A 110240-nucleotide genomic window follows, 5' to 3' on the forward strand; every position below is an offset into this window, starting at 1 on the left:
TTTCTGGTGTCCCCCGCAGTGATATTGCTGAAATATTGCTAAAAGCGGCGTAAAACCAAACTCACTCACTCACTCACAACCGACTATCGTGGATCAGGTACCGTGGTTTATTGGCCAGATCAGAACGGACAACGGTAGATCTCTGAGATTCTATCCTCGATTAACCCTATATAGCCTCAGCACCACCTTAACGCACAGTGACAATTTTACAATATATGTTAAACTTTTTAAGAATCTGAAATGCCGTATGGGACAAGGAAAGCACTTTTGACGTATACATTGCATTCATCCATGGACACATACACACAACACAGCCGGTAAAAACCGGTATTGTACATTGGACTCTGCTTTTAGCAGAGATGCTTTTCACCATAATGGAAATCGAAAACCCTAATCCTAAACCTGTTCTGGTTTGAACACACAAGATGGTTACCTCTGGGAACCGCTACCGGTGACAAATCTACAAACATAATCAGAATGAACCTTGGATTCGAACCCGCGATCATGAGACCTGACCCGCCCAAGGGACGCAACTCAGCACCGCAAATCCCGAACCCCAAACGAGTGGTCACATTTGCCCAATTCCATTTGAAATCTGTGTTCAAAGCACAATAACCAGAGTCCAATCACTGTCCCATGTCACCAGTTCCTGGACCTTCCGTTCCGCCCGATACTGGCTAGCTATTCTCGAAACGTCCGTAGCCCTACGAGCTTCTTAAACCCATTCTTAACACATTGGCTACGATCAAAGTTAAGAATACTTAGAGCTTAGGGCTAGAATAAGGGCCCCGATACTCATATGTAGTGTATCCTTGGGCAATAGATTTGTACAATATGCCTCTTTAGACCACGCTGTTGGGTGCGAGGTGCCAGGAGGCTGGTTTTCTGTCTGTGCTCTTTAGACGCCGCCATCCTGTGCATGCTCTCCTTCAGTCTGAGAATGAACTTTGAGTAACCACTGCACCAAAGACCGGGTAATAATATGATAGCACCATGAAGACCCTTCGTGAATTTCATCATAACCGGATGTACATAATGATCATAAAGTTTTTATGATCAACAACAAATAAGGAACAGCCACATATACCCCTCGCTCTCCAGTCTGGCTAAGGCAAAATGGAATCACTCACCCATTACATGATCTCATTCTGCACGATCTGGATGACTTGTTGGATTTCGGCCACAGTTTCGGCAGCAGCATTCTGGGCCTCCACAGCCTCGTTCTCGATACCGTTGGCGTAGTTGCGTATCAAAACCTTCTCGTCAGCTAGAAGTATAGTGGTGTTGGAGCAAGTACGGGTTGTTTGTGCATCGCAGAGATTTACAGGTTGTCACGCATACCACATCGTGTCAATGTTAGGACGAGGAAGATTTAAAGGTATACACATCTCGGACGCCCGCCGTATCTCAGGGCTCAGGCGTACATCGAGCACGGGGATGGTGCTGACAAACCTAATCGTGGCGGACCGGGATTCGAACTCCCAATCAAAGGTTTCTGTCGAGCACAGGACACGACTTTGCACAGAGACGCTTACAGTGAGTGAGTGAGTGAGTTTAGTTTTACGCCGCAATATTCCAGCTATATGGCGGCGGTCGGTAAATAATCGAGTCTGGAACATACAATCCAGTGATCAACAGCATGAGCTTCGGTCTGCGCAATTGGAAACCTGATCCCCCGATCCCGTTAGTCGCCCCTTATGACAAGCATGGCATGCTGAAGGCATCCCGGATCTTCACGGGTTCAGTCCTAAATAGTAACAGTTACAAACATGACACTGTCGTCAAGATACATACCAGAGAGAGTTTTCCCAGGGTTGTAGTAACTAGACGATGGTGAGTAGTAGTAGCTTGAGTAACCATAGTAACTAGACGATGGTGAGTAGTAGTAGCTTGAGTAACCATAGTAGCTGGACGAGGGTGGGTAGTAGTAGCTTGAGTAACCATAGTAACTAGACGATGGTGAGTAGTAGTAGCTTGAGTAGCCATAGTAACTGGACGATGGGGAATAGTAGTAGCTTGAGTAACCATAGTAGCTTGACGAGGGGGAGTAGTAGTAGCTTGAGTAACCATAGTAGCTAGAAGATGGGGAATAGTAGTAGCTTGAGTAACCATAGTAACTAGACGATGGTGAGTAGTAGTAGCTTGAGTAGCCATAGTAACTGGACGATGGGGAATAGTAGTAGCTTGAGTAACCATAGTAGCTTGACGAGGGGGAGTAGTAGTAGCTTGAGTAACCATAGTAGCTAGAAGATGGGGAATAGTAGTAGCTTGAGTAACCATAGTAGCTGGGCGATGGTGAGGAGTAGTAGCTTGAGTAACCATAGTAACTAGACGAGGGGGAGTAGTAGTAGCTTGAGTAACCATAGTAGCTTGACGAGGGGGAGTAGTAGTAGCTTGAGTAACCATAGTAGCTAGAAGATGGGAATAGTAGTAGCTTGAGTAACCATAGTAGCTGGGCGATGGTGAGGAGTAGTAGCTTGAGTAACCATAGTAACTAGACGAGGGGGAGTAGTAGTAGCTTGAGTAACCATAGTAGCTAGACAATGGTGAGTAGTAGTAGCTTGAGTAACCATAGTAGCTAGAAGATGGGGAATAGTAGTAGCTTGAGTAACCATAGTAGCTGGACGATGGTGAGTAGTAGTAGCTTGAGTAACCATAGTAACTAGACGATGGGGAGGAGTAGTAGCTTGAGTAACCATAGTAACTGGAAGATGGGGAATAGTAGTAGCTTGAGTAACCATAGTAGCTGGGCGATGGTGAGGAGTAGTAGCTTGAGTAACCATAGTAACTGGAAGATGGGGAATAGTAGTAGCTTGAGTAACCATAGTAGCTGGGCGATGGTGAGGAGTAGTAGCTTGAGTAACCATAGTAACTGGAAGATGGGGAATAGTAGTAGCTTGAGTAACCATAGTAGCTGGACGATGGTGAGGAGTAGTAGCTTGAGTAACCATAGTAACTAGACGAGGGGGAGTAGTAGTAGCTTGAGTAACCATAGTAGCTAGACGAGGGGGAGTAGTAGTAGCTTGATCCGTAATCTGAAAAAACACACAGATAAGGAAAGGGTAATTATGAACTCAAGTTAAACAGTGGAAGAGAGAGACGGGTGGTCTGTGTTGTAATGAAGCAAGTGGGTAAGTTATGACTGCATACTGTTCATCAGTTCTGTATTTGGTATATGGCCAGTAGGCCCCGACAGACCGCTGGTTGATAGTATGAGCACAATGACAAACAAGCAGTGACGTCATCAACACCTATTGAGAAGGAGGCCGGTGGAGTTGAAGCAAAGTGACATTGACAGCTTGAAACAACGTTCACCGTATGATGATGCGTTGTCATAACACCCGGTAACGGTCATCGTAGGATGCTACGCTGTCATAACACCCGGTAACGTTCACCGTAGGATGCTACGCTGTCACAGCACCCGGTAACGGTCATCGTAGGATGCTACTCTGTCATAACACCCGGTAACGGTCATCGTAGGATGCTACGCTGTCACAGCACCCGGTAACGGTCATCGTAGGATGCTACGCTGTCATAACACCCGGTAACGGTCATCGTAGGATGCTACTCTGTCATAACAGCCGGTAACGGTCATCGTAGGATGCTACTCTGTCACAGCACCCGGTAACGGTCATCGTAGGATGCTACGCTGTCACAGCACCCGGTAACGGTCATCGTAGGATGCTACGCTGTCATAACACCCGGTAACGGTCACCGTAGGATGCTACGCTGTCATAACACCCGGTAACGGTCATCGTAGGATGCTACGCTGTCATAACACCCGGTAACGGTCACCGTAGGATGCTACGCTGTCACAGCACACCCGGTAACGGTCACCGTAGGATGCTACGCTGTCATAACACCCGGTAACGGTCACCGTAGGATGCTACGCTGTCATAACACCCGGTAACGGTCACCGTAGGATGCTACGCTGTCATAACACCCGGTAACGGTCACCGTAGGATGCTACGCTGTCATAACACCCGATAACGGTCACCGTAGGATGCTACGCTGTCATAACACCCGGTAACGGTCACCGTAGGATGCTACGCTGTCATAACACCCGATAACGGTCACCGTAGGATGCTACGCTGTCATAACACCCGGTAACGGTCACCGTAGGATGCTACGCTGTCACAGCACCCGGTAACGGTCACCGTAGGATGCTACGCTGTCATAACACCCGGTAACGGTCACCGTAGGATGCTACGCTGTCATAACACCCGGTAACGGTCACCGTAGGATGCTACTCTGTCATAACACCCGGTAACGGTCACCGTAGGATGCTACTCTGTCACAGCACCCGGTAACGTTCGCCGTAGGATGCTACGCTGTCTTAGCACATGGCGGATCTTCCCGGGGCCCCAAGGGATCATAACCGTGTCTATGAGGAAGGGAATCATTCTCCGACGTTTTCAGAAAGAAGCCAGCATTTAGTCAGAACGTCCCCTGCAGCCCTGACGTGTTAAGACAATGATGACTGGAACCACGCACACACCCACGAAGGGATTCGAACCCAGGTCTCCGAGTGACGAGCGAACCCTTCAACATCCACGCTGAGCCTCAAGACGTCACCTCAAGTATATTTGTTTGAGACATTGTTACACACAGGAATCCACGAAAATGAAACGAAATACAGCCATAGTGTGCCTTATCAACACCTTATACCTAGGAACCTTCCAGCTCATCCCGGTATCAATGACACCTCGTGCATAGGTCAACATCCTTCACAGATAGTTTGACGTTCTGCCTGAGTCAGGTCTGGGAATTACAAACGACTTTTATTCCTCTACACTATGAGATCATTGAGTGCAATGGTGGGATGTGGCGGCTAGTTAAACTGACTGACTGACTGAGTTTGGTTTTACGCCGCTTTTAGCAATATTCCAGCAACATCACGGCGGGGGACACCAGAAATGGGCTTCACACATTGTACCCATGTGGGGATTCGAACCCGGGTCTTCGGCGTGACGGGCCAACGCTTTAACCACTAGGCTACCCCACCGCCCCCGGCTAGTTAAAGTTTACAGGAATATCCCCGAACCTTGACGCTGTAACCATAGGGACCAAAATTACCAACAGCAAACTGCGCTGGAATAGGTTCAGTGAGATCCAACCATTGCTGATCTTTGTGTGCAACTCACATGCTCTGTGCTACTCACATGCTCTGTGCTACTCACATGCACTGTGCACTATGGGGATCATTTGACAGATCACCAATTCAATGTTAAAAATATTGTCAACGAAACTGCCTGCACCTTCAATCCCAATAATCAGGATTTTGTCACATCGGGCATAGACGTCACTCCGATGACCACTTGAAGTTTTATTACTATTATTATAATCTACAAGTTCGGCCAAAGTCATATTTCTCGGCGAGCTGCTTCTGGGTAAGTCGAGACGGGCTTTAGAATCTTCAATGAGTAATGGTAATTGATCTCAGCAAATTAATTGATCCGTTTTCTCTGCCCATTCATCCAATGCTTGACAAAACATACCTAGGTCCTCTCATTAGCCACTCAGCTTGTAAAGGCGTTCTCAGGTACAGGCGTTCTCACACTGCTAATTACCTCCCAATTATTAAGTACTGGGACCAAAGAGATTACCCGTAACAGGATGTTAGTTGTCAACTGGCCTTTGACAGGTTGATTGACTATTTTAGTCCAATATGGGAAGAGGATGTCGGATTGTACAGATTAATAGTGTCATTGGGACCAGAAAATGGTGTCGGAATTCGAAATGTACAGATGTCGGATAATTCAATGCTTAAATGATGATAATATAGAGGAACGCTGCCGGGACCCCAAAAATATGTCGGAATTCACAGATTGTCGGATAATTCAGATGTCGGATTATACAGAGTCCACTCTATTTATATAGCGCCGAGTTCCAGGCTGCTCACAGGCACTTTGTTTTTCCTTCAATCATAGGGTGTCAGCCTCAACGGCACTTCGTATAATCAATCTCAACTCCCTGGGGCGCATACAACTCTTGCAGCCACCAGGCGCACAAAGGTAATGTGGTTTTCCCATCCTTACGAGGTACCCATTCACAGCTGGGTGGACTGGGATACATAGTCACAGTACTTTGTCCAAGTTTACTGCACGTTGCTGTACCCGCAACCAGATGTTTGCACGTATCCACCATCTGGTCATATACCAACGGATTCGTGGGTTCTTTTAAGTGTACAGGGTTGTGTACTGTACACAAGGGGTTCTGAGAACACTGAAAGAGTCTGCACACAAAGTTTGATCGTAATGTCAGACGTAAGCTGTGTAGATAGAGAGTAAGAACCAGGATGGTGCGTCACATAGAGAGGTCACATAGAGAGGAGGCCAAGAGATCTGATAGCAGTCCAAGTGTGATTGGTAGACAAGCGATCCCAAGCACCCAATACATTCAGGATCGTCTTAGTTCTTGTAAGCCAAGATCAACGTCAGAAACACTGGTACATAGTCATTATTTACCGGGACGGCATTCAACCACCTCCTCTACAACGTCGTCAGTAGGTGCGGCACTACATCAATCAAGGGTTTTGCAGCTCAACGTCTACCGACGGCACCGTCTGCGGTTTTCTTACGTCAACGTCAGACATCGTCATCGTTTTGGCGGTGGTACGATGAAGGTGTGGGGTGGAATTCGTGGGCCCAAGAGAACGTCTCTTTACGTCGTCAAAGATTTGTCTGGTGTCTATGATACAGAAACAGTCTGACAGTCTTCAGGGCTATACCAAATTCCTTTAGACAGGACCGCCTCCGTGATGTAGTGGTTAGAGCGTCCGTCCGGAGATCGGAGGGTTGCGGTTCGATCCCCGGCCGCGTCAAACAAAAAGACGTTAAAATATGGTACTTGTTGGTCCCTGCCTGGCGCTCGGCATTAATGGGTACAACAAGGACTGGTCTGCTCGGAGTCAGTATAATGTGTCTGAGTGGGGTATTCATGCTTCACTGCCGCATGGTATCTCAGTGGGCTAGCACTATAAAACCAGCTTAAGTCCGGGCTAGTACAAGCAGCCACACATATACACGCATGCACGTCGTCATATAAGCGATGCATTCTCAAGTACGATGTTAAACCCAATTTCACCTCACCTCACCTTCAGGCAGAGTGGCAGGCTGTTCCACAGATGTTCTGTTCAACAGCATGCCCAAAGGGTGTGTCGACGGACACGAGGTGGTTGCACTCCGTATTGGTGGTTGCACTCCGTACTGACGTAGAGACCGTGTGCAGTTTGTCTGACGTCTGACGTTATGTGTGAGACTTTGTGTCTCCTGCATTGCTTTGTACTTCCGGTACTCACAACTGACCAAACAATATTCCTAAGTATTATAACGAAATACTATAACTACATTCGTCTATTCCTAACTTTGTTTAGATTACATACCTTGCTTATGTCACCATTAAATTGTTTTGAGTAGTATATACGTCAGAGAAATAAATTTCGTGCACCAATGTCACATATACATCGGCTCTACACATTGCGTTAACAATAGTACCGTTGTATTGAGTACATGCGACGCAAGATGACATGTTCACAAAAGTATATGCAGCTTTTCCTTTCTGTCGAGCTGTCTTCCAGCAGATCCAAACACTATATTTCCCACATTTATAGGCACAACCGTGCATGCCCTTTTTGCTAAGATTGCAAAGAGCGTCACATTGTTCTGAAATATGGTAAGGCTTACAAAATATTGTATGATAGACATATGGCCAAGACAAATCATATTTAATGTTCCTTATAACCAAGGCTTCCGCTTCCGTTCAGGTGAACAAATACCTTGCCTTTGCGTGTGTCTGTGACGCGTGTCACGTGCTGGACTCTCCCTTTTCATAAATATTTTGTATCATTCCTATCTGAATCGTACATTGGAGAGGTTTTGATTTGCTCATTTTATTTATATAAAATGCCTACGTCCTAATTTCTATGGCCGACTTATAGCATATGTATTCAAGGCTCAACCACTGTTTGGACCAAGCAAATAAGTGACAATTCATTCATGATAATCGATCAACGTAATTGAGATTCGCCTCTTACGATAACATTTCTAACCAAATCACCACAGCCTACAAGCATGGATTGCTCAAAGTCAATCTTACCTAAATATCCATAGCCTACAAGCAGGCTCCACAGCCTATAACCACGGATTGCTCAAAGCCAAATCTAACGAGATCTCCACAGCCTACAAGCATGGATTGCTCGAAACTAATTCTAACACGGATTTCGAAACTAATTGCTAACCTAGATCTTCTTCTGGGGGAATACAAGTATGGGTTGCTCAGTCTAAGCTATTCGAAACAGGGATTGTTACTTCTTCACAGCCTACAAGCAGGGATTGCTCAAAGCCAAGTCTAAGCTACATCTTCACAGCCTACAAGCAGTGATTGCTCAAAGCCAGGTCTAACCTAGATATCCATAGCCTACAAGCAGGGATTGCTCAAAGCCAAGTCTAACCTAGATCCTCACGGGGTACAAGAATGGACTGCTTTAACCAATTGTGATGGTATGATAAAGCCTCACGTACATGCTTGTCTCTTCAGCCGAGAGTTCTCCTTGAGGAATGGGGAGTTGAGGAACTTACTGTCCTGTAAAAGAGAGGCATCAAACGTCATTTATTCAACACGTGTTTGAGGAATGCCTATTGGTGAGTAAGGACGATACTCTCATGTTAGCAGCTTTGCTCATTATACCTAGGCAATGTCCAGACCTCACTCATTAACGGGATTGGTTATCAAAATGCGCGCCATGAGGTCAGGTACCTAAACTCATTCATTATACATAGGGACACCGGCTCAATCATTGTACCCGTTATTGACACCCGCTCATTCATTATAGGGACGCCCGCCTATTGACACCCGCTCATTCATTATACCTAGGAACACCCACCTAGGACATTCTTCATTCATTATACCTATGTAAGCTGAAACTCACCTGAACACCCGCTCACTATTATACATACCTAGGGACATTATACCTAGGCCGCTCATTCATTATACCTAGGGACACCCGCTCACTCATTATACCTAGGCACGCCCACTCACTCACACCCCGCTCACTCATTATACCTAGGAACACGCCCGCTCACTCATTATCCTAGGGACACCCGCTCACTCATTATACCTAGGGACACCTACCCGCTCACTCATTATACCTAGGGACACCCGCTCACTCTCATTATACCTAGGGACACCCTGCTCACTCATTATACCTACGGACACCCGCTCACTCATTATACCTAGGGGACACCTAGGAACGCCTGATCACTCATTATACCTAGGGACACCGCTCTACTCATTATTACTAGGACTCAGCTGGACACTCACCTGAACTTCACCCGCTGCAAGGGTGACGAGCAACGCGACAATCAAACCGTGAGTGATCATGGTTGTTGATTTACCCAAGGACAGAGATCCGATTGCACTCATTTTACCTAGGGACAATCAAATATCTACACAGGATATGTTTATATAGTAAATATAGACGATCAATGACATGGTTGTTGTACAGCGATTGTAATACTGCAATGAAATATACACTTTATATAGCAAATATAGACGATCAATGACATTGTACAGCTACTGCCACCTACTAGTTGTGACAATGTTTTCCAGCGTGTAGCAATATGACCAAACATCAATGGCAGCTGGGGGAGCAGAGTGGAATCTGGTCCAACAAGGTGCGTGTTATTTGTCACTTTGCAGTAGGTTTCAGTACCCGCTGTCTGGACATAGCTCCATAACGTCACGTATGTGGACGTAGGCAATGCCGCGTGTTCCCAGGTCAACACAAATCACCTGGCAGAACATGCACTATTTCAATAATAATTCATCTGCTGTATTTACACAATTATTAGACAGAAACAGGTGCTTTAAGTGGTTAAGTCTATGATAACGATCAGCAAATCCATTTTTAGGCACCTAATCCTTCCATCGGTTTTGTCATAATTGAACTTTCAATGGCAATACTAAACCCTATATGGAGAGTCTCCACTGAGTGTGTCTTAAACAAAAGGTACATAATTAGGCTGGCCTATTGTCTGGAAGTGATGATATATCTTATCTAAAAAGTAACTAGGGAGAGGTCACCTTGCCTTGTCCTCGGCAATCATGGCATAACGTCAGGACTGGGCAACTCAAAGTCAGCATAATGTGTCTGAGTGAAGGATAACAGCTAAAATAAACACACAACAATAAAACCCATTTCAGCTCGCCTCATCATTCTCCCAACATATGTTAACAGTTGTGTAGTAAGTAGTGTCGTGGATGTAATACGTTGTGTAATACGTCATCTCTGGTGACAGAGCGGTTGTGATCTGATGGTGACAATGGCTAAGGTCTATAAAGCATTGTAAAGCCTTGCAGCTTGATGCGATATGGGTTTTAGTTTCAGATAATAGATGAATAATATGAGTATTATGTATAAATTAGGAATTTAAAAATGTTTCTATTTACTTATTTTTGAGAATACGTCCCTGCTGATGTGAAGGTCTTGTACAATGTAGTCACACGTCTTCATAGAGACTACAGGGCAAAACGTCATCTGTTCTTCTATGTCAAGCGGATAATGGAAGATCAACCCACATCCAAGTTATTACCGGTTATCTCACAGAACTCTCGACAATGGTCGTCCCCCGGACATGTCCCCAGTCAATGTGTGCTGTGTGTTCTGACACATTGAGCACCGTGGCCCAACTAGGGGTAGCTCTTCAGGAAGACAATACCAACATCAACCACTTCCAGGTTAATCAACAGCTTGGTGTAGCTCTTCAGGCAGAACGTTGGACAATACCAACATCAACCACTTCCAGGTTAATCAACAGCTTGGTGTAGCTCTTCTGGCAGAACGTTTGCCAATGCCAACATCAACCACTTCCAGGTTAATCAACAGCTTGGTGTAGTTCTTCTGGCAGAACGTTGGACAATACCAACATCAACCACTTCCAGGTTAATCAACAGCTTCTGGCAGAACGTTGGTTCCAGGTTAATAGCTCTTCTGGCAGAACGTTGGACAATACCAACATCAACCACTTCCAGGTTAATCAACAGCTTGGTGTAGCTCTTCTGGCAGAACGTTGGACAATACCAACGGACAATACCATCAACAAACTCCAGGTTAATCAACAGCTTGGTGTAGCTCTTCTGGCAGAAACCATTTCCAGGTTAATCAACAGCTTGGTGTAGCTCTTCTGGCAGAACGTTGGACAATACCAACGGTAACCATTTCCAGGTTAATCAACAGCTTGGTGTAGCTCTTCAGGTAGAATGTTGGACAATACCAACATCAACAAACTCCAGGTTAATCAACAGCTTGGTGTAGCTCTTCTGGCAGAACGTTGGACAATACCAACATCAACCACTTCCAGGTTAATCAACAGCTTGGTGTAGCTCGTTGGACAATACCACACATCAACCACTTCCAGGTTAATCAACAGCTTGGTGTAGCTCTTCTGGCAGAATGTTGGACAATACCAACATCAACCAACTCCAGGTTAATCAACAGGTGTAGCTCTTCAGGCAGAGACGTTGGACAATACCAGCATCAACCATCTCAAGGCAGCTAGGTGTAGCTCTTCAGGCACAATGGACCACATGAATCACCTCCAGGTTAATCAACAGCGTTGGTGTAGCTCTTCTGGCAGAACGTTGGACAATACCAACATCAACCACCTCCAGGTTAATCAACAGCTTAGTGTAGCTCTTCAGGTAGCTCAATACCAGGCAGAACGTTTGCCAATACCAACGGCAACTATCTTCAAGTTAATCAACAATAAGCCATCAAGATACACACCAGATATTGATCTACAAGTATTTAGCAGACAGTTATCGTCATTACAGCTTCAAGTTTACCTTACGTGTCTTGATAGTAGAACATACATACACGCAGTATGCCCCACACTAAATACCTTCACCCTGGCAGGGTACTGAAACTTAATGTTTTTGAAAATTTAGAATATACGGATTGCAAAAACCGCACCCACTTTCCCGGTCAGCTGGACTGACTACTGCCAGCTGGTGTTCTACGTCACAGACGGGGCGGGCAGGTTATATAAGACCATGCACCTCCTTCTAAGGCTTCAAGCGAAACTCCATGATGAGGTACTTTCTGGTGCTGGTGGCGTGTCTGCTTGCTTGGAGCCTTGTGAGAGCTGACGATGAAAGATCTGAGGTAAGACTTTTGGAGATGAGAGAGTGAGTGAGTGAGTGAGTGAGTGAGTGAGTGAGTGAGAGTGAGTGAGTGAGTGAGTGAGTGAGTGAGTGAGTGAGTGAGTGAGTGAGTGAGTGAGTGAGTGAGTGAGTGAGTGAGTGAGTGAGTGAGTGAGTGAGTGAGTGAGTGAGTGAGTGAGTGAGTGAGTGAGTGAGTGAGTGAGCGAGTGAGCGAGTGAGTGAGTCAGTGGAAGAGGTGAGTGAGTGAGTGAGTTACCAAATTTCTAACGGGGATTCGGCCAACAGAAATGACTCGGAAAGCGAGTTCCTCACAAAACTGTTTTTTCTCGTGGCGCAGATTGCAGAGAAGGCCGGCAATCGTCTGAAGCGCGGGGCAGGTACGTTGTCAAGTTGTATATTCATAGAATATTTTACAAAAGAAACACATTTCTCTATTATTAATGCGTCGTAGTGTTGTACATGATCATCACGTGTGTTCGAGTACCTTCAGGCCACAGGAATATAAATGACTTAGTGCAGCAAATTCCAAAACCGATAAACAACGTAGATTACAAAATAGAGTCGGGTGTGATGAACAGTTTTTGGGTGTGGTGAACAGTCGGGGGTGGTAAACGACCTGGTATGGTGAACAGTTGGGTGTGGTGAACAGTGGGGTGTGGTAAACTATCTTGTATGGTGAACAGTTGGGTGTGGTGAACAGTCGGGTGTGGTAAACGATCTTGTATGGCGAACAGTCGGGTGAGGTAAACGATCTTGTATGGGGAACAGTCGGGTGTGGTAAACTATCTTGTATGGCGAACAGTCTATTACCTTAACCTTTAAGTGTATTACATGTATTTACCACACTGTCAATGTAGGTGGTCTAATACTTTCAAGTAAGCTAACGACAGTCGCAAGATGCTTTGTGGACGGAAGCACTGTACCTACAAGCTAACTGTCATTTCAGGGTATACAACAGCGGCCTACTCTACAACTCCCTACCCCTACAAGCCATCTGCAACCGGTAAGACATGAGACAGTACGACACTTTTACAATTCCGACCAGTTGATGAAGTATACGGAGATGTACAAACAGAGATATCCAGTAGAAAATATATAGAGGATGATACATCGCTGGAGGTGGACATTCTTGTTCCACTTCCTCCGTCCCCTCTCGTATCTGTTTTAATATCTGTAATGTACAAGTTATGCGTTTTCTCAATACCTTGTGAAATCTTTCAGAATGGTAGAAGTTGGTTAACTTCGAGAAGCGGTTACGTCAGTATCTGAGGGTGTAAATCAACCCCACCCATATAGTTCAGGATCTGTACATTCCACGAAATCTGGGGCGGTGGGGTAGCCTAATGGTTAAAGCGTTGGCTCGTCACGCCGAAGACCCGGGTTCGAATCCCCACATGGGCACAATGTGTGAAGACCATTTCTGGTGTCCCCCGCCGTGATGTTGCTGGAATATTGCTAAAAGCGGCGTAAAACCAAACTCAGTCATTCAGTCCACGAAATCTATAACATATAGGAGACCATGAGACTGAAGAATTTAGGTAATAAGCCTCACCACACACGACCCCCTCACATTCTTCTGACTGTCACTATGCTAAGTTTCATTCGTGTTTCGGTCTAATTATTGACATATGCATTAGAGCTTTCAAAGTCAGCCTATGCTAGTTTCTTTTCTTTTAGGGTGTATATCATACCTACCTACCCTCGTCCTTTTCCGACAGTTCTATCACTGATTGTATTTCAAGCCGACATTTCAATGTCTGTTTGTTGGACATGATATATTTTCGTAAGAGACATGTATTGGTAAGTAAATCACGAACTGTGACTTTGCCAAACTGATGTTCCAGACACACTTTGCTTTTACATCCGGAGCTGCCGTCAACTATATGTGTATCATTCCAGGGTACACTAAAGTGGCCTACTCTACAACTCCCTACCCCCAAAAGTCATCAACAACCAAAAAGAAGTCTAGGTTTCCCTGGAACCGTGGCAAGCGTCAAGCATGTAAGATCTCTTATTGACCACTGTACTGGATCTCTGAGCTCTTCCCACAGGTTCACTTGCCAGACTTCCCTGAAAGCTGACAGGGGAGATTCCTGTTGTCACCAACTGCTCGTCTTCGTTATGACCTCACTTCCACATTTAAATATAACACTAACGGTTTAACAATGTTGCCCCTTTGTCCTCCGCAACGTAACGAGGATTGTCAATGACAAGATAACGTTCTCCTATCAAGACCGTTGGCTACATCATGAAGTCGGGTATGGTAGACAACCGGGTATGGTGAACAATTGGGTGCGGAGAGCGATTGGGTATGGTGAACAATCGGGTATGGTGAACAATGGTGTATAGTGAAAAATTGAACAATTGGGTATGGTGAACAATTGGGTGCGGAGATCGATTGGGTATGGTGAACAATGGTGTATAGTGAACAATCGGGCATGGGAACAATCAGGCATGGTGAACAGTGGAGTATGGTGAACAATCGGGTATGGTGAACAATGGAGTATGGTGAACAATCGGGTATGATGAACAATGGGGTACGGAGAACAATCAGATATGGTGAACAATGGTGTATAGTGAGCAATCGGGTGTGGTGAACAATCAGGCATGGTGAACAATCAGGTATGGTGAACAATTGCACATGGCGAACAATGGAGTATGGTGAACAATGGGGTATGGTGAACAATCGGGTATGGTGAACAATCGGGTATGGTGAACAATGGTGTATAGTGAACAATCGGGCATGGTGAACAATCAGGTATGGTGAACAATGGTGTATAGTGAACAATCGGGCATGGTGAACAATCAGGTATGGTGAACAATTGGGTATGGTGAACAATCGATCATGGTGAACAATGAGGTATGGTTAACAATGGTGTATAGTGAACAATCGGGCATGGTGAACAATAAGGTATGGTGAACAATTGGGTATGGTGAACAATCGGGCATGGTGAACAATGGGATACAGGGGACAGTCTAGTGTGGTGAACAGTTGTGTGTCGTGAACAGTCGGGTTTGGTGAACAGTTACTTGTGGTGAACAGTCAGTTGTTGATTGTTGTGCTCGAGCATCTTCAGGCCACGGGAATATAACTGACTTATTGCATTAACTTCTAAACCCGATAAGCAACGCAGATTACGAGTGAGTGAGTTTAGTTTTACACCGCACTCAGCAATATTCCAGATATATGGCGGCGGTCTGTAAATAATCGAGTCTGGACCAGACAATCCAGTGATCAACGGCATGAGCATCGATCTGCACAACTGGCAACCGATGACATGTGCCAACCAAGCCAGCGAGCCTGACCACCCGATCCCGTTAGTCGCCTCTTACGACAAGTATGGGTTACTGAAGGGGCATTCTAACTCGGACCTTCACGGGTGCAGATTACGACATAGAGACAAGACTTCTAAGACTTCAGAACTCAAAATATAATATGTATGTACCACACACTGTCAGTGTGGGCGGTTCCTCATACGTCTCATATTTTCAAGTAAGCTAACGACAGTCGCAAGATGCTTTGTGGACGGAAGCACTATACCTACAAGCTAACTGTCATTTCAGGGTATACAACAGCGGCCTACTCTACAACTCCCTACCCCTACAAGCCATCTGCAACCGGTAAGACATGAGACAGTACGACACTTTTACAATTCCGACCAGTTGATGAAGTAAACGGAGATGTACAAATAGAGATACCCAGTAGAAGATATATAGAGGATGATATATCGCTGGAGGTGGACATTCTTGTTCCACTTCCTCCGTCCCCTCTCGTATCTGTTTTAATATCTGTAATGTACAAGTTATGCGTTTTCTCAATACCTTGTGAAATCTTTCAGAATGGTAGAAGTTGGTTAACTCCGAGAAGTGGTTACGTCAGTATCTGAGGGTGTAAAACAACCCCACCCATATAGTTCAGGATCTGTACATTCCACGAAATCTGGGGCGGTGTACTGCCTAATGGTTAAAGCGTTGGCTCGTCACGCCGAAGACCCCGGTTCGAATCCCCACATGGGCACAATGTGTGAAGACCACTTCTGGTGTCCCCCGCCGTGATGTTGCTGGAATATTGCTAAAAGCGGCGTAAAACCAAACTCAGTCAGTCAGTCCACGAAATCTATAACATATGGGAGACCATGAGACTGAAGAATTTAGGTAATAAGCCTCACCACACACACGACCCCCTCACATTCTTCTGACTGTCACTAGGCTAAGTTTCATTCGTGTTTCGATCTAATTATTGACATATGCATTAGAGCTTTCAAAGTCAGCCTATGCTAGTTTCTTTTCGTTTAGGGTGTATATCATACCTACCTACCCTCGTCCTTTTCCGACAGTTCCATCGGTGATTGTATTTCAAGCCGACATTTCAATGTCTGTTTGTTGGACATGATTTATTTTCGTAAGAGACATGTATTGGTAAGTAAACCACGAACTGTGACTTTGCCAAACTGATGTTCCAGACACACTTTGCTTTTTACATCCGGAGCTGCCGTCAACTATATGTGTATCATTCCAGGGTACACTAAAGTGGCCTACTCTACAACTCCCTACCCCCAAAAGTCATCAACAAACAAAAAGAAGTCTTGGTTTGCCTTGGGACGTGGCAAGCGTCAAGCATGTAAGATCTCTTATTGACCACTGTACTGGATCTCTGAGCTCTTCCCACAGGTTCACTTGCCAGACTTCCCTGAAAGCTGACAGGGGAGATTCCTGTTGTCACCAACTGCTCGTCTTCGTTATGACCTCACTTCCACATTTAAATATAACGCTAACGGTTTAACAATGTTGCCCCTTTGTCCTCCGCAACGTAACGAGGATTGTCAATGACAAGATAACGTTCTCCTATCAAGACCGTTGGCTACATCATGAAGTCGGGTATGGTAGACAACCGGGTATGGTGAACAATTGGGTGCGGAGAGCGATTGGGTATGGTGAACAATCGGGTATGGTGAACAATGGTGTATAGTGAAAAATTGGACATAGCGAACAATGGGGTATGGCGAACAATGGGATGTGGTGAACAATCGGGTGTGGTGAACAATAGGGTACGGAGAACAATTGGGTATGGTGAACAATTGGGTGCGGAGATCGATTGGGTATGGTGAACAATGGTGTATAGTGAACAATCGGGCATGGGAACAATCAGGCATGGTGAACAGTGGAGTATGGTGAACAATCGGGTATGGTGAACAATGGAGTATGGTGAACAATCGGGTATGATGAACAATGGGGTACGGAGAACAATCAGATGTGGTGAACAATGGTGTATAGTGAACAATCGGGTGTGGTGAACAATCAGGCATGGTGAACAATCAGGCATGGTGAACAATCAGGTATGGTGAACAATTGCACATGGCGAACAATGGAGTATGGTGAACAATCGGGTATGGTGAACAATCGGGTATGGTGAACAATCAGAGAACAATCAGGTATGGTGAACAATGGTGTATAGTGAACAATCGGGCATGGTGAACAATCAGGTATGGCGAACAATGGTGTATAGTGAACAATCGGGCATGGTGAACAATCAGGTATGGTGAACAATTGGGTATGGTGAACAATCGATCATGGTGAACAAGGTATGGTGAACAATGGATGGTGTATAGTGAACAATCGGGCATGGTGAACAATCGGGCATGGTGAACAATTGGGTATCGTGAACAATTGGGTATGGTGGTGAACAATGGGATACAGGGACAGTCTAGTGTGGTGAACAGTTGTGTGTCGTGAACAGATGGGTTTGGTGAACAGTTACTTGTGGTGAACAGTCAGTTGTTGATTGTTTGTGCTCGAGCATCTTCAGGCCACGGGAATATAATTGACTTATTGCATTAACTTCTAAACCCGATAAGCAGCGCAGATTACGAGTGAGCGAGTTTAGTTTTACGCCGCACTCAGCAATATTCCAGCTATACGGCGGTGGTCTGTAAATAATCGAGTCTGGACCAGACAATCCAGTGATCAACAGCATGAGCATCGATCTGCGCAATTGGGAACCGATGTGCCAACCAAGCCAGCGAGCCTGACCACCCGATCCCGTTAGTCGCCTCTTACGACAAGCATGGGTTACTGAAGGTGCATTCTAACTCGGACCTTCACGGGTGCAGATTACGACATAGAGACAAGACTTCTAAGACTTCAGAACTCAAAATATAATATGTATGTACCACACACTGTCAGTGTGGGCGGTTCCTCATACGTCTCATATTTTCAAGTAAGCTAACGACAGTCGCAAGATGCTTTGTGGACGGAAGCACTATACCTACAAGCTAACTGTCATTTCAGGGTATACAACAGCGGCCTACTCTACAACTCCCTACCCCTACAAGCCATCTGCAACCGGTAAGACATGAGACAGTACGACACTTTTACAATTCCGACCAGTTGATGAAGTAAACGGAGATGTACAAATAGAGATACCCAGTAGAAGATATATAGAGGATGATATATCGCTGGAGGTGGACATTCTTGTTCCACTTCCTCCGTCCCTCTCGTATCTGTTTTAATATCTGTAATGTACAAGTTATGCGTTTTCTCAATACCTTGTGAAATCTTTCAGAATGGTAGAAGTTGGTTAACTCCGAGAAGTGGTTACGTCAGTATCTGAGGGTGTAAAACAACCCCACCCATATAGTTCAGGATCTGTACATTCCACGAAATCTGGGGCGGTGTACTGCCTAATGGTTAAAGCGTTGGCTCGTCACGCCGAAGACCCGGGTTCGAATCCCCACATGGGCACAATGTGTGAAGACCATTTCTGGTGTCCCCCGCCGTGATGTTGCTGGAATATTGCTAAAAGCGGCGTAAAACCAAACTCAGTCAGTCAGTCCACGAAATCTATAACATATAGGAGACCATGAGACTGATGAATTTAGGTAATAAGCCTCACCACACACGACCCCCTCACATTCTTCTGACTGTCACTAGGCTAAGTTTCATTCGTGTTTCGATCTAATTATTGACATATGCATTAGAGCTTTCAAAGTCAGCCTATGCTAGTTTCTTTTCTTTTAGGGTGTATATCATACCTACCTACCCTCGTCCTTTTCCGACAGTTCTATCACTGATTGTATTTCAAGCCGACATTTCAATGTCTGTTTGTTGGACATGATATATTTTCGTAAGAGACATGTATTGGTAAGTAAATCACGAACTGTGACTTTGCCAAACTGATGTTCCAGACACACTTTGCTTTTTACATCCGGAGCTGCCGTCAACTATATGTGTATCATTCCAGGGTACACTAAAGTGGCCTACTCTACAACTCCCTACCCCAAAAGTCATCAACAACCAAAAGAAGTCTAGGTTTCCTGGAACCGTGGCAAGCGTCAAGCATGTAAGATCTCTTATTGACCACTGTACTGGATCTCTGAGCTCTTCCCACAGGTTCACTTGCCAGACTTCCCTGAAAGCTGACAGGGGAGATTCCTGTTGTCACCAACTGCTCGTCTTCGTTATGACCTCACTTCCACATCTAAATATAACGCTGACGGTTTAACAATGTTGTCCCTTCGTCTTCCGCAACGTAACGAGGATTGTCAATGACAAGATAACGTTCTCCTATCAAGACCGTTGGCTACATCGTGAAGTCGGGTATGGTAGACAATCGGGTATGGTGAACAATTGGGTGCGGAGAACAATCAGGTATGGTGAACAATGGTGTATAGTGAACAATCGGGCATGGTGAACAATCAGGTATGGTGAACAATTGGGTATGGTGAACAATCAGGTATGGTGAACAATAAGGTATGGTGAACAATGAGATGTGGTGAACAATCGGGCATGGTGAACAATCAGGTATCGTGAACAATTGGGTATGGTGAACAATGGGATACAGGAGACAGTCTAGTGTGGTGAACAGTTGTGGGTCGTTAACAGATGGGTATGGTGAACAGTTACTTGTGGTGAACATTCGGTTGTTGATTGCTGTGCTCGAGCATCTTCAGGCCACGGGAATATAATTGACTTATTGCATTAACTTCTAAACCCGATAAGCAGCGCAGATTACGAGTGAGCGAGTTTAGTTTTACGCCGCACTCAGCAATATTCCAGCTATACGGCGGTGGTCTGTAAATAATCGAGTCTGGACCAGACAATCCAGTGATCAACAGCATGAGCATCGATCTGCGCAATTGGGAACCGATGTGCCAACCAAGCCAGCGAGCCTGACCACCCGATCCTGTTAGTCGCCTCTTACGACAAGCATGGGTTACTGAAGGTTCATTCTAACCCGCACCTTCAAGGATGAAGATTACGAAATGGAGACACGACTTCAAAAATTTCAGAACTCACAATATTACATGTATTACCACACTGTCAATGTGGGCGGTTCACCATACGTCTCTTATTTTCAAGTAAGCTAACGACAGTCGCAAGATGCTTTGTGGACGGAAGCACTGTACCTACAAGCTAACTGTCATTTCAGGGTATACAACAGCGGCCTACTCTACAACTCCATACCCCTACAAACCATCTGCAACCGGTAAGGCATGAGACAGCACGACACTTTTACAATTCCGACCAGTTGATGAAGTAAACGGAGATGTACAAACAGAGATATCCAGTAGAAGATATATAGAGGATGATACATCGCTGGAGGTGGACATTCTTGTTACGGGTCCTCCGTCCTCTCTCGTATCTGTTAAATATCTGTACTTTACAACTTATGCGTTTTCTCAATACCTTGTGAAATCTGTCAGAATGGCAGAAGTTGGTTAACTCCGAGAAGTGGTTACGTCAGTATCTGAGGGTATAAATCAATCCCACCCATATAGTACAATATCTGTACAATCCTCGAAATCTATGATATATAGGATATCATGAGACTGATGAATTTAGTTAATAAGTCTCACCACACACGACCCCCTCACATTCTTCTGACTGTCACTAGGCTAAGTTTCATTCGTGTTTCGATCTAATTATTGACATATGCATTAGAGCTTTCAAAGTCAGCCTATGCTAGTTTCTTTTCTTTTAGGGTGTATATCATACCTACCTACCCTCGTCCTTTTCCGACAGTTCTATCACTGATTGTATTTCAAGCCGACATTTCAATGTCTGTTTGTTGGACATGATATATTTTCGTAAGAGACATGTATTGGTAAGTAAATCACGAACTGTGACTTTGCCAAACTGATGTTCCAGACACACTTTGCTTTTTACATCCGGAGCTGCCGTCAACTATATGTGTATCATTCCAGGGTACACTAAAGTGGCCTACTCTACAACTCCCTACCCCCAAAAGTCATCAACAACCAAAAAGAAGTCTAGGTTTCCCTGGAACCGTGGCAAGCGTCAAGCATGTAAGATCTCTTATTGACCACTGTACTGGATCTCTGAGCTCTTCCCACAGGTTCACTTGCCAGACTTCCCTGAAAGCTGACAGGGGAGATTCCTGTTGTCACCAACTGCTCGTCTTCGTTATGACCTCACTTCCACATCTAAATATAACGCTGACGGTTTAACAATGTTGTCCCTTCGTCTTCCGCAACGTAACGAGGATTGTCAATGACAAGATAACGTTCTCCTATCAAGACCGTTGGCTACATCGTGAAGTCGGGTATGGTAGACAATCGGGTATGGTGAACAATTGGGTGCGGAGAACAATCAGGTATGGTGAACAATGGTGTATAGTGAACAATCGGGCATGGTGAACAATCAGGTATGGTGAACAATTGGGTATGGTGAACAATCAGGTATGGTGAACAATAAGGTATGGTGAACAATGAGATGTGGTGAACAATCGGGCATGGTGAACAATCAGGTATCGTGAACAATTGGGTATGGTGAACAATGGGATACAGGAGACAGTCTAGTGTGGTGGACAGTTGTGGGTCGTTAACAGATAGGTATGGTGAATAGTTACTTGTGGTGAACATTCGGTTGTTGATTGCTGTGCTCGAGCATCTTCAGGCCACGGGAATATAATTGACTTATTGCATTAACTTCTAAACCCGATAAGCAGCGCAGATTACGAGTGAGCGAGTTTAGTTTTACGCCGCACTCAGCAATATTCCAGCTATACGGCGGTGGTCTGTAAATAATCGAGTCTGGACCAGACAATCCAGTGATCAACAGCATGAGCATCGATCTGCGCAATTGGGAACCGATGTGCCAACCAAGCCAGCGAGTCTGACCACCCGATCCTGTTAGTCGCCTCTTACGACAAGCATGGGTTACTGAAGGTTCATTCTAACCCGCACCTTCAAGGATGAAGATTACGAAATGGAGACACGACTTCAAAAATTTCAGAACTCACAATATTACATGTATTACCACACTGTCAATGTGGGCGGTTCACCATACGTCTCTTATTTTCAAGTAAGCTAACGACAGTCGCAAGATGCTTTGTGGACGGAAGCACTGTACCTACAAGCTAACTGTCATTTCAGGGTATACAACAGCGGCCTACTCTACAACTCCATACCCCTACAAACCATCTGCAACCGGTAAGGCATGAGACAGCACGACACTTTTACAATTCCGACCAGTTGATGAAGTAAACGGAGATGTACAAACAGAGATATCCAGTAGAAGATATATAGAGGATGATACATCGCTGGAGGTGGACATTCTTGTTCCACTTCCTCTGTCCTCTCAGTACTTTACAAGTTATGCATTTTCTCAATACCTTGTGAAATCTGTCAGAATGGTAGAAGTTGGTTAACTCCGAGAAGTGGTTACGTCAGTATCTGAGGGTGTAAATCAATCCCACCCATACAGTACAGGATCTGTACAATCCTCGAATTATAAAAATCATATTATGCGATCTATGAAAAAGTACTAAAATTAAGTCATGTGGGTGTGGTTTATTTTCTTGTTATCTCGCCAATGCAACATAAATGGTTGTGCGAAGAAAGTCTATTCTTGATTGTGATTACTTGTTTATATATTTTGTCCCCCAAAATGCTTAAAAAGATCGTTTACTGGACGTAAGTGACATGTCGTCATATTTGAACATCCTCTCCCAACGCTCTTAAAAAGCACACCAGAAATTATTATCAGTAAATAAATTAAAAGAATAAAAAAAACGAGAAATATTATTCGCTTAAACTGTGAAACCTTTGCAGGTAGAAATAGAACCTGTTTTCGGCTCACCCTTACAGAGAAGAACAAGGTATTGAAAAATATTTCGGAGAAGTTTGATAAAATTTGATAATGATTTTCTGTACGATCCCTTCTCAACCGCACCCTCCCTTTCTCGCTGTCCTCGGAGAGTCCAATACATTAATACATTCCTATCCCGAGATGTACCATTCTTCCTGTAGTGTACTGTTTGTTGTACTCCAGCGACTACCTGCCCTGAAACATGTTCTTGGTATTGTGACAGATTACACAGCCTCCTACCAGTATATGACCACCAAATATCCGGACTACCAAACAGCTGGCTACAGTGGTTCCAGTGGTCAAGGTAACATTTCATTTCTGCAGACATTATCTCTTTGTGAAGCGAACACCATTCTCTCGATACCATATAGGATGGTGTAACATTCACAAGGGTTCTTACCGAGGTTTGTTTATATTTGTTGGCTCTGTTTGTCTGGAAGTCCAGGAACATCCGAGGTATCACTTATCCCAGTTTTCCCTGTGCATTGGGAACTTAGTGTTGTGTGTAAGCTCACTTCTCAAGCGGGAACAGTGTAATTGAACAAGGAATTGTAGAGGGGCCAACTATGGTTACAGCAGGAACAATGTAATTGAACAAGGTGTTGTAAAGGGGCCAACTATGGTTACAGCGGGGACAATGAACCAGCTGGTCAACCAGGGGCAGATACTGCTGCAGGAGGCCCAGGGCGCCTTGACTGATGCCCAAGCAGCAGCGGGCTATGTGAGGCAGCTGGAGGAAACCCTGCTTTGAAGACACAGGGCGACAGTGTACTCACAACACGAGGTAAGGAATACCCTCTTTATGATATGTAGGTCGATTGTGAATAAAGAAACATATTTCCAGAAAATTCTTTTTGACTAAGGTTTTGCTTAAATAACGTCAAATTCGAATCTCTGGATACTGTGGTCATAATCCTGGTGACGGCTGAATCTGAAACTTCTTAAGTGGGATGTTGGACCTTGCCTGTGAACTGATTATGTTTTGGTCTCTGGATCCATGAACTCGTGTCTCCTGACCTTCTAGCAGGTTTAGCAGGTAGTTTAGACACACACAGGTGCTATAGTCCGTTTGGGTTCAAATGAGAACGACAAATGATTAAATAACTCGAAATTGGGATAAGTCCACAAAACATAAATGAGACTCCTGGTCCTGAAACCTCGGTACCCAACAGGATCTGAAATCTGACGTTTTTTGATTGATCACGGAAAAAGGGGTTTAAGGAACTGTGTTCTGCTGCTGTTCCACCAGCCGTTTGTCACCCTTCGGTGTGAAGCGTGAAAATAGCACAATATTACATGATGTTTCTTAAACAACTTTTTCAGCCAAATGGACAAAATATGATTAGGTGCAAACAAACAATACTCTTTCTTTCTATCGTGAGGTGTTTAATAACTTCTCCCAATCCTTTAGGGACACAACCCTGCTTTCTATCGTGAGGTGTTTAATAACTTCTCCCAATCCTTTAAGGACACAACCCTGCTTTCTATCGTGAGGTGTTTAATAACTTCTCCCAATCCTTTAAGGACACAACCCTGCTTTCTATCGTGAGGTGTTTAATAACTTCTCCCAATCCTTTAAGGACACAACCCTGCTTTCTATCGTGAGGTGTTTAATAACTTCTCCCAATCCTTTAAGGACACAACCCTGCTTTCTATCGTGAGGTGTTTAATAACTTCTCCCAATCCTTTAAGGACACAACCCTGCTTTCTATCGTGAGGTGTTTAATAACTTCTCACAAACCTTTAAGGACACAACCCTGCTGTATATCTAGGTCAGTGTGTGACGTGCTGCAGCACACCTATCTATACCTTTGACAGAAACAACTGTCACCCCTGCAGCCATATTGCTTATGATGTCGGCGAAACATTTTGAACACCCAAAGTAAATCATATTCTTCTATTTGTTTCTTACAGAATTATGGACTGGGCGATCACATTCCTATTAGCAGATAATGTATTTGTTCTGTGTGACTGATAATAAAAAACGTTAACTGCAAAAAAGTATGTTTTGACAACCTTGGTTTTCTTTATAGCACTGTTCATATAGAACTGCTCATATACAATTGCTCACCAAAACGGACCAATGGTCGGACTGTGTGAAGGCACCATGGTATGGCTATGAGCGCACGTGAACTGTGAAGCTGTGACAGGTTGAGGACGGTGGAAAACGATCGATTTGTGTTTTAGTTAATCTGCTGTAGGCTTTAGAGGCTCGGAATTCAATTCAGATGTTTGATTTTTCATTCAACTTTCTTCATTTCTTTACACAGAAGGGAATCACGTTTAGTCTAGGCAAGAGATTCGTATAGTGATCTAGTTGATATTTACCAGTACGTTTAGATAAACAAATATCAACGGGGTAGTTCCACTGTCCAGTATTCCCTAGTATCATATCCACATCGACAGAGCTGAATGATCACACCTGTAGCAGTAGGCAGTATTTAGCATTTACTTAAAGCAACATAACACCCATGTGATGGCGGCCTGTACAGAATAGAGTCAGGATCAGTGGACGACGAAGAATCTACCATATATTGTGTTGACCTCATGACAAGCATTGGCGCGGTGGGGACTATTCTGAAGATGACAAACAGATACAGAGGCAGGAGGAGCAACTCTTCTAGGTTTGAATCGATTTGAACCTCTGGACATGGAGGTCAGTCCTCCACTCCCTGTTCATAGTAGGCCTCCCACACACTCACAACAACCAGCCGAACCACCATTAACGGTTATCACCATGGAATACAGTGGAATTGCAGAGGACTAGAAAAATATATATATTTGCAGTTATTGTCACAAGATTTGAAGCCATGGCCATTCTGGTTACAGGAAACGAACTTAAGAAATACAGATGGATACAACATGAGACAGAATGATTCCTATTTCTTTTAATGTTCAGCTGCATTAGTCCACAATGGCTAGCAGCTGAAGGGAGGGAGACAATCCAGCTAGGGTCAAGGGCTCGTGGTCTCAAGAATGGTGCTCTACCTTCAGTTGCAAGCAATGTTTTCATATTGTATTGTGCTGTATAGCGATATATGATTGAAACCAAGTCTTAAATGAAAAACAGTCACACTCTCGCTGTTTTACTGCCCACTGTTAACAGATTTTATAGACTGAATTGATGGCGGTGACACTTGGTCCTGTGCATAGAGCTCAGGTCACAAATCAGGTGAAATTAAGCAACCCTGGGTTCGGCGAGTTCTTGGATGGGTGACCGTGTTTGGCAGCTTGAGTCCTGAGAGTTCCTAAGACTTCAGTCCTGCCCCCACAACGAAGCATGATACACGTGGTCTCATCTTTGGCAAGTGAGTTTGTTCAAAATTGCCTCTGTCCACCCAGCAGAAATTGGGTACCCAATGGAATAAGTTATGTGACTATAACCCATAGCCCATAACAGAAAGCTTGGGTTATCCGGGTAATAATCATCAGATTGTTTGGCTGCCTCGAGCATGCATTGTGCATGGAGCAATGCGCATGATAAATGGACTACTATTATTATTATTTATCATACCGGTACCATATAAATTGTCCTGGTCACAATAAGGCTATCATATTGCTGATGCGACATTAAATTTCACCACACCCACCTTACTCAGCACATGGCTAGTCACAACTTAACACAGCAAACGAAGAATTATTTATTTATAATTTAATTACTGGAAAACAAAATACTATTGTAGAAAAAAATGACGATTAAATGCAACAAGGATAAATGTAGAGGGTTATCGCCTACCATGCCTTCTACACAACATGTGTTTCCAACACATAAATAATGAACATCATGACAGGAGAGAGTAGTATATATACATATTTGTTAGGAAAATGAGTCAACAATAAATCATTTTATAAGAAAGACAATTTAACATAACACTCTAATGTCATCAACATCAGTCACAAGACACAGTTATCATTGAACATACAAATACTACTGGTTCATCAGGTGTTCCTCAAGTACCTTCAAGAAATCAAACTGAAAACAAAACGTAGGTTTGGCAACCTATTTCATCAACTGTAAACATGTCTTATAATTTTTTTAGATTTAACTTATCCTATTGAGATTCCTGCAGGTCAAACTACAGAGCTGACCAAAACCCCAATCACAGGTTACGGAAAGGACCACTAGATCTTGAGATATAAAGTGTACAGCTATTGCACAACTATTCCCAATGTCGTACACATACAACACAAAACATACTTCAGCTCTCACAAGCTTAAACCTACTTTAACAGGCTCATGATCATCTTAAACTTAAAGTATGCAGGGAAGCTGGATAGAACTACAATCAACTAATCCTGACATGGTCCACTTGGTGATGAAAATTATCACTTATAGTGAGTGAGTGAGTTGGGTTTTACGCCGCTTTTAGCAATATTGCAGCTATGTCACGGCGGGTGTCACCAGAAATGGGCTTCACACATTGTACCCATGTGGGGAATCGAACCCAGGTCTTCTGCATGACGAGCAAACGCTTTAACCACTAGGCTTCCCCACTGCCCCACATCACTTATAATCAACGGGGTAATGATGACATGAATCAGTGAATCAGACTCTCTGATGTATCAAATCACTCTATTGACAAGGGAAGGTTGCACTTGAATACTACAATATGACCGTAGCAAACCAGTGGTTGATGTCATGACCACTCCCAGTGCTAATGTGGGGTGACCATCTATCAGCTACGTCACACGATGTACACTCCAGATCCAATTTTTTAACAGTATTTCTACTTGGGTCCATTCAGACTCCTTACAGAGAACAGCCAATCAACACAGCTAATTAGGCCCTATACAGGAACAGAGGCACATTATACCTTGCAACCCCCACATTCACAAAACAGTCATAAATCAAATCTCGCAAAAAATACACATACAAACAGATTTGATCAAAATGCCAAGCATCACCTTCTGGACGACAAGAGTGATTTCCAGTTATTTACAAAGGGTTTTAATAGTATAATCACATACAACATTAAAGTAGAAATGGATAAGACATTCTTGTTATTAATAAAATACACCATGCAAAATGTTATCCTTTAAAAAAGAATCTGTTGACCTTGTTAAAAATGACAACGTATCTGGTTACATGAGCTTCATGTCTAAATAGCTGACATGACGCTTGAGGAGAGAGTATTTACTGACATGCAAAGAGATTGTGTACGAGATATTATTCTGATAAAATTAAATCAGTCCATTTGTTTAAAGTTCGACTAGGCTCCACGACACATCTAGACATTGTAGCCGAAGAAACAAACTGCAACACGGTCTGTGTGTACACAAGCTAATCATTAACTGTTACAAATACATGATAAATTGCCTGACAATCAAAACATATTTTCAGTCAACATCGGCTTGTGGGTATTGTTTTTCCACCTTGTCCTACTTTAACAAGTCAGTAACCGTCTACACGGCCGACACGAGCAGCGAGTGAGCGTTTGTCTCACTGAGGTTCTCTATGCTTGGACCGGCATGAAGCTCACTCTGGGGTCCACATCGGATAGACAGGTCTGGGCCCTGGGCACCCTGGCTCCCGTGAACTCGACCCCGGTCAGGTCCACATCTGTATGCTGGGTTAGGGCCCTGAGCAGGGGGTGTATTCAGATCTGAGATGGAAAATAAACTGAATCAGTGACAGTTACCAAGGGTTATAAGACTCAAATGGAATTCTGTTTGAAGGTAGTGGACGTGTTGTGCATGTAACCTTCAAACTTGATGTAAGTGGGTTGTATGTAGCATGACTAATGTCTATTATAGCTAAAACACATGGCATTATCATGAAACGGCTCTCCTATTATCAGAAATTTGCGGGCTGCTGCAAATGATATTGGACTGCTCAACCTTAACGACGGGCCACTATCAGTTCTGTTGTCAAGTGACGTCATAGTGGGTGTGTCGGTTCATTCGACTTTGGCTTTGGACTGGCAGATATTCTGGGGCCAAAAAGTCAAAGCAATCCGGAATTCCCGCTTTAAATAGCGGTAATATTGGCTTTCTTGCTGGTGCTAACCTTAACAATTGCACTATTAACGTTGTTGTATGACCAAAACCGAACACTGAAAACTGACGTTGTATCTGACATAGTTTGACATGTTGCAGGCCATGGTCTTGTCAAAGGCCAAGGTCGAATCTCGTCACGTTCTGTTGTGACGTCACTTGAATTGTTCGATGACGTAATTGCATTCGGTCAGTCAACCCCCGTCAGAAGTTGGTTTTGAGTAAACTTACAGTCTAATTCCTTCATTGTTTCCTTTTTCTTATCAACACAAATTCCATGTATTTTAGCAATAATAACAGTAATGCTATTTTTGAGGGCATTATCATTTGCAGAAGCTCTCGGGCTTTTTCAACTGCCCTCCTTCGTCGGGCAGTTAATGGAAGACCTCAGGCTTCTGCAAATGATAATGTCTGGCCAAATGATTGATATTATGAGAAATGACCTTCACCCTTGAGATGACACTGCCACCCCCCCTGTTTCCCTAACATCTGGGGTAATGGTCCAGACATACATTCCACAAAATGACCTTTGCCCTTTGAATGTTGCCAGTTAATGGTCAAAGTATTGGGAAAAGGTCATCCTTATGCTATGACAGCATACAAGTCAATGGTCTGGAACCCTTCAAATCCATGGGCCCAACTTACAACAGCAGTGTCTTGTCTGGGCCGTTCCTCAGAGCTGGGTTTGGTCCATTGGCCACTGTTTTGTACACAGATTCATTCCTCCTGGGCTGGGATGTGACCACCCGTCTGGCGGGAGACTTCACGTGGGTCGCAGTGGGCCGAACACGATGCCTGCTGATGATCAACACAAGACAGTTTGTGGTTAATGCATATGGAAAGGTTATTACTGAGTTTAACAGCAGAAGGATCAAGGTGGAGCTAGGTACTTTGCATCTATACACAGGCGAACTGTCACAAATCGACAAGGATGGTAGAGATGTCAAATATCAGAGAATCATTTGAATTGTATTGAAAGTAAGTGGTCATTTTTACGTTTGACATGTATGAGGATATAGGGAACTACAGTAAATATGTCTAAACCAAGTTCATGGAATATCTAACTACCATAAAGCCCATGACACAAGACATCTGTAGGTCTGTTCATATTGACCTATATAAGTTGTAAAGGATGTTTTGGGAGGAGGTTTTTACTGAACATATTTCTAGTAATTGAGGGGCGGTTGGGTAGTCTAGTGGTTAAAGCGTTGACTCGTCACGCCGAAGACGCCAGTTTGAATCCCCACATGGGTACAATGTGTGAAGCCCATTTCTGGTGTCCCCCGCCGTGATGTTGCTGGAATATTGCTAAAAGCGGTGTAAAACCAAACTCAGTCAGTCAGTCTAGTAATTGACCATGAGCATATCCTAATGCTTTTGTAATGGGCATTTCAGCAACATACCACAACTTTGCCGAGCTCATCTGAACCTAATGTTATGAGTCATACAGTTCTCTGAGGTTTGTGTTGTCCATAAGCTCCAGGCAGTGAGTGTTATTTCATAGTATTTCAGTAATTATGGATTTCGCAGCAGGCATTGACCTTGACCTTGAAGCTAATATTCCACCCCCTGTCTGCAGTAAGAGTCAGTAAATATTCCCAAGCTGGAATCACAAATTTCCCAGTCAGTGTTTTCAATAAAAACTAATGTTATGGCTTTGCACAGGCAGTTTGTTTATCCCTGACTAATTTGTGCAAAATAACATCTTGTCCACAACTACATGGCCTGGGTGGTTTGTTGTGAATGAGGAGGACTACACCCCTGAACAGTGTGCAACACAACTGGGGCTTCAGGCTACACAGGGTTAGCAGACAGACAAGGGTGATGAGGAGGGCACACATCCTGGAGTGAGTGAGTGAGTGAGTTCAGTTTTACCGCTTTTAGCAATATTCCAGCAATATCACGCATGGGGACACCAGAAATGGGCTTCACGCGATTGTACCCATCCATGGGGAATCAAACTCCAGGTCTTCGGCTTGACGAGCCAACGCTTTAACCATTGGGCTAACACCGCCCTCACGATCCTGGAATGGCCAAGGGAAGCAACTCTTGACAGTATTTCACCTTGCCTACAGAGAGGATTTGCAACTAGTATTTTTCACCCAAACTTAATAATTGAATCATCTTAAGCATACTAACAGGATCTGCTCATGTTCAGGAATACTTCAATGATATGTTACTTCAGTCATCATCACTATCATCATACACAGAATGTTTTACATAAACTTCTATGTTTGTAAATAATACGGGATTGAAACAAAGACAGAGGATAACATCACACACTCCTCAATATCCAGCAAATCTAGGTGGCAGGTATCTACAACAGTTTTACAATCTCCATCTGAAGACTCTGAAGGCTATCTGACAACACAACAATGCATGTGCACAACACAACACACACCACAACATAACACAAGACACATCAAAACACAGCTACAAGACACAGTTTACAAGGCACTAATGACACATGTATGCTGTGAGCATCAAACCTGTAACTATCACTGATGAAATCCAAACTAGGCAGTGTGTAACACATATATGTGTCTCTTTAGATCGCTTTTCTGATAAATAAAGTGGTTGGGTGAGGTGGATGGGTGGGTGGGTGACTGCGGGTTGGTTGAGCTTAGACATGGATAAGTGGGGCGACAGGGTGGATGGGTGCGGGTGACCGCGACTGCGGATTGGGTGAGCCAGGACATTTGGATAAGCAGGTGGGTGAGGTGGGTGGCTGGCTGAGCCAGACATGGATAAGCGGGTCGGCTGGGTGGATGGCGATCACGTGGTTGGTTGAGTTATGACATGGATAAGTGGGTCGCTGGGTGGATGGGTGGGTGACCGGGCGGTTGGTTGAGCTGGCCACGGGTAAGTGGGTGGGTGACTCACGGTTGGCCGAGCGTGCAGACACGGATAAGTGGGTGGGTGGTTGGCGGACGGGTGGGTGACTGGGTGGTTGGCTGAGCCATGACATAGATAAGTGGATGGGTGGTCTCGATGGCTGGTTGAGCTGTGACATGGATAAGCGGGTGGGTGGGGTGGATGGGTGGGTGACTGGGTGGTTGGTTGAGCATGACATGGATAAGTGGGTGGGTATGATGGGTGACTGGGTGGGTGGATGAGTGATGATGTGGTTGGATGGGGTGACTGTGTGGGTGGTTGAGCTGTGAGATGGATAAAAGGGCGGAGAATGTTGGTGTGGGTGGGTGAGGTGGATGAGTGGGTGCTTGAGTGTTGATATGCGTTCAGGAGGTCCATTGGTCGGTGACTGGGTGGGTGGTTGAGCTGTTACATGGGTAAGTGAGTGGATGAGTGTTGATGTCGCGGGTGATGTGACTGGGTGAGCAGACTGGGTGGTTGTCTGGGTGGGTGGTTGAGCTTTGACACGGATAAGTGGGTAAGTGGGGGTGGATGGGTGGGCGGACTGGGTGGTTGGCTGAGCTTCGGTGACATGGATAAGTGGGGCAAGGGGGGTGGATTGGTGGGTGACTGGGTGGTTAGTTGAGTTGTGACATGGATAAGTGGGTGGATGAGTGCTGATGTGGTTGGATGGGGTGACTGGGGTGGGTGGTTGAGCTGTTACATGGATAAGAGGGCGGAGAATGCTGGTGTGGGTGGTGAGGTGGATGAGTGGGTGCTTGAGTGTTGATATGTGTCTGTGGAGGTCCATTATCGTCGACTGTGTGGGTGGTTGAGCTGTGACACGGGCAAGCAGGTGGATGAGCGTCGATGTGGGTGGGTGATTGGGCTGGTGGGTGACTCAGCAGTTGGTTGAGCCGTTGCCACGGGTAGCGAGTGGATGAGTGTTGATGTGGTGGGTGAGGTGACTGGGTGAGTGAGACTGGGTGGGTGACTTGGGTGGTTGAGCCATGACATGGATAAGCGGCGGGTGGTGGATGGGTGGGTGACCAGGTGGTTGGCTGAGCCATGACATGGATAGTGGGTGGGTGTGGTGGTGATGGGTGGTTATTGAGCTGGCGACATGGATAAGTGGGTGGGTGGGTGGTGGATGGGTGGGTAACTGGGGTGGTTGGCTGAGCTATGACATAGATAAGGGTGGGGGTGGATGGGTGGTAACTGGGTGGTTGGTTGAGCTATGACATGGATAAGTGGGGTGGGTGGTGATGGGTTGGGTGACTGGGTGGTTGGCTGAGTTGTGACATGGATAAGTGGGTGGATGAGTGCTGATGTCGCTGGATGGGGTGGACTGTGGGCGGCTGAGCTGTGAGATGGATAAGAGGGCTGAGAATGGTGGTGTGGGTGCGAGAGTGTTGATATGTGTCTGTGAGGTCCATTATCGCGGATTGGTGGGTGGTTGAGCTGTGACATGGGTAAGGGTGGATAAGCGATGCGCTTCTACAGCCGAAATATAGTTGTGGCATCTATGCCGTTAAAAACGCATGCAGACCTCCCAGACTGGCTGGTCTCTGAACAGGACTGATTACCACGCCATGGAACAGATATGCCTTAGAAAAGTTCTAAATTTTTCGGCACATTTCAATCAAGGATTACAACATTCAGATTTATTCACTGAAGTCTGCACTACTACCATTCCCAGTCTGCAGATTAATCAACGCCAACATCGGAAAATCTTTTGATGCTAAAAATATTTTGGAAACATCCGTGAACCAAGAATCACTAGTGCGTATGCCCACTGTGGTGTATTACAACATTCACCCTGTCTGCGTAGCATAACATTGACACCAGCATGCGTTCCCATCTGTGTAAGCTGTGATGACTGGTCAGCCTAATCTACAAAGACACCACACCGATTACCAACATGCAGCGATTCTAGCTGTGTAAGCTGTGATGCGATTGGTCAGCCTAATCTACAAGCTGCTTTCACCACTGACGACAATCAACATAGAAGCGCGTCTACCACCAGTAAGCTGTGATTTGATTGGTGAGCAATCAGGGACACTGTCCCTTGGCATCACGCGAGACAACAAGAGGTTGCGAGGTGATCGAGCATGTCATTGGTGCGTGGTTAAAGCCGTCACCATCCTAGAGGTCAGGGTCAAGAAGGTCAGAGGTCAGGTAGGTCAGAGGTCATGAAGGTCAGAGGATAGAGTTCAGAATGTGAAGTTACTATGACATTAAACATCATCACAACAATAATGTGTGGATATTTCTTCTGCCACCGCCGCCCCATAGCTGGGAATATTGCCGAAAAGCGCGAAAACTTAACTCACGCCACTCTTCACACCTGTCAGCAATGTTCCAGCTATAGATATTTGAGTTTGGCAAACCAGAGGTTAACAGTATGAGCAAAGCTGTATGATGACACAGCACAGCATTCGGCCATGATTGGCCTTGACATTGATTGGCCTTGACATTGTCCTTGACATTGATTGGCCTTGACATTGTCCTTGACATTGGCCTTACATGCTGGAGAACAACACTATGGTTGACACAAGACAGGAATGTAGAAGGGCAAACATGTCTACAGTGAGGCAGAGGACGGAGCCCAGAAACGTCATGGGAGCATCATCAAGAAAACTACACAAACCACTAGTCACTTTTCAATTTAGAAGAGGTAGTAAGTTAAAAGATAACAGTGGTTACGGCAGCAATGAATGAATTCATTTATTGAACAGAATATCAGCCATATATAATCTAAACCTTGATGGTTTCAGATTCTGATATGATTGTAATTTTGAATTTTCTTTGTGAATGTATGTTTCTTGATACCTGAATTTGTTGAAGGGATAAGATGCAGCTTTCTGTCTGTATGTTATACACAAAACATTTTTTCCAAAATACTCAACCATAAAGAGGTAACTGCATTATAGAGGGGTGTCTGCATTATAGAGGGGTGCACACTATACTCAGTTAGCACTGATCTATGGTAGCCTACAACAGACAGCACTGATCTATGGTAGCCTTCAACAGACAGCACTGATCTATGGTAGCCTACAACAGAGAGCACTGATCTATGGTAGCCTACAACATTGGACAGCACTCGATCTATGGTAGCTCTCTCTAATGTAGACAGCACTGATCTATGGCAGGTAGCCTACAACAGAGCAGCACGGATCTATGATAGCCTTCAACAGACAGCACTGATCTATGGTAGCCTACAACAGAGAGCACTGATCTATGGTAGCCTTACAACAGACAGCACTGATCTATGGTAGCCTTCAACAGACAGCACTGATCTATGGTAGCCTACAACAGACAGCACTGATCTATGGTAGCCTACAACAGACAGCACTGTCTTCTATGGTAGCTCTTCAACAGACAGCACTGATCTTTGGTAGCCTTCAACATACAGCACTGATCTATGGTAGCTCTTCAACAGACAGCACTGATCTATGGTAGCCGATAACAGACAGCACTGATCTATGGTAGCCTTTACAACAGACAGCACTGACCTACATGGTAGCCTACAACAGACAGCACTGATCTATGGTAGCCTTACAACAGACAGCACTGATCTATGGTAGCCTGACAACAGACAGCACTCGACTCCATGGTAGCCTTGCCAACAGACAACACTCTGATCTATGGTAGCTCACAACAGACAGCACCGATCTCATGGTAAGCCCACCAACAGACAGCACTGATCTTGGTAGCCTTCAACAGACAGCATTGATCTATGGTAGCCTTCAACAGACAGCACTGACCTATGGTAGCCTACAACAGACAACACTGATCTTTGGTAGCCTACAACAGACAGCATTGATCTATGGTAGCCTTCAACAGACAGCACTGATCTATGGTAGCCTACAAAATACAGTACTGATTCTATGGTAGCCTCTCAACAGACAGCACTGATCTATGGTAGCCTACAACATACACCCCTTGATCATGATGTGATCCCACCCCTGGGTGATGACATGATCCCACCCCTGGGTCATGATGTGATCCCAACCCTGGGTTGTGATGTGATCCCACCACTAACACAATGTAGAGAGACAACGCCCCACAAGATTCCCACCCTGGTGATGACGATCCCATCCCCCTGGGTCAGTGATGTGATCCCACCACTAACACAATGTAGAGAGAGACAAGGTCCCATAAGAATCCACCCCTGGGTGATGACGATATCCCATCCCTTGGGTCAGGATCAGATTCCACCCCAGGTCATGACGCTGATCCCACCCCAGGGTCATGACGCTTGATCCCATTCCAGGGTCATGACGCGATCCCACCCCAGGCTTCATGACGGATCCCACCCTCTGGTCATGACGCGATCCCACCCCTGGGTCATGACGGATACCACCCCTAGGGACATGACGGATACCACCCAGGGACATGACGCGATCCCACCCCAGGGTCATGACGCGATCCCACCCCAGGGTCATGACGGATCCCACTACCCCAGGGTACATGACGCTATCCCACCCCAGGTCATGATGTGATCCTACCCTTCAGGGACATGACATGATCCCACCCCAGGGTCATGACGTGATCCCACCTCTGGGTCATGACGCGGATCCCACTCAGGGACATGACGCGATCCCACCCCAGGACATGACGGATCCAACCCCCAGGGTCATGACGTTTGATCCCACCCCTGGTCATGACGTGATCATCCCACCCTGGTCATGACGCGGATCCCACCTACAGGGTCATCAAGGATTTGATCCCATCCTAGGGTCATGACGTGATCCCAACTCCCCAGTTTCATGATCGATCCCACCCTGGGTCATGACGATCCCACCCCAGGGTCATGACGGATAGCACCCCAGGACATGACGGATCCCACTCCTGTGGGTCATGACGGATCCCCCACCCCAGGGTCATGACTTGATCCCACCCCAGGGTCATATGATGATCCTAACCCTGGGCTGTGATGTGATCCCACCACTAACACAATGTAGAGAGACAACGTCCGGCCACAAGATTCCACCCCTGGTGATGACGTGATCCCATCCCTCGGGTCATGATGTGATCCCACCACTAACACAATGTAGAGACAAGGTCCCGACAAGAATCCACCCTGGGTGATGACGATATCCCATCCTTGGGTCGCTGACCAGATTCCACCCCTAGGTCATGACGACGGATCCCACCCCAGGGTCATGACGTGATCCATCCCCCAGGGTCATGACGTGATCCCACCCCAGGGTCATGATCCCACCCCTGGGTCATGACGGATCCCACCCCTGGGTCATGACGTGTGATCCCACTCCTGGGACATGACGTGATCCCACCCTTAGGTCATGGACGGATCCCACCCCAGGGTCATGACGCGGGATCCCATCCCAGGGTCATGACGTGATCCCACCCCAGGGTCATGACCTGATCCCACCCCAGGGTCATGACGTGATCCCACCCTCAGGGACATGACGTGATCCCACTCCAGGGTCATGACGCGGATCCCCACCCCAGGGTCAATGACGCAGGATCCCACCCCTGGGTCATGACGCGGATCCCACCCCAGGGTCATGACGTGATCCCACCCCAGGGATCATGACGTGATCCCACCCCCAGGGTCATGACGATCCCACCCTATGGGTCATGACGATCCCACCTCAGGGTCATGACGACAGGATCCCACCCCAGGGTCATGACGCGATCCCACCCCAGGGTCATGATGGATCCCACCCCAGGGTCATGACGTGATCCCACCCCAGGGCCAAGTGATCGGGTCATGGCGTGATCCCACCCCCAGGGTCATGATGTGATCCCACCTCAGGGTCATGACGTGATCCCATCCCAGGGTCATGACGTGATCCCACCCCAGGGTCATGACGGATCCCACCTCAGGGTCATGACGTTGATCCCACCCCAGGGTCATGACGTGATCCCACCTCTAGGGTCATGATGCGTGATCCCACCCCAGGGTCATGACGTGATCCCACCCCAGGGTCATGACTTGATGTGATTGACCCCAGGGTCATGACGTGATCCCACCCAGGGTCATGACGCGATCCCACCTCAGGGTCATGACGCGATCCTGCACCCCAGGGTCATGACGTCATCCCACCTCAGGGTCATGACGTGATCCCACCCCAGGGTCATGACGTGATCCCACCCCAGGGTCATGACGTGATCCCACCTCAGGGTCATGACGTGATCCCACCCCTGGGTCATGACGTGATCCCACCCCAGGGTCATGACGTGATCCCACCTCAGGGTCATGACGTGATCCCACCCCAGGGTCATGACGTGATCCCACCCAGGGTCATGACGTGATCCCACCCCAGGGTCATGACGTGATCCCACCCTCCAGGGTCATGACGTGATGATCCCAGGGTCATGATCGTGATCCCACCCCAGGGTCATGACGTGATCCCACCCCAGGGTCATGACGTGATCCCACCCCAGGGTCATGGACGTGATCCCACCCCAGGGTCATGACTTGATCCCACCCCAGGGTCATGGTGATGGATCCCACCCTGGGTCATGGGTCATGACGTGATCCCACCTCAGGGTCATGACGGATCCCACCCCAGGGGTCATGACGTGATCCCACCCTGGGTCATGACGTGATCCCACCCAGGGTCATGACGTGATCCCATCCCAGGGTCATGACGTGATCCCATCCCAGGGTCATGACGCGATCCCATCCCCTGGGTCATGAGGATCCCACCACAGGGTCATGACGTGATCCCACCACTGGGTCATGACGTGATCCCACCACTGGGTCATGACGTGATCCCACCCCAGGGTCATGATGTGATCCCATCCCAGGGTCATGACGTGATCCCACCCCAGGGTCATGACATTATCCCACCTCAGGGTCATGACGCGGATCCCACCCAGGGTCATGACGTGATCCCACCTCTGGGTCATGACGTGATCCCATCCCAGGGTCATGACGTGATCCCATCCCAGGGTCAGTGACATTATCCCACCCCAGGGTCATGAAGGACGGATGCCACCCCAGGGTCATGACGTGATCCCACTCCCTGGGTCATGACGTGATCCCACCCCCAGGGTCATGAAGTGATCCCACCCTAGGTCATGACGGATCCCACCACTAAGTTGGCTACTAACACAATGTGGAGAGACGAGGGCCGACCTTGGATGCAGCAGAGACGACAGGGAGGACTATGTTGCTACCACTAGTGCTACCACACAGAAACCATATCTCAACAAAATCCACTCAAAGTAGGGACAAAACAAGGCAAAGGGGAATCTACTGACTAAACACAAGCAATGTAGGGAGAAAGGATTCCACACTTATCTCACCACTGTTATGCACCCTTATTAAGTAGGAGATGCTAAATCCAGACATTTTCCCAAGCAATGTTTTTGTGGACCAGAAGGAATGTAAATTACCTCTGAACTCATATATATTTATGTATGGAGGCCTGTGCATGATAGCATCCTTACCAGGGACTGATGTAAAGGACAATGTCCCTTAAGCTGCCGCTGTGTGTGTGTGTGCACTCAACCAGGTGGCCACCCTCACCACCCACAGCCACAGATACTGGAGACTTAGCCCAAACCACAATCACCACCAACAGTGTTGTTGTCTCAAGTACTTATCCAAGAGATTCTCATACAACTGTAACTCAGACAGCAGTGGTACCAGTGTTGTGATCAAGCTACACTTACTTTGTGACTTGCTTAGCCTTCTGTTGATGTGCTGTAGGCGTGGCACCACGCCTGTCCTGGAGATGACCCTCTCGGTCACTGGTGGGGTGGTCTCACGGCTGGAGGATGCATGGCTTGACCTACAAGTGACAGTTTACACTATAAACTGATAGAAATGAGTGGATGACCCTCGTGTACTTATGGGGTGGTCTCACGGTTGAGGATGCATGGCTTGACCTACAAGTAACAGTCTTACACTATAAAATGATAGAAATGAGTGGATGACCCTACATTATGCGTGGGGGTGGTCTCACGGCTGGAGGATGCATGGTTTGACCCTACAAAGAGACAGTTTACACTACAAACTGATGAAATGAGTGGATGACCCTCGTGTACTATGGGGGACGAAAACAACATGAAACAACATGAAACACAACCAAAACATTCAACTCATAAAACATTCAACACAACACAACAATGAATACCCATCTGGGACCAATGAATAATGGGCCAATCAATATAGTGCACTGGGACCAACTGAATAGCACTGGGACCAACTGAATAGTGCACTGGGACCAATGAATAGTGATCTGTCACCTATGAATAGGAGTTAACACATTAAATTAATGATAGTTGCATTTTAAGCTGGGACAGGTATTAAATGCCAGTAAACTAACATTCAGTTTTAAAAGCTTTTTCTTTGCACTAGCATAATGCCCAGACACTTTAACAATGAAAATATGAATCCTACAATAAAATCAAATTGAAAATACAGTAAAACTATGTTCATAAAGGAAATGTTAATACTGTCATGTCCACTTGCTGTATATTCTAATTGATTTGGCGTATAACAAACTTTGGCTATAACTCACAAAACTTCATGGTCCCTCTTAACTTTCGTTATAGCAGTAGTTTACTGTGATTATTTCTAACTTGTCCATGTTCTTGTAGTGTTTACAAAACTAGGCTTACATCTATACAGACATGCATGAGATATATTAACATATTAATGACTACAGAAAATAAGTCTTGACAGGATAATCATGACTTTACCACAGATTTTGATGGTAATTTTAGCTCACGAGAAAGTTTTGTACTTTTACTGAAGAATATACATATATATGGCATTAATCTATCCATGAATGCCCCGATAGTCAGTCTTACCCTTGAGTCTGGGTCCTTCCTTCTTAGCTAGTTCTTGGACGTTCAGAAGAAATGCCACGGGTCAAGGCTGGTCTCAGTTGCCAAGGCTTATGGGGAGCATTATTAGAAGCTGGCTGACTTCCTTTGTGAGCTGGCACTCGGCACTGGCGGAAGCTGGAACACAGCGGATAACATGGAGTGAGTGAGCTGAGAGTTTAGTTTCACGCTGCACTCAGCAATATTCCAGCTACATGGCAGCAGTCTGTTAATAATCAACTCTGGACCAGACAATCCAGTGATCAACAGCATGAGCATCGATCTCACGTAATGGGAACCAGGAGTGACATGTGTCAACCAAGTCTCGCGAGCCTGACCACCCGATCCAATTAGTCAGCCTCTTATGACAAGCATGGGTTACTGAAGATCAATTCTAACCCAGATCTTCATGGGTTGACAACATGGAATAAAGAATAAGAGTTATGCAGATCACCTGAAAACATCGTGACATTCAGAAGGACATAAAACACACAGTGAGATTTCTTAACTGTCTTAGTAGACTTCACGATTGGTCCATCACAGGCCCGAACATAGAGTGACATTTTTACAGTCTCAGTAAACTACACAGGTCCATCACAGGTCTAGAATATAGAGTGAGATTTCTTACTGTCTCAGTAAACTACCGGAGGTCCATAACATTTCCAGAACATAGAGTGACATTTCATGTGTCTCAGTAAACTATCTCCAGTAAACTCACGAGGGAGGTCCATCACAGGCCGGAAAATCGAACATAGAGTGACGGCTTTGTTTACTGTCTCAGTAAACTCACAGGATGGTGTGTTTGAGTCCATCACAGGCCCGGAACATAGAGTGAAATTTCTTACTGTCTCAGTAAACTACGGAGGTCCATCACAGGCCCGATATCATTTGGATATCTTTGGATACTCACCTCGTTGACCAGAGGATTGGCTTTTTAGAGCTGAAAAATAACAAAAATGCATGTAACATCATAGGATATCCAGGGTGACACTCACACTGACTCACAAATACATGTAACATCATCATAGGATATCCAGGTGACTCACACTGACTCACAAATACATGTAATACCATAGGATATCCAGGTGACTCACACTGACTCACAAATACATGTAACATCATAGGATATCCAGGTGACACTCACACTGACTCACAAATACATGTAATACCATATCAGGTGGATATACAGGTGACACTCACACTGACTCACAAATACATGTCATATAATAGGATATACAGGTGACTCACACTGACTCACAAATACATGTAACACCATAGGATATCCAGGTGACTCACTCACGAAATACATGACTCACATAGGATATCAGACTAACATCATCCCATAGGATAACCAGGTGCACTCGACCCAACACTCATAGGATATCCATCATAGGATCATCCAGGTGACATGCCATCACTGACTCACAAATACATGTCACATCATCAGGTGACTCCACACTCCTGAAATACATGTAATGCACCATAGGATATCGAATTTGACACTCACACTGCAGGTGACACTGAGTCAGTGAGTGAATGACTCACAAATAGAGCATTAGTTTTGACTCCACAAAATCAATATTCAGGTAGCAACATCACAGCTGGGGACATCCAGGAAATGAGGCTTACATGTAACACATTGTACCCATGTGATCAATCACTGACTCCACCATTAGCAATATCGCTAGGATAACCCAGGTGACTCCACGCGCAAAATACATGCCCGGATATCCAGGACATCACACTGACTCCTACAAAATGCTTTAGCCACTGGCTACCCAACCACCCCTTCACAGGACTGACACGGACTCCACAAGATAGCCAGTACACAAAGTGACACTCACTGTGAGACCAGGATTCCAGGTGGCCGTTTCACACCACATCTGGTGTGAAGGATATCAGTGAGCCTGTGATCACACCGCCTGATTGAGGGAGTGAGTCTAGGATCACTCCACCACTCACAAATACATGATTGAGGGAGCATGTAACATCATAGGATAACCAGGTGATCACACCACCTGATGTTTTGCTGTTTTTCAACTTGATTCTAATTTCTGTCGGATGTAATGACATGGTGTTATGTACAGTGATGGTAACATCATTCAGTATTCCCTGCTTCTACATGCTCCTGCCACAGCTGTTACCCACCCTGTCACGTCCCACCCAGAACTCTCTTGGCTCTCCTCACTGTAGCCTGTAGCTTCCAGCCATTGTAACAATGTCTGCACTCACACTGGGATACTGTGATTTGAGCTTGGATTTCACTGAACATGAAACAAAACAGATACTCATTACTTGGTAAACTGAGGGGAAACATGGCGGGTGTGCGTTTTCTGTTGTCATGGATACCGCGACTTTAGCTTGGTCTTCACTGAACATGAAACAAAATGGGAACTGGCATTACCAACAGCGCTAGCTTATAGACGAACAGTGATGCATGCAATTGAGACAATTCTATTGTAACAGTTGTTTGTAATTGAATCTGTTGTTTTCAAGAGAACTAACTGTTACCAGGCAACAGCTGTTGTTCGGCACAAGAACTTCTGAAGAATTACCCCTCTCACACTTATGAGTGACCATTCAATATTGATGTCAAGTCTTTAATTTTGTATATGCTGGTAAGTACATTGACCATGTTCACTGGCTACTAAAATCAGTAATACCCCAATGCTGGCAATAATAGACTGAAACATGCCAAATCACCACCTGAATTGATTGCTAGGCCCTCACTGTGAAAATATATCTTGCAAAAATAATATGGGTAAAATGATAAAGTTGTATGCACAAAGAGGTTTCAAAGGTGTAAGTAAGCCATTAGTTGTTTAGGCTTCTAAAGTTTTGGTGCCAGTAAGTCATGTATTCATACCAGTAAATGTGCTTTCTGCATGGGAAAAATGTACTCAAACAACCAGTTCCCAAAGTAAACAGAAGCCACAGTATCATATTGTACTTTTCTTTAATTTCACCATTAAAAAGAGTAACATGTATGGAATATGTTTTCTGTGTGGGTTTTTCTCGCATAAAAATTGAAAGATAAAAAATGTTGGGTAGTCAAATAAGAATTCACAGTCAGCAAGTTGTTGAGGGGTTGTCAAATATTTACACAGAGAGGCAGTGTAAGGGAGTAAGAGAACAGCAGCGTATTCTCCGCGCATTACCTCCTTCTACTCGCCTCAGACAACTGGGCGGTTGTGCTGTTGGTTGTGGAGAAGTAGCTGAAGAGTGAGTGATTCCAGCTCTGGCGCCCGGTGTCCGCCCGGGCGTGTTGTGATGGGGACTGAGGTGGGAGGAACTGGAGTGGGTGGAACTAGAGTGGGAGGTTGTCTCATGATGCCCGAGGGAGTGGCTTGGGGACACTGTCCGAGCTTGTGCTGTGTGAGCCATGAGCTGGCTGAAAGCCCAGATCGATGAGCTGCTCCTTGGCTTCCTCCTCATTGTTGCTGCACCTGCAAAGGTCAAATTGTATCTATGCTAACTGGGATGTAGCTAAGAGACTCTGTGCTAGAAAACTATGGCAACTGGAATGCATCTATGGCAACCCATTTCTCTTCCCACAGGAGGTTACTTTGTCATATCTTCCTACAACCTCAGTTCTAATACGGCCCTTTCATGGTGCGAGTGTTCAGGATTCGTGATTGGTTGCAATCAGATTTAGATGTGCAATCAGCGCACGTTGTTTCAAAAGTGATCATTCGCAAGTAAGGCCTCGGTTATTTCCGTATGCTTTGCAAACGTTTCTTATAGACAGAACTCATTCATGTAAATGGCGGATCAATGGCATCTCCATCCCCTCGTTGACAACGGACAAGCTAGCCATTAAATGTCTTGTGTGTCACATCAACACAAGTTCCTGGCAGAGGAGGGATATTTGTGACCCAACATTTGCTTGTATTAGTCAAGTTGATGTAACACGTGTTCTGATTGGACAAAAGAAGGGAGATAATTCGTGTTGCGATTTTTGCCGCTAGGGGGATTTTACGAGAACCGGGAAATATGACCGTGTTAGAACAGAGGTTTGGTAGGAAGAAATGACAAGTAACCTCTGTGGGAAGAGAATGTTGGCAACCGGGATGTAACTCACATGGCCAGTATGTCCTGGATGACCCCAGTTGTGGCAACTGGAAACATGTCCTTGAGCCGTGAAGCTGATGTGTTGGTCAGCTGAGGAACAGCTTGCTCCTTGGTGTAGCCCTTGCCCAGCAGCTCCTACACTGTGTGTGGCCATAGTGGTTGTGGTTCCTGTTGTCAACAAAGCGTTATTTCAGAAGCTAAATACATGCATCCAGACAGGGGGAAAAGGGAAAGGAGAAAAGGAGTGGAGAATGGGAGGGAATGAAAAGAGGAGGGTACAGCAGGGGAAGGGAGGAGAAGGGTAAATATAAGAGGAGCTGTTAGAACGGGGAGGGAAGTTAGGGAAAGGGAAGGGGAGGGAATTAAAGAGGAGGGTAGAACGTGGGAGGGAGGGAAGTGAGACGGAGGGTAAATAGAAATGGAGGGTACAACGGGGAGAGGGAAGTGAGAAGGGTAAATAGAAATGGAGGGTAGAACAGGAGAGGGAAGTGAGAAGGGTAAATTAAAGAGGGTAAATGAGAGAAGGGTAGAATTGAAGGGGGAGGGGCATGAGGAAGGGTAAATAGTAAAAATGGAGGGTAGAAGGGAGAGGGAGGGAGGGTGAGAAGGGTAAATGGAGGAGGTAAATGGAGGGTAGGCAGAGCGAGGGAGAGGGAAGTGAGAAGGGTAAATAGAAATGGAGGGTAGAACGGGAGAGAGGGAAGTGAGAAGGGTAAATTAAAGAGGAGGGTAGAACGGGAGAGGGAAGTGAGAAGGGTAAATGGAAATGGAGGGTAGAACAGGAGAGGGAAGTGAGAAGGGTAAATTAAGAGGAGGGTAGAATGGGGGAGGGTGTAGAGAAGGGTAAATTGAAGAGGGGCAGAACAGGAGAGGGAAGTGAGAATGGTAGATGGAAGAGGAGGGTAGAACGGGAGGGAGTTGAGGACCCTGATGTCATGATGATCACAGAACATGTACACTACACAACCCTGTGCACTTAAAAGAACCCACAAATTCGTTGGTATATGACCAGATGGTGGCCACATGAATATCGCGTACAAACACCTAGTTGCGGGTACAGCAGCGTGCAGTAAACTTGGACAAAGTACTGTGACTATGTGTCCCAGTCCACCCAGCTGTGAATGGGTACATCGATGAGGATGAGAAAGCCGCTTAATAACTTTCGGGCTTCTAGTGACTGCAAGAGTTGTATTCTCCCTCCCTTTTTGTATATAATAGACTAATTATATCCAGAACAAGCAGCAAGTTCCACAGACCTTCAGGATGTTCACAGAACTGGGCACTTTGTGGTGCCTTGGCTACCTGGGTAGCTCTTGTTTTAAGGCAGTGACTAGTTCAACGTACAGCGTGAGGTGATATGGGGTTTAACGTCGTAGCTTTGAGGAGATTTCGCCCATTGACGCATCGGCATGTGTATGTGCATGTGCAGCTGCTTGTACTAGCCCAGACTTCAGCTGGTTTTATAGTGCTAGCCCACTGAGATACAATGCTGCAGTGAAGCATGAATACCCCACTCTCAGACACGTTATACTGACTCGAGGCCGACCAGTCCTTGTTGTACCCATTAACACCGAAAGCCAGGCAGTGACCAACAAGTACCATATTTTAACGTCTTTTGGTATGACGCTGTCGGGATCGAACCCGCGACCTTCCGGCTCTTTGGGCAGACGCTCTAACCACTACACCACGGAGGCGGTCTCAATGTACAGCGTGATACTTACTTGATGAGTGTCTGCTTGATGACCGTTTCAGGACATGTGGGCAGTATAGCCTTGACCTTCTGTGCAATAGCATTGTCCGCTCTTGAAAGTGAAGTATCTTGATTCTAGTACAATGACACAAAAGTGATATGGTTTGGATGCGAAGTGTGATAACAGCACATGCAGTGTAACAGGAAGTTATATTAGCTTTAACACATTTTAGCTGGGGATTTTGTCTGCTTGCATTGTTCAAAGCAATAGAATATAACTGGCTGCCAAATGTCCCTGAACATGTGACAAGTATGAAGTTAGCAAGGAAAGAAGGTGATCTGTGCTTAGCAAGTCCACAAGATATCTCACACTGTATTGGATTGATGGATAAGGTGGATTCAGACTTGTACCACTCTGACACTCACTGGACCTGCAGCTGACAAACCAAGGGTCATAATCACAGCACATCAGTGGATCCTGGCACAGGTAAGGGACACAACTCTATACAGCTATTGATTTGCCTAAGACAACTAGCCAAGTTATGAGGACATATCAAGATTATGACTACCTGTGTTGACATCGCTGCAACAAGTAGAAGGAAATGACGTTTGGGACGATGTTCTCATCAGTACCAATAATGTGCTGCCTCCATGTTACCATGGCAATAGACCAAGCAGAGCGAACATAGTCAGTATTGATTTCACATTGATATCCTTAACACAGACTCATGAAACACAAACTGGTCAAATACACAGAAACAACCATACAAAACATTCTCCTTTATCTCATAATTTCTCCATAATCACAAGTGACGACTGTTTTTATCAAACATAGTGACAACTGTGTTTTACCAAACATAGTGACAACTGGGTTTTACCAAACATAGTGACAACTGGGTTTTACCAAACATAGTGACAACTGGGTTTACCAAACATAGTGACAACTGGGTTTTACCAAACATAGTGACAACTGGGTTTTACCAAACATAGTGACAATTGGGTTTTACCAAACATAGTGACAACTGGGTTTTACCAAACATAGTGACGATTGGGTTTTACCAAACATAGTGATGATTGGGTTTTACCAAAAAGTGACAATTGGTTTTACCAAACATAGTGACAATTGGGTTTTACCAAACATAGTGACGATTGGGTTCTACCAAACATAGTGATGGCTGGGTTCTACCAAACATAGTGATGACTGGGTTTTACCAAACGTAGTGACAGATTGGTTTTACCAAACATAGTGACGACTGGGTTTTACCAAACGTAGTGGCGATTGGGTTCTACCAAACATAGTGACGATTGGGTTCTACCAAACATAGTGACTGCTGGGTTTTACCAAACATAGTGACGACTGGGTTCTATCAAACGTAGTGACAACTGGGTTTTACTAAACATAGTGGACGGCTGGGTTTTACCAAACATAGTGAAGACAGGGTTCTACCAAACATAGTGACAACTGAGTTTTACCAAAGCGTAGTGACAATTGGGGTTCTACCAAACATAGTGACAATTGGGTTTTACCAAACGTAGTGACAACTGAGTTTTACCAAATAGTGACGGCTGGGTTTTACCAAACATAGTGATGACAGGGTTCTACCAAACATAGTGACAACTGAGTTTTACCAAGCGTAGTGACAACTGGGTTTTACCAAACAAGAAAGTAACCTCGTCCAGCATTACATTGTTAGGCATTCCATCTGCAGCCCACCACTGACAACATGGAAGATCCTACAATAAAACTGATCCCTCTCTATTTCCAGATGTAGTAGTGTTATACATGACACATAGTTATGTTACTATATGCCACACTCTTATTGCAAATATTTTAAACAGGCAGTCTGTGACATGCACAAAATATATTTCACTCCATAAAGTAAAAAACTGTATTACTTCTGTCATATGTTGAACCATTGAACACTACTGGACCTGAGTGTATTCTTGAAATAACTGAATGTTGAACCATTGAACACTACTGGACCTGAGTGTATCCTTGAAATAACTGAATGTTGAACCATTGAACACTACTGGACCTGAGTGTATTCTTGAAATAACTGAATGTTGAACCATTGAACACTACTGGACCTGAGTGTATCCTTGAAATAACTGAATGTTGAACCATTGAACACTACTGGACCTGAGTGTATCCTTAAAATAACTGAATGTTGAACCATTGGACTACTGGAGTGTATTCTTTGAAATAACTGAATGTTGAACCATTGAACACTACTGGACCTGAGTGTATTCTTGAAATAACTGAATGTTGAACCATTGAACACTACTGGACCTGAGTGTATCCTTGAAATAACTGAATGTTGAACCATTGAACACTACTGGACCTGAGTGTATTCTTGAAATAACTGAATGTTGAACCATTGAACACTACTGGACCTGAGTGTATCCTTGAAATAACTGAATGTTGAACCATTGAACACTACTGGACCTGAGTGTATTCTTGAAATAACTGAATGTTGAACCATTTAACACTACTGGACCTGAGTGTATTCTTGAAATAACTGAACGTTGAACCATTTAACACTACTGGACCTGAGTGTATTCTTGAAATAACTGAATGTTACAGAAACAGATTATTCTCTTTGACCATCATGTTACTGTAACATTGGTGACGGGATTGATGCAGATAATGGGCACCCAGGGCTTCCAGATGAAAGATTCAAATGAGAGACTGACTGACTGACTGAGTTTCGGTTTTACGCCGCTTTTAGCAACATTCCAGCAACATCACGGCGGGGGACACCAGAAATGGGCTTCACACGTTGTACCCATGTGGGGATTCGAACCCGGGTCCTCAGCGTGACGAGCCAAAGCTTTAACCACTAGGCTACCCCACCGCCTCTCAAACGAGAGAAAACAGTGGAAGAGTATATCACTCAGTACATGTACATCATACAGCACAGAGATACTGCAAATTGGTATGAGGACCAGGAGTAACCACGGCTACATTATCCATCACCAAGTACTGCCAAACATTATCCCTGCTAACAAATGAGTTCTGTCCTACAACAAACCGTGCACCAACATCTTAAGCAACAGGCACAACATAACATGGTCTCCAGTTAGCTGAAGAAGAACAGCCAAGCCGATCCAAGTCCCTTCTTCCCACTGATGGCCGCTTCAACACTCATGGCCTTCAGGCAACCATCACCAAGTCAATCCACAAGCATAAACTTCTAATTATTCTGGACATTGTTTTAATTCTAACATGTTCAGGCTTTTAGCAATGTTTAATAAGTGTTTAAGGAATCAATAACAAAAAAAGAAACATTAAAATAGTTATTCACACTAATATTTCTAGAAATGTTTACAATGAAGTCAAAAAATTTGTGCATATCTGAAGAAAAGTGAGGTTAAAGAGGGCAATATGTTAATAAAAGGTTGTGAAAGTTGTTGATAAAGTGAAACATTTCCCGGTAACAACATCTTAAACTTTAATATCAATGTTTCACCTTAATATCAATGTTTGAAACATTTTCCTGTAACAACATCTTAAACTTTAATATCAACATTTCACTTTAATATCAACGTTTCACCTTAATATCAACGTTTCACTTTAATATCATCGTTTCACTTTAATATCAACGTTTCACTTTAATATCAACGTTTCACCTTAATATCAACGTTTCACCTTAATATCAACGTTTCGCTTTAACGCTTCACTTTAATATCAGCGTTTCACCTTAATATCAGCGTTTCACCTTAATATCAGCGTTTCACCTTAATATCAGCGTTTACCTTAATATCAACGTTTCACTTTAATATCAACGTTTCACCTTAATATCAACGTTTCACCTTAATATCAACGTTTCACCTTAATATCAACGTTTCACTTTAATATCAACGTTTCACCTTAATATCAACGTTTCACCTTAATATCAACGTTTCACCTTTAATATCAACGTTTCACTTTAATATCAACGTTTCACCTTAATATCAACGTTTCACTTTAATATCAACGTTTCACTTTAATATCAATGTTTCACTTTAATATCAACGTTTCACCTTAATATCAACGTTTCACCTTAATATCAACGTTTCACTTTAATATCAACGTTTCACCTTAATATCAACGTTTCACCTTAATATCAACGTTTCACCTTAATATCAACGTTTCACTTTAATATCAACGTTTCACTTTCATATCAATGTTTTGCTTTAATATTGATGTTTATCAATGTTTCACATTTCTATCAATCTTTCACTTTAACAATAACGTCAACATGCCCAGGTTTCTAAAGACTTTTCTTGATTTTTACAAATTCAATATATTTAATGAGACTTTTAAGCGTCCCCTTCCCATATTGGGAATTAGAATACTGACCAGCACCATTGCTCCGTCTCATACAAAACACACATCAAGGCATCAACACACCAAACAAGCAAGCTTTACATTTCTCCATAGCTACACAATTTTAAACAAATTTAAACGAAAATCTAAAAGAATATTTTATTCAGTGTAAAACCACTGTGTCCAAAGTGAGGCCACAGCTTGGACATTTACAAACACAAGCAGTGCCTGCTTCTTACGGACCTGTGACTGCGTGGCATGCCCCTGTCTTTGCATATCTCGCATAGGGATGCTCTCCCCTCGCTGACCTTGACCCCTGTGCTGTGCATGATGGGAGCGGGAAGCTCCACCAGAGTGGCTGAGTGCCTGGGTAGGACACAATATGGGTTACCATGGATACCACACCACATAAGCCTGCGATGTACACTGATGGTATTCCGTGAAATCATCTTAAATCTTTATTGACATTGTTGTAAGTAAATAGAATGTAGCTAATAATGCTTCGAGTTCCACTTATACCACAGATGATGCCAGATAGAAGATTACAGACATTGACCAATTTACTGAAGCTGACACTCAGGGCAAATCTCTACTGACCTACAGTAACTCCATATTGATGTAGGAAAACAAAATGATTAATCAGTTCAATGTCCCTTACATTAACTTTACTTTTAATTGATAGAGACTGAAATGACAATCTATTGTCTGTTTCACGGAAGAAGCCATCATGCGTACATCTTTAACACACAAAGCACATGAAAAAGCTGTTGCGGACAGAGGACAACACAGATACATACACTATGATACAGCTCATCTCAATCTATACACAGTTAATCATGCTGATAGATGGAACTGCTACAACTGACTAGCATTTTCATGATCAGTGATGCAAACTTGCACCTCATGCCCCAGACATTGTGAGAGTAGCTAAACCAGATCCAGGTAGACTTGGTCTGCAGCAACCCACACTTGCCATAAGAGGCGATTAACGAGATCGGTTGGTCAGATTTGCTAACTTAGTTGATGCATATCTTTATATCCTGATTGTGTACAAAAATGTTCATGACGTCAATCACTGGATTTTACTGACTGAAGCCACGTATCCAGGGGTTCAAAAATCCCATCGCCCGACGCCCGGGACAAGTCAGTTTTCATTTCAGGCAATCAATTAATGGTATCTTACTTGTCCGTGGGCCACTAGATCTCTGCTTACGGTTTCAAACTGCAAATAAACTTCGATTTCATTTCATATCTGCTCAAAATGTAGCTATTAAATATTGCAATGATAATAAAGTAGAGTTATCTTTCTTTGCTATTTATCCCTTCTCAATAAATAGTCCAGTGAACATTAACATCAAATACCATGTTGATTTATTCTTTCATAATTACATCATCATGATTATGTCATAAAAATCAGGGCAAGTGCAAAATTAGCCAGGACAAGTTAGTTTCTAAAAGTCATGAGCACCTGTTTGAAAGTAAGTATATGTTGTTTCACAATCACACTCAGTGGTCAAATTAAACACAAGCCCGTAGGCCAACAGCTTTGTTCTCCGTCTGATAGTCCTCCTTCAGAGTATTCTGCATGTTACTCAGTACTCTGTTCGTTCATCAGTACTCCACTCGTCTAGGGGATAGGTACCCTGCTCATTAATCAACATCTGTTATATTTGGGATTACACTTTCACACTCTAGTACTTTTAAGTTAAATGGGTTAAGTCGAATCCGGGATTTGAACCCACACCGTCAGGCACCTAATGGCCAGCACACAAAGTCAGCCGCCTAACCCGCTCAGCCACCGCAGCCTCAACCAAAATGGAAGTCGGTCAACTGGTAGTCTAGACTGCGGACTTTGTGTACCCCTCTGATAAGTATCAATTGGCACGGCTCCCACGGCCGAAAGCTATGAATACACAATGCCATTTAGAAAATGGTCATGTCTCTAAGTCTTGCCTGCTCGTCCCCTGACGCTGACTGAGTTTACTCCGCTGAGTTTCAGAAACTGTTTCCAACAGATAGCAGAGTGTAAACACTAAATTTGTACCAACACAAACATAATCCACCTGTCTCCATCAGGCTACAATGACAGCAAGTCAACCAAGTCAACATGTCTGAACACACGATCTATGTAGTTACTACACATGACAAGTATGGGTTGTTGGCAATGACCTGGCATCCCAGTTTCTACACACCAAAACAATACTTATGACGTGCTGCTTAAACTGTCCACAGATATTAAATTAATATACACATTAATTGATCATATTAGCAAAGGTATTTGTCATGTTCACAGAAAAAATTTCATCGACCGTCATTATCTATAGTTATGTATGTTTTCATTACTTGAAATATCTTCATTATCATGCAAATGTATGCTGATATGGCACTCAAAACAATTCATCACGATCTAAACTAGTGGTGGTCCGATTAATTGAAATAATCGAAGATTGGTCGCAGTGACTAAACGACCAAGCAATCGATCATGTTTTCTCATAATCGAATACAAACAATTCTGGAACACTTGTTGGCTTTCACACGGTTGGTTTTGTCTGTTACATTTCATGAGCACTACAAGCTCGTCCAAGTCATGATTGAATTTATCTTAAAGACCCCGAAGAAATTTATGTTCCTAACATACTAGTCATCTTTTAAATTTGAGCAATTTGCAAAAGAAAAAAAACAACCCAAAGAACTACATGTTTTTTCTTTATGTTTTTGTGCAAACAAACATAACCAGGAAATTCTGATAAATGACGCTAACCAATTATTTCGGTCGTAATGAACCAATCATCAATTATGAGATATTAACCAATTCCCAACACTACACTGCAGTAACTGATGCCAATGGAGGCCTTACGAAGAACTGACTTTGATGCCATCTTGTGGACTCAAGTAAACAGAAACTTGGAATAATGATACCACTGTCCATATTGTACGAACTATTCCCCTGGGTGCAGCAGAAAACAGCCTCTTGTCGTGTTCATCAAATGGGGAGAGTGGGAAACAGCTCTGTTTCAAATAAAGGTGAAGAAAGAGGAACATACCTTGAGTAACCATGGTAAAGTGAGGAGTGAATTAAGTCCTACCTGAGCAGCTTGTGGCTGGGTTGGTTTCTTGAAGCGAGGGTCCTCCCACGATGTCCCTTTGTTCACATGGTCTATGAAGAAGCTGGAAGAACAAGACCACGTATACATGGGCTTATCTACACCATGTTACAGGCCAACAGTCTGCCACGCATACATGGGCTAATCTACACCGTCTTCCAGACCCAACAGCAGTGTTCACGAATAGCGTCTGACCCTCTGACAAATCCGTCAGATTCGCCACAGGTCTGATCATGCTGATAGAAGTCTACAACCCACCGGCCCCAGTGTCCGACTGTATATTTCACAATGACTTCGACTGAAGTTGTTATATGTGACATGTGTCACTTGTTTGCTGTTTATAAATCTTATGTTTGTTAATAATTTCAATGCCAATTATAAGAAATGTAAAATCTGAAATGTGTGTTTGACTTTATTCTATGGGTCCTGTGAATTTTCAATGGGTCAGACAGACATCTGAAACTTACATGACCCAATGTCCTGTTACTTTGAAACACCATTCGTGAACACTGCAACAGTCTGCCACATTTACATGGGCCATTACTAGGATTTTACACGACGCATAAATGTGCTTCCAGTATGCACAAATGAAGAGAATGGAGGCAGTGAGGGGCGCACAATATTATTCATTGTACCCACAACAAATCTATGACTTTGCTAAGTTTTGTGTTGTTTCTTTCAGAGCAGTTATGTGCATGCCATCATTTCATCCAGTTCATTTCATTTCAATGATGTATTCCAGGCTCTGAAGAAATTATGAAAACATACAGTTCTCTACACCATTAATTCACTGGACCCCCAATATTGCCTGCAGTTACCCCTAAAGCTAATAACGGGGGTTTCCTGGGACCCATGTTTGTGAGTCGAGGTAAAACCCTGCAATACTCTGCCAGATGCCAGAAGTCTCCAGTAAATGTCAGAAAGAATTGTGGAGTTAAACATTTCACAATTCAGGCTCTGGTAGATAATTACCTAATGTAAAATCTTTGTAAAAGTCACTTGTATTGATAACAGGAGCAATGAAGACCAGTTATGTTTCATAACATTGAGCATAATGCACAATCAGTCAATGTATTATCTTGATTATTGGCTGACCCTTTGAACAAAGTACACAGTTTGTACACGCACTGCATGATCAGATATGGGTGTATTCCATCTGCTTTAGCAAACCTACATATACCAGGGGTGGAAATAACCCATTGCCCCATGCCCGAGTCCAGTGTTTTTTTTCTGTCGGGCAAGCAAATTTGTATATCACACTGTACTGGTGTCCAGTTGATATTCCAATGTTAATTATGTTGTTTATTTAAAAAATCAACAAGAAAACGGTCGGTATAGTGGAAAAATGATCAGGGCAAGTGATTTTACATGTGCCACTGTACCGGAGTACCCTAGCAATTTTAAAGTTATTTCCACCCCTGTAATATACAAATGTTTTATATTTCACAAATGACAAAATAACAGTGATTAATCAGGTAACATGTTGATACTGTTATTAGTTAATCCTTTGATCTATGTGCCCTGCAACTCAACTGAACATTCCTCTCTGGCTGTACATATTCTAACTATCAATTATCTCATCATCATCTTATTCAGAAACACAAACAAACTTTCAGTGAGAGATACATGCTTTTATCAAACTGTAACCATCAGGAATATTTAGAAATAATACCACCCTACAACGTTCGAGGACATCGTTTTTATCTGTTTAGATTGCAGAAATTAATGACTTCTTAGAGTGGCATTTTAGAAATTGGGAAGTAATATAGACAAACTTTATGTAATACAACTTCTATATTTCGTGAGTTCGACGTTTCGATACAGATTCTTGTATCGTTGAGAAGCAGGAATGTTACATGACAATGGAGGCAAGGTATACATATAGGTTTCTGCATCATGGCAGATCTTGTTTTCTTTGTTACACTTAGTATATATATACTAAGTGTAACAAAGAAAACAAAACATATACTAAGTGTAACAAAGAAAACAAGATCTGCCATGATGCAGAAAACCTGCTAATATTTGACTCCCAAAAACATGTCCATGACTCCCTCTCATGACACCAGGGTGTCATGATGACTCCTGGATTCTATGCCTAGGGCAAACACTGTGGCAGTAAGCTGATAAAGCCAGTGAATTGACAGAGAGTAAGGCACAGAATCCTTAACTAATCAATATATGTCCTTTGTAATATCAAAATATTCACAGATCACTGGTAAAACATTCTCTGCTCAGATATGTGTATAGGTGAGTGAGTGAGTGAGTGAGTTTTGGTTTTACGCCGCTTTTAGCAATATTGCAGCATCATCACAGCGGGGGACACCAGAAATGGGCTACACACACTGTACCCATGTGGGGAATCGAACCCGAGTCTTCAGCGTGACGAGCAAACGCTTTAACCACTAGGCTACCCCACCACCCCTGTATAGGTATTGCCTCAAAGATTATTTCTGCTGTCCTTAAAGAGTCACACAGTTTCTTGCCACTCTGAGATGTGTTAGCCAGCAAATCAGCTCTCAGCATCTCAGAAGCCTTAGCAGACAACAACTCAAACCTGGAGTGCTATTTACATTGAATGGGGTCGTTGTTGTAACCATGGTAACAGGTACGACAGAAATGTACCCTTGGATGACTCCATTCAGCACCGTTTTCTTGATCTGGATTGTCATTCTGTTGTTTGAGATGCATTTGATTTTGTTACAATAAGAAATGGGCATATGCAGTAATGAATATTTTGTGATGCACAGTGTCCCTCATAATCAGACGGAAAGGAACCATAACAAGAACTGCTTTCAGTTTTGGGTTGAGAAAGATGGCCTTATCTGCCATTTACATGATTTAGGTATGTTGGTGCCTTCATCATGTTCATACTTTGTTTGGGGTACATTTCAGTGTACAGAAACATACCTATATATCTGTAGTACCTGTGCCAACAACGATCCCTTCACCGTTATTTACCTTTAACATATGAATTAATTGGAAGAGTTCCTTCCGTTCCGCCAACCCTAAACCTAACTCTAACCCTAACTTAAATTTTGGACTTTTAGTCATTTTGTGAGTTCTCTAGTAATTGTTGTGTTAAGTTTTGTTAATAATTTTAGTATATTTATAAATATTATTTGGGATGGGGGAACGGGAGGAACTCTTACCGAATTAATATTCATAATAGCAGAGTTGACATGACAATATACTTGATATGCGATACAAAAGGACCTGTCAACTCTCACTATAGGCTAATGGTTGAAGAACGACATTTCGCTACAAGCCGAACTTTAAGGAATATATGTCAAATTAGATCTGTAAAATCTTCAGGCCTAATCCTGGATTTCGATTAGGCGCTATGTTCGTATGTCACCATGATCTCATGATCATGGTCACAACGGAACTTACATCATAATTTCATGAATTTAGTGTTGTCGTGTTAAAGACAATAGTCGTTTATCATTTACCACATGTGGAAACCCTATTGCGGCAACCACACTGGGCCAACATGACACACACATCGTTAATAGCAAGCGGAATTTCGCAATCAACAAACATTTCAAAATTATCTGAGCAATTTTCGGTAATTTATCTGCATAAATTTGTTGCAGACCACAAAACCTGACGTGCAAACAGAATGTTGCAATATATATAAATATAAACATTGTTATCTAGTAAGTAATTCAGCGTAAGTAAACGTACTATGCCTTCTGGTTTGGATCCCAGCGAGCTTCCCATCCGTGTGGTAGAGGAGGATACCAAGACGTCGCCATTTTGGGTGTTTATGCGTCTGACCCCATCTGATTAGAGTGACCTCCCTTGGAAACGGTTCACGAAGAAGAAGCGTCAATAAAATGTCCGTATTTTTCAGTTTATGCGGCGATGTATCGTTTGTTCCTTTTCTACGATGCATCACAGATTGCTGAGGTGAACACAAAGTCAAATTTAGGGACCACAGACATGAGAGATGGAATAACATCGTTCTGTGACAACCTCGAGGCTTATAAACCAGCGAAGCATTCAGACCAGCATGTTGTGGTAAAATGTGGTATTTAGCGATTCTGAACAGAGACCACATAATAAATATAATAAATATTAGAATTATGATATGGTCTCTGCTCTGAAGGTAACTCCATTGTTTCGCGGGATATGTATTCCATCTGTCGAGATAACAGGGAGCGGCGGGAACTCTGGGCACCAGAGCCAGGAATATGCATTCTAAGATGCCTAGCGGTTAGAACAATCGAAAAAAAAACCCATTATCAGACAATAAAGGTATACATAGAGATTTTTTTTCTGGGTTACATCTTCTTTTTATTCTGGTATACATTTATACATTTTGTACTCGAGAATAAAAAGAAAATGTAACCCAGAGAATAAAAAGAAGATGTAACCCAGAAAAAATCTCTATGTTAATCAAATATCATCTTCTAAAATGCCAATCAAGCATCAAATAAAGGTATAGTTTTTTTGATGACGTAACAATTGAATGACGTTATCCCGTCACTGCGCCATTCTAGTGTGCCCCCTCGTAATCGAACCATTTCACATTACGTCACAATGTAAGCGACGTCACGATGCATGTCAGTTGTCATCGCCTCGTACGGCCTCCTACAGTAAACTACTTCGTTGCATCCCGTTTCTGGGTTTGCAGTTGCTTCACGCAGCTAACATCACTGGTGGAAACATTACGTTTATGTTTTACGACGGTTAAAATGTGTCAATTCGAATCACAAGTTTTCAGCGACACGGTAACGTTCGCAATGTTTACATTCCCACAATGCAATCGTGGAATGTCGCTTGACAACTCAGCTTCATCTGGATGTACTGATCTAAACTTACGTTGGTAGTAGAAATGCGACGTTCATATTGCCCCATATGGTTTACGTTAATCACAGATGTAATTAAAATAATTCAGAGAAGATATTTAATCCGAACGTAAACCGTAATCAAACTGTTATCATTTCTTTTTTTCTGGTAACGTTCGTCTTAACGTAGGGGGCAGACACATCAATAGAACAGCGCGCAAGTTAGCCCTGTGCGAGGATTCTTAATTTAGGTCACCGACACCGTCGTTTGTTTTCTGCCTTAAATTAATAGTAATTATCCTTAGAAAGTATAAAATTTAGCATCTTAGAAAAGACGTGAAGTTCCCTCTATCCCAATGTGTTTTGTAATAAAGTATAGTTTAGCCCTGAACTAATATAACATCAAAGCACTCGGACTACCGTCCTCGTGCTTTAATTATAATAGTTCAGGGCAAAACTATACTTTATTACAAAACATTGGGGTAGAGCAACTTTATTTCCTAAATTTATCATCCAAAACTGTGTTCTACAGGGATATTGCTTGTGTGACATTTTGAGATGTCATTTTGACAGTAGATTTTGTACAATGCCCTGACAATGATATGACGTCATGAACTTGATGACGTCACAATGCTATGACATCGCTGCACTGCAAGTCTAATTGTAGTACAGTTTTCAGGGATGTACATTTTTCATTGAAAACTAATGAAGAATGATTTTTTATGATAAATAGAATCTCACCCTCGTGTCTACTGATATCAATTATATCAACACTCGTTGATAAAGGTAAAAATATCCTCGGCAAGCCAGGAGTGGTGATAACTTTGATATCAGAGGGACTCGGGTGTGATTCTCTATATCCCAAAGAACTGGAATAAATTTCCCAAGTTACGGAAACTTTGAAAACGTTTTACGAAACTTACGATAATTAGTAAATTTCTGTCAATGTTCTTTCTTTTCACGAAAATAGAACATCTGTGACTCAATCATACCCTCCTTATAAATAAATATGAATTTATTTGTTTGATTGGCATTTTAGAAGATGCTATTTGATAAACATAAAAAATTCTGTTCATATGAATTTATTGTTTACTTTGAACGTGTTTCTTTAATGTCTTGGTACACGAAACCCCATATCGGCATTCGAGGGGATTCCCCTGGTTGTCAAAGAGGTCTTCCCCAGCTAATCCGAAAGCCAGTTCGTTGACCCATGACGCCGAGAGATGATTAAAATGGCGCCTGCGAGAGACCGAGACTTGGAGTTTTGTTTCCCTACAAATTCACGGTACATGAACTCCGATTGTGATCACGAGTGTTTGATAATCGTGTTCGTTGATTTACCAGATCTGAAGACATTTACATATATGGAACTTACCCCCGACAATAAGTTGACACGCACAGTCCCACGTGAGTATTGTTCAACAAGCTTTGTCGGGGTCGGGAATTCCCCTGAAAACCCGATCACAGCTGCCAGGTCAAGCGTGACACGGTAATTAAGACGTATTAGAGTATGTTCTATTTTGGGATTACGCTTTACGTACCGATTCTAGTTATTCGTTAATAAAAATGCATGGGATATTGGTAGTTTCCGTGGATATCGGCGGATAGGTCCTTGGAAAAGGTTACTGCCTGATAAAATACAGAGTGTGGGTTCGAATCCCAGATGGGACTCAATACTCTAAACAGTACTAGACTGTGTACTTCACTGAGAAAGATTCATTCTAAATATTTGACATATTTGACAGGTGTCACCTCCATTAGTCATACGTCCCATTAGTCAGACCTCTTAGATAAACACGTGTCATGGAAAACAGCAACCTCAAACATAGGTTGGATATCTAAAGATTATATTTTATATACTACTGATATATAGTTTGTTGTTTGATATATAGCATATATTTATATGTTATAACCGTCTTGCCAAACAATTATGAAGGGAAACATCAGTTGTAGATGTAAGTCTATGTTAACTTAACTTACACCATGGATGTAATCATAAAACCTTTATACTGTTTTACGCAATATACTAGCTATCTGAAACATATTGCAGTACGCATCGTTTGAGAAACGTATTGCGGGATACCGGTAATAGCGTGCAGTCCGCGCTACGTTTGAGAAGCGTATTGCGGTATACCGATAATAGCGTGCAGTCCGTGCTACGTTTGAGAAGCGTATTGCGGTATACCGATAATTGCGTGCAGTCCGTGCTACGTTTGAGAAGCGTATTGCGGTATACCGATAATAGCGTGCAGTCCGTGCTACGTTTGAGAAGCGTATTGCGGTATACCGATAATAGCGTGCAGTCCGTGCATCGTTTGAGAAGCGTATTGTATTTGTATTTATATTTGTTTTCGCACGATCCTCTGAAGTGAGTGAGTGAGTGAGATTAGGTTTACGCCCGCTTTTAGCAATATTCCAGCAATATCACGACGGGGGACACCAGAAATGGGCTTCACACATTGTACCAATGTGAGGAATCGAACCCGGGTCTTCGGCGTGACGGGCGAACGCTTTAACCACTAGGCTACCCCACCGCCCCAGTGGAACGAAGAGAACTGTCTCGATTGTGAGTTAATCAAACCCTCTTTTGTACCTGTTGTGGAAGATATTATAAGTTGTATGCTTCTCTCGCCTACCGGCTCGGGTGACACTGCTACAGAGAGGCGTACACCAGACCGTATTACCCTCGAGAGAAGCATACAACTTATAATATCTTCCACAACAGGTACAAAACTCTCCTGGGAAGGTGACACGGAAACTTGTTACTTGTCATTGACCAATGAAATTTAAGTATTTTACATGAAGGTAAGATAATGTTTGTGTACCTCTGGAAGAGATCGTTCTATATATAATGTTTGGATTGGTCAATCTGGTTGATGGCCTCTTTGAACTGTATTCCACTTATATCACGTGCCAGCAGGCGAATTCTAAGAGATGAAAGACTCATTAAGCATACTTGTGTCAGTATCTCTGTCCCAGACCGCCAAGTGATCCTTATGCCTTAGTACTTGTGTGTTGTGCAAAGTTTGGATGCCTGCTTGTAAAGTCCGGCCTACTTCTCAAAACCTTATCTTATTCAACACATTCGTCAGTGACTATATCCTGACCTATTACTGTGTTGTCCTAAAATCATCGAAAATAATTGGTTAGCGTCATTTATCAGATTTTCCTGGTTATGTTTGTTTGCACAAAAACATGATCGATTGCTTGGTCGTTTAGTCACTGCGACCAATCTTCGAATATTTCAATTAATCGGACCACCACTACTGCAGTTCAGTTCGGCACAGACTGGATATGTCGACGAAGTCGCTCTTGCGGAATGCTTCCCCACCCTTCCTGCAATGCGATGGCCAGTTGTGGAAGTGTCTGAGGCGTGTTTTGACGTTGACGTACACGTCGATAGAGTTCAACCTATAGGTGTTCTATCAGGTTTAGATCTGGTGATCAGGAAGGCCATGGCAAGACACTGATGTTAGAATTGGCAAGGTAGCGGACCGTGACGTGTGCTGCATGTGATTTAGCATTGTCATGCTGGAACAACTCCCTCTGTCGGTGCATAATCGGAAGCATGTGACGTTCAAGGACTTTGTTGATGTTTCGATTTGTTGTCAAATTTCCCCGAACCACTACTAAATCTGGCTATCACACCCCACACCATGACGCTGTCTTCACCGAATCCGTCGTCCTGTCGCATGCAGTTATGGGCAAAACGTTCATTTCTCTGACGGTAAACACGTTGTCTTCCATCTCGCCGGTGAAGAAGAAATGGTGATTCATCACTGAATCAGACTCGCATCCAGTTTCTAAGGTTCCAGCTCCGGACTCGACGATACCATCGCAAGCGATCGCGCCGATGGAAGTCTCCAAACAGGGGCGACAGCTGGCCTTGTACAGTCTCCACGGCTGTGGCAAGACGATGACGCAAGTGAGCAACCCGGATGTAGCGGTCCTGAGCGTGGGTGGTAACTCTTGGACGGCCGCTTCTCGGGCGATCTTGGGCGGAATTGGTTGGCAAGAAATAGTCCAAGAGGCGAGATATGGTGCGCCGATGAACGTTGAAATGTCGGGCAACTGCGACTCCCCATGCAGCTTCAAGGCGGCCCACTGCGATGTTTCGATTGGCGGCACTCAGTCTTGGCATAATGATTTCCTCTTTTCAAGGAAAAAAAGAATAACAAAATAAAACTCAACGCTTGCTTTTTTACAGTGATCGCTATATGCATTTTGCTTTGCATGTTTTTCTGGTGACCTTTGGCGAATACTATTGCTTCAAACGCTTCTAAAACAAGGGGAAAATTGCAGCGTTTTGGCGCTGAAACTGTTATCATTCACACAAAGACGATGTTTTGGAAAGAAATAGTGTATTTGTATTGTTTTTACAGCAGCTACACGAGTCCAATATTCTCAAAATCACCTATGCGTTTCTTTCATTTTTTTAAAGAGTGTATCAAATACACTACAAAAAACATTTCCTTAATCTTAAGAAACCTCTAGTTGTAGAAGTGTCTATTGTACGATTCTGACTTGTTGTAGTTAAGTGTTTGTGAATTACTAAGAAATAGTCCTGAGACATGAGGTCCGTAAGTGTACTCTGCCTAAACTGTGAACTTAACAAACGCCTGTGTAATGTATATATAATCAATAAAAAATCACGTTTAAACAAACACAAAGACGTTCATACTGCCGGGTTCGGTTTTCCTCTGTATACCATGTGACAATGTGTCCCCGGCAGACCGTGCACAATGCTGCATTAAACAAACAGTCAATAATTGTAAATCTGACAGTTTGCCTCATGCACAAACCTCACAATGAAGGAAGGAGATATACGACTTTATAACGCTGTCGCCAAAGCACTAAAGAAATGTTCTCGATGTACACTTGAGGTGTCACAAAAGGTTGTTTGGAGACTTGTATAAAGCCCTTCGAACCAGGAAGTAAAGTCCCCAGTCACAAGACCGCGGTGTACAGTGGTAAACGAAACCCTATTCAACGGACCTGTGCTCAGTGACCCGATTCACTGCACCCCTGACGACACACAATCAGCTCCGTCACCGTCACAGCAGTCAACTGAAGTCCACACTGACTGTCGAGGTGAGTTCAACCCCATTAGCTATACCACTGTCTGACTTGCAGTAGATGTTGTCATTGATGTTTCCGGCGGTATATTCAACGTTTTCCGCGATTTGTTTAGATTATACAGTGAGTATTTTAGCAAAACTCTGTATGACCTAACTGCCGATATAAATATACAGGTGACAGGAATGTAGGAGAAATATCGCCAACAAGAAGATGATCCGTGTCCATTGTACGGAGTGTTCATGGACTGACTGTATCCATTCCTGTAGGCGACGAAGGTCGCCGTGACATACAGCTGGGGATATACTGTGTAGGTCTGTATGTTATGTACACAGTGGCTAGTGGACTGGGGGACGCTCAATGAGTTGGGACAAGGGGCGTGTGTTTGTTTGTCTCAGTTAAAGTATATATTACAGCGGAATATAGTGGGAACCTGTAACAGTGACTGTCCAATGTTACCCCGTGATATAGTTACCGGTCTCTACACTGGCACTGGTGCTGCCACTGCTTCGTTTAACAAGTCACTACAGTGTCATTGCCTGGTTTATCGAGTCACTACACTGGCACTGGTGCTGTCACTGCCTGGTTTATCAAGTCACTACACTGGCACTGGTGCTGCCACTGTCTGGTTTATCGAGTCACTACACTGGCACTGCCTGGTTTATCGAGTCACTACACTGGCACTGGTGCTGTCACTGCCTGGTTTATCAAGTCACTACACTGGCACTGGTGCTGTCACTGCCTGGTTTATCGAGTCACTACACTGGCACTGGTGCTGTCAGTACTACACTGGCACGTCACCTGGTTTATCGAGTCACTGGTTTATCGAGTCACTACACACTGGCACTGGTGCTGTCACTGTCTGGTTTATCGAGTCACTACACTGGCACTGGTGCTGTCACTGCCTGGTTTATCGAGTCACTACACTGGCACTGCCTGGTTTATCGAGTCACTACACTGGCACTGGTGCTGTCATTGCCTGGTTTATCGAGTCACTACACTGGTGCTGTCACTGTCTGGTTTATCGAGTCACTACACTGGCACTGGTGCTGTCACTGTCTGGTTTATCGAGTCACTACACTGACACTGGTGCTGTCACTGTCTGGTTTATCGAGTCACTACACTGGCACTGGTGCTGCCACTGTCTGGTTTATCGAGTCACTACACTGGCACTGGTGCTGTCACTGTCTGGTTTATCGAGTCACTACACTGGCATCGAGTGGTGCTGGTTTATGTCACTACACTGGCACTGTGCACTGCTGTCACTGCCTGGTTTATCGAGTCACTACACTGGCACTGGTGCTGTCACTGTCTGGTTTATCGAGTCACTACACTGGCACTGGTGCTGTCACTACACGCCTGGTTTATCGAGTCACTACACTCGAGTCACTACACTGGCACTGGTGCTGCCACTGTCTGGTTTATCGAGTCACTACACTGGCACTGGTGCTGTCACTGTCTGGTTTATCGAGTCACTACACTGGCACTGGTGCTGTCACTGTCTGGTTTATCGAGTCACTACACTGGCACTGGTGCTGTCACTGTCTGGTTTATCGAGTCACTACACTGGCACTGGTGCTGTCACTGCCTGGTTTATCGAGTCACTACACTGGCACTGGTGCTGTTATTGCCTGGTTTATCGAGTCACTACACTGACACTGGTGCTGTCACTGTCTGGTTTATCGAGTCACTACACTGGCACTGGTGCTGTCACTGTCTGGTTTATCGAGTCACTACACTGGCACTGGTGCTGTCACTGCCTGGTTTATCGAGTCACTACACTGGCACTGCCTGGTTTATCGAGTCACTACACTGGCACTGGTGCTGTCACTGTCTGGTTTATCGAGTCACTACACTGGCACTGGTGCCGCCATTGCCTGGTTTATCGAGTCTGTTATATGGACTCATCCAATCCAGCAGAGAGGCCGATGTTCAGTTCCAAGTCTGTCAAATGTCAGATTATATTGCCAGATTATAAGTTTCCCATTTTCATCTTATATACTCTTAACAATATATACGACCGTGGCTGTTGAGGTGACTTATAATTCACCGATAGGATGATAAATACAAATTTAATGGCTATTTTTACATTATTGGAGTGAATGTAATTTTCTATGTTTGAATAATAAGAAGTTAAGAAATTTTAAACGAACTATCAATTGTAGATACATCCCAGTGAGTGCTGTGTCTAGGCACTTGAACAGTAGGCCCATAGAACATCTGGAAAATGAAGTCAGATACCCAGAGTTTAGTGAAGCGATTTGGAAATATATTTTTGGCTCTAACTACTCCGTTATTCCTGGGTAAAACTGTATATAATCCAGGTTGCAAAAGAGATTTAATATCAAAATAATGAAGTAAACCCGTAGAAGACACCAAACTTTGTTGTCAATTTGGAAATAAACCATGTCTCAGATATCTTGGTACCAGTCCTATTACAAAAGATTTGTCTCGCATATATATGAAGTCCAAATGACCTTTGTCGAACCGATTCCTAGGTATTAATTCGAAGCTGCATGAATTTGAGAGTAGAAAAATGATAATAGATAACATCGTCTTTATTCTACTGTTATAGGGCTTTTTAGCCATGGATCCTAACACGGTTGTCAAGTCAGTAATTACTGAACAGAGTATAGACACACATGGGTCAATGATTACAGTTGCATCAGTTTTCACAAATGAGACGATTATCGGGAACAGGTTATCTGAGCCAGTCTACACACCTCGTTGTCTAAACGCATGGTGCAGTATTTGAGAAGGAAACGAATTATTATTTACAGGAACTTAGAACGTTGCAGATGAAAACCTAACCTCAGCAAGTACACGTACGCTACATAAACGTAGTTTTGACTCAGTTTGAACTGAGGTCACATCGTATCCTCCGGCTCGTGTTTGGGGTTATATATGGTAATACTTGGTGCATTAATTCATTGACTAGCACGGAAACACCAGCCAACAAGCTTGTCCCACTGTTAATATCCCATCTCAAACCAGTGACGGAAATGGTGTCAGTTTGAAACGGCTCGGTTGATTATTTCCTTGTGGAAACAATTGAGCAACGCATCTCGATCAAATCCACCACAGCAGTCACATGTCACATAAACATGCTTATACTACAGTTGACATTGGTCTCTGGTTATACTACAGTTGACAGTGGTCTCTAGTTATACTACAGCTGACAGTGGTCTCTAGTTATACTACAGCTGACAGTGGTCTCTAGTTATACTACAGCTGACAGTGGTCTCTAGTTATACTACAATTGACAGTGGTCTCTAGTTATACTACAATTGACAGTGGTCTATGGTTATACTACAGCTGACAGTGGTCTCTGGTTATACTACAACTGACAGTGGTCTCTAGTTATACTACAACTGACAGTGGTCTCTAGTTATACTATAGCTGACAGTTGTCTATGGTTATACTACAACTGACAGTGGTCTCTAGTTATACTACAGCTGACAGTGGTCTCTAGTTATACTACAGCTGACAGTGGTCTATGGTTATACTACAGCTGACAGTGGTCTGTGGTTATACTACAACTGACAGTGGTCTCTAGGTATACTACAACTGACAGTGGTCTCTACAGCTGACAGGTTATATACTACAACTGACAGTGGTCTCTCTGGTGGTATAGTTATACTCACAACTGACAGTGGTCTCTGGTTATACTACAACTGACAGTGGTCTATGGTTATACTACAGCTGACAGTGGTCTCTAGTTATACTACAACTGACAGTGGTCTCTAGTTATACTACAACTGACAGTGGTCTCTAGTTATACTACAACTGACAGTGGTCTCTAGTTATACTACAGCTGACAGTGGTCTCTAGTTATACGACAACTGACAGTGGTCTCTAGTTATACTACAACTGACAGTGGTCTCTAGTTATACTACAACTGACAGTGGTCTCTAGTTATACTACAACTGACAGTGGTCTCTAGTTATACTACAACTGACAGTGGTCTCTAGGTTATACTACAACTGACAGTGGTCTCTAGTTATACTACAAGCTGACAGTGGTCTCTAGTTATACTACAGCTGACAGTGGTCTCTAGTTATACTACAGCTGACAGTGGTCTATGGTTATACTACAGCTGACAGTGGTCTGTGGTTATACTACAATTGACAGTGGTCTCTAGTTATACTACAACTGACAGTGGTCTCTAGTTATACTACAACTGACAGTGGTCTCTGGTTATAGTACATTTGTGAATGGTTACCAGCCTCTGGTGATAAAACTGACGGTGCTCGTACAGCACCAACGTGCTATCATTAATGTTATGATGGAGATGCGTGACTCGTCTGCGAACAGATCCATGTCCGGGTCTGTGCAGGATCATGCATGTTTATTTCACATTAACCACTTCAAAGAAAATTTGAATATCTGGGATGAAGGCAATGTTATTTTCTGAAATGTTTTCTTTGTGAACTGTAGTACACACAGCAAGCAATGCTGGACAGGTGCCTCCCGCTCTTAGGAAGTAATTTTTTAATGTTTCTTTTTAACATTTAACTGGTCAGTGTGGTCAAAATAAACACCCGCTGTACAACTCGCATTATACAACATATAAGAGCTCTGTATGTAACCACATCACCATACCAAAAATGTTCACAAGAGAGGGACATATTCTTGGAAACCTGAAGATATTTCCCGAATTTCCAGAACACGGATGTAGACAGGCTGTCGGGAGAATCAAGGCCACTGTGACATGAGTTAGGTCTGATCCGGGACCGAGACATTAATGGAACAACACATGTATATGTCTCATTCAGTCTTGTGGGCCAAGCGTGTGGGTCTTTCTGTAAGGGGTATGGTTTCCACTGATAACCAGCCTCGGTAGTATGGCGTCTTCAACATTTGTTTTTTAACTTGTTTCTTTAGGTGGCCATCTCACCATGGTGAAGGTTATGGTGTGTTTACTCCAGCCCTGACCATCTCACGCACAAAGTTTCAAAACTATGACGCTTTTTCAATATTCCTGTCTTTTTTGCAAGATGGCAACCCGGGGGCCATATTGAAATTTCACTTGTGAGGCCTTGAAAGGCTGGCTATGGACTACCTTAAAGTACCAAACATCCATCAGCTGAATCAAGACAGAAGAAAGTGTAAACCAATTGAGTCCGACCATGGACAACGTGTAAATCCAGGATACCTATAACTGCATTTTTTAAGGTAAGCTAAAATATACTAGATGATAATTATAATGATAATGGTAGTTAATCTCCAATAAAATGAAAAAGAAAAAAAAGGAAAAAAAGAAAATATTGCAAGCATGAAATATATTCTGTAGATATCGCATTTTCCAACAAAACCAGAAGAAAAAAACCAAATAAAACAAAAAAACACACAAAAAAACAAACCAAACAAAATAACAAGAACAAACAAAAATAGAAGAAACAAAATAATCTGAAAATCCACCTAAGCACAAGTTGCATGCATGTAGCCTGTGAGAATGCTACCTCGTACAAATCGGGTTATTTACCACGCACCGGTACATGCAAGGTATTCCAATCGATATCGTGAGTATAAGCTGTACATGACAAATGAGAGATCTATGGATTTGACAAAACGTATCTGCTGCATGGTGGGCGTGGAGGACGACGACCATGACTAAACGTGCATGTGGCTCGGCCTTGTTGTCCTGACCTACCCCTTCACCCCTCCGTGAAGTAGATGACATGAGACTCATACTGTCAAGCGTAGTCCCCCTTTAAGAATTGTAAACTAAGTATCATGACCTAAAACTCATTCTGTCGAGCGAAGATCCCCTTTAAGTGATTGTAAGGTAATATGACATGAGACGCATGTTGTACAAAGTACACCCCCTTTAAGGAATTGTAAAGTATCTTGACCTAAAACTCATTCTGTCGAGTGTACTCCCCCTTTAAGAATCTTGACCTAAGACTCATTCTGTCGAGCGAAGACCCCCTTCAAGAGATTGTAAGGTAATATGACATGAGACGCATGCTGTCGAGTGCTCTCCTCCTTTAAAGAATTGTAAAGTATTTTTAGCTACAGGTTGCCTTTGAGTACTGTAACATGTCGCAATATCTGAAGGCAGCTCGGCAACACGTGTGGCTGTTTCTATGACAGGTCGTGTTGTTCTGCGTACAGCGATGGTCGGTGTGATAACGACTCCTGGCTTCCATAGGGCGTGGATGTTCGTGTATCCACGCATTGATCCGAGCTTGTCGGGTTTCATATTTCTGGCTGATGATCTGTTGTGAGACGATGGGATAAAAGAAAGACTGGTGTGGATGATATAGGTTAAATTTCAGGTGTGGATTAGGTTTTTTTCAGACGGACCAGTAAAATACATTGACCATGTATCTGCCATCTCAAGTTTCCCAACAGCAATAATAATAATAATAATAATAAAACTGTTCTTAAATAATGATGATGACGATGGTGATGATGATGATGATGATGAAGATGATGATGATGATGATGATGGTGTATCAACAATTGACTGCCACATGGAAGCACCTGTTGTTGAAACGCCCGACTTCTGCTATAGATTATAGGGAGGTCAAGTATTGATCTCAGTGAACAGACTGTCAGGTCATGTATAATGTACATGAGTGAATGTGCGCCTTATTACACCTGAACCCTGCTGTCATCAGGACATGCTTGTGTCCAGGGCTGATGACCCACTGTGTTCAGTTAGACCAGCCCAGGCCAATACTGACATTATTCATAAATAGACGCCTATCCGATACCACCTTCTTTCCTAAAACACAAAGACCGTTTGGTTTTAATACTTATTTACGTCGCAACTAGAATGGACATTTTTGACAATGTAACTAGTGAAATAGTTATTTTATTATTATTATTTGACATCACCGTTGACTATTTCAAATTTATACCATTATCCCTCTTAAACTAGACATATCTATCGTCAGCTTCGTGTTGAAACGTATTAAGCTTTCTGTGGCCCCGCCCTTCCTCGATGCATGAAAGAGACATATTCCATAAATCCTTATTTCGTTGTCTTACATATCTCTACTGATATATAATTACGAGTGTACTATTATGATTACGACAGTTAGGTGTTCTGTCTTTACGTTTCTTCAATCTAATTCGGGCAGTACAAATACCAGGCTACTTATGGTTATCTAGATCGGTTTTAAAGAAACTAGGTGTTAAAGGTATTCCATTGTATCTCCACTTGTACCCCGCTGTAGACATCACACCATGCATTAAAAGAAAAGACCCTTGTATATATGGACATGGAAATAATTTATAGCCCGCATGATCTAACATCCAGGTAATCAACTAACACCAAGGGGAAGGTCACTTGTATTACACCTGTATCACGTCCAGAGGTAAACATATATACATATATGTGGGACTTATGAATATAAACCTCAGGTGCAACAGGTCATAGTGACCTGCAACTCAGGATCTCACCTTGACAAGGTTCTCCCAACAGATGACACCGAGGGTCGCTGGAATATTCCCTGCTCACGATCTACTCCATAAATGGGGTCGTACACGGGATTGTTGTACCGTTCCACAGACAAGCCCGCCATGCCGACGCCTCGTTATAACGCTCCGTTCAATAACACCTGAAGAATCCAGCGGCCGTAAGCTCTGTATAACGGTACACGTTTTATAGCGGTAGACATGTATTGTCGCCACAACTCTTAGGAAATATGGAGGAGGGAACTCGGCGTGGACTGGTTCGATAGTCTCATCACGGGTGAGACTCGGATTACGAAATACGCCACCTTGTTTGTGCCCCGCGGGTATATTTACAGGTGGCCCACTCTGCCGCTCATGTTGGCGCTTGTTACTATGTAACTGTCTGGGGGGAGTAGATTCCCGGGTTGCCACGCAGGATATAAACATGTCTAGTAGGTCATAACTTCTTGACTGTGACATCCTCGTTGTTGAAAAGTAGCTGTCTAAATAGTGAACCCTTAGACATCAGTGAAATAAATTCTGCGAAATGTGTGCACTTGGGTGAGTGAGTTTAGTTTTACGCCTCTTTTAGCAATATTCCAGCAATATCACGTCGGGGGACACCAGAAATGGGCTTCACAAATTGTACCCATGTGGGGAATCGAACCTGGGTCTTCGGTGTGACGAGCGAACTCCTAAACCACTAGGCTACCCCACGGCCCGATATAATCTTGTAGCGAGGTGAGGTGAGGTGAAGTGGGTGTAACGTCGAATTTATGATTAATATGTGTGTGAAGCGACCAGTCTTCGTTCTATCCGCTCAATGCCGGGCACAAGGCAGGGTAACAAAAATTACCATAGTATACAATTTTCTGTGACCTGAGCGTGGTGATAGACTGTTTTTAAACTATCCTAAACTATATCGCTATCCATGAATCATTTCAGTTCAACAGAGTAATGTTTATGAATTCAAATGTGTTGCATTACTTGCTTACTCTCTTCAACTCACACAATAAAGTAATACTAGGTAAACTGACGTTCAGAAAAAAGTACACATTCACCTGATTCTTTGGTAAAATGGTTTCTTTAAAACAACATTAATATTTTAAAATGGGTTTTGATTCTGCCTTGTCACAAACATTGTGCAAGTGTTTCCAAAACACCAGATATTGTACCCATTTACAACATTGCTAGCGAAATATTTATGGTTTTAATGGAAATAGTCCCAAAACACCAGGTGTGTACTTTCTTATGTACCTCAGTATATAATAATTATTAGTTTAATGAGATTTATTTATTAGATGGAGCCAGGATTTCTTTTCTTTATAACCGAGAGGGAGGAGTAGCTTGGGGTTAAAGCGTTTGCTCGTCACGCCGAACACCCGGGTTCGATTCCCCACATGGGTACAATGCGTGAAACCCATTTCTGGTGTCCCCCGCCGTGATATTGCTGGAGTATTGCTAAAAGCGGCGTAAAACTAAACTCGCTCACTTATAACCGAGCATATGGGATGTACGATAGGTTCATACAGGATCGCAGTTAGGCATGAAAAGTATGAAAATATGTTTTACTATTATCCACACTGTCAATTACGTAAGTCTCAAGATGTCGGCAACCCTTTTTTGGAATATTTTCAGGCGATCGGTGTACACCTAGACCAACAACTAGTCTCTGAAATAAACATATTTTACTGAAAAAAGTTCATAGTAAAAAAAAATATAATATAACGAAAAGGAGCCCTGAGACTTTCTTCATTTTCATGAAGCTGAGGAAATCTAGACTTGCCACATTTTCTAGACTTGTGTGGGCTTTCTTGGATATATTTACTTCAGGGTCTGTACGACAGACTAGATGTACACCCACACAGTGCGAATTTGATATGACATGGAATTGTGTCTAACCAGAAAGTATGTACCTAACACGTCATTAACTTCAACGTGACCATGGTTACGGAAGTCGGATTTCACTGACAGGTTATAGTAGCACATCAGGGAGTGTCTCTTGTTTTGTCAAAACCTGCAGCCGAACGTCTCCTCTCCTAACAGATCCGCTTCAAATGACTCACAACTTCATTAATCAGAATAGTGAACATATTTAGATAGCTGTGAATATACAACTGAACGCAACTTGTGTAAACAAACTGTAGTCTAAAATTGAGTCAAATAATGCAGAAATGTGCAGGGAACACAGATGTCTTGTTTGACATTGCCCGTTCTGTCAACAAGCGTACCTCCACTGTAGTATGATAAAAGCTCTGCACAGAGATGCGCCGCGCCGCAATTTACTGTACAGACTTGCCTACAGGGGACCCCAGAAACCTTTAATCGTAGGTTCGAATCCCAAGTTTTTTTTCTCAGGTTTGTTTCTTGGCATGCAGCACCTTACCTGTGCTCATGGGTGTTCCTGAGTGGTAAACGTCTACATCTGAGATTTGCGTTTGCCTACAGTCTTACAGTGTCACCGTGTCTATAGACTCGTTATGCCTACAGTCTCACCGTGTCTATAGTCTCGTTATGCCTACAGTCTCACCGTGTCTATAGTCTCGCTATGCGTACAGCCTCACCGTGTTTATAGTCTCGTTTTGCCTACATCATCACCGTGTCTATAGTCTCGCTATGCCTACAGCCTCACCGTGTCTATAGTCTCGTTATCCCTACAGCCTCACCGTGTTTATAGTCTCGTTATGCCTACAGCATCACCGTGTTTATAGTCTCGTTATGCCTAGAGCATCACCGTGTTTATAGTCTCGTTATGCCTACAGTCTCACCGTGTCTATAGTCTCGTTATGCCTACATCATCACCGTGTCTATAGTCTCGCTATGCCTTCAGCCTCACCGTGTCTATAGTCTCGTTATCCCTACAGCTTCACCGTGTTTATAGTCTCGTTATGCCTACAGCCTCATCGTGTCTATAGTCTCGTTATGCCTACATCATCACCGTGTCTATAGTCTCGTTATGCCTACAGTCTCACCGTGTCTATAGTCTCGCTATGCCTACAGCCTCACCGTGTCTATAGTCTCGTTATGCCTACAGTCTCACCGTGTCTATAGTTTCGTTATGCCTACAGTCTCACCGTCTCTATAGTCTCGTTATGCCTACAGCCTCACCGTGTCTATAGTCTCGCTATGCCTACATCCTCACCGTGTCTATAGTCCCGTTATGCCTACAGCATAACCGTGTTTATAGTTTCGTTATGCCTACAGCATAACCGTGTTTATAGCCTCGTTATGCCTAGAGCCTCACCGTGTTTATAGTGTCGTTATGCCTACCGCCTCACCGTGTTTATAGTGTCGTTATGCCTACCGCCTCACCGTGTCTATAGTCTCGTTATGCCTACAGCCTCACCGTGTCTATAGTCTCGTTATGCCTACAGTCTCACCGTGTCTATAGTCTCGTTATGCCTACAGCCTCACCGTGTTTTTAGTCTCATTTTGCCTACATCATCACCGTGTTTATAGTCTCGCTATGCCTACAGCCTCACCGTGACTATAGTCTCGTTATCCCTACAGCCTCACCGTGTTTATAGTCTCGCTATGCCTACAGTCTCACCGTGTCTATAGTTTCGTTATGCCTACAGTCTCACCGTCTCTATAGTCTCGTTATTCCTACAGCCTCACCGTGTCTATAGTCTCGCTATGCCTACATCCTCACCGTGTCTATAGTCCCGTTATGCCTACAGCAACACCGTGTTTATAGTCTCGTTATGCCTACAGCATAACCGTGTTTATAGTCTCGTTATGCCTAGAGCATCACCGTGTTTATAGTGTCGTTATGCCTACCGCCTCACCGTGTCTATAGTCTCGTTATGCCTACAGCATCACCGTGTTTATAGTCTCGCTATGCCTACAGCCTCACCGTGTCTATAGTCTCGTTATGCCTACATCATCACCGTGTCTATAGTCTCGCTATGCCTACAGCCTCACCGTGTTTTAGTCTCCATTTGCCTACATCATCACCGTGTTTATAGTCTCGCTATGCCTACAGCCTCACCGTGACTATAGTCTCGTTATCCCTACAGCCTCACCGTGTTTATAGTCTCGCTATGCCTACAGTCTCACCGTGTCTATAGTTTCGTTATGCCTACAGTCTCACCGTCTCTATAGTCTCGTTATGCCTACAGCAACACCGTGTTTATAGTCTCGCTATGCCTACAGCCTCACCGTGTCTATAGTCTCGTTATGCCTACATCATCACCGTGTCTATAGTCTCGTTATGCCTACAGCCTCACCGTGTTTTTAGTCTCATTTTGCCTACATCATCACCGTGTTTATAGTCTCGCTATGCCTACAGCCTCACCGTGACTATAGTCTCGTTATCCCTACAGCCTCACCGTGTTTATAGTCTCGCTATGCCTACAGTCTCACCGTGTCTATAGTTTCGTTATGCCTACAGTCTCACCGTCTCTATAGTCTCGTTATTCCTACAGCCTCACCGTGTCTATAGTCTCGCTATGCCTACATCCTCACCGTGTCTATAGTCCCGTTATGCCTACAGCAACACCGTGTTTATAGTCTCGTTATGCCTACAGCATAACCGTGTTTATAGTCTCGTTATGCCTAGAGCATCACCGTGTTTATAGTGTCGTTATGCCTACCGCCTCACCGTGTCTATAGTCTCGTTATGCCTACAGCATCACCGTGTTTATAGTCTCGTTATGCCTACAGCATCACCGTGTTTATAGTCTCACTATGCCTACAGCCTCACCGTGTCTATAGTCTCGTTATGCCTACATCATCACCGTGTCTATAGTCTCGCTATGCCTACAGCCTCACCGTGTTTTTAGTCTCATTTTGCCTACATCATCACCGTGTTTATAGTCTCGCTATGCCTACAGCCTCACCGTGACTATAGTCTCGTTATCCCTACAGCCTCACCGTGTTTATAGTCTCGCTATGCCTACAGTCTCACCGTGTCTATAGTTTCGTTATGCCTACAGTCTCACCGTCTCTATAGTCTCATTTTGCCTACATCATCACCGTGTTTATAGTCTCGCTATGCCTACAGCCTCACCGTGTCTATAGTCTCGTTATGCCTACATCATCACCGTGTCTATAGTCTCGTTATGCCTACAGCCTCACCGTGTTTTTAGTCTCATTTTGCCTACATCATCACCGTGTTTATAGTCTCGCTATGCCTACAGCCTCACCGTGACTATAGTCTCGTTATCCCTACAGCCTCACCGTGTTTATAGTCTCGCTATGCCTACAGTCTCACCGTGTCTATAGTTTCGTTATGCCTACAGTCTCACCGTCTCTATAGTCTCGTTATGCCTACAGCCTCACCGTGTCTATAGTCTCGCTATGCCTACATCCTCACCGTGTCTATAGTCCCGTTATGCCTACAGCAACACCGTGTTTATATAGTCTCGTTATGCCTACAGCATAACCGTGTTTATAGTCTCGTTATGCCTAGAGCATCACCGTGTTTATAGTGTCGTTATGCCTACCGCCTCACCGTGTCTATAGTCTCGTTATGCCTACAGCATCACCGTGTTTATAGTCTCGCTATGCCTACAGCCTCACCGTGTCTATAGTCTCGTTATGCCTACATCATCACCGTGTCTATAGTCTCGCTATGCCTACAGCCTCATCGTGTCTATAGTCTCGTTATGCCTACAGCATCACCGTGTTTATAGTCTCGTTATGACTACATCATCACCGTGTCTATAGTCTCGTTATGCCTACAGCCTCACCGTGTCTATAGTCTCGTTATGCCTACAGTCTCGCCATGTCTAACACAGTCAATGTCAGTGTGTGTTATAAAACAATCAATGTCAGTGTGTGTTATAAAACAGTCAATGTCAGTGAGTGTTATAAAACAATCAATGTCAGTGTGTGTTATAAAACAGTCAATGTCAGTGTGTGTTATAAAACAATCAATGTCAGTGTGTGTTATAAAACAATCAATGTCAGTGAGTGTTATAAAACAATCAATGTCAGTGTGTGTTATAAAACAATCAATGTCAGTGTGTGTTATAAAACAATCAATGTCAGTGTGTGTGATAAAACAGTCAATGTCAGTGCGTGTTATAAAACAATCGATGTCAGATAACGTGTTATAAAACAATCAATGTCAGTGTGAGCTATAAAACAGCCAATGTCAGTGAGTGTTATAAAACAATCAATGTCAGTGTGTGTTATAAAACAATCAATGTCAGTGTGTGCTATAAAACAGTCAATGTCAGTGCGTGTTATAAAACAATCGATGTCAGATAACGTGTTATAAAACAATCAATGTCAGTGTGAGCTATAAAACAGCCAATGTCAGTGAGTGTTATAAAACAATCAATGTCAGTGTGTGTTATAAAACAATCAATGTCAGTGTGTGCTATAAAACAGTCAACGTCAGTGTGTGTTATAAAACAATCAATGTCAGTGTGTGTTATAAAACAGTCAATGTCAGTGTGTGTTATAAAACAGTCAATGTCAGTGTGTGCCATAAAACAATTAATGTCAGTGTGTGTTATAAAACAATCAATGTCAGTGTGTGTTATAAAACAATCAATGTCAGTGTGTGTAATATAACAATCAATGTCAGTGTGTGTTATAAAACAGTCAATGTCAGTGTGTGTCATAAAACAGTCAATGTCAGTGTGTGTTATAAAACAATCAATGTCAGTGTGTGTTATAAAACAATCAATGTCAGTGTGTTATAAAACAATCAATGTCAGTGTGTTATAAAACAATCAATGTCAGTGAGTGTTATAAAACAATCAATGTCAGTGTGTGTTATAAAACAATCAATGTCAGTGTGTGTTATAAAACAATCAATGTCAGTGTGTGTGATAAAACAGTCAATGTCAGTGCGTGTTATAAAACAATCGATGTCAGATAACGTGTTATAAAACAATCAATGTCAGTGTGAGCTATAAAACAGCCAATGTCAGTGAGTGTTATAAAACAATCAATGTCAGTGCGTGTTATAAAACAATCAATGTCAGTGTGTGTTATAAAACAGTCAATGTCAGTGTGTGTTATAAAACAATCAATGTCAGTGTGTGATATAAAACATTAATGTCAGTGTGTGTTATAAAACAATCAATGTCAGTGTGTGTTATAAAACAATCAATGTCAGTGTGTGTAATATAACAATCAATGTCAGTGTGTGTTATAAAACAGTCAATGTCAGTGTGTGTCATAAAACAGTCAATGTCAGTGTGTGTTATAAAACAATCAATGTCAGTGTGTGTTATAAAACAATCAATGTCAGTGTGTTATAAAACAATCAATGTCAGTGTGTTATAAAACAATCAATGTCAGTGTGTGTTATAAAACAGTGAATGTCAGTGCGTGTTATAAAACAATCGATGTCAGAGCGTGTTATAAAACAATCAATGTCAGTGTGAACTATAAAACAGTCAATGTCAGTGTGTGTTATAAAACAGTCAATGTCAGAGTGTGTGTAATATAACAATCTATGTCAGTGTGTGTTATAAAACAGTCAATGTCAGTGTGTGTTATAAAACAGTCATTGTCAGTGTGTGTAATATAACAATCTATGTCAGTGTGTGTTATAAAACAGTCAATGTCAGTGTGTGTTATAAAACAATCAATGTCAGTGTGTGTCATAAAACAGTCAATGTCAGTGAGTGTCATAAAACAATCAATGTCAGTGTGTGTTATAAAACAATCAATGTTATAAAAAATCAATGTCAGTGTGTGTTATAAAACAATCAATGTCAGTGTGTGTTATAAAACAGTCAATGTCAGTGTGTGTTATAAAACAATCAATGTCAGTGTGTGTTATAAAACAGTCAATGTCAGTGCGTGTTATAAAACAATCGATGTCAGATAACGTGTTATAAAACAATCAATGTCAGTGTGAGCTATAAAACAGCCAATGTCAGTGAGTGTCATAAAACAATCAATGTCAGTGTGTGTTATAAAACAATCAATGTCAGTGTGTGCTACAAAACAGTCAATGTCAGTGTGTGTCATAAAACAGTCAATGTCTGTCAGTGTGTGCTACAAAACAGTCAATGTCAGTGTGTGTTATAAAACAATCAATGTCAGTGTGTGCTATAAAACAGTCAATGTCAGTGTGTGTTATAAAACAGTCAATGTCAGTGTGTGTAATATAACAATCTATGTCAGTGTGTGTTATAAAACAGTCAATGTCAGTGTGTGTTATAAAACAATCATTGTCAGTGTGTGTTATAAAACAGTCAATGTCAGTGTGTGTTATAAAACAATCAATGTCAGAGTGTGTTATGAAACAGTCAATGTCAGTGTGTGTTATAAAACAGTCAATGTCAGAGTGTGTTATGAAACAGTCAATGTCAATGTGTGTTATAAAACAGTCAATGTCAGTGTGTGTCACTAGTGAGAGCCATGGTGTCACGTTGTCTTCTCCCAGCTGGAGTGCAGCAGTGACACACGATCTTCTCACAGAGAGGGTCACCGTGATTTGGATTCTGCAACAGGAGATCCTGGTACATCCACGTTCCCTGTGTTTTTGTCCAGAGTACAAGTGGCGGAGTGTGATTTTCATACAGTGACCTGGTTACATGGGCATCGTCTAATGCTCACAAGTATAAAATCACACAAGAACGGACGTAAACCTGACGGTATGTGTATGGGGAACAGGTTTGTCGTCTCTGGGGACCCTTGATAGGCTGCCACCTGCCGACTCTCCCGGCGGAATAGTTCTCAAAGTGTTACGTGAAGTTGGTTGCCATTTTAGCTTTCATCATCCGAGGCTCACGTGCTCCTGAAATACTGCTGGGCGGTCCCCGTGTGAGTCCCCGGATCAGTCCCTGGGTGAGTCCCTGGTGAACCCCCGATGGATGAGATCCTGGGTAACCACCTCCTGGGTGAGTTCCTGAAGGGTGAGACCCTGGGTGAAATCCTGGCGAGTTCCCATTGATGAGATCCTGGGTGATTCTTCGATGGGTTTTCCGTTTTCACTTGGAAATGTCACACTGACCCGCCACCACGCAGTGCCCCCAGCCCCCAGGCGTGTATCACAACAACATGTGGAGGTAAGAACAGGGGGCTGTATCCCGCTCGTCTAGTTTAAAGGAGAATCCGAACGAAAACAAAACTTTAATATATTGTAAAGGATAATCTAATAGTCACCTTCCGTGATTAAAATTGAACAAAAAGTTTGTAAAGTAGCAATAAAACCACAAAAAATGTACTCGTATTTCCGCATTTTACGGAAACACCCGACAGAGGGGGTATCACGTGACATGACGTCATATGTGCCTGTTGCTGATGGCTGCCTCTTTGATTTTACCTCACAACTTAACAGTGTCCGTGGATTCTGAAGCAGTAAATGGTGTTCCTGATGTCATTTCTGAAATGGATGTTAGACCGTATCAATACGATCCGATTTTACATCTTGCAAGACAATCTTCCACTGAAGATGAAGAAGAAGAATCAAGCGAAACGGAGGCACCGCTTGAGGTCAAAATAAATTTTAAAATATACCAAATCATTTAACAAGAATACTATTTGACAGCAAAATGTGATACAGTTCCTGCCAGCAAACCCACCCCTATAAGTATATGACCAGTCCCTAAGAATTATATTTTGTGCAATGTGATTGCAGTTCCTTTTGTGTCAAATGGGTGACTGTAGGGTGTCTAGGATTTAAAAACACAATAATTATGCTTCAGACGGGGAAATAGAAATTATCTGCTACAAAAATAACACTGGAGTTATTTTGTTGAAAAAAAGATTAGGATCCTAGTTCTCATCATTGTCTTCATACTCCGTCACGCAACAGTTAACTCCCTTTGCTATGACTCAGCTGCAGTAGTCTGTTCCAACGGCCTCCATTACAGACCGAGTTGTGTGCAGTTGTGAATGCTGTTGACGTATGATCTACCCTGTACATCTGCATGTTAAAGTGTCTGCGTATTATCTACTGATGGGCTGCATTGGAAGTTTAGAAATGATTCAGTTGTAAACTTGAGCCGTCCTTTTCGGTGGGATCTATCTTCTGTAACCCTACACGGTGAGATCACTGTTTCCTAGATCAATGAGCCTTTTACTGTAATATTTGATACTATTTGCGTTTTCCTCAAACACATCATTTTGGTTGAAAAGAAACTGAAAGGAAACGCAACAATGTTTGTACAGACCATCAATAGTAGGTGCTACTTTCACTTTTTATTCAACCGGAAGTGATATCGATATACACCACTCTCCTACCCAGAGTTCCATGCGGCAAGCCAGCATAGTATCTCTGCCACAGGCCAGAAAAATGTGACAATTGTCACATCTTGCAATGTCCATTCAATATAATGTACAGATTTCTTTTACTCTTTTATTTTTGACGAGTCTACACATCTAACTAAACATCTTTAATAGAATGGTTTAGTTCCACTGAGAAAATATCCAAAAACATGTAATACTATTTGGATTTGCGTAGCGATTCTTTGCTTACATAGGTTGTACGGTCATGGAAGCTGATGGAGAGCAAACGATGCAGCCAGTTTGATATCTAAATATGTACTGTCATAGACCTTACTGTCGCAGTTGTGGAAGAATATATATGTAACAACGTAAAACAATACGAAGAGAGTGCCAAAAAGCTTTCGTGAGTCCAATCTCTTCTTATTATGAATATGCGCGTTTGTTTACAACACAAGAGAAAAGTCCGGTCACGTGATATGCAAATTAGCCTGTGGCAGTGATGTTATGTTAGTCATCGCTGTGCCGGAGTGTGGATATACACTGTAACTTTTTCTTCAGAATTTCAGATTGCACTGAAAAATTAATGATAATACTGGCCTTGATAATAAACTACGAGCTACATCTCATAACGGAGTATCTCTCCTGAGTTAATTCAGCTTGCACAGTGTGGGAGAAGAATGTGAGAATGGAACCAGCTGATCTGTTGTACCATCCGTCCGCTAGATTTCGTTTCCGGAGCTCAACTCAGAAACTGAATAATATTTCATCTAGATCGGCATGGGGAACACATCGTGTATATATGCTAGACATGGCAATGCAGTAATGAATTAAGTATTCCCTAACAGATAACCGTTTGTCCTGCCACATTTATGTATCACGTTTTCACTTTTTCTAATTCTGTCGAAATGTAAAATCCCTCTTTTTCTGAGGATAACCACTGCTCCAGTGATGTGTTGGGACAGTATCAGACTGAGATGAGCAGATTTGCCCGTCAGCTGACGTGTATTAATCAGTTTTTAATTTGGGACATTGACGCCTCGGACAAGTTCAAGATGGCTTGTTAGATCAGGGACTTCAACCTTTGCAGTCATAAAACGTATTGTTGGTGGCGAACATGACTATTTCATATTTGTTCTCTAATTACAGTGTTATAGTGAATATCCTATTAACGATACCTATTTCTGTATTCATTCAAAAGCATCTGACTCTCATGTCGTGAAATTAGTGAATAAATATTCACCTTGGCTGTTGTCTAGACGTGATACACGTGGTCTTCATCACCTTGGACTGATTGGACATCCTCTGCTGTTGTCTTGAAGTGATACACGTGGCATTCATCACCTTGGACTGATTGGACATCCTCTGCTGTTGTCTTGAAGTGATACACGTGGTCTTCATCACCTTGGACTGACTGGACTTCCTCGGCTGTTGTCTTGGCGTGACACACGTGGTCTGCATCACCTTGGACTGACTGGACTTCCTCGGCTGTTGTCTTGAAGTGATACACGTGTCATTCATCACCTTGGACTGATTGGACATCCTCTGCTGTTGTCTTGAAGTGATACACGTGGTCTTCATCACCTTGGACTGACTGGACTTCCTCGGCTGTTGTCTTGGCGTGACACACGTGGTCTTCATCACCTTGGACTGACTGGACTTCCTCGGCTGTTGTCTTGGCGTGACACACGTGGTTTTCATCACCTTGGACTGATTGGACATCCTCGGCTGTTGTCTTGGCGTGACACACGTGGTCTTCATCACCTTGGACTGACTGGACTTCCTCGGCTGTTGTCTTGACGTGATACACGTGGTCTTCATCACCTTGGACCAATTGGACTTCCTCGGCTGTTGTCTTGGCGTGACACACGTGGACTTCATCGCCTTGGACCGATTGGACTTCCTCGGCTGTTGTCTTGAAGTGACACACGTGGTCTTCATCACCTTGGACTGATTGGACATCCTCGGCTGTTGTCTTGAAGTGATACACGTGGTCTTCATCACCTTGGACTGACTGGACTTCCTCGGCTGTTGTCTTGGCGTGACACACGTGGACTTCATCGCCTTGGACCGATTGGACTTCCTCGGCTGTTGTCTTGAAGTGACACACGTGGTCTTCATCACCTTGGACTGATTGGACATCCTCGGCTGTTGTCTTGAAGTGATACACGTGGTCTTCATCACCTTGGACCAATTGGACTTCCTCGGCTGTTGTCTTGGCGTGACACACGTGGACTTCATCGCCTTGGACCGATTGGACTTCCTCGGCTGTTGTCCTTGAAGTGACACACGTGGTCTTCATCGCCTCGTACTGATTGGACTTCCTCGGCTGTTGTCTTGGCGTGACACACGTGGACTTCATCGCCTTGGACCGATTGGACTTCCTCGGCTGTTGTCTTGAAGTGACACACGTGGACTTCATCGCCTTGGACTAATTGGACATCCTCGGCTGTTGTCTTGGCGTGGCACACGTGGTCTTCATCGCCTTGGACTAATTGGACATCCTCGGCTGTTGCCTTGGCGTGACACACGTGGACTTCATCGCCTTGGACTGATTGGACATCCTCGACTGTTGTCTTGGCGTGACACACGTTGACTTCATCGCCTTGGACTGATTGGACATCCTCGGCTGTTGTCTTGGCGTGACACACGTGGACTTCATCGCCTTGGACTGATTGGACCTCCTCGGCTGTTGTCTTGGCGTGACACACGTTGACTTCATCGCCTTGGACTGATTGGACATCCTCGGCTGTTGTCTTGGCGTGACACACGTTGACTTCATCGCCTTGGACTGATTGGACTTCCTCGGCTGTTGTCTTGGCGTGACACAACTGTCAACTGAAACATTGTCAAACTAATAGAACCCTGTTGCCTAACAACACTGGACATTCTCTGTCGTTGTCTTGACGAGTTTTATTCTGCCAGGGTCCCGTTGTACAAAACAACCTTACCGCTAAGGCTACCTTAAGTGTAGGTTAAGGTATGGGATTTACGGTCACCTTAGCGCTAAGATCGTTTTGTACAGCGGCACCCTGGACGTCGGCTGTTGTCATCATGTGTCGTCACGGCAAACGCGGCTCCTGACTCCGCGCGGTTGTTTCACTGTTGTGCACCGACTGATTCCGAGTGGATCACATCAAACTATGCATTACTTGATGTGACGACAGATGAGGAAATCACTCAAATTGTCAACAAAGGTGGTGACATGTATACACAGATAACACACAGGAACTATTTGAAAAGACAGGATAACGTTTGAGGAAAGAATTTTAAGTTTCACTCCACCCCAGAGTTTCATGTTGCACACAAGCATTGACATACATACTGCTCATGTCATCAGTCAATTGCATACGGATTGTTTCATAAACAATGGTTACGCCAGGACTTGCGCCGTCTCTGTCAGTACCACACGTAAACAGCTCATCTTCGCAAGTTTCCAGCAATAATCACTGATATTCCAGAATGTGATGCTAGCCTGGATGTCAGGCAGAAGATTGTCTGGTTCAGGCTTGAACACTCTGTATTTACACACCGTCATTTATAGCGGGAATATTGCTGCAAAACACAACGAAAGGTTAGAGATACCGCCTTTTCAAACAAACGTTAAGATATCTGACCTAAAATCTGTTTTGGTTGGTTGGTTGTGTACCTTTCGACTGATCTGTACATAGTCTTGACACATGAAGTGGAACACTTTTTATGGATAGATAACTTCTTTGTTGCAGTAGTAGTTGCGACTTTGTTGCAGTAACAGTCGCAACTACTACTGCAACAAAGAAGTTGTCTATCCATAAAAAGTGTTCCACTTCATCATACCAGCTTCTAAATGCCACTTAAGGAATGTCTTGACACATGACAACATCTGTCATCCCAAGCTGGAACTCTCTTCAATCTCCTGTCACTACACAATCCAGAGATTGAGTAATGTCAGCGTTCCAGAGATTGAGTAATGTCAGCGTTCCAGAGATTGAATAATGTCAATGTTCCAGTGGTTGTGTAATGTCAATGTTCCAGTGGTTGTGTAATGTCAATGTTCCAGAGATTGAGTAATGTCAATATTCCAGAGATTGAGTAATGTCAATATTCCAGAGATTGGTTAATGTCAATGTTCCAGAGATTGAGTAATGTCAATATTCCAGAGATTGAGTAATGTCAATATTCCAGTACTCGATGTCAATGTTCCAGAGATTGAGTAATGTCAATGTTCCGGAGATTGAGTAATGTCAATGTTCCAGAGATTGAGTAATGTCTACGTTCCAGAGATTGAGTAATGTCAATGTTCCGGAGATTGGGTAACGTCAATGTTCCAGAGATTGAGTTATGTCAATGTTCCAGAGATTGAGTAATGTCTACGTTCAGAGATTGGGTAATGTCAATGTTCCAGAGATTGAAGAATGTCAATGTTCCAGAGATTGAGTAATGTCAATGTTCCAGAGATTGGGTAATGTCAATGTTCCAGAGATTGAGTAATGTCAATGTTCCAGAGATTGAGTAATGTCAACGTTCAGAGATTGGGTAATGTCAATGTTCCAGAGATTGAAGAATGTCAATGTTCAGAGATTGAATCAATGTAATGATTGGGTAATGTCAATGTTCCAGAGATTGAATAATGTCAAGCGTTTCAGAGATTGAATAATGTCAATGTTCCAGAGATTGAATAATGTCAGCGTTTCAGAGATTGAGTAATGTCAATGTTCCAGAGATTGAATAATGTCAGCGTTCCAGAAATTGAATAATGTCAATGTTCCAGAGATTGAGTAATGTCAATGTTCCAGTAATGTCAATGTTCCAGAGATTGGGTAACGTCAATGTTCCAGAGATTGGGTAATGTCAATGTTCCAGAGATTGAATAATGTCAATGTTCCAGAGATTGAGTAATGTCAATGTTCCAGAGATTGAGTAGTGTCAATGTTCCAGAGATTGAGTAATGTCAATGTTCCAGAGAGAGATTGGGTCAATGTCAATGTCAATGAGAGATTGGTAACGTCAATGTTCCAGAGATTGAAGTAATGTCAATGTTCCAGAGATTGGGTAATGTCAATGTTCCAGAGATTGAGTAATGTCAATGTTCCAGAGATTGGGTAACGTCAATGTTCCAGAGAGATTGGGTAACGTCAATGTTGCAGAGAGATTTGGTAATGTCAATGTTCCAGAGATTGAGTAATGTCAATGTTCCAGATTGGTAATGTCAATGTTCAATGTAATGTCAATGTTCCAGAGATTGGGTAACGTCAATGTTCCAGAGATTGAATAATGTCAATGTTTCCAGAGATTGAATAATGACAGCGTTCCAGAGACAGAGATTGATGTCAATGTTCAGAGATTGAATAATGTCAATGTTCCAGAGATTGAATAATGTCAATGTTCCAGAGATTGAGTAATGTCAATGTTCCAGAGATTGAGTAATGTCAATGTTCCAGAGATTGAGTAATGTCAATGTTCCAGAGATTGGGTAATGTCAATGTTCCAGAGATTGAATAATGTCAATGTTCCAGAGATTGAATAATGTCAATGTTCCAGAGATTGAGTAATGTCAATGTTCCAGAGATTGAGTAATGTCAATGTTCCAGAGATTGGGTAATGTCAATGTTCCAGAGATTGGGTAATGTCAATGTTCCAGAGATTGAATAATGTCAACAATGTTCCAGAGATTGAGATTGAGAATAATGTCAATGTTCCAGAGATTGTAATGTCAATGTTCCAGAGATTGAATAATGTCAATGTTCCAGAGTTTGAGTAATGTCAATGTTTCAGAGAGATTGAATAATGACAGCGTTTCAGAGATTGAATAATGTCAATGTTCCAGAGATCGAATAATGTCAGCGTTACAGTAATTGAATAATGTCAATGTTCCAGAGATTGAATAATGTCAATGTTCCAGAGATTGGGTAACGTCAATGTTCCAGAGATTGGGTAATGTCAATGTTCCAGAGATTGAATAATGTCAGCATTCCAGAGATCGAATAATGTCAATGTTCCAGAGATTGAATAATGTCAGCGTTCCAGAGATTGAATAATGTCAATGTTCCAGAGATTGAGTAATGTCAATGTTCCAGAGATTGAGTAATGTCAATGTTCCAGAGATTGAGTAATGTCAATGTTCCAGAGATTGAGTAATGTCAATGTTCCAGAGAGATTGAGTAACGTCAATGAGTAATGTCAGAGATTCAGATTGTAACGTCAAGTTCCAGAGAGTAATGTCAATGTTCCAGAGATTGAGTAATGTCAATGTTCCAGAGATTGAGTAATGTCAATGTTCCAGAGATTGAGTAATGTCAATGTTCCAGATTGTTCCAGAGAGATTGAGTAATGTCAATGTTCCAGAGATTGAGTAATGTCAATGTTCCAGAGATTGGTAACGTCAATGTTCAATGTTCCAGAGAGATTGGGTAATGTCAATGTTCCAGAGATTGAGTAATGTCAATGTTCGTCAGAGATTGTAATGGTAATGTCAATGTTCCAGAGATTGAGTAATGTCAATGTTCCAGAGATTGAGTAATGTCAATGTTCCAGAGATTGGGTAACGTCAATGTTCCAGAGATTGAGTAACGTCAATGTTCCAGAGAGATTTGGTAATGTCAATGTTCCAGAGATTGAGTAATGTCAATGTTCCAGAGATTGGGTAATGTCAATGTTCCAGAGAGATTGGGTAACGTCAATGTTCCAGAGATTGAATAATGTCAATGTTCCAGAGATTGAATAATGTCAATGTTCCAGAGATTGAGTAATGTCAATGTTCCAGAGATTGGGTAATGTCAATGTTCCAGAGATTGGGTAATGTCAATGTTCCAGAGATTGAGTAATGTCAATGTTCCAGAGATTGGGTAATGTCAATGTTCCAGAGATTGAATAATGTCAATGTTCCAGAGATTGAGTAACGTCAATGTTCCAGAGATTGAGTAATGTCAATGTTCCAGATATTGAGTAACGTCAATGTTCCAAAGATTGAGTAATGTCAATGTTCCAGAGATTGAGTAACGTCAATGTTCTTGAGATCCTGCTATGTCAGTTTTCCAGTTACATTATTTTCCAGTGACCAGAGTTAACCATGTTCGACGACGACCTCGATGACGACGACCCCGATGACCTTGCCCCCTTTGTAGGTCGAAACGACGAAAGGGAAGCAATCAAGATGATGCTGGGGCATTCTGTGAGAGCTGTTCAACTAGTTGGATCACCCATGGTTGGCAAGAGCTGTTTGGCGGAAAAGGTATGTGATGCATCAATTTTATTCCCTTTCGATCTGGAAAGATCCACGCCACACCCTTCTCACCGCCGTGATATTCCTCCAAAGTTGAATCGATGACTAGACTTGTATACCGCCTCATCCACGAACCACATGTTGAAGTTCATTTCTTGTTTCAAATGCCTTGAATCTCATTCATTTTAAATTCAGGGCTACTTTTTGTATTTTTAAAGTTTCTACGATGGATGTCCATTAGTCCGTTGGACTGTCCAGCGTGTGTCAAGTTGTACTAGCTACTGGTCACGAAATGTCCGTAGGATTCCCCGAGTATCACATGTAACAGTGTTGTAGCTTTAAGAGTAGCTTTAATAATTCATTCACGAACCACAATCAAAGTTTTACTTTAAACGCGTATATTCCATTTTAAGGCGCACATTTAGTCGAGTGGTCTAGGGCAAGGGCACTTTCTATGCATAGTTTCATCGTTCCGGGGTACAAGAAACCCAAGATCGTTGGTTCGAATCTTAGATGCGTCCTGATTGTGTTTAAACGTTGTCAGCACCATATCAAAAACTTTCAGAAGGTGACAAACGTCTATGATCTTCATAACCCCTGTCAATCAGTGACTGCCTCATTATTTACGTACATTTTGCATATAATGTATATACAACAATAATAGATCGTTATTTGCTTGTCAACTTAGACAAAAGGCCGACTCGTATTAATAAGCAATGCATATTCAGTTTTCTTATTAATGACGTTCATTTGCACATGAGCTGCATCTTGTTGGCAGGATATGTACTGCAACAAAACCAAATGTAGACGAAATAACCATTTCCGTTCATATCCGGGTTCGGTAACCGTGACACGCGTCACGCTCTGGTGTCTGTTTCAGATCTCCCGCGAGCTCCAGCAAGAGATGGCGGCAAAAGACCGGAAGCTGATGTGCTACCATATGTCCTGCATGGACGTGCTGACGGCTGATGACTTCCTAGCTCGTCTCAGTGCTGGCTTAGAACTACCGTCAACTGCAACATCATACTCGTCGTTGGTCAACAGCTTCAAGAAGATTGCGAAAGATGATCCAAAGTGTTCACACTTCTTCGTGTTGCTGAAGTGTGAAAGCTTTCACAGAATCGGACTTGACATACAGTTTCTGGATCTTGTCAAGAAGCTTATGGAGACTTCAAACCGTGCCTTCGCCATCATAACAACACAGAAAGCATTTAACTTCCCACCAGCAAGACAAGTGCCTATCAATCCTCTCTCTTCACAGGACACTGTGACCTTGGTGAAACGCTGCGCTCCCGACGTTGACATTGACCCGTACAGAGATGCCATTGAGAAACACTGTATGGGGCTACCTCCCTTGGCTATGGACGCTGCGCATCAACTGGTTAAGGCACAGGGCATACCTCTGTCTCCTTATGAGTTTGAGGAGGTTCTCTCAGGGGCGAACAGATCACGGAGAATCCATACGTCACATGACGTTCTAAATTCCGCCGCTTTGCGTCAGTTCCAAGGCCTTAATGACTTCCTGAAACAAAGGATACTTGATATTTCCATTTTCAAAGGATCTTTCCGTGTGGACCACATTCTGAAACTCCTTGGCCAAAACCAAGCAGAAGCCAAGGCCCAGCTCATTGAGATGAGAAACTCAGGAGTGGTCGAACTGGAACATGGCGGACAGCGAATGCATCTTCAGACCGTTATCAGCCATTATGTCCGGAATATCATGGGAAACCACATTAAATACAGTGATACTGTTCGCCTGCAGTTTGTGACGTTGTTTCTTGACGTTCTTAAGAAGGCAGACTCGGAGCTGTTCGTCAAGCCACAACAGACAGTGTTCGGATACCTCCACGATGACTGGCCCAATCTCAGACAGGTCCTAGAACAAGCGATCCACTGCACAGAGAACACCTACCCTGCATTTTTGCAAGTATGTCTGACTAGGACAAATTCAGGATTCAGGATATTCGTGCTTGTGTATTGTTGAGTAGGGTGTTGGGTGATGACGTACTGGTGGTTTGGGTGCAGGGATTTTGTAAGTCGAGTTGAGTGTTCCCAGAGAGAGGCAGTCCTATATCTGTAGATACCCTGTTTGTTCCTGTACTTCCAGGTGGCCATGTCTGCCTAGAACCTGCTAGTTAAGTGTTTCCCAGAGAGAGGCAGTCCTATATCTGTAGATACCCTGTTTGTTCCTGTACTTCCAGGTGGCCATGTCTGCCTAGAACCTGCTAGTTAAGTGTTTCCCTAAGAGAGAAGCAGTCCTATATCTGTAGATGCCCTGTTTGTTCCTGTACTTCCAGGTGGCCATGTCTGCCTAGAACCTGCTAGTTAAGTGTTTCCCTAAGAGAGGCAGTCCTATATCTGTAGATGCCCTGTTTGTTTCTGTACTTCCAGGTGGCCATGTCTGCCGAGAACCTGCTAGTTAAGTGTTTCCTAGGAGAGGCAGTCCTATATCTGTAGATACCCTGTTTGTTCCTGTACTTCCAGGTGGCCATGAATGCCGAAAACCTGCTAGTTAAGTGTTTCCCAGGAGAGGCAGTCAAATTCTACGAAGCCATGATGTGGTCGGCTACCAGATTCGGCAACCCAGAGGAATGTGCCATGCAGAAATGGCTGCTTGGCATGGCGAAAACTCTCAGCAAAGGTATTGTTATCACGACCACGTCACGTCGTTACCAAAAGTTTGATAAACTCCAGGCTCGTTACTATGGCGACCCTGCTAGCCAGAAAATTACAACTGAGGGAAAGCGCATGTTCCATTTGAGAACTGACTGCAACACACATTTCACATTTCCAGGAACCCTTGAAGGTCCGGGTTAGAATGAACCTTCAGTAACCCATGCTTGTCGTAAGAGGCGACTAACGGGATCGGGTAGGTCAGGCTCGCTGACTGGGTTGACACATGTCATCGCTTCCCAATTGCGTAGATCGATGTTCATGCTGTTGATCCCTGGATTGTGTGGTCCAGACTCGATTATTTGCAGACCGCTGGAATATTGCTGAGTGCGGCGTAAAACTCAACTCACTCACTCATTCACATTTCCAGGAACGGACTTAGTGGAAGCAATGGGGTTATTCAAGGAGGCTCTTCCGGTCTTGCGCAGTGGAAACACACCTGAGGCACTGGTGTCTGTAATGGCGGACATGGGCCTCAACTATTGTCGACAGGGCAAGAACACAAAGTCGAGAAAGTAGGTGCACATTTGGAGAATCATCCAGATTTCAACGACCACGTGACAGGTCGACTTCTATGACCTGCGTTAGTTACGGACCCCCGTCATAAAGTGCATCTGCTAACATAAATTGTATGAATTTACCTTAAAGCAATATTTACCTTTAGGTACGTTGTACGTATCTTCTGTATCCGTTGTACTGAAAGTCATTAAGAATACACTCAAGCGTTGTATGTTTACTGATATAAGATCCTGGTTGCCAAAGTGCGCACGCTGACTTTCTACCTCTATAACTCCATAAACGCAAAACAAAGGGAAGAATATTTTTTTAACAATATACGTGAACTAAATATAAACAGACTTTTCTAATCATTAACAATAAACGAAAAGCTGACAACAATAAGTAGTTACATCGTTCCTCGTCATAACGTCATATTAGCCCCGCCTATTCTAGTATCAAGCAACTGGTTGGCCGCTTGTGGGCAAGACCTGAAAAATAGAACCCTCAACTTGGCCCTCTTTTTCACATTTCCGTCTAATGGCACGGAATCACTTGCCGTGTAATTACTGTGGGCACATGGGCTACAATGAATGAGCTTCTTGTCTTGCAACATACTGATCTTGAAGAAATTTCGCTCTAAAAATGTAGCTACACAACACTTGTGATACTGATTTTGTGAGCAAGATGTACCAATACGAAGATACGTATCGAAACCTTTTGGCAGTCACTTATAATCTACTATCTGTGTTATGGATGCCCTGCCCTGCCCTGCCCTGCCCCCTGCCCTGCCCTGCCCTGCCCTGCCCTGCCCTGCCCTGCCCTGCCCTGCCCTGCCCTGCCCTGCCCTGCCCTGCCCTGCCCTGTCCTGCCCCTGCCCTGCCTGCCCTGCCCCCTGCCCTGCCCTGCCCCTGCCCTGCCTGCCCTGCCCCCTGCCCTGCCCTGCCCTGCCCCTGCCTGCCCTGCCCTGCCTGCCCTGCCCCCCTGCCCTGCCCTGCCCTGCCCTGCCCTGTCTTGTCTTGTCCTTCCCTGACAGTACTTCTTCCATTCCAGCTTCTACCTGGAGGCGCTGGAGGAGTCTGGGCGGTGTCATGATGGACGGAAGCTGACCAACAGAATCATCAACATCAGATGCTACCTGGCAATACCCATGATCTTCCTAGGTGGGTTCACTGACTTACGTAAAAATGGACGTTGATGCAGAACACTATGACGTACTGGGACACAGAGCACTTTGATGCATTGTGATGCAGGGCACTATGATGTACTGTGACGCAAAACATAATGATGCACTGTGACGCAAAACATAATGATGTACTGTGACGCAGAACACTATGATGTATTGTGACGCAGAACACTATGACGTACTGGGACACAGAGCACTTTGATGCATTGTGATGCAAAGCATAATGATGCACTGTGACGCAAAACATAATGATGTACTGTGACGCAGAACACTATGGTGTATTGTGACGCAGAACACTATGACGTACTGGGACACAGAGCGCTTTGATGCATTGTGATGCAGGGCACTATGATGTACTGTGACGCAAAACATAATGATGCACTGTGACGCAAAACATAATGATGTATTGTGACGCAGAACACAATGATGTACTGTGACGCAAAACACTATGATGTACTGCGATGCAGAAGACTATGATGTATTGTGACGCAGAACACAATGATATACTGTGACGCAGAACACTATGATGTACTGTGACGCAGAACACTTTGATGTATTAATACAGTGATGCAAAACACTCTGATGTACTGCGATGCAAAACACTTTGATGTATTGTGATGCAGAACACTATGATGTACTGTGATGCAGAACACTATGATGTATTGTGACGCAGAACACTTTGATGTACTGTGATGCAGAACACTATGATGTATTGTGACGCAGAACACTATGATGTATTGTGACGCAGAAGACTATGATGTACTGTGACGCAGAACACTTTGATGTATTAATACAGTGATGCAAAACACTTTGATGTACTGTGATGCAAAACACTTTGATGTATTGTGATGCAGAACACTATGATGTACTGTGACGCAAAACACTTTGATGTATTGTGATGCAAAACACTTTGATGTACTGTGATGCAGAACACTATGATGTATTGTGACGCAAAACACTATGATGTATTGTGATGCAGAACACTATGATGTATTGTGATGCAGAACACTATGATGTACTGTGACGCAGAACACTATGATGTATTGTGACGCAGAACACTATGATGTATTGTGACGCAGAACACTATGATGTATTGTGACGCAGAACACTATGATGTATTGTGATACAGAACACTATAATGTACTGTGACGCAGAACACTATGATGTATTGTGATACAGAACACTATAATGTACTGTGACGCAGAACACTATGATGTATTGTGATGCAGAACACTATGATGTATTGTGATACAGAACACAATGATGTACTGTGATGCAGAACACTATGATATATTGTAATGCAGAACACTATGACGAGGCTGAGACCCTCTTGAAGGAGACCCTGGCCGAGACGGAGAAGGTCGCCCCATGCCACCCCTCCATCCCAGTGATGATCAACAGTCTCGGACTTATCTACGAGAGAGGTAGGTCTTGGTGGAGAAAGCAGTAGGCCGGACCGATGGCTAATTGATAAGGGAGTTAAGGGGACGTAAGGGTTAAATTCGTGTTCAACATTATTCAGTGCATTTGTACAGGTACATACATGTGTGCACGCGTGCATGTGTGCATGTGAAGGTGTATTGTTCTCAGCAAGGCAGAAAGAGTATCCACCTCTGGATATATCATGTGACATTATTTGTTCATGTATAACACTTAGGAACAAATGTACCTGTCATAACCTCTTTTCGTTAGGAGTATCCAAATACATATGGGCATAGATTCACATGGCAACATGCTTGCTTGACCTCTTGCTTGACCTCTTGCTTAAAAAGCACAGTACTGACAAGCTGAGCAATACAATTTCTGGCCAGTTACTGAAGTAAACCACAAACTTACTGAAGCCATTCACTTCAAAGGCCAAAAGCCCACCATCATCTAAACTGCATGTAAACATTACAATACCACCCACCATAGCTACACACCTATTGTATATAGAGCTACACCCATCATCTACAGTACTGCATGTAAACATTACAATACTATCCACCATAGCTACACTCCTATTGTATATAGAGCTACACCCATCACCTACAGTACTGCATGTAAACATTACAATACCATCCACCATAGCTACACTCCTATTGTATATAGAGCTACACCCATCATCTACAGTACTGCATGTAAACATTACAATACTATCCAACATAGCTACACACCTATTGTATATAGAGCTACACCCATCATCTACAGTACTGCATGTAAACATTACAATACTATCCACCATAGCTACACACCTATTGTATATAGAGCTACACCCATCACCTACAGTACTGCATGTAAACATTACAATACTATCCAACATAGCTACACACCTATTGTATATAGAGCTACACCCATCATCTACAGTACTGCATGTAAACATTACAATACTATCCACCATAGCTACACACCTATTGTATATAGAGCTACACCCATCATCTACAGTACTGCATGTAAACATTACAATACCATCCACCATAGCTACACACCTATTGTATATAGAGCTACACCCATCATCTACAGTACTGCATGTAAACATTACAATACCATCCACCATAGCTACACACCTATTGCATATATAGAGCTACACCCATCATCTACAGTACTGCATGTAAACATTACAATACTATCCAACATAGCAATACACAATAGCTACACACCTATTGTATATAGAGCTACACCCATCATCTACAGTACTGCATGTAAACATTACAATACCATCCACCATAGCTACACTCCTATTGTATATAGAGCTACACCCATCACCTACAGTACTGCATGTAAACATTACAATACCATCCACCATAGCTACACACCTATTGTATATAGAGCTACACCCATCATCTACAGTACTGCATGTAAACATTATAATACCATCCACCATAGCTACACACCTATTGTATATAGAGCTACACCCATCATCTACAGTACTGCATGTAAACATTATTATACAACCCACCATAGCTACACTCCTATTGTATATAGAGCTACACCCATCTACAGTACTGCATGTAAACATTACAATACCATCCACCATAGCTACACTCCTATTGTATATAGAGCTACACCCATCATCTACAGTACTGCATGTAAACATTACAATACCATCCACCATAGCTACACACCTATTGTATATAGAGCTACACCCATCATCTACAGTACTGCACGTACACATTACAATACCATCCACCTATAGTATATAGAGCACTCCTATTGCACGTAAACATTACAATATATATAGCTACACTGTATCATCTACTACAGTACTGCATGTAAACATTACAATACCATCCACCATAGCTACACACCTATTGTATATAGAGCTACACCCATCATCTACAGTACTGCATGTAAACATTACAATACCATCCACCATAGCTACACACCTATTGTATATAGAGCTACACCCATCATCTACAGTACTGCATGTAAACATTACAATACCATCCACCATAGCTACACTCCTATTGTATATATAGCTACACCCATCATCTACAGTACTGCATGTAAACATGACAATACCATCCACCATAGCTACACACCTATTGTATATCGAGCTACACCCATCACCTACAATACAGCAATACAACTACAAAAACATGCTGACTCAAGTTCGATAACTCCGGTGAATCACCGCAGTGGAACAAATACCGTGTGTGCTATTTCTATTAATCAAACATGCTGACTCAAGTTCGATAACTCCGGTGAATCAACGAAGTTGAACAAATACCGTGTGTGCTATTTCTACTAATCAAACATGCTGACTCAAGTTCGATAACTCCGGTGAATCACCGAAGTTGAACTAATACCGTGTGTGCTATTTCTACTAATCAAACATGCTGAATCAAGTTCGATAACTCCGGAAATCACCGTAGTTGAACTAATACCGTGTGTGCTATTTATATTAATCAAACATGCTGACTCAAGTTCGATAACTCCGGTGAATCACCGTAGTTGAACTAATACCGTGTGTGCTTATTTCTACTAATCAAACATGCTGACTCAAGTTCGATAACTCCGGTATTTTTGAAGCAGCTGGAAAAGACGACGACGAGGCGCTGCGATACTACACTGCTTCTCTCTATGAGCGCCGGAAGTATGCTGACGTGGCTCCTGGCGACCTCGTTGTGGTGCTCAACAACGTTGCTATGCAGCACTCAAAACGAGGCAACCACGGTATGATTGTTTGGTATTGAAAACTTAGCTTGTTTGAGTGGCATTTTTAGAAGTTGTAGAGTCAGATAAGGACAACTTCTTTGTTTAGGTGATGCGACGTTTCGATACAGATTCTTGTATCGTTGTCAAACAGGTATGAAACAGGTAGAACACAGGGTGATATATGTACAGAATATGATTATTGGGAAGTACAGTGATTTGATGACAAGGGATTGCATCTAGAAGCCCGTGGGGTGCACAGAGCAGGAGAAATAGGACATGTTTACACAACCAGTTAGGGTGGATTGATGAGTTCAGAGGGGATTAAATAACCTTGGTCGCTATTGATTATGGGTCCGTTGGTTCTGAGGCTCTGTGGCCTGTCTGGTTTTGAGGCTCTGTGACTTGGCTGGTTCTGAGGCTCTGTGACTTGGCTGGTTCTGAGGCTCTGTGACTTGGCTGGTTCTGAGGCTCAGTGAATTGGCTGGTTCTGAGGCTCTGTGGCCTGGCTGGTTCTGAGGCTCTGTGACTTGGCTGGTTCTGAGGCTCTTTGACTTGATAAGGTCTGACTGGTTCTGAGGCTCTGTGGTGTGACTGGTTCTGAGGCTCTGTGACTTGGCTGGTTCTGAGGCTCTGTGGTGTGACTGGTTCTGAGGCTCCGTGACTTGGATGACTGTAACGGATATGCCTGATGCATAGATGATGTGAGGTCAAATGGCATGTAACGTCACGTTGAGATTATTGAACTCATATGGAAGTGTGTGTGTTTGTGTGTGTCAATGTGTGTTTTAACATTTCCCGTATGGGATCGAACCACCGACCTTCCGCTCACTGGACAAGCACTCTGTCTGCTACACCACGTTTGTCCAGAATTAGTGACAAGTACATTCAATCACCACTGTGGATATATTCCAGGTTGAGTCAGTCTTGTATCTGTCAACAGACTATGCCCTACAGCTGCTGTCGGAGGCGAGAGACATCAGGATGAAGTTAGACAGGATCAACTACCACACAGCCCTCACCTGCTGGAATATGGGACAGGTGTATGCCAGAAAGTAAGACATCGACTCTTATTGTCATATTCGCAACACCGGGGACACAGGGGGAATCTTTAAACTGGGTTCGAACACCAAACACCACACGATTGGGTTTGTAGGTTTGCAGCACCATAAACATGATTGTGGGTTTAACCCAAGTGACAAACACCCCAAACCCTAACAGCATCGGGCATTCCGCTCACCCCAAGTAGACCAAGTCATAATAAGGCTTAAATGCTGAAGTTACGCTAAACCCAAGTCACTCGCCACAAAAGCTTTCGGACACAATGTGTATTTTTTTGTAAAGTGTTATATTCAATATACTCCAGGGTTTGAAAATTGTTTTAGTCCATTAGTCATAGGAATCAAGAAAATTTAAGTATTTTTTTTTCCTGAACGATGACCATGAAAATTGAGATGACATTGACATTTCACAACAATTTCGGTAAATTGTGTTTATATTGTGTTTATTCTGTGTTTATTCTGTAAAACCATTATTGACTTATTGAATTATTTTATGTATCTTCACAGATGTGACATCGAAAATGCTTTGGTCGAAGTACGAGACGCTCTTGAGATCTTCAAGAAGTGCACTAAATCCCACTTTGTCATTGTGGAGGTTCTATTTCTGGCCGCTCATCTGGCTGCGGCTCTAGGCTGCTATGGGGATGCGGAGCAGTACCTCAAGGATGCCGTCGATTTTGAGGACAAATATCGGGAACATCTTCCGACTGGGGGCCACACACTGATGGTTCTTCAGCATCTCCTCATGATCTACTTGGGGTGGAAGAGGAAGAGCTCTCCAGTCTTGGACAGGGCTGTAGCTGAAGCCAACAGGCTGGCTGAGCTGAGCAGGAACACAGAGTCAAGAGACAAACACGTCCTCTACTTGCGCCAGACGTCCGCTCTGTACAGAGTCAGGGCATCACTCGACCAACAGACTGTCTCCAAAGAGATGTTGGACAACGTATTGACTGAGATGAGCGGATTTTGTTTCGTATGTGAAGATCTGAACTCACGAAACATGGACATGGTCAGTGTGTTTCGTAGTATGTCAACAAATGTAACTGGGGCTTTAGCAAGTTTTGACACTCTACTGAGATCAGAGGCTATGACGACTGCTGTGGGGTTGCTTAAAAAGGCCTCAGGGAGATCTGAGAGTCCTCCAGTTTCTCCAACTGCATCCGACCCTCCATCATTTTCGTTTGATAGACTACACAGAAAAGAGAGCAGTATTGCCTCACCGTTCTATTACGAACAAGGAAACTGTCAGCCGTTAAAGGAAGACGGACACAGCTGTAGAGATCTCAAGTCGTATATGCAGCCAACACAACCCCCCAGTTCAGCTACTGATATACGCAACGCTCACACATACCAGGCCCCAGTTGAAACCAATCCTTGCTGCTTTACGAGACCAGAGCACGGCTCACCATGCTCCATCAATCACGAGTTCCCCATCGGGCAGATGCACCAAGACAGTTTGGTAGGATATGTTCATGAACGAGGTGATTCCCGCCAAGATAAATCCTCGGGTTCATTGGGTGTGGATATAACTATTCTAAACAGAGACACCTGCTGTGATGACAGCATGGAAAGAATGAACCAAGCGGCTGCAAGTAAACGTGAAAAAATCAAAGAAGCTGACGACGCTTTTCGAGGTGCATTACCGAAAACCAACGACCGGTGCTCATTGGATCCCAGTCTTAGATATCCCCCGAGCTTCAAATTTCCAACATTAGATCAACGGAATATAAAAGATTCCAACCCTGGCTCTGAGTTACCTCCCTGGACAATCAGCCAACACAACACAGTCGACGAGACACTGAAGACGATTCGCCCTCAAAGCCACTTCCATGACAGATATAAAGAGGCAATCACCCTTCTACAAAACTCAGTTATTGCAGAGAAGGAGAATGTCCCTCGAGAAGCTACACCAATGGTCACACCGGGCAACGTCTTCAACATGGGTGCTGGAAACTTGTATGGTGGGACTGCATGTCAAAGGGTACAGAAACGTACCGCATCTTCCCCATGCTCCAGCTCTTCGGGTGTTTGCAGCAGGAGTGCCTCAGAACATGACGAGAGAAGGCACGAGAACACGGCCCATTGTACACAGCCGGGCTGTTTGTGTTCCCTGAAACACTTTAAGTAGAGATCAGCATGAGGCATTTATTAAACGTTCTGAATCAGACAAATGTGAATGACGATTCCTTGGAAGTGTTATTTCAGTATCTGATATATTGAACCATAATTTGCACGAAGGCCTGATCTGTTACGTATGCTGGAAGTATAACTTGAATTGTTGATATCTTGGACTATATACTTCACACAAAGGTGTGTGCTGGGAGTGAAACTTCAATTACTGATATCTTGGACTACGTACTTCATACAAAGGTGTGTGCCGGAAGTGAAACTTCAATTGCTGATATCTTGGACTATATACTTCACACAAAGGTGTGTGCCGGAAGTGAAACTTCAATTGCTGATATTTTGGATTATATACTTCACACAAAGGTGTGTGCCGGAAGTGAAACTTCAATTGCTGATATTTTGGATTAACTTCAAAGGTGTGTGCTCGGAGTGAAACTTCAATTACTGATATCTTGGACTACGTACTTCATAAAAGGTGTGTGCCGGAAGTGAAACTTCAATTGCTGATATCTTGGACAATATACTTCACACAAAGGTGTGTGCCGGAAGTGAAACTTCAATTGCTGATATTTTGGATTATATACTTCACACAAAGGTGTGTGCTTGGAGTGAAACTTCAATTACTGATATCTTGGACTACGTACTTCATAAAAGGTGTGTGCCGGAAGTGAAACTTCAATTGCTGATATCTTGGACAATATACTTCACATAAAGGTGTGTGCCGGAAGTGAAACTTCAATTGCTGATATTTTGGATTATATACTTCATACTAAACTGTGTGTTGGGAATGTAACTGAAGTAAAACTTCAGTTGCTGATGTCTTGGATAATAATTTACTCAAAAGTGTGTGTTTGGGGTGAAACTTCAAATACTGATATCTTGGACTATACTTCACACAAAGATGTGTGCTGAAAGTGAAACTTTAATTCCCGATATCTTGTACTTTATATTTCACACAAAGGTGTGTGCTTGGAGTAAAACTTCAATTGCTCATATCTTGGACTATAATTATTACGAAGATATGTGCTTCAAGTGAAACTTAATCGCTGATATCTTGGACATTACTCCACACAAAGGTGTGTGCTTGGGTGAAACTTCAATATCTTGGACTATACTTCATACAAGGGTGTGTGCTAGAAGTAAAACATCAAATGCTGATATCGTGGACTATACTTCACATATAATACACAGGTACAGTGTGTGTCAGTGTGTCGGGTATAGTGTGTGTCAGTGTCAGGTACAGTGTGTGTCAGTGTATCAGGTACAGTGTGTGTCAGTGTCAGGTACAGTGTGTGTCAGTGTGTCAGGTACAGTGTGTGTCGGTGTCAGGTACAGTGTGTGTGTCAGGTGTGTGTGTCAGTGTCAGGTACAGGTGTGTGTGTACAGTGTGTCAGGGTGTGTCAGTGTGTCAGGTACAGTGTGTGTGTGTCAGTGTCAGGTACAGTGTGTGTCAGTGTGTCAGGTACAGTGTGTGTCAGTGTCAGGTACAGTGTGTGTGTGTGTGTGTGTGTGTGTGTGTGTGTGTGTGTGTGTGTGTGACAGTGTGTGTGTGTGTGTGTGTGTGTGTGTGTGTGTGAGGTACAGTAATCACAGCTAATTGCACCTTGTTCCGGTCCCGCGGGGAGAAGCTGGACATGCGCGACTACGTGCAAGACCGAAAATCTTAACAAAGTTATGTTGACTACAGGGCTTGTTTTCCTTGTGTCTATGATCGGTGGGACATGAAGCTGACAAGGCGGCCACGTATGACAAATAGTTACACATGGTTAAACTCTGAGATTGTCCATTGTACGAAATGAGGATGACTTGAACACAGAGTAGACAGGGACGTGTCCTGTATGATGTAAAACCTACGCACCAGTGTTTTCTATATATTTCACTAAATCCAACTGCCAACTTCGTATATGTTGCCTAAAGCTAAACCTTTCAAGAATCTTTTTTATACAACATGGTCGTTTACTTATGGTACTGGAAAGGGTACCAAAACCAAAAATGTTCATTGAACAATCAATCAATCAATCAATTATTCAATCATTGATTCATCAATCGATTCCATCGCTTCAAACAAAGATGTGAGGACATCCCCTTAAAGGTCACGTCAAACCCTCTTCCATACGACCAGACAGAGCGTCGATTACCAGATCACGAAAGTGCAGACATTCGGAATGTTTGTTGTCTAATCATGCAACCTCCTTAAGGTGACGAAGTATTCCGAACGACCGAAATCGTCACAATCACAGTCTGTCTCTTGGTTCGATGAGAAAAACATTTGAACAACTTTCCATGTTTTTTTTTTACATCTATTAGACATTCCAGAATGTTCTTTTCATTAGTATTTCTATCTTTAAATCGAGAACTTTGGTCTCCAGCCTGAAAATATTACCATAAAGCCTGAGAAAGCTGCTTTCTGACCGTTTCATGTCGACTTCCTTCTAGACATTTCATTGGACCTCGAGAGTTCAGGACCTGATGGGATCTGAAACTGGGTGTCCTCAGATCTATGTTTTGAGGTAGCGAGAACAAAGGACTTGCTCTATTATGAGACTGGGAATGTATCTAATACATAAACCCGTTTATATATGTCGTTTCGGTTTTTGTATCTTTGACTGCAGTGTGTGCGTGCGTGCGAAAGTGAGTGCGTGTGTGCGTATGTGCGTGTGCGCCTCAGAGAGTTACCACTTCAGTGGAACCCACGGGCACGGGAATGGTGCTAACAAACCTGGAAAACCGGGATTCGAACTCTAGATGTCGAAAAAGTGTTACGTGGTTCAACCACTGGATTGTCTCGTCCAGACTCGATTATTTACGGTTGGGGGCAGAGACCCCACCCCTGAGTGCAGCCTGCCGAGTTATCTCACCACACACTATGCATATGGTCGCATGTATCATCGTCCTTTGGAAATAGAATCACGGAATATCAGGACTATCAGCTGCATTGGTGCCAATGCACGTGAAAAGACGGCTTTTGAAGAAGACCCAATTTGTTACTGATAAACACCATCCATCCTGAGCATGAACATTAGGACATTCGAAAACAATAGACCACAATTTAAATAGCCTTGCATTCTACCTTACTTACAGAATCAGATGCTTGATGGGCATTTAGAAGTTGGATGGTGACATAACAACAAGAGCATGTAAAAACCTCTCTGAACAAGCTAGTAAAGCACTTTGGCCTTTTAAATCATTGATAAGGCGGTATAATATGTGTTTTTCTGATGCTTTCTATATTTTTGATAAGAAGATTGTTCCAATTCTTACATATGGCGCTGAGATCTGGGATTTCAAAAAAGATAGAATATTGAAATTAGTCATCGTAAGTTTTGCAAATTCGTGTCACAAAGTGGTTACAGATCTCCTAATGCTGTTGCTTATGGGGAAAGCGGACGACCCCATATGTCAAATGTCTACTTTGTAAAATGCATCAAATATTGGATAAGATTATTACACATGCACCCAGATAGATACCCTTATCAATGTTATCGATTTTTATTGTCAATTGAATCTAGAAGACGGCCAACATGGGCAAGTTATGGAAAGCATTTATTGTTTAGACATGGGTTTGGAATTGTATGGAACACACAATCAGTTGGTGATCCAAAGATATTTTTATGTAAATTTATTGAAAGAATTAACGATTGTTTCCACCAAGAGTGGCATTCATCTCTTCTTGACCGCAAATCACTGTGCTTTTACTACTCTCATAAATCTGTGCTGAATTGTGAAAAATATGCCCTGTCTAATATGAGTAATGATAATAAACGTATTTTTACAATGTTTAGATCAGGATGTAATATACTCGGTATTCAGTTAATCAGGAAAGGTCTTGCTACTGTCAATGATAATGTTGCAGTATGTAAGCATCGTAAAGCTGTTGAAGATGAAGCTCATGTTATATACAACTGTACGTTTTATGAGAGTCTTCGGCAACGTCTTATTCCAAAGACATCAAGTGGACACTACGTCTCCATTCAAAATCTCTGTACATTCGTAGAAATTAATATCATTAACAACTCTGTGAAATATTTGAAATACGTTTATTTTGTGAAACATTGTTAGCAAACTCGTTTCTTCGATCCATACTATGTACACATCTGGTAACTCAATACTATATTATGTCTCTCTCTCTCTCTTCTCTCTCTAGGTCTCGTCTCTCTCTCCTCTCTATCTCTCTCTCTCTCTCTCTCTCTCTCTCTCTCTCTCTCTCTCTCTCTCTCTCTCTCTCTCTCTCTCTCATAATCTCATAACGTATGGTATGGATTTACAACTTTAATATTTACAACACGGCGTTTGTGGGCTACTTCTTGTCCCTTAATCAGGTGAATGGCAGAATATGATGAAGCAATATATATATAGTATGTACAGGGAGCCACTAAGATAGTATTACATATGGAGATGTACAGAGATCAAGGAGATTAAGTGATGTGTTATGATTGAGATGTACAGAGCTCAAAGAGATTAAGTGGTATGTTTATGCAATGGATGTACAGAGTGTTTATACAACGAAAAGGTGAGGTGAGGTGAAATTGGGTTTAACGTCGTGCTTGAGAATATTTCGCTCATATGACGACGTGCATGCATGTGTATGTGTATGTGCGGCGGCTTGTACTAGCCCAGACTGAAGCTGGTTTTGTAGTGCTAGCTCACTGAGATACCATGCCGCAGTGAAGCATGAATACCCCACTCAGACACATTATGCTGACTCCGAGCCGACCAGTCCTTGTTGTACCCATTAATGCCGAGCGCCAGGCAGGGACCAACAAGTACCATATTTTAACGTCTTTTAGTATGACGCAATCGGGGATCGAACCCGCGGCCTTCCGCTCTCCGGCTTACAACGAAAAGGATAGGATATACTGGGGGGTTCCCGTTTTGCCGGACGATTTTGTTCTAGATAAAAATTCACTGATGCGCGATAATCCTTAAACAATAGGGGATTAACTTATAGTCTTTTTCGGCTATATGTACACACTTTAACTTCATCTCGATGTTTTCATTTCAGCAATTCAACATTTTTTGTGTATTTTCTCTTCATGATAAAATTCATAAATACACATTTCATACATTTTTTCATGAGAAAATGGTAACTGAAGACATATAAATAAATATGCATACATATTTTTCCATAAATATACATAAAGATTTTTGTTCATAAATATACATAAATAATAATTATTCCAACACAGGGACACCAACTAGGTCTGAGACAAGATCCCCTAGAATTTGGAATGAACTGAACTTAATCCGTTATCATCACATCAGCTGTCCGGCAAAATGGGGTATGACCGATATACTATGCATCATCGGATTGATTGGAAGCCACTTATGAAAACAATGATGGGAAAACCAGATCAAAGCATGTGTGATTAGGGGGAACATGGGAAAACATTACATTGACAGCTTATGTCTCTATGCACCAACCAAGGGACATCAGAGACATTCTACGCCCAGCTTTCTACATACGGACATGATGAAAACTGTTCCAAATACTCACGAGACCTTCAACTCAGGGCCACCAGAGACATTCTACAGCCAGCTTTCCACATACGGACATGGTGAGAACTGTTCCAAATACTCACGAGACCTTCAACTCAGGGCCACCAGAGACATTCTACAGCCAGCTTTCCACATACGGACATGGTGAGAACTGTTCCAAATACTCACGGGACCTTCAACTCAGGGCCACCAGAGACATTCTACAGCCAGCTTTCCACATACGGACATGGTGAGAACTGTTCCAAATACTCACGGGACCTTCAACTCAGGGCCACCAGAAACATTCTACAGCCAGCTTTCCACATACGGACATGGTGAGAACTGTTCCAAATACTCACGGGACCTTCAACTCAGGGCCACCAGAGACATTCTACAGCCAGCTTTCCACATACGGACATGATGAGAACTGTTCCAAATACTCACGGGACCTTCAACTCAGGGCCACCAGAAACATTCTACAGCCAGCTTTCCACATACGGACATGGTGAGAACTATGGAATCCTGGAAGGGACATTGTCGCGCTGTCGCATTGTCGCGTTGTCGCCCTCTCAAATACAAGCAAAATTAACAAAAACGCGACACGCGACATCGCGATGTCGCGATGTCGCGTTTTGGTTAATTTTGCCTCACTTTACTTGTTTGTGAGAGGGCGACAATGTCCCTTCTCGGATTCCATAGAGAATTAATCCAAAGGACGGAAACAAAAAACCCGCATCTGCCAGCCGTACATACAATCACAGCACGTTGCATAATCTAACACACGCGATAACTCCAGAACATGACTGGTTACCTGTTGAAATTCTTTACCAATGCCCTTCAAATCTTTGAGGGGTGTTTTTATCCGACAAGAACGACCTTCAATTGTGACGTTCCATATCACATTAAACATATATCATGACCAAATCTACCTTGACGAAAGGTAATAGACCGCCACATGCAAGGTGTGAAACAATCTACAATCAAATGTGAATCTACAAAAGTCGAGGTCCGTGTTCTGAGCTGGCATCGCCCACTTACTCTGTTTTTCGAGAGCTGCTGGACAAGGGTTCACCTACGATGTGGTCAGTGTTTATGGCAGGGTCTTTATATCTGACCCTCGTGTCGGGGTTTGAGTTCCCCCGAAACTTCAAACTTCAAATGAAATCACCTTCAGCGTTCACTGCATCGGAGAAACAAGACAATATTCAGAAGAAACAAGGTATGTAACTCCGCTGTTAGGTCATTCGGCGCATATACACTTACATACATAATAATTGACCGCGCGAAGTAGTCTAAACCGTCAATTCCGCGAAAATTGCACCACGCGAAAATAAGTACGTTTACAGTATATATATATAGATGATACTGTACAATATGGCTTCGGTTCTCATGTGTGACACTGTACAATATGCCTTGGGTTCTCATGTGTGACACTGTACAATATGGCGAGGGTCCTCATGTGTGACACTGTGCCATATATATGGCGTGGACCTCATGTGTGACACTGTACAATATGGCGTGGGTTCTCATGTGGAACACTGTGCCATATGGCGTGGACCTCATGTGTGACAATGTACCATATGCCTTGGGTTCTCATGTGTGACACTGTACAATATGCCTTGGGTTATCATGTGTGACACTGTGCCATATGGCGTGGACCTCATGTGTGACAATGTACCATATGGCGTGGGTTCTCATGTGGGACACTGTACCATATGGCGTGGGTTCTCATGTGTGACACTGTGCCATATGGCGTGGACCTCATGTGTGACAATGTATAATATCGCGTGGGTTCTCATGTGGGACACTGTACAATATGTCTTGGGTTCTCATGTGTGACACTGTACCCTATGGCGAGGGTCCTCATGTGGGACACTGTACCATATGGCGTGGGATCTCATGTGTGACACTGTGCCATATGGCGTGGACCTCATGTGTGACACTGTACAATATGGCGTGGGTTCTCATGTGTGACACTGTACAATATGGCGTGGGTTCTCATGTGTGACACTGTACCATATGGCGTGGGTTCTCATGTGTGACACTGTACAATATGGCGTGGGATCTCATGTGTGACACTGTACAATATGGCGTGGGTTCTCATGTGGGACACTGTACAATATGGCGTGGGTTCTCATGTGTGACACTGTACCATATGGCGTGGGTTCTCATGTGTGACACTGTACCATATGGCGTGGGTCCTCATGTGTGACACTGTACAATATGGCGTGGGTTCTCATGTGGGACACTGTACAATATGGCGTGGGTTCTCATGTGTGACACTGTACCTTATATGGCGGGGTTCTCATGTGTGACACTGTACCATATGGCGTGGGTTCTCATGTGCGACACTGTACCTTATATGGCGTGGGTTCTCATGTGTGACACTGTACCATATGGCGTGGGTTCTCATGTGCGACACTGTACAATATGGCGTGGGTTCTCATGTGTGACACTGTACCATATGGCGTGGGTCTCATCATGTTTGACACTGTACAATATGGCGTGGGTTCTCATGTGGACACTGTACAATATGGCGTGGGTTCTCATGTGTGACACTGTACCTTATATGGCGGGGGTTCTCATGTGCGACACTGTACCATATGGCGTGGGTTCTCATGTGTGACACTGTACCTTATATGGCGTGGGCCTCATGTTTGACACTGTACCATATGGCGTGGGTTCTCATGTTTGACACTGTACAATATGGCGTGGGTTCTCATGTGTGACACTGTACCATATGGCGTGGGTTCTCATGTTTGACACTGTACAATATGGCGTGGGTTCTCATGTGTGACACTGTACCAATATGGCGTGGGTTCTCATGTTTGACACTGTACCTTATATGGCGTGGGTTCTCATGTTTGACACTGTACAATATGGCGTGGGTTCTCATGTGTGACACTGTACAATATGGCGTGGGTTCTCATGTGTGACACTGTACAATATGGCGGTTCTCATGTGGGTTCTCATGTGTGACACTGTACCATATGGCGTGGGTTCTCATGTGTGACAATGTACCAATATGGCGTGGGTTCTCATGTGTGACACTGTACAATATGGCGTGGGACCTCATGTGTGACACTGTCATGGCGTGGGTTCTCATGTGGGACACTGTACAATATGGCGTGGGTTCTCGTGTGACACTGTACAATATGGCGTGGGTTCTCATGTGTGACACTGTACCATATGGCGTGGGTTCTCATGTGGTGACACTGTACCATATGGCGTGGGTTCTCATGTGTGACACTGTACCATATGGCGTGGGTTCTCATGTGTGACACTGTACCTTATATGGCGTGGGTTCTCATGTGTGACACTGTACAATATGGCGTGGGTTCTCATGTGTGACACTGTACCATATGGCGTGGGTTCTCATGTGTGACACTGTACCCAATATGGCGTGGGTTCTCATGTGTGACACTGTACCATATGGCGTGGGTTCTCATGTGTGACACTGTACAATATGGCGTGGGTTCTCATGTGTGACACTGTACCATATGGCGTGGGTTCTCATGTGTGACACTGTACCTTATATGGCGTGGGTTCTCATGTGTGACACTGTACAATATGGCGTGGGTTCTCATGTGTGACACTGTACCATATGGCGTGGGTTCTCATGTGTGACACTGTACAATATGGCGTGGGTTCTCATGTGTGACACTGTACAATATGGCGTGGGTACCTCATGTGTGACACTGTACAATATGGCGTGGGTTCTCATGTGTGACACTGTACCATATGGCGTGGGTTCTCATGTGTGACACTGTACAATATGGCGTGGGTTCTCATGTTTGACACTGTACCATATGGCGTGGGTTCTCATGTTTGACACTGTACCATATGGCGTGGGTTCTCATGTGTGACACTGTACCATATGGCGTGGGTTCTCATGTGTGACACTGTACAATATGGCGTGGGTTCTCATGTGTGACACTGTACCAATATGGCGTGGGTTCTCATGTGTGACACTGTACAATATGGCGTGGGTTCTCATGCGTGTGACACTGTGCCAATATGGCGCGGGTTCTCATGTGTGACACTGTACCATATGGCGTGGGTTCTCATGTGTGACACTGTACAATATGGCGTGGGTTCTCATGTGTGACACTGTACCATATGGCGACCTCATGGTTCCTCGCGTGTGACACTGTACCATATGGCGTGGGTTCTCATGTGTGACACTGTACAATATGGCGTGGGTTCTCATGTGTGACACTGTACAATATGGCGTGGGTTCTCATGTGTGACACTGTACAATATGACGTGGGTTCTCATGTGTGACACTGTACAATATGGCGTGGGTTCTCATGTGTGACACTGTACAATATGGCGTGGGTTCTCATGTGTGACACTGTACCATATGGCGTGGG

General features: G+C 43.5%; 4 protein-coding genes and 1 long non-coding RNA gene across 16 annotated transcripts; 3 read left to right on the plus strand and 2 right to left on the minus strand.

Moving 5' to 3' along the window:
* Positions 1–1133: 1133 nt before the first annotated feature.
* On the minus strand, positions 1134–11588 carry LOC124258379 (DNA-directed RNA polymerase II subunit rpb1-like). Its single transcript, XM_046692472.1, has 6 exons — positions 11532–11588; positions 10923–11136; positions 9322–9428; positions 8523–8583; positions 2376–3035; positions 1134–1267 (listed from the first exon to the last, which is right to left on the minus strand). Exons 1-6 carry the CDS (start codon positions 11586–11588, stop codon positions 1134–1136), a joined length of 1233 nt encoding a protein of 410 aa, XP_046548428.1.
* Positions 11589–12087: 499 nt separating this feature from the next.
* LOC124258389 lies at positions 12088–25275 on the plus strand. Of its 3 annotated transcripts, XM_046692484.1 has the most exons (12): positions 12088–12163; positions 12500–12539; positions 13109–13165; positions 14062–14163; positions 15727–15783; positions 16682–16783; positions 18451–18507; positions 21366–21467; positions 22557–22613; positions 23495–23575; positions 23901–24055; positions 25186–25275. In XM_046692484.1, the coding sequence occupies exons 1-11, from the start codon at positions 12089–12091 to the stop codon at positions 24020–24022; spliced, it is 852 nt and encodes a 283-aa protein (XP_046548440.1). In that variant the 5' UTR covers position 12088; the 3' UTR covers positions 24023–24055; positions 25186–25275. The 3 variants fall into 3 exon arrangements, with proteins under 3 accessions (XP_046548440.1, XP_046548441.1, XP_046548442.1); XM_046692485.1 differs by lacking the exons at positions 21366–21467; positions 22557–22613; XM_046692486.1 differs by lacking the exons at positions 16682–16783; positions 18451–18507.
* Positions 25276–26899: 1624 nt separating this feature from the next.
* LOC124258391 (yes-associated protein homolog 1-like) lies at positions 26900–71772 on the minus strand. Of its 5 annotated transcripts, none has more exons than XM_046692490.1 (8): positions 71382–71772; positions 54085–54166; positions 51242–51364; positions 46721–46824; positions 45010–45167; positions 44087–44374; positions 43484–43487; positions 43085–43192 (listed from the first exon to the last, which is right to left on the minus strand). In XM_046692490.1, exons 1-5 carry the CDS (start codon positions 71501–71503, stop codon positions 45086–45088), a joined length of 513 nt encoding a protein of 170 aa, XP_046548446.1. In that variant the 5' UTR covers positions 71504–71772; the 3' UTR covers positions 43085–43192; positions 43484–43487; positions 44087–44374; positions 45010–45085. The 5 variants fall into 5 exon arrangements, 4 of the variants coding, with proteins under 4 accessions (XP_046548444.1, XP_046548445.1, XP_046548446.1 ...); XM_046692491.1 differs by lacking the exon at positions 71382–71772 and adding an exon at positions 57787–57888; XM_046692488.1 differs by lacking the exons at positions 45010–45167; positions 46721–46824; positions 51242–51364; positions 54085–54166; positions 71382–71772 and adding exons at positions 34149–34262; positions 39771–39889; positions 40914–41066; positions 41839–41873 and having other exon boundaries at positions 43084–43192; positions 44087–44371.
* Positions 63825–101029, plus strand: LOC124258382. Of its 6 annotated transcripts, none has more exons than XR_006893582.1 (11): positions 63825–63983; positions 88549–88725; positions 89597–90643; positions 91201–91357; positions 91760–91904; positions 92938–93047; positions 94375–94494; positions 97082–97225; positions 98148–98259; positions 98773–100755; positions 100809–101029. XR_006893582.1 is itself a non-coding variant. In XM_046692476.1 (10 exons), the coding sequence occupies exons 2-10, from the start codon at positions 88564–88566 to the stop codon at positions 100391–100393; spliced, it is 3615 nt and encodes a 1204-aa protein (XP_046548432.1). In that variant the 5' UTR covers positions 63825–63983; positions 88549–88563; the 3' UTR covers positions 100394–100677. The 6 variants fall into 6 exon arrangements, 2 of the variants coding, with proteins under 2 accessions (XP_046548432.1, XP_046548431.1); XR_006893581.1 differs by having other exon boundaries at positions 100868–101029; XR_006893584.1 differs by having other exon boundaries at positions 98773–100695.
* Positions 101030–101642: 613 nt separating this feature from the next.
* LOC124258395 lies at positions 101643–102976 on the plus strand. The gene is made up of 2 exons (XR_006893587.1): positions 101643–101692; positions 101977–102976. It is a non-coding gene; the product is annotated as an uncharacterized LOC124258395 (long non-coding RNA).
* Positions 102977–110240: the final 7264 nt, after the last annotated feature.

Source organism: Haliotis rubra, unplaced genomic scaffold, assembly GCF_003918875.1.
Source record: "Haliotis rubra isolate DU_JTF1 unplaced genomic scaffold, ASM391887v1 Scf690, whole genome shotgun sequence".
Classification (NCBI taxonomy): domain Eukaryota; kingdom Metazoa; phylum Mollusca; class Gastropoda; order Lepetellida; family Haliotidae; genus Haliotis; species Haliotis rubra.

Coding starts and splice junctions, on each gene's coding strand:
- LOC124258389 (XM_046692484.1), top strand. CDS start 12,089: ATGAGGTACTTTCTGGTGCTGGTGGCGTGTCTGCTTGCTTGGAGCCTT. Junction 14,164..15,726: donor CCGTGGCAAGCGTCAAGCAT/GTAAGATCTCTT, acceptor CTGTCATTTCAG/GGTATACAACAGCGGCCTAC. Junction 23,576..23,900: donor CAGTGGTTCCAGTGGTCAAG/GTAACATTTCAT, acceptor CTATGGTTACAG/CGGGGACAATGAACCAGCTG.
- LOC124258382 (XM_046692475.1), top strand. CDS start 88,564: ATGTTCGACGACGACCTCGATGACGACGACCCCGATGACCTTGCCCCC. Junction 91,905..92,937: donor AAGAACACAAAGTCGAGAAA/GTAGGTGCACAT, acceptor CTTCCATTCCAG/CTTCTACCTGGAGGCGCTGG. Junction 94,495..97,081: donor CGGACTTATCTACGAGAGAG/GTAGGTCTTGGT, acceptor GTATTTTTGAAG/CAGCTGGAAAAGACGACGAC.
- LOC124258379 (XM_046692472.1), bottom strand. CDS start 11,588: ATGTGGTCCATTGTGCCTGAAGAGCTACACCTAGCTGCCTTGAGATGG. Junction 3,036..8,522: donor TCGGCTGAAGAGACAAGCAT/GTACGTGAGGCT, acceptor GTGTTTTTTCAG/ATTACGGATCAAGCTACTAC. Junction 1,268..2,375: donor AGCTACTACTACTCCCCCTC/GTCAAGCTACTA, acceptor CTATACTTCTAG/CTGACGAGAAGGTTTTGATA.
- LOC124258391 (XM_046692488.1), bottom strand. CDS start 44,363: ATGAGGAGGAAGCCAAGGAGCAGCTCATCGATCTGGGCTTTCAGCCAG. Junction 41,874..43,083: donor AGAGAGTTCTGGGTGGGACG/TGACAGGGTGGG, acceptor TTTTTGTTATTT/TTCAGCTCTAAAAAGCCAAT. Junction 41,067..41,838: donor CCAATCCTCTGGTCAACGAG/GTGAGTATCCAA, acceptor GCTGTGTTCCAG/CTTCCGCCAGTGCCGAGTGC.